Source organism: Barbus barbus (genome assembly GCF_936440315.1).
Source record: "Barbus barbus genome assembly, chromosome: 44".
Lineage (NCBI taxonomy): Eukaryota > Metazoa > Chordata > Actinopteri > Cypriniformes > Cyprinidae > Barbus > Barbus barbus.
The window spans coordinates 23,106,337-23,228,232 of record NC_136722.1 but is presented as its reverse complement, the minus strand read 5'-3'; the positions used below and the strand labels follow the sequence as shown (position 1 = coordinate 23,228,232).

General features: G+C 36.3%; 8 protein-coding genes across 13 annotated transcripts in view; 2 read left to right on the top strand and 6 right to left on the bottom strand.

The window, feature by feature from the left end:
• Window positions 1-5,258: 5,258 nt before the first annotated feature.
• Window positions 5,259-22,193, bottom strand: rhbdl1 (rhomboid, veinlet-like 1). The gene is made up of 8 exons (XM_079406686.1): window positions 21,710-22,193; window positions 15,134-15,292; window positions 12,275-12,499; window positions 11,740-11,888; window positions 10,824-10,936; window positions 7,741-7,841; window positions 6,544-6,604; window positions 5,259-6,285 (listed from the first exon to the last, which is right to left on the bottom strand). Exons 1-8 carry the CDS (start codon window positions 21,746-21,748, stop codon window positions 6,014-6,016), a joined length of 1,119 nt encoding a protein of 372 aa, XP_079262812.1. The 5' UTR covers window positions 21,749-22,193; the 3' UTR covers window positions 5,259-6,013.
• Window positions 22,194-26,324: 4,131 nt separating this feature from the next.
• Window positions 26,325-28,548, top strand: LOC306863183 (histone H1.0-B-like). Its single transcript, XM_079406401.1, has 2 exons — window positions 26,325-27,279; window positions 27,418-28,548. The coding sequence occupies exon 2, from the start codon at window positions 27,426-27,428 to the stop codon at window positions 28,023-28,025; it is 600 nt and encodes a 199-aa protein (XP_079262527.1). The 5' UTR covers window positions 26,325-27,279; window positions 27,418-27,425; the 3' UTR covers window positions 28,026-28,548.
• A 1,137-nt stretch (window positions 28,549-29,685) lies between these two features.
• On the bottom strand, window positions 29,686-44,035 carry LOC306863180 (mitochondrial Rho GTPase 2). 2 transcript variants are annotated; one of them, XM_079406395.1, is made up of 19 exons: window positions 43,210-43,396; window positions 41,631-41,689; window positions 41,472-41,553; window positions 41,359-41,402; window positions 40,477-40,530; window positions 40,350-40,402; window positions 40,158-40,266; window positions 39,464-39,565; window positions 39,273-39,371; window positions 38,554-38,662; window positions 38,343-38,463; window positions 38,179-38,263; window positions 37,954-38,099; window positions 36,665-36,765; window positions 36,439-36,569; window positions 33,607-33,687; window positions 33,410-33,532; window positions 32,782-32,981; window positions 29,686-32,001 (listed from the first exon to the last, which is right to left on the bottom strand). In XM_079406395.1, exons 1-19 carry the CDS (start codon window positions 43,244-43,246, stop codon window positions 31,884-31,886), a joined length of 1,854 nt encoding a protein of 617 aa, XP_079262521.1. In that variant the 5' UTR covers window positions 43,247-43,396; the 3' UTR covers window positions 29,686-31,883. The 2 variants fall into 2 exon arrangements, with proteins under 2 accessions (XP_079262521.1, XP_079262522.1); XM_079406396.1 differs by lacking the exon at window positions 43,210-43,396 and adding an exon at window positions 43,985-44,035 and having other exon boundaries at window positions 29,687-32,001.
• Window positions 35,043-61,180, top strand: LOC306863181 (clusterin-associated protein 1 homolog). 2 transcript variants are annotated; one of them, XM_079406398.1, is made up of 12 exons: window positions 35,043-35,140; window positions 54,158-54,215; window positions 54,404-54,515; window positions 54,711-54,795; window positions 54,874-55,053; window positions 55,159-55,338; window positions 56,501-56,634; window positions 57,318-57,459; window positions 57,646-57,718; window positions 57,793-57,903; window positions 57,999-58,051; window positions 60,139-61,172. In XM_079406398.1, the coding sequence occupies exons 2-12, from the start codon at window positions 54,194-54,196 to the stop codon at window positions 60,325-60,327; spliced, it is 1,281 nt and encodes a 426-aa protein (XP_079262524.1). In that variant the 5' UTR covers window positions 35,043-35,140; window positions 54,158-54,193; the 3' UTR covers window positions 60,328-61,172. The 2 variants fall into 2 exon arrangements, with proteins under 2 accessions (XP_079262524.1, XP_079262523.1); XM_079406397.1 differs by lacking the exon at window positions 35,043-35,140 and adding an exon at window positions 53,753-53,823 and having other exon boundaries at window positions 60,139-61,180.
• On the bottom strand, window positions 43,743-53,332 carry LOC306863182 (WD repeat-containing protein 90-like). 2 transcript variants are annotated; one of them, XM_079406399.1, is made up of 8 exons: window positions 53,103-53,332; window positions 47,600-47,768; window positions 47,352-47,474; window positions 46,206-46,388; window positions 44,780-44,923; window positions 44,508-44,626; window positions 44,305-44,389; window positions 43,743-44,215 (listed from the first exon to the last, which is right to left on the bottom strand). In XM_079406399.1, the coding sequence occupies exons 2-7, from the start codon at window positions 47,696-47,698 to the stop codon at window positions 44,383-44,385; spliced, it is 675 nt and encodes a 224-aa protein (XP_079262525.1). In that variant the 5' UTR covers window positions 47,699-47,768; window positions 53,103-53,332; the 3' UTR covers window positions 43,743-44,215; window positions 44,305-44,382. The 2 variants fall into 2 exon arrangements, with proteins under 2 accessions (XP_079262525.1, XP_079262526.1); XM_079406400.1 differs by having other exon boundaries at window positions 47,600-49,186; window positions 53,086-53,328.
• On the bottom strand, window positions 56,491-73,491 carry LOC306863178 (NLR family CARD domain-containing protein 3-like). Of its 3 annotated transcripts, XR_013783657.1 has the most exons (21): window positions 73,236-73,472; window positions 69,736-69,913; window positions 69,215-69,475; window positions 67,347-69,135; window positions 67,069-67,155; window positions 66,509-66,592; window positions 66,230-66,313; window positions 65,559-65,642; window positions 65,400-65,483; window positions 65,231-65,314; window positions 65,058-65,141; window positions 64,893-64,976; window positions 64,407-64,490; window positions 63,523-63,606; window positions 62,725-62,808; window positions 62,564-62,647; window positions 62,010-62,093; window positions 61,576-61,659; window positions 61,207-61,344; window positions 60,127-60,300; window positions 56,491-56,590 (listed from the first exon to the last, which is right to left on the bottom strand). XR_013783657.1 is itself a non-coding variant. In XM_079406393.1 (20 exons), the coding sequence occupies exons 2-19, from the start codon at window positions 69,827-69,829 to the stop codon at window positions 61,254-61,256; spliced, it is 3,414 nt and encodes a 1,137-aa protein (XP_079262519.1). In that variant the 5' UTR covers window positions 69,830-69,913; window positions 73,236-73,491; the 3' UTR covers window positions 59,820-60,300; window positions 61,207-61,253. The 3 variants fall into 3 exon arrangements, 2 of the variants coding, with proteins under 2 accessions (XP_079262519.1, XP_079262518.1); XM_079406393.1 differs by lacking the exon at window positions 56,491-56,590 and having other exon boundaries at window positions 59,820-60,300; window positions 73,236-73,491; XM_079406392.1 differs by lacking the exons at window positions 56,491-56,590; window positions 60,127-60,300 and having other exon boundaries at window positions 61,023-61,344.
• An 869-nt stretch (window positions 73,492-74,360) lies between these two features.
• LOC306863067 (uncharacterized protein) lies at window positions 74,361-94,156 on the bottom strand. The gene is made up of 13 exons (XM_079406230.1): window positions 94,004-94,156; window positions 89,504-90,369; window positions 87,167-87,347; window positions 86,939-87,078; window positions 86,297-86,544; window positions 85,342-85,644; window positions 84,190-84,466; window positions 83,153-83,330; window positions 82,875-83,032; window positions 80,188-80,262; window positions 79,962-80,108; window positions 79,768-79,864; window positions 74,361-75,603 (listed from the first exon to the last, which is right to left on the bottom strand). Exons 2-13 carry the CDS (start codon window positions 90,315-90,317, stop codon window positions 75,540-75,542), a joined length of 2,682 nt encoding a protein of 893 aa, XP_079262356.1. The 5' UTR covers window positions 90,318-90,369; window positions 94,004-94,156; the 3' UTR covers window positions 74,361-75,539.
• Window positions 94,157-118,078: 23,922 nt separating this feature from the next.
• Window positions 118,079-121,896, bottom strand: part of LOC306863225 (serine/threonine-protein kinase SBK1-like) — a gene marked incomplete at both ends in the record, with an annotated part of 7,073 nt that continues 3,255 nt past the window's right edge. The window contains 2 exons of the mRNA XM_079406465.1: window positions 118,079-118,852; window positions 121,611-121,813. Coding sequence (XP_079262591.1) covers window positions 118,079-118,852; window positions 121,611-121,813 — 977 coding nt within the window. The remainder of the gene's footprint in view (window positions 118,853-121,610; window positions 121,814-121,896) is intronic.

Sequence of the window (121,896 nt, the reverse complement as noted above, 5' to 3'; positions counted from 1 at the left end):
ATATAATTTAATATTAATAGGCTACTCATAAATGACTAAAGTTTTGAAAACATCATAAACTATAGAAATTCAAATATTGTTACATTTTAAATTATATAAATAAAAAAGAGAAAGTGACATGAACAATCACAATAAACATATATTTGAGTTCCCACAAACACGGATGGATACTCTCTAACAGAAAGGGAAGTTCAGGCCTCGTTTGCAGCAGCTGATTGGCTCAAACAGCGAGGAGGCGGTTCAAAGCTCGACCAGCAAAGCTTTTCGGCGGCTGCAGCGCCGGATGAAGTGGCCTTGATGGCTGATGAAGCAGTGGAGAGCATCGCTGAGCGAGTACACGGCCAAACATTATGCACTTTTCCTCCAGAAAAGACTGAACAAAACATCCCAGCTTAATAAAGGTAAGAGATTTAAGATGCATGTTCAGCTTCAAGCGTTCTTCATGGGGATGTTTGCCATCTCAGCGGATGGCCAGCGGGACTGGACTCCTCACAGGGTGGAGCAGTGTTTATGGGCCTGGGCCGTGGCCAATCAGATTCAGCCCTCATTATTACAGGAGTTTCATCTGATGGATGCAACACACACTGTGGCATATCAGAAGCCAGAGAAGAGGAAGACAGCTGATGAAGAGACAGACGACGGAGGGATCTAGAAGAGCAGCACTTCTCTGTTATTATCTGGATATTATATTCAGCACTTTCCTTTGCAATATTTTTGAGATATTACTCCAAGATCACGAAATGCACTTCACAATTTCTTTTCTGAATTTGTAATTATGTATAAACGTTTTAATAAAGCAATAAAACCTTTGTAAAGATTACAACCATTTAAGTGTTTTTTCTAGTGTTTTGGAATAGGAATTATATATATATCGTTTTTTGTTTGTTTGTTTTTAAAAAAAGCTATTTTTAGTCTCTACTGCTCACCAAGGCTGCATTTATCGGATTCAAAAACTGCAAAATGTCAGTGTCATTACAATTTAAAATATAATTTATAATATAAAGCTGTATTTTCAGCATCATTACTCCAGTCTTCAGTGTCACATGATCTTTCAGAAATCATTCTAATATACTGATTCGCTGCTTAAGAAACATTTCTGATTATTATCAATGTTTGTGCTGCTTCATATTTTTGTGGAAACTGTGATAGCCCTAAGTTTTGAATGGTAGTTTTAGTAAAATATGGGTAAGAAAAAAATTAATTTTTTAATCTCATGATCATTGAGATCTTGCATGGAGCCCCAGTCCGAGGGAGATTGCAGTTATTTTGTGTTTCTTCTGTGGACAGGTTGTCTTTTATACAGGTAACAAACTGAGATTAGGATTACTCCCTTTAGGAGAGTGCTCCTAATCTCAGCTCCTTACCTGTAGAAAAGAGCCAGAAATCTTGCTGATTGATAGGGGATCAAATACTTATTTCACTCATTAAAATGCAAATCAATTTATAATTTTTTTGAAATGCGATTTTCTGGATTTTTTGGTTGTTATTCTGTCTCTCACTGTTCAAATAAACCTACCATTAAAATTATAGGCTGATCATTTCTTTGTCAGTGGGCAAACATACAAAATCAGCAGGGGATCAACTCATTTTCTTCCCTCACTGTAGATCCATGTACATAATATTAGCCTAAGGAGGCCAAACAACAGTTTCTGAAGGATAAGCAGCACCTCCTGATAATTAGAAGGTTATGCACCTCCTTCATGTTTTGTACCCCATCAGTGGAAAGTGTTACAGCGGGCACTGACACACACACACACACACACATCTCCTCACAGTATGGTCTTTATTTCATACAGCTGAGAAATGAAAGCAAACATAAAACTATACAAAATAAAACTACAAAAACAAAATTGCCTCAGGTCCCAATATTTCAGAAGTACAATACATCATGAAATGATAAAGAATTTGATAGAAACTATCAATATTTACATATTTTTTTTATAATCATCTGATCAAGAGGAAACTATTAGCATTATATTATATTTTCAGTTTTAGCTTCTTTTTTGTAAACAGAAACTTTTACTGCTACGAGTAGTCATCTCTCGTGTTTTGGCACCACTTTGAAATCTGTAAATGGACTACGATTCTCAGTAGGACTACAGTTGTGGCGACGACACAGAGGATCTCACTGGAACGCAGCGATGAGCTCAAAGCAACACTCTTGCAACCTACACCTACAATATCATGGAGAAAGTAAACGCACGACACCGCAATCTGTGCTGATTGGCCAGCTACTTATGTTAAGCATGAGATTCGAGAGCAGCTATTGGCTGGGACATAATGTGGTCGGGATTAAGGGGGAGGTCCTTGGTAAATGGGTTTGTTCCCAGTTTTAAGTGGATTGACTGAGTACACTTCTTCACCCAGGGTATGTTTGGAGTGGCATACTACCCATACTAGTTTTGCAGTATGCATACTGGCACATTATGCAAATGTTTAGTATAAACGGCATACGTGGATGATTTATCGGTAACATTTGCCAAAATGTGCAGCATACAACAGAGCACACTATGTAAAAAAAATGCATCCCACAATGCAATGCGCTCGACCTTGCATTCTGAAACAGAGTTGTTTTTGGAAATTGAAATAAAGTTGATATAAATTTTTTTTAAATATTAGATGAAAAACTTAAAATTGCCTTGGCAACTCAAAAATATTTATATAAGACAAACTTAAAAATGATAACAAAAAAAGAAACTTTAAAGTATATTAAAATATGTTGCTTTGGCAACTAACTAATAAAACTAGTTGAAGTCTTAAAATGACAATGGCAAAACTAAAATAAATATTTAAAAAATAATAAAAATGAGAAAGGTACATAAAATAACTCACGTTGAAGTACTAAGATGATTAAAGCTAAAACGGAAATAAAAACAGAAATATCAAAAAGCAGAGAAAAATGTCAAAAGCTATAAATAACTTAAAAAAATCAAAATATAAAAATAAAAGCTATATCAAAATATTAATCAATACTATTAGTATATATACTAATAATACTAAAATAACAGTTCTGAAAATAAATTAACCACATGATCAACTTTTAACATTTAGTTTGTCTTATTTGAATGCTACAAAATTTAATTTTACTCCATATTATTTTTTTCTTAAAATTGGATTAAAATTGAAACTATTTCAAACGTGACAAATATATGCATGATCATCTTGTATACTACTGTATATACATCTAGAATTGCAAAATGCATACCGTTTCACATTATATTTTAAAAAGTATTCCACTCCAAACACAACCCAACTGTTTTAGACCGAGGTTCAGTGTTTCCCACACTCACGTGCCGCTAAAATACACACAGACTACAGTATGTGTGCTTGCTTATAACAGTCTGAAAACCAACAATAGTCATACAACACATTAAAGCATGACACACACACACACACACACACACACTTCCAGCATCCATTTGATGAGTGTTCAAAAATAATAATACATCCATCATTCACTGCTCTCTCCATTTCCCTTCATTTTATCAGCTATTTGTCCCATCTTTCTCACCTCATTTTCTTCTATCACATATCACATAACATTTCTCACTGTTCATACGCATGCCTGATAAATATTCATCAGAGTTTCATTTTTCACCTGTCTAAAAGTGCCAGCCAGCTAGATGTTACAGGAACTCCATAAATTACACTTTTTTGGAAGCTGGATCAGAACATTTAAAGTCAACCTGAAACCAAAATTGACATAATTTACTTTATTACTACTGAAATGTATTCACCAAGCCTTTGTTTTTTGCCAATTCTCCTCAAATATCCTTTTTTTACCTGCAAAATATGTCACATTATGGCATGAAAGTGCCACTTCATGCTGACTTTAAAATATTAAAATAACTTGCATGTTCCCTGGAAAGCATTAATGTGTTTTGCTACATAAGCGTGACCTTTGGGCACAGCTGAATTTATTAATTAAACATTTGTATTGTTAATATTTTTTGCTTTGCTTCCAGCACTTTCTGTTTCTGTGGGTGGAAATGCATTTCATTTCGGGTTTTGCATCATCATCATCATCATCATCATCATCATCACATCTCTCGGTTTAAGACAATCTTTACAGACGCTACAATCCAACACCTATAGCCACTCTGAATAAATAGAAATGTAGGACTATGGCATAAAAATCCACAACATTAAACTGACACACGGTCCAGCTTTTCGAAAATGAAAAGAAATCAACTCAGAACAGCAATCTTATACACATCTTTCCTTTAGCAATTCAATTAATTCCCTTTAATTATCTTTTAGCAGCTTAGCGAATGATAACTTGGCACTACTGAATTTTGTAATATTTGTTAAGTGTCATGAAATACTCATCTTTAGCAGTCTTGTCTCGAGGATTTTGAGTTGTATTTTTCATATAAATCCAGTCATAATCATTATTATATTAAGAAAACCTTCACTGAAAATGTAGGCAGGTGAAAATTTCCCATGACTGGAGTTGCAAAACATTTGGTATTGGTGGTCGTGACACTCGTTTCTATGTCAAAAGCATCTTTAATCATGTTACGGCAGTTACCATAACAACTGCAATCTGCGCAGCAATACTGAAGTAATCATTAGTGTGTGGCTTGTAAACTCCTGACTCTCTCACTGGCTTGTGTTTGTGTGTTCACTGGAAACATTTTCAAAGGTCAAGATGAAGGGTCAAATATTCAGTCTGTTCCAAACCAAGTGAGCTCCCTTCTAAAGCCACATTATAACGGAAATGGAACCTGATTTGAAATGCTCTACAAAAACATAATTCATTCAATAGAGTGCTTACAAAACAATACTCTAATAAGCATAAAAATATTAGGTAGTCCATTTAGTCAAAATTAATTTTATTCAGCAAGGATGCATTAGGTTGATGAAAAATGACAGTAAAAACTTTTAAAAAGTTTAATAAATGCAGTTTTTTACTTTCTATTAATCAAAAAATCTCATGGTTTCCACAAAAATTTGGCATCAAAAACTTTCAAAATTGATAAACAGAAATGTTTCTTGAGCAACAAACAAATCAGCATATTAGAATGATTTCTGAAGGATCTTGTGACACTGAAGACTGGAGAAATTCAGCTTTACATCACAGGAATAAATACATTTTTTAAATATAATCAAATAGAAAATAGTTGTTTTAAATTGTAATAATATTTCACATTTTTACTGTATTTTTTATCAAATAAATGCAGCCTTGATGAGAATAAGAGACTTTACTTTTGAACGGTAGTGCATATTTAATTAAAAAAGTTTTTTTTTTTTTTTTTGGAGCTTGTTGCAATACATTCTGGAATTGCTTTTTTGAAAATTCTGTGTTCATATTTGGCAAAAAGGCAACGCCTATTACATGCTGCCCACATAGAAAGCCCACTATGATCTGGAATAGAGTGAATGTTTCTGTTTCTGTCTGTTTACAGCTGAGGAACAAAGTCAAGCATGAAACAGCTTCAGAAACTTACTTTTTACCCTTTGAAACAAGTTTTACCTCATTTCAACGAATCCAATCCGTAATTATCCAAAAACAAACAGCATCAAATGACATCAACATCAACCCCCTACCTCACTGAGGACTTTGCCGTGTCTTCAAGTGTAAGGCTTTGTTTTTAGTCAGCGAGATTCCTGGTGTTTCATCTACTACGGATGGTATCTGTAATGCATAACAGGCTTAGATGAGGCAGTCAAATCAAAACAATACAGAAAGGCATCATGAACAAGCCTCAGGCTGAAATACACAACAAATCTGATCTACGTGTGTGTGTGTGTGTGTGTGCATGTTTCTAGTGTACGACGTACTGACAGTCTGTTCAGATAAGCTCGCCAGACCCTTGAGCTGCCTCCGAGTGTTCATTAAAAATACCATGCTGTTTGTGTTCGCTGCTTCTGTATGGAATGTGTGCTGAAATCCTTCCTTCCGGTTTTTACGTCCGTGTCTCCACTGCTGATCGAGCGGAGTAGATTGAGGTCGGACCTATGTCGGAAAGGGGGGCGTGGCTTTTGGGGGCCACCGGAGGGGGGCATGTCATCAGGGAGGGGGCGGGATCTGTACCCCGAGCAGCTCGTAAGCGAAAATGTTCCAGAAGATGGCGAAGAGGAGGAAGGTGATGAAGGAGAAGATGAGGACCCACCAGGAGCACTGTTTATGCAGAGATTCCTCATAGCTCCGCAAGATCAGCAGCCCCATGCTGATGCCCACCACTGCGCCCGACAGATGAGCCATGAAACTGGGCTGCGGTCCGGAGGAGGGGAGGGGCGGGGAGAAACGCAGCCATACGGCACGGCCCACCTCTGAACTCACTGCCAAAGACAGAGAAAGAGATTGGCAGATGTTTGGAATAGCATACTACTGTTTGAAATCATTGTATATTGCACATATAATACAATTTTTTTAAATAGTATGCAGTATCTAGTATACACTCTACTATATTCTAGTCTTGCATTCTAAATATAGCAAATGAAAAACATAGTACACAGTAACGTGCTAGTATGCTATTGTGAATTCAGCCACAGCCTATTCACTGAAGTATGAGAACTACAATAACTACAGTTACTTACTGCAAACAAGTGCAAGAATCATCCGTAGCAATTTATATGGACACTTCATACCGGCCCAGTTCTGAAACAAACATATGCATGTTAAAAGACTTTTACAAAGTCAGCATAATGAAAATTCACTCAATCTATTTTGTAAATACATCTTATTGATCTTAGTGTATTCATCCATGCATGTATTTAGTTGGTTTTTTTTACCTTGAAATGTTTAATAAAAAGTAAAAATTAAAAAAATGACCTCTCTGGAGATTTATGCTGGACTTCTGATTTAAAAGCTAAAATGTAAAGCTAATGTGAAATGCCATCAGTGTTTTTATTATTAACAAAAAACGAAAAAGATAACTGATATAAAGTTATCTAAAAATAAAATAAAATAAATATTAAATGAAACTTACACTTAGATCTAAAAGTTACTTTAGGCTGAAGTGCTAAAATTACTAAAATTGAAATAAAAATGAATAGAATAGAAATATTAATAAAATTACTAAAACTCAAAATACTTAATTAAAAATACTAATAAATCTCAAAATAATGCTCAGTATTAAAATAACATGGACTGCTATTTGCAACCTATTTTACTTTCATAATATATTTTTTGGGATAATAGAATATTCAGACATAAAAATGTAAGACAGGACTTAATTTTATCCATTAGGAATTGTGTGAATTGTGAAAAGTGAACATTATATACTCTAATAGACTGTGTTTTCTAAAACAATATGCACTCATGAACCCAAGAAGAACAGATTTCATTCTGACTTTGTATTTATATTAATTCTTATGTATAAAAAGTGTTATTTGAGCTGTAAAGTGTCTGAGGTGGAACTACACCTCTTTAAAAGTGGATTTTTGCATGAGGAATAAATTCAAATGATTTCCTGTGGTGACTGATGACATCATACAGCTCAACCTGTACCGAATCCAGAACAATCCTCAAATTCCACACACACACAAACTAAAAGGCACTTCAGCAGGGAAGAGGAAGAGTTGAGACGCATCCATCAGCACACAGCAGACTCTGAAGAGACTTTCTGACTCTCCGAGGGCTGTTTGTGTCTGTCTGTGTGCGACTGATTAGAGACTCTTTGAGGGAAGCTACAATATAAATTCATCCCTCCGCGTTTCTCTATTCCTCTGCCTGATTTCCCCTTTTCATTCATTCTGACACAAGTCGCCATGGCAGCAGTTAGTTTGGGTTACCATGACAACGTTGGCGAGATGTGCTGAGCAGAGTGCATAGACCCCGCCGGACCCGCCCACCACCGGAGCACGCATATCCGTGATGGACACCGTCAGTGAACCTGAGGAGACACACGGTTAGTCTTCACTAATGACAAACAGTAGGATTATTCGATATATTTTGTCCTGCAAATCCCTCACGAAGCATGTGACAAAGCCCCGCCCACAAGTATTTTGGAACACTCCGTTTGGAATTATCAATGTGAATTGATACATTTGAAATTCTAGCATGAGATACATTGTTTCCTGCGACTCTCATTCTGTGTAAAGACCTTCGTGCAACATTAAAACACTTGTGTACACACTGTACGTTTACTGATTTCAGACAGCCTCTATTGAGTAAAATTGCCCAATTGAGAAAATTGATAGGCAAATTTAATCATAATATAATTGCCTCATAATGACATGAGGGGGTCCCCGCATAGGGACCTGTACACCAATGATGCACGCCTGTTTTTTCGGATTATTTGAAGCTTAATAGAGAGTGTCTAACTATCTTGTGTGCCTAAATTCTAAATTTAAGTTTTTATAAGGATTTTATTAATAAAATATATATATTTTTATATATGTGTGTGTGTGTATATATACACAAAATTTAAATTTTTGTAATAAAATAAATGTAATTAAATTCTAATTTATTTTTCTTCTACTTCTTAATTGAATAAATTATTTAATACATTTTATTTGATGTATTAACTTATTTTTAATTAAATAAAATAAATGTAATTTTATTTAATTTACTGAATTGATTCCTTTAATTTAATAAATTAAATATTATTTAATGAATTTACTCATTTTATTTTTTATTTGTGTTTTTTTTTATTTTATTGAATAGTGTATTTAATAAATGTAATTTTAATTAACTGTATTTAATGCATTCATGTTTGTTTTGATTTAATTTATTATTTTTCCCCCTGTACGTAGTTTATTAATAAATCATTAAGAATGTTATGATAACAAAAGGTGTTTTAATTGTGTCATCAAATGTATTTAATTTAATACATTTAATAAAAAAATATTTTAAATGACAGAATTTACATACAGCTCAGGACGCATGATTTAGTCTTAATAAAAAAAATTAAGACATTAAACTGACGTGTAATATATATGCATATAAACCCCTCCTGACCTGTATTTCTGCACTACTGTCGTCACTATTGTCGACCCATTTAATGAATATAAAGGTAATTAATAGTTGTCATGTAATTATAGGATACAGAGCTGCAGTCTAAACGTGTACTATAGAAACTACTTTTAGACATTTTATTTAAACCGAGTGCTATTTGCCTGTGCAAGGATGCCAGGCTGTTCTCAGTGGTTTGTAGGGTGACTAATTTAATACAGAACATTCAAACTCACAGCGGCACAAAACACATTGAGTAAAGCTAATTCTGTACTCTAAACTAAAATCTCACAGGAAAGCGAACAAGCATGTAAAATACAGCAGAAGCGGGTGAGATAACTGAATATTGGCATATCCTCTGTGTGCGTGTGACAGATTGTCTATATGGTGCTGCGCTCAGCACTCTTACTCCACCACCGTCTTCATCATTCTGCTCTTTTTATGTTACATTTTCTCAATACTCTTTCCACTCGCACGTCCTCCACCCTCTATTTCTCACGTTTTTCTCATATATAGTCTCTATGACTCTGCTTAATTTTCACTTATTTCTTTTAGCATACTCTATTCTCTCCTTTTAATTTCTATCTCAAGTTCTGTGTCCTCAACATGGACACTTTCCTTTATAGATGTCAAAATGCTGACAAGTTGCAGTATGCAGTAAATTTTGAGTAAATATGATACAACATAAGTGTTCATTTAATTTCAGCATATTTCTGTACATGGTATTTGTGATAGTTAAGTTGTATTGTGTTACATCATGGCTATTTGATTCTGTTCCTGGACTGGAGGGCCACGTCCTGCAGGGTTTTGCATGAACTCTAATTAAACAGACCTGAGCCAGCTAATCGAGGTCTTCAGGGTTATTTAATAATTACAGACAAGTGTGTTTGATTAGGGTTTTGAATTCAGCAGAACGCGGTTCAAATTTAAAAACTATTTCACACAAACGTACACATAACATAAGTATGAGACATCGACTCCATACAAAATGAATTTTGTTTTCACATTAATACATTTTCTTAATTTAAAATTGTTTAAAATTTGTATGTTTTATTTTATTACGTGTCATTTTATTGAATGTATTAATTTTATTTTGATTTAATTTAATAATGATCAATGAACATTTTGTCAGAAACTCTAGTAAATTACGTTATTTTCTTTAATCGTCTAATGTTTTTTCTTCAGAATCATAGGAGAATCCCAATCTCTATTTAACAATTAATAAGTAAATAAATAATAAAAATAAAAATTGTGACTCTTATCCAGAATCATGCAGCTCTAATATATCCACACACTTAATATATCCAAAAAACTAACTGAAATAAATACATTTATAACAATTATTTAATAACAAATATTTTTTTAATTAAATAAGAATTTTACTTTAAACATTTAAAAATATATTTTTAAATATTACTATGTAAAAAAAATAAAACAACAAAAATTGAAGAATTTAGAGGGATGATTAAATGTGTATATTCATTTTATTTATTTTTAATGTAATTTCCAAAATGATATATATAATTAAATACACTTGCCCTGAAGACCTAGATTAGCTGTGTTTAATTAGGGTTGGAGTGAAGCTCTTAAGGACGTCGCCCTCTAGGAATGGAGTAGCCCAGATAGAGGACAATATATCTCTGTTTTGTAATAAGAAGAACATAGCTAGCATTAAAATGTAAATGTATTCTATTATACTACACACAGTCTCCAGAGGTGGTATATTTGCTGCTTTGGTGTGTATGTCACGAGAGAGAGAGAGATGGTGTGTGTGTGTGTGTGTGTGAGAGTGAATAATTCAGAGATTATTGATTAGGTCATTGCCCACTGATGACATGTCCATCATAAATATGAGCACATTCTCCTGGTGAACTTGTGCAAGGACAGCAAGATGTATGCGGACACACATGCTCTAACTCACCAGCGACGACTCCTGCCATATACAGCAGACTGATCCTCAGGATCCCATGAACCATCTCCAGAGGAACTCCAATCATCAGCTGGAGAAGAGCGTTGAAACCCAACTGCTCTAATCTGCACACACACACACACACACACATCCAGAATGTGAAACATCAGCTGTGGCTGCGGGTCTGTACAGCTATATTTAGACAAAGGAACACTATGAAATTCTCATCAGCCTTAGAAATCGAAGTCAAACTTTTGTCACTCATCTTAAAAGAGCCTAATCTTGCTCAAACGCTTACAAAACACATAAAGGCCCTATGGAATCCCAAACAGATTAAACCTGTTGAGTAATCTATTATCCATCTGTTACAACAAAGTGTCATTTTTGCATGAAATCTCTTTGCTTTAAATGCTCTATAATATGTTGCCTGCATTAATGTGCATTTAAAGTCAACATGAATGTGAAATGGTTGTTCACAACCTATTGTAGTTTTGTAATGTGATGTATTTCTCAGAAAAATGCGGGTGGCACTTCATTTTCTCCATCAGGAATTGATTGCACATTGAAAAGCATCTCAATATTACAGATGATTGAAGCAGAGGGGCTGAAAAATGGTTTTGCTGACATCATTTAATAAGCAAAGTCATTTCAGAGGTGGAGTATTTTATTGCATTTTTGATAAAAGATGACAAACTGTTTTCTTTAAAATAAACATATCGTGCACAATAAGACCAGAAACATGCACAAAGAAATATGTTTGAATTTGACTTTAAAGCTTGTAAAACTCGGTTTCTAAACATGTATGTACACTGTTTATTCGAAGAACAGTTGCTAGTTGCATAATTAACCAAGTGCACTACAGCTGATGCTCATTTATTTATAAAAGGAGATCTAAACAAGAGTGCATCTGGTCCTGTCAAACACTTACCCAACATGCATGAACATATAGCTGAAGAACCTCCAGATTTGTGTGCGGTGTCCAGGATGATACACCAGCGGACTCTTCATGAAATCTGGCTGGTAGGTTTGCAACACCCATTTATTGAGCATCACGCCGTAACACATAAACACTATGATCTGAAACAAACACAGACACACTCAACAGTGTTAAAGCTGTAAAGCCTCATGTGTCAAACAAAATCAGAAAAATCGAATGTTTGGAAATGGAACAGTTTACAGAAAAACATCTATAAAAGTTTGCATGTGTGGTTTTTGTTGAGTATCATTTTTCATACATCGGGCTTTTTTTTAACAATGTTTTGATTATAGTGATCACTTACAGGAAATATGCGTATTAAATATTATACTTTATAGAGGTAAAAATAAAAGTTCTTCTAACCATAACCAAACACTTTTGAAAGAAAGTTTCGCTCTAGGTATACTAATGAACGAAGAAACTAATCTGAAGAACCCATAATGCAACATAAAAAAGAAAGAGCCACACAGAGCTCGGTGAGGTGTACCTGTACAATGGTAATGATGGCCATGAACACAGGAGGAGGACAGAGTCTGCTCTGATGGAAGTACCATCGGCGGTCCGTCTCGCATGGCAGAATCTCATAGGCCACGTAGCGCATGAAGCGCTTGTACACGCCCAGTCCCGTCTCATCCAATAGGATCTCGCGCTGCAGGGTGCGACGCCCATTTGCAATGGCTCGGCGAAAACTACTGGAACGTTTACTGCTCAGCTGAGAGAGAGAGAGAAGTACATCTCATTAGCTGTTTATACAGCGAGAAGCAGTGTAATTTATGTCTGTTTCATAACTGTTTCAGTTCATAACCAAAACATTTATCATTAAACGATGATGAAGTTAATACACCAACAAAAGTTTAACTGAACCACAATAATTAGCTAAATACAGAAATAACAACAAATGCAACAACAGTAGACCACGTGATGATTTACAGTTCATCAATGTGGCATTTACAGCTAAAATGACATATACCGGATTTTCCGGAATATAAGCAACATTTTTTTGCAAAGCAATATAATGCAATTAAAGTCAAGTACGCCAAACAGGTACACAATTTCATTTTAAATACATTAGTTTTAGATTTGCTGTTTACAATAAATGTTGTTTGTCATGACTGCCACTATTATTTAGTTTGTTTTATACTTATATTTTTCATCCCTGTTCTGAATACAGTTAAATTTAAATGATTCGTTGTGAATTAATGTTTATAATCTTTGCAAACATTTAATGTGCAGGTTTTTTACATTATTTACGATTGTAATAATAACATGTGATTTTACATCAATGCAACTTTTATCTCTCAATAATGCAATTTTTGACCTTTATTTTCCCAAAAATATAAAACATAAAACACTAATGCATATAAACAACAAAAGAAGAAGAATAAAATATAAACCTAATGAGTCACTCAAGTACTTCTGGAAACTCCTCTACATAAAATAGTCGGTGGTAAATTAAATATTTTATATATTAATATATTTACATAATTTTAATAAAAATTAAATATAACTGTAAATATGATTAACAAATCTTATATAAAATATCTTTTATTACACAATTTAAAAAGATATATTCTTATTTTATATTTAATTTTTTTTAATACTATTTAATGAATAATTTTAATATTTTTATAGCTAAAACAGTATTTGACCAATAAATGACTATGCTAAGTACTGTCTTTTAAAATACATAATTTTCACCATACATGACATGAGTTAATCGTTTTGTATTTTAATATTAATTAATGTTTGTGTGTGGTTATATGTACATACACTCTTTAATAGACCCCATAATAGTCACTCACACACACACACACACACACACACAAAATCAGAGACATGGAGCAGTTTAATACTGTGACTTTCTTACAGATTACTCCAATGTATGTAGGATTTCTCACACTCTCTTCTTTCTTTTCCCTGTTTCCTCCATCTCCTACATGCCCCAGATTTACACTTCACCCAAATCCTTTTAAATTCATAGCTTTCTCTCTGCCTTTGCCTCAGTCTCTCTTCCTGTAGAACATGGTTTTAAATCATGGAATGTCTTGAATCCAAGCCACAGAAAGTGTACAGCATCCGTGCGCGTGTATCAGGGTGTGATTACGTGAGGGTTTGTATCACACCTCTGAATGAGTCTAGCTCCCTCCGTGTGTGTGTGTGTGTGTGTGTATGTGTATTAAAAGAGCCTGCGGCAAAATTGATTCAACTGTCTGTGCCAGAGTGAAAGCACTTGCGCCCCCTCGTATCAAGTGTGAGAGAGTGAAGAAGGTCCTGAGAGGAACACGGCTGGATTTGTAAAGGAAGCACGTGGAGGTTCAGAAATTACAGAGCTGAGACCTGCAGTCTATTACTGACTGTGGGAAGAGCTTTTCATTCATCAACACACACACACACACAAATGGCATTCATCTGCTCCGGGTCTCATAGAAATATTTATTTGTGCATCAAGGGATCCATACGGTTGCATGAACATACATGAACACAAACACATAAAATAAAATAAAAATAAAATAAAATACCATTTAAAGGCTTTGGGGCAGATTTTCTTTTTTTTTTCTTTTAAAAAAATAAATAAATTCATTGTATTCAGCAAGGACACATTAAATTGATAAAAAGTGACAGTAAATAAAAAAAAATTAAAAAATGCTGTTCTTTTGAATGTTCTATTCATCAAAGATTCCTGGCCAAAAACAAATCTAAATTGATAATCAGAAATGTTTCATATTAGAATGATTTCTAAAGGATCATGTGACACTGAAGACTGGAGTAATCATGCTGAAAATACAGCTTTGATCACAGGAATAAATTACATTTTACAATATATTCAAATAAAAAAACTGTTAATTTAAACTGTAATAATATTACTGTTTTTACTGTATTTTTTATCAAATAAATGCAGCTTTGGCGAGCATAAGAAAAAATCTTACTGACCCTTCAGTTTTGAACATATGAGTAGCTCAGCAAACAAAGCACAACATAGAGTTACAACTGAATATATTCAGTATATTTGTGACTATTTCATGTCTCCAAATGAATGCAAACCATTTCAGATGTCACATTCATATAATTTTACATATACTTGGTCATTACAGATGTCACTCAGTTACACTGGGATGCAGTTAATCAATCATAGCAAATATTGAGGTATATGTAACAAACACTGAAGTAATGTAACCCATGACTAGTTTGCACATACTAAATGCATTAATTAGAGATCGATCTAATTGACTAGTTGGTGCAATCTTAATCAAAAGTGCTAATCTGATCAGCATGGTAACTTGTAAACACAATGAGTTTCTCAGTGTTCATATAAATAAAATGCTGGAGTCAAATGCATGCTGCTCACCAGTTCAAGGAGTTCCTGGTAGCAGACGTGTCCGTGTTCGTTGCTCTGTACCAGCGCCAGCAGCATCTCCAGTTTACTGGGGTCCAGCTGTAACTCATGGTGCTCAGCTAGACTGGTGAAATTTTCCACTGCTATAAAACCAGTCTGCTCTGGGTCCAGCTGAACACCAACAGAAAGAGAGAACAAGCCAGTGTTTAGTTTATATGCATTCACATCCAGTACACATTCAAGACTAACATGCGTTTGTTACACACACACACACAAAATAAATGTAACATGCTACATGTGCTGTGCATTTGCTCTACAAAAACATCATGCGTTTTAAATTTAACAGAGTGATTCAACATTACAGTAAACTGGAAAGACTCCCAGTGGGTGAGCAGTGAAATCTCTTTGCTGTACACGGATGAATCTGTGACTGATACAGACTGTTCTGCAACTGAGTAATAGCAAGATGCTTTTATAGTACATCAAGCTGTTTGAGCAAGAAAATCCTTGGCCCCTTTAACACGGACACATATGCGGTTTTAAGCAACACAATTGTGACTCAAACATAGTCATTCTGCACCATTCATCTGTTTGTGTGTAACTATGAGCCTGAAGCACTTCCCTAACAGATCCAAACAGCAAAGACAACCCAGGAGGACACACACGTGGCTATTTCTGCTGTCTGTGGTTACTCTAAACTACTTCTGAACGCTAGATTTACATTTCAGGGAGTAGATGAGTTAAAGAGGAAAAGGAAGGAAGGGAACAAGGAAGGAAGGAAGGAAGGAAAGGAGGAAATTAAGAGGAAGGGAAGGAAGAAAAGGAAATAAGGAAGGAAGAAATTTAGAGGAAAGGAAAAGAGAATAGGGTGGAAGGATGGCTGGACGGAAGGAAGGAAAAAATAAATAAAGGAGGGGAAATTAGCAGAAATTAAAGAAATGGGAAGGAAGAAAGAATGGAGGGAAATAAGGAAAGAATGAAAGAAAAGAGAGATGAACAACTTAAAGGACAGAGAAAAACAGAGTGGAAAGAAGTGAGAATGAAGGAAAGAAAAAAATGGGAAAGAAATGAGAGAAAATAAAAAGATAGGACAGGAAAAGAAAATGACGGAAGGATAGACAGAAAGAAGGAATTAAAATAAGGAAGGAAGGAAGGGAAATTACAGGAAAGAAAAAAAGAAAAAGAAAGGAAGAAAAAGACGGACGGACGGACGGAAGGAAGGAAGGAAGGGAAATTACAGGAAAGAAAAAAAGAAAAAGAAAGGAAGAAAAAGACGGACGGACGGAAGGAAGGGAAATTACAGGAAAGAAAAAAAGAAAAAGAAAGGAAGAAAAAGATGGACGGACGGACGGAAGGAAGGAAGGAAGGGAAATAACATGAAACGGGAGGAATGAAGAAAAAGACAGGAAAGGAAGGAAGGAAGGAAGGGGAAATTAGAGAAAAAGAAAGAAAATTAGAAAAAAAAGAAGGAAGGAATAAAAGAATGCCAAGTAAGAAGAACAAGAAAGGAAATGAAAGAAAGAAAGAAAGAAAGAAAGAAAGAAAGAAAGAAAGAAAAAGAAAGAAAGAAAGAAAGAAGAAAGGAAAGCATGGACTGCAAGAAAACAAGAAAAAAACAAGAAAGAAAAAGAAAGAAAGCAGCACATAGAAACTAATAAAGGATGTGCTAGCCTGTAATGATGTAGAAACAGACAGGAGGAGGAGGAGGAAGAGGAAGGCGAGCGGGTGAATGCAAGGGCCCTGTGTAATGAAGGATGGAGGGATGAGAGCAGCAGACACATGTGGAGAGAAGGGTGGAAGTGAAAGAATCAGTTAGTGAGGCGATTCAGCAGAGGAGAGCTGCTGCCGTGTCACCATGGTTACAAATGACCAATGTGTCACCCCGAGAAAGACTGACACTGCAAGTGTGTGTGTGTGTGTGTGTGTGTGTGTGTGTGTGAACACCGCCAGCGACTGATCTACTTCTGTCACCTCACACCACAAATCACCGAAACACAGCACAGATCTACAGTGTGAATACCATGGTGTTATCAGGGAAGGGTGCACAGAAGCATCAGTAGAGAGTGAATGCAGCTGATGGTCTGTTCATTGATTACATGAGTCTGAACAAAGCCCATTCCCTCCGCCTGTCGTTCGCTGCTAAAGTGTGCTAAAAAGAGCCTTACTGTTGCCATGGTTTCTGAAAATACACACCATATGGCTGAGCCCAGAAACATCTGAGCATTGATATGGTGTTAGTAGTAAAATATGTCAGCTTTCACATCACTAATGATCTTAGGTTTACACTGTAAACCTTACAAAGCAGTACTGGCCCATTACCACGGTATCAGCTGAAATATTAGAGTACTTTAATAAATATGAAGGTATTTAAATAGCATCCAAATATGCACACACACACACTTTGAACGTTTAGGGTTGGTTTCGAGTGTCTTATGTTCACGAAGGCTGCATTTGTCTGATTAAAAATACAGTAAAATATTGTAAAAATTAAATATAACTGTTTTCTATGAGAATATATTACAAAATGTAATTGATTTCTGTGAATTTTTAGCATCATTACTCCAGTCTTCAGTGTCACATGATCCTTCAGAAATCATGCTAATATGCTGATTTACTGCTCAAGAAACATTTCAGATTTTTATCATTGTTGAAAACAGTTGTGCTGCTTCATATTTTTGTGAAAACCTTAATATATTTGTATTTTTTTCAGGATTCGCTGATGAACAGAAAGATGAAAAGAACATTGTGTAACATTATAAATGTCTTTACTGTCACTTTTGATCAATTTAATGGATTCTTGCTTTATGAGAAATTCTTCATGAATAGAAATACTGCATTGAAACTCTAGAGACGACACATTACTGGGGTCTTGTTCTCAGGAGAAACATCTGAATGCTGAGAGGCAGCACACTCTCACTGCAGCTGGACACTGACGAAGAGTCTTAGAGGACGAACTGCTGCTATTTTATGCAAATATAATGCTAAATATGGTGCGGCAATCCAACTATCAACTGCCCTCTTTCTCTCCGAACAGCTGGTGCCAAAGAAAATACTGCTTACAAACACACAAACACACACACACACACACACACACACAGTATATGTAACAAGATCTTTACATTTTCTGATCAAAATGTGAGTGGCGCCAGTGTAAAAATTGCCTCAAGATGCTATAGCTATGTGGGTGGTTGCCAGACTGGTACTAAAAATATATTTTTCAGCTAATGATTTTATTATTTATTTAGCATGGAAATATTAATTGTTTAAAAAAGGGTGGCTTTCGCATATATAATGCTTTAATTGCTCAGTTAATCCTAAGAAATGAAAAATATTGATATGATATTTATATATATATTTTCTGGATATGTTCAAGTCCCAAGTTCAATGCAATGTTTTTATTTTGTTTTATTTTATTTTAACAATTATTTTATTTCAAGTAATGAACAATTTTTTTAGTTTAACTATAATAACCCTGATTTGAACAAAGCTTTAAGACTGAGCAATAGCAATCTGTACTTCACAAGCTCCACTAACTAGACACTGGGTAATTCTGTAATTTAGAGCTGTCTTCCATTAATTCAGTTTATCACACAGAGCATTAAGTGTGTGTGTTTGCGTGTGTGAACTGTGTGTGTGTGCATTAGAGCCAGAAATAGTCTGAGCTCAGCACTGCTTCCTACAGCCGAAAAAAAAAAAATCATAATAAACTGAAAGGTTAAGCATCTTGCCTTTACACACACACACACACACACACACACACAGTAGCAGCCGCACATTCACACCATACGTACTACACTAACACACACACACCCACACGACACAAGCAAACCATCAGGCATCGCTTCTGTCTGACAACACACTGTACAAGCAAAATCTGAAGCACAGCGCATGTGAAAACATAAGAAACACACCCATACCAACACAAACACAAACACACTCCACTGATGACTCTCAGATGTGTGTGCGTGTGTGTCCCTCATCTCCTGAGTCAAAGATCAATTCTGACTGAATGATTGCCTTTCCTATCCATCAATCAACCTAATCAGCATCAGCATAGATTAGACAACAAAATCAAACACACACACACACACACACACACAGATATTTCCTAAAATGACTTCCAGCATCCTTAAATCATAGCTTTAAAAATACCCTGTGCATTTACAATTCACATGCTCTCGGAGGTTTATGAGAAAATGTATTTATTATATGAGTGGTCATTTAAAAAAAACAAAACAAAAAAAACAGCTATGGATATATAAAGTGTCCAGGATTTCTAAGGTTGCCGGGGTGTTACTATGTGGTTGCTATGGTGTTTAGAAGGTTTTTAGACATGGTCAACTTTGAGTTGTTACATTTTCGGCAAACTAATGAATTATGTTACTCAGAAGAAAAATACCTATTCTGATTATTATTATACTTTGGAGAATATATGGATAAGAAGAAAAAAAATAAAATATTAAAAACTATATTTTTAATATTTTAAAATTATATATATATATATATATATACACACACACACACACATAAATAAATATATATATATATATATATATATATATATATTAGTTTAAATTAAAAGAATCATAAATGTAAACTATATATATATATTGTGATTGATTAAATGATTATTACTTTTACTTCATAAGAACATTAATAATAAATATCTTATATACGAATAACCATTATATATATTTATATTTACATTTAGTAATTTAGCAGACACTTTTATAAAAAAATATATTTATGTGTGTATGTATTCTGATGATGATTATTTTTTTAAATTATTAATAATTATTTCAAGTTTGGAAGTAATCAGTGGAAAACATTGAACTGCAGTTGAATAACCAATACAGACTAAGACTATTTAAACCAAGACTAGAAAGCGTGACCTTTATTCAAGCACATTTAAATCTGAATTTTATGTCTGAGGAGCTGCTTTTGCTTCAAGAAAGTAACTAATTAGCATACACTCATGCATATGTATGTAAACCAAGCTGTTGTTTGAATCCAGATTCATTTTTGAACTCTTGTGATGTGAGCTGTCAGGACTTGGAAAGAGTTTTGGGTTTTTTGGTTTTGCCAAGAAAACTCAGCAAGAAGTAGCAGAGCATCTCAATGCTAACACCTCCTCGTAAAGTAGCTGTTCAAACAGCAAAACTCTTACTGAACAGTTCTCACTGATCTCCTGTTTCTACTTCTGTATGTAGAGAGTAATGCATTCTGCAAACTGGCAGGTCAGACTGAAGGTATACATAAATCACCGTTTTGCAGTGTTAAGCACACAAACCAGCTGTAAAAGACAAAAACTAAAACAATGTGCTACAAACATAACACGTCATTTCATAACTAAACATATTTTGGTATTTCTTGGTTTCTGTTGCTTACACTACATGTCTTGAAGTGCTCAGCTCTTTTCTGATCAATGAATGGTGACTTCTTTCAAGTATTTTTGGGTCTCCTCTGAGTCTCCGTTACCAAGGTTTCCTTCTTTTCACTGAAGGACTTTCTCCTGTTTTTATCATCCAGTGGTTCAACTGGAGGTTTATGAGTGAAGCTGAACTGAAATGAAACGAGCTGAATTCAACAATTTATATGGTCAAAACTTAAAAAGCAGCTGAATTGATCAAAGTGGAAGTGACATGAGCTGAACGTAACAATCTAAACTGTCAACAGCAATAATGATGTTTAATGGAACTGATCTAAACAGAATCGAGTTGATCTGAACTGAACAATCAATACTGTTAAAAGCGTCAACCTGATAAGTGAACTGAACTGAATTAACCTGATCTGAAATTAAATTGAATTGATTTTACATCTGCCATCGGTTGGTGAAAAAGAAAAATATAAACGCTACTGTTCAGATGTTTGGGGGTCAATAAGATTTTTTTTTTAATCAAGAAATTAATTATTTTATTCAGCAAGGATGCAATAAATTGATCAAAAGTGAGAGTAAATATATTTAGAACGTTACAAAAACTATTTCAAACAAATGCTGTTCTTTTGAACTTTCCATTCACCAAAGTATCCTGGAAATTTGTATTTTCACAAAAATATGAAGCAGCACAACTGTCTTCAACATTGATAATAGTCAGAAATGTTTCTTGAGCAGCAAATCAGCATATTAGCATGATTTCTGAAGGATCATGTGACTCTGAAGACTGGAGTAATGATGCTGAAAATTCAGCTGAGCATCACAGGGATCATTTACATTTTAAAACATTCCCATTGAAAACAGTTATTTTAAATTGAAATAATATTACACAATATTACTGCATATTTAATCAAATAAATAGATCCTTTCAAAAAAAATAAAATAGCATGCGTCTAAGTGTATACATCCACATATTTCAATAGATTAGCATACACAACCAAGGATGTGTTGTGCAGCAGTGCTGATGTCTAGTGTACTACTACTACACTAACAGCCACTGACTGAACATGAGGACCTCTCAAACACACACACAATCCAGTACTCATTCATTCCGACTGCCCGTCTCGCTCCGTATCAGCCTAGAAGCACACACACACACACACACGTCGATGCACAGGAGGATGCAGTAACCATAGCAACCTGCTGCTGCTTACCTGCTCTTGTATGAGCTGAAACAGAGAGCTTCTATCCATATACTGGGCCCTGGTGCGCACACAGCCACAAAAAGAAGGACATAGGGGAATATGGCACGCAGAGACACGTACACACACACACGCCAGCGGTCCGTCCGTCCGTCTGCGCGGCACGCCTCCCCAACGGGGAGAGAGACCCCTCACACGCGCGCCAGTAAAGGCCAGTGGAGTATCTGCAGGACGTCCTCTGGTGAGGCAAGACAGCGGAGCCGTCAGTCCAGGGTTCAGTTGATTCCAGCTGGGTTCAAATCCAAAGTCCCACTCACTATCCAGAACCCACAGACCCTTGTGGCACCTTCGCACCCACTTCTGTCCACCTCAAAATCACCCTTAGCTTGCAGCCGGTCCAGTTTTCTCTCACTTTCCTTCCTCAACCCATCCGTCCCTCTCCGCTCGCCCGTCTTGTTCTGCTCGTGTCGACTTTACCTTTGTAAATCTCTCTCTCTCTCCTCTGTCCTCCACAAAGACTGTACTACCTGAATACCAATGAAGGAGGGGAAGGAGGCGGTGGCCTGCGGCCAATCAGAGGCGAGGGGGGCGTGTCCAAAGAGCTGCAGCTCTCCATCTACCCTGCAGGAGTCTTAAAGAGAGACCAAACACACAAACACACACTCACTGCAGTGCACACACACACGCACGCACACACACACACACACACACACGGCACGCAAGCGCACTTGGGTTTCCTAAATCAGACATTAATCACACGCAGCGGATACTACGGACCATAAAACACATTCTCAGGGCGTTTAATCACTGGTTGTGCTTGGAATATGCCAATGATCATGTATATACTGGAACTTATTAATTAATGAAGTCATATGGCTTGGTTATTGTCTCTGAGGACTGTTTAACTGTAAATGTGAAGACGAATCTCTGGAGTACAAAATTATTATTCACGATATGAATAAATAAAAGTAATATGTTAATGGAAGCTAAATTTATCATAAAAGTGGGATTTTCTTTTAATAACTAGGATGGCATATGGGGTGGATGTGGTCTGGTAAGGAGGTACTGACCCCTTGTGCAAAGATGCTGCTCTTTTTAGGTATCTGGGTCATAATTTTTGCACAGTTAGTTTCGGATTGACTCAACCTGGCATAGGAAGCAGCTAGAGTGGTAAAATAATTAATTATTTTTCATTTTACATAAAGACTATGTCTGTATGCATACAGTAAAAAATAAAAGCGAAACTCAAAAATCTCAACAGATTTTCACCCGAGGCTAAACAGGCTGTGCAAATGACTGTATGACAATACGCTCTAATTGCTGTTGATTTTAAAGCTCACACTGATTTTGATTTAAGATATCATTCATTCCCACACAACAGCAAAAAAAAAATATATATATTTTTTTTATTTTATTTTAAATATATCAAATATATCATGCTAAAATTATTTTAGTTTTATTCAATGTTTTACTTGCCATTTTTTTAAAAAAATTTGAAATTCTAGCAATTTCTGAGTGAAAACTGCTTCAAATTTTTTTCACTATATTGCTAATATAGATTCCAAAATATATTTCTATTTATAATTACCTAATTATCTTATTATAATATAATTATCATATATTTCTAATTATTATGTATTTATATATTTATAATGTATTTATACTTTTTTTTTGCCATTGTTTTATATATTTGCAATATAACTTTATATTGTTCAAAATATTTTCAAAAATTAAAATACTTTGCTTTTATATGAAACCTTTTAAGGTTTAAATAAAAAAATATTTCAATTAAAAAAATATATATATATTTACTTAAGCGGCACTATTTACGACATATTTAATATACAGTTAAAATATATTCAGAAAAAAATGATTCAGAAAAAAATGACTGTTTAGATACTTTAAAAAGTCTATGTGTTTCTGTAGCGCAAACAGAGTGGGGACGTTTATTGCTTAGAGTTGGGGTTTGTTCAGATCTCTAACCCTAATTATGAGCAATGTTGTGATGCAAGCCTTCACAAACACAACTAACAACTGTGACAGATTTGAACCTGGAGCTAAACGGATGGCGCAGATTTTCTTCTTAGACACAAATGTTTATGACAACACGCTCTAGTTGGTGGAGATTTTACAGTTCTCATGGACATAAAACACAATCGTGTGGGTTCTCTATTTCTTATTCTCTTCTCAAGATCAACATAAACCAGAATGTCCATTATATTTTAGCCTCGATCATTTCTATGAATGCATCTGCTGTGCTGTCCACCTGCATGATGCAGTGATTTATAATAACACCTGAGTTTCATCTACAGCGTCTCCATCAGGATCCATCCATCAATGATGCTGACTGACACTTCAGTCCTCAGATAGATATTTGTAACTCCTGATATTCATTCTTACTGATACTTGTGTGCTTTCAATCCATCACTGGCCTCGTGCTTATGAACTCCATGACCTTTCTACACTGCTTAGCATAATATAAGACAGCACTGACATTGATCAATGAGCAGAAACCCCCACAAAATCTGTTTTTTCCCAGTAAGCATCAATCAATATCATTATTGTGTTATGACTATGAGGTGTGCAATCAGGTGTGGAATCTCAATACATCAGCAAAATAGCCAGGTATCACATTTATAATGCATTTATGTGCACATTTATTAATTGTTGTTTTGAAAGTAAACTAATTAAAGAGAAAAAACATGGTTATGATTTTTTAATGTCCTTTACACACAGTAAACGGTGCAGAAGAGAGCAGTGCTGCCCTCTACTGGTGAAACATATGTACAGTATTCTCTATACACATATAGAGACACAAAGACATTTATTCCACACCTGCATGCACACATTTCTCTCATTTGATATTTTAAAGACATACAAATATTATGTTGATCAAATCAAACTTTTTCTTCTAATATTATGCTTAAAGGCACAGTGCACCCAAAAATGAAAATTTGCTGAAAATGTACTTACCCTCAGACCATGCGAGACGTAGTTTATTTAAAGTGATGGTTCTCACAAACACACAGCTTTAGGCTTCACAAGACATTCATTTATGGACAGGAGTGGATTATTGTGATGTTTTTAATCAGACGTTTGGACTCTCATTCTGACGGCACCCATTCACTGCAGAGCATCCATTGCTGAGCAAGCAATGAAATGCTAAATTTCTCCAAAGAGTAATTTATTTTTTAGCACATTTTCCTTTCGGGTGAACTATTCCTTCAACAAACGTGTAATGATATGCTTTTGTACACTATGTGGAACTTGAATAGCATATAATGCAAATGTCAAAGCACAAAACCATATGCATTCATAGAAAACATTTTATATCTAAAGTTTTAATACTGTATCCATAATAATTACCGTATTTAACAGGCGGCACACGTAAGAGGGATTCAGCCACATTACAGTCTGACATCATGCATAGCTGCGATGTAAGTACTGTAGACAGAAAAAACAAAGTTCCTGCATATTGAATAGCAAAATACAATAATTCTGACTTTATGTGGTGGGAACTATAGTATTTAGTGCTCAGTGCATTGGATTAAAACATGAGTAATTAGTAGGCCTACTAATGAAAAACGTGCATGTGATTATTTCCTTGAGCAACATTCTTATTTTAGTCCTATACTGTAATTATGACAACATACAATATGTTTAATATAGATGCTACTCAACGTCCAGGACAATCAATCTGTTAAGCGGAAGCCTTAACAAAAAAACCTGTTAATTTATTTAAAAATACAAAATATTATGTAACTTTCATGATCTCTATATTTGTGAAATTAATGCATGGAAATAATGCATTGCATTGTGTGGCCACAAACTAATTTCTATAGTGTTTAGAAATATTTCAAAACACCCCACTCTCAGTAAAAAGGTACAAAAGCTGTCACTGAGGCAGTATATACCTTGCATTTTAGTACCTTAAGGTGCATGCTAATAGCTAAAGTGTTATTACATCAATATTACATATTAAAAGAGTACTGCCCCAGTGACAGCTTTTGTACCTTTTTTAATTAAGAGTGCATGATGCTATGTATCTTATTAACATGGACTGAGTGAGGAAAGGTGCTGTTTTCAGCACTAGACACCTTACACAACATCACAATGAGGAGATGTAGGTACTAGTCTGTATCACACACACACACGTGTGAGACTGTGAGATGTGCTTTGTGCATGCATCATTTGACATTCTGTTAGAATCTGCCACAAAATACGCCGTAACAACAATCTTCAAGAGCCCACAGCTGTCTAGTGGAAATGATTAATGTTTTTATAGAAACAAGAATAGTGTGGAGGAGGAGTTCAAATGTCAAGCCTCAATCGCTAACTTAAATCAAAAAGGTTGATAATCTGCTTTATCAACTTGAGTTTAATTACAAATATCCAGTAGGCTAATTAAAAGTTCTGTAAAGGGTGCTTGCAGTAGATGTGAACAAAAACCCCTTAAAGTGAAGAGATTCAAAATGGCGTTCTGACTGAAACACCATCAAGCCTGAAAATGTGAATAACAGAACAAACGAGAGAAATAAAACTGTGCATCAGCCCGATAGCAGCCTGGACTAAATTGATGATTTTATAAGTGAACAGTGCAACAATGAGGGAAAATAAATAACCCGACGGGATACGCGTTTCACTGCCAACCGAGAGATAACAAAAGAATGCGCATCGTTTAAAGCATCAGTCCTAATGTGTTAATCGGAGCCATAACGCACAGATCACGGGGAATGATCGATATGATGAACCTGACCACGGTACCGGTGGGTTCTGGTCGGTAAAGCTGCTTTTTGGGTCGTTGGCAACTTTCCTAAGAGCCGAGCTCTTCTCTCAGATGCCTCAGCATAGCAGCTGCTGCTTTATATACTATAACGTTTTACTCGTTTAGATCTACAGCTCAAACATTACTCCAACACCTCTTGAAATGTGTCAATATGAGCCGCAATATGATAGCCACTTTATTCGGCGCACATTTAATTTATAGAAGGTTTAACAATAAATAATCGGAGAAACGTCACGCGGACTCGGTGGCCGGACTGTGTTAGTTCGTCAAATACTTCAGCTTATTAAAAACGAAAACGACGTTTTATATTAATCTAACCCGCCCTGTCCTCGAGTGTGTTGATGGGGCTTTCATAAACAGTCGGTGGTTTCCTGCTCGATTTCGTTGTTTTGGGCTAATTTTGCGCGAATTCTGCTAAATACATCACCGCGCTCGTCGGTTTGGGCTGATTTTCGGGGAAAAAAAGTTCATGGCGCAATGAATTCGGGATAAAACGGCACACGCACGCAAAGCCCAAAGCCTCCCCTCTCGGACCGTGGCGTTGGGAGGATCGGTACCAAACGAGCCTGGCTAAATTCGGCCTCAGTTCGAGGAGGAAGAAACACAAACCAGCCCGCGCAGATTTCATGGAAGCCCGCTTGATCAGCTGCTGGCAGTTGGTGTTCTCAATCACGTCCGCGTGGAGGCTTCATATATAGTACAGGCGCACTTAGGCGAATAATATACACACTTTCGGCAGCGCTCGGTGTGGGTTATTCAAATAAATATTTTAAGTGGGACCTGAACAAAGACGAAGGTGAGACGTGGTGGTAATTTAATCAGCTATTACTAATTTTCAAGCTGTTAAAATAATTTATTTTCAAGCAACTCTAGCACTTTTTTTCGTGAGGGAGTTTTTGACAGTTCGCTTCTGTTTTTGTTTGAAATTCTCCAGGACGGACCATGGCTGAGACGGCAGCTACTCCCGCATCCAAGCCCAGGAAGACGAAAAGCTGCAAGAAAGCGACGTCGCATCCCAAATACTCCGACATGATCAAATCTGCCATCGTATCCGACCGGAGCCGCGGCGGCGCGTCGCGTCAGTGCATCCAGAAGTACGTGAAGAACCACTACAAGGTGGGAGACAACGCCGACTCCCAGATCAAACTCGCCCTGAAGCGCCTGGTGGCCAGCGGGCTTCTGTGCCACACCAAGGGCATCGGAGCCTCGGGCTCCTTCAAACTCGCCAAAGCAGAGTACGCAAAGAAGCCAGAGAAACCCAAACCAGCACCCGTGAGAGCCAAGAAGCCAGCCAAAGCCCCTGCCAAGCCCAAGAAAGCCCCCAAGCCCAAGAAAGTGGCGAAATCCCCTAAGAAAACTAAGAAAGTGGCCGAGAAGAAAGTGAAGAAAGCAGCGGAGAAGAAGAAATCGCCTGTCAAAGCCAAGAAAGTTGTCAAGAAGGCGAAGGTGGCCAAACCTGGCAAGGCGAGAAAAGCCAAGAAGGTGAAAACGGCGAAACCCAAACCCAAAACAGCGGCCAGGAAAACGGGCAAAAAGAAGTAAATTCAAACCGATAGGACTGATTCATTCGAAACTCAGTGTAAATACACTTTTTGAAGCAAATGTTTTTGGTATATTGTTATTTTTGTAAGGTCTTTGTGCGCGGACTTCAACCCCACATTTTTACAGCGTATTTCTCCAGAAACTGTTTTTGTGCGCATTTGTGATTCTATAAGAACAACCCAAACATCGAAAACTGTTATTTATTTTTTAAGATTTCTCTTTTTTTTTTTTTCTTTATAAGCTGAACTTTATTGCACACTGTTATTATCATTCAGACATACTAATTAATTTGCCAATTAGATATGTCGCTAGAAGATATATTCCTACTGTAGGTCATTCGAGGACTGTGAAGAACAATAATAAAATGTCATTGTATGAAGAACGATGCCGTATATGATGGCGATGTACAGAATCAACATGTAACGTGGACTGTTGTAGTCTAGTTCCATCGCTGTCCATATAATACTGTCGTTGCGCGTTATTCGCATTGCTGTGCATCAATAAACTTTTCTCATTGCAAACAGTACTTTGTCTAGTGTTTTATTGCAGCACCATGGAGAGCACGGATACTTAATGTGAGTTTAAACGGGTACCATGGCAGTGGTCTTCAAGAAGCGCACTTTGCGGCAGAGGTGAGCAAAAGGTGAAGCGCATCTTTGGTTTAGACTCACTGCTGCCCCGCGGTGTTTGATCCGAGAGCTGCAGCTGTCTGTCACGCGGGGGAGGATGCAAATGCTTAGTTGAGATGACGTGTCAAGCGGTGTGACATCGAAAAATATAATATAAATGAAAGCAATTTAAAAAATAAAATAAAAAACTTAAAAACATTAATTTTACACATGATATACTTCATTTAAAAGTATTTTAAATATAACATTTTCATAAACATTATGATTATTTAAATGAACTCGAAAAAGCAAAAAAAGTGAACGTATAATAAATAGTCACCTATTTTAGCATCTATACACTTTCTTTATGGTGTTTAAAAGTCTGAGACTTCATTAAAAAGCAGATGCTTTTCCAACTGACCCTGGAAATAATTTAACTTTTTTTTTTTTTTTTACAATATTATGAAATATTTCAGATTTGTAGCTTAAGATGCTCTTTAAAACATCAGATTATGCTGGAGAACATGATTATGCAGTTAAAAAAAGCACAGACTAACTAAAACATTCCCAAATTCAAGTATTTCAATTCAACTGGTTATGCTGATAATTGTAAATATGAATTAAATGAAAAAGAATGCAAGTATTTTCACTGGCAGTCTCAGACTTTTGGACCCCACTGTACAGGACACATCTTTTATCCTTTATGTTGAAAACAAGTACCTACATTATTTGTAAACTATCCAAAACTCTCCTCAAGCATCTCTGATCTGCTTTATGTATATTGCATAATGCTCCTGAAACGTGATGCTGTATCCAGTCTGAACAGTAATGAGATATGGGCTCACTGATACAACAGAGCCTGCTGCAAACCTCCAGGACCTGTCTGACACATTCAGGCATTAAAGCTCAATTTATGTTACAGAAACATATGAATTGGCTAAATAATGGGATAACCTAACCTAACAGAATAAAACAATGTGCATTGTATGATCTATCAGCCAGTCAAGCGAAGTGCACATCATGCCGATGTCATTGAGCACAGTAAACAAAATCACCAGAAAAAAAGCTAGTTTATTACAAAATATTTCTATTAGAACATACTGGCTTCAATCCAAGCATCTCATTTGATATTGACGCTGGAAGACCACAGCTGATAAGACACAAGCCTGGGGGATGTTTAGGGTAAGTTAATACTGGGCATTAATACTGAACAATATATTGGAATTATGAAAAGTAAACCAATAAATCAGGACCACCACAGTCATTTCTTTCTTTTTGAAGGAATATCTTCACAGGCAAATTCACATGAAAGACCCTCAGCCCTTAAACTGGCTTTTGGGTTGCTGGGAGAATGTTTTTAGGCTGAAATAAAAGGTAACATGGTAACAATGTTTTCAAGATTAATTTAGTTCGGACAATATTATAAATACAGTCAGCCAGGCCATCCTTTACTGTCCATCCTGACCATTTCAGTCCATTATAATGGTTGAAGTAACTGTATTCACATTGGTTATCTGGTTTTTAGAACTACAGGATGCTCTAAATAGCATCAGAGCAATTAATCTTACTAAAATATCATTTAAAATACACTTTTTAACACCATCCATCCCTACTGCAATTTTAAACATAATCAGAAATCATTCATCTCTACAATCAATATAGGCGAACAGAAAAGCAAGATTTTGCAAGTTTCGGTCCAGTTTAACTAGTCTCAAAATCACCAATGGGTTTTGCTTCGGCTGTTTTAAAAAAATAACACGTACATTTGTCAGTCATGGTCCATACATATAAATGTCCGTCTGAGGAATATGAAATGGAAATGAATGGGGACTGATTCTTATTTCGCTTTAATTCGGCCAATTTGGAAGATGCAATCATGTATTCAGAGCCAAAATGATCATTTTCTGCAGACATCTGTAGCATTCAACTAAAATTTAAAGGAACAGTTCACTCAAAAATGACAAATCTGCTGAAAATGTACTTGTTCTTCAAACCGATGTTTCTTTATCAGAACAGATTTGGAGAAATGTAGCATTGCACCAGTGTCTCAGCAATGGATGCTCTGCAGTGAATGGGTGCCGTCAGAATGAGAGTCCAAACAGCTGATAAAACATCACAATAATCCACAAATAATGCATGCTTGTTTATTTGTAATAAACAAATCCATCATTAATGTATATTTTTTAACATTCAAACCTGTTTCTGAAATATCCATAACACAGTTTCCTCCCGTGAAAAACACATCTTGTCTGAATCAGGAGAGAAATATGCAGTTTACAGTCCAAAACAAGTCTAATCAAATATGTGTGTGTGGATTTTGATGAGGACAACAGAGGATAGACTTTTTTACTGGGGGAAACATTATAGATTATAGACTTTTTTAGATTATAGACTTTTTAGATTCTGGCCAGAAGTTATGGTTTAAATTTAAGAGGCCCCGATGAGGGATTTATTACAAACACGCATCTTGTAGTTTCACAAGATGTTAACTGATGGACTGAAGAGGTGTGGATTAATTATTGTGATGTTTTTATCAGCTGTTTGGACTCTCATTCTGACGGCACCCATTCACTGCAGAGGATCCATTGGTGAGCAAGCGATGCTAAATTTTGCCAAATATACATCTTGGACGACCGGAGTGTGAGTCAATTTTCAGGTAATGACCTTTAACGTCTATTTAACCCAGAACTTACTTTAGTCAAGTATAGCGCTTTTAACAATGCAAATTGTGTCAACAATGCAATCTTTAGAATGATAAATTACATTTAAGTGCATTTCCTGAACTGGCTGAGGTAAAACTGAATAACCGTCCCCAACATTGAGATGCCTTTGAACACGCTTCAGAAACAGAACACGAATTCACATGGAATATATTTATGATCCACATTGATTTCCCAAGCTATTAAATACATTACAAACTCTGTACAGTTCAAAACATAACCTTTTAAATCATTTCTTGATATTGTTCCCCTCAAAACATAATGAAAAAAATGTCTCTTGTGGTCGACCAATGTCAGCCAAACAGTAAGATCGGGAACTTTTTGTAATGAAAGCAAAGCGTGTGAGCGATACTTTAGTCCAGCGGAGAAGAAACAAACAAACATCTGCTTAATTGTTTTGTTGTCACTGTAACTAGTAGAGCTTCACGCCCTTGTTAAGCCACTGTGACTCAGTAAGGCCAAGACAGAGCGCAGGAAACGAGGGAGTGTGTGTTTATCTGCATGGTATTAAGAGAAAGCGAGTGTCTGCATCATTTGTGTCGGCTAAAGGCTCTGTACAGAGCGAAGCCCAGCATGGTGGCTATTGTGGCGCCCAGAGTCACACGCAGCCAGAAAGACGTGCTGCTCATGTCTGATCCGTTAAGGTGCCTGCAGACAGGAAGTGACATAGATAGAGAGAGATTTAAATACACTCAGTATTTCTGGTGACCTTGCTGACACACATCCAGCCAAGCAGGCTAATTTTAGTCTGGAATCTGCAAATCTTTGAAGTCAACAGGCAACGTTTGTAACCCATGTTTTTCATCAGAAATATTTACAAGCGGCATGTGATATTCAATGAAAAAAAGTATGTAATTTTATTAAACAGGAATTGATTGGATTGTGAAAAGTGGGTGTAAGAATAAGAGGACTTGGCAACATCAACCAGAAAACAAAAGTAGTTTCAAAGTCGGAGGGAGTCATTACTTTTTATATTCATCCTTTAAAACGGTTTAATTCAAATTTAGCAGCCTATAAATATTTTACATGGTTTTATTTTGTTTATATATAAATATATATATATATTTTTGAAGTGATGTAAATTAAATAGCTAAAAATGAATTTAAATTTTTTTGTACTTTGAAGTGGTTTAACTTACACTTACAGCTTAAATTAAATTGCTAAAAATAAAACTATATTTCATAATTCAAAAAATGTAAAAGTAATTTTTTTAGCCATTTAATTTAAGCTGCTAAGTTTAATAAATGTTTCATTTATTTTTTTATTTAAAATCGCATAAAGAAATTTTTAAGTAAATTAAAAAATATATATATTTTTTTCAAATTAGCAGCTTAAATGGCTAAAAAACAATATAATTATAAAAATATATAAAATTATAAAATGAAAAAAAAAAACACATATATTAAATTGTAAAATGTATGTACTTACGGGTACATGGCAGCCCAGGTGAGCTTGCTGTAAATGTGTGTGTGAGTGTGTGAGAGCAGCGTGGAGAAATGGAGAGGTGAAGGCAGCCGATGTTTGTAACAGAACTCAGACGGGCTCATCCCATGATGCTGTTTGGCTTCTATCAGATCAGCTTTGGAGCCCACAACCACACACGGGATCCCAAGGTCCATGTAGTGCTGCTACAGAGGAACAAAACACAAATATACTTCACTGAAACAGATTACTGAAGTTTGATCGATTAAAAAAAGGCAAATACAGTAAAAACTGGAATATTGTGAAATATTATTACAATATAAAATAACTGCTTTCTACTTGAACATTTTTATATATTTAAATTGCATCACAGAAATAAATTGCACTGATTTCCATAAGTTAAATCAATACAACACAACTAAAAGTGCATGTTTGCCAAACAGGCTTCAGGAGAAATAAATAACTTGCATCATAAATTATTTACTGACAGATATCAGGTTGTGCAAGGTCATTATGGTTTATTAAATCATTTGGATGATCCCATTTTAATGTGGTTAATAAGCGAGGTGTGTCAGAGTTTGTCACACATTACTCCAGAACTAAAGCATCTTGTGCATGTGTGATCGTTTCGTACCTTATAAATACTAGCGCAGTAGTTGAAGGAGTCCGGGTCGCTGACATCATACATGAGACATGCCACATCACACGCTGCATCTGCTGCTTTTAGAAACTCTGTTTCCACGTCCACCTCCTCCAGCTAAGAGAAATAACACACATGTCAGCCGGGAGCCAATAAACTAGGGTTTGTGTAAAGCTCCAGATGGCACTTACGATGAGGTACTTGTCCTGATTGGCTATTGAGACAGTGTTGATGGCGTATATTGTGGGGGGACCGGGGTCGCGCTCGTTTCTCTGAAAATAAACAAAATAGATTTGTAAATATTTGGTAGATCTAACCAAGACTATTGGGAGTTGCAAAGCACATAAATATTATCTAGACGGAATATAAACTGTGGTTAGATACCAAAAGTAAAGCATGAAAACCTCTTTCTAGAGTGAAACTGCTTTAAGAAACACAAGCACTATTTTGTAACCATATTAATATTACTGCTATTGTTTTACTGTAAAAACCTTGGTTATTTTATGCGTTTCATTGCACAATAAGAAAAAAAAGATAAATGATCATCTTCTATATCTTGGCCTCCTTCAGTCGTTCTCGACTATGGAAGATGTGCCCTGTCGTGAAGTCTGGAACAGCACCGGCTATGGCTAATTAAGCCGATGCGGGAGAGGCAGACTCTGCCACAGTGGATGCATGTATGTTTAATTGTGGCGGTGTCATCTGGGATTCTATTTGCTCTCTTATCTCTCTTTTCCTCCGCTAAGGTCCGGATCTGTTCTTCCCCCAACCTAAGCTGTATCTGAAGGACTGTGATGAAGACGAGCCCACCAGCTCGTCTTCGGGGAAAAATGTGAGTGTAAAAATGATGGCTCACTCGCAAAAGCACTTTCGTGCAAGGTGGAATTTATTTACAGATTGTCCGCAGTGAAGAATACAAGTGCACCCAAAAAAAGAGATAAAAATCCAAAGTACTAAATAAACAACAAAAGGAAAAAATAAACCAGAAAATAATCCAACAATGATATATTCAGGCAACAAACAGATATCCACAATATACAAAGGGATTTTGGGTTTTGCTTGAAGCACCGCAGTAGCACTCTTGCATCGACTTGGTAAACAAGTACCGTCTTTATGTGTACGCCCACACAGACAAACATCACAGGGACAAAACGACACAACAAGTGCAGTGTAAGTGTATGAAATAACCGGGAAATGGATATGGACAGAGGAGAGTGCTGCAATGGGAGAATGTCCATGTGCTGCCAGGATTGCTTGCGTACCCGCTACTCTGATAGCGGCAACGGCAGGGAGGATGAATGAGGTAAGTAGGTGGGTGTGGGTGTGTGTGTCTGTATGTATGCATGCATGCGTGTGTGTGTCTATGCATGTATGTATGTATGTATGTGTGTATATGTGTCTATGTATGTATGTATGTATGTATGTATGTATGTGTGTGTGTGTGCCAGTGCTGCTTCCCCAGCGGTGGCAGCTAATGTGACTATCACAAGGACACTGCGCCACCTGTTGCTTTCAGCTGGCAGTGTCTTCCCAGTTCTCTGAATTGATGTTCACAGTTTTCATATCACGCTTGCAGATATCTTTATAACGCAGCTGGGGGCGGCCAACAGATCTCTTGCCAGAGGCTAGCTCGCCAAACAGGATGTCCTTTGGGATACGCCATCTTCCATTCGGCGCATATGGCTGAGACAGTGCATCCTGCGTTGTCTAAGCAGCGTGTACATGGTGGGGAGACCAGCACGTACAAGGACCCAGGTGTTAGGTATTTGGTTGCTCCACTTTATGCTAAGGATTTGGCGAAGGCAGCGCAAGTGAAAGCTGTTCAGCCTTTGTTCTTGATTGCTGTATGTTGTCCATGTTTCGCTGCAATACAGTAGAGTGCTGACAATGCATGCATTATACACTGCCATTTTCCCCCAGACACGAGTGGAGAGTCGGCCTAGGGTTGTTGCAGCCTTGCCAATACGTTTGTTTATCTCAGTGTCAAGAGACAGATTGTCGCTAATGGTGGACCCAAGATATGTAAACTGGTGGACAACATCAAGTACATGGCTGTCTTAAGTAATGACAGGAGGAATATCCACATCTTGACTTAGTACTTTTGTCTTTTGCAGGCTAATAGCTAGTCCATAGTCGACATGTGCTTGGGAAAATCTGTCCATGAGGCGCTGAAGTTGCTGTTCAGAGTGCGAGATGATAGCAGCATCATCAGCAGCAAAGAGCAGATCTCTAATGATGACCTTGCGCACATTAGTCTTTGCTTTCAGTCTTGCAAGGTTGAAAAGTCGCCCATCTGATCTGGTGCGTAAATACACCCCTTCGGTAGTAGTCCCAAAAGCATGTTTTAGGAGCATGGAAAAATAGATGCCAAACAGGGTAGGAGCAAGGACACAGCCTTGCTTCACACCGCTTTTGACATCGAAGGGTTCTGATATGCTGTCTTGAAAATGAATGGTTGCCTTCATGCCATCATGAAATGATCTGATCAGGCTGTGCTGCCTTGGGGGGGCATCCAATTTTCAAAAGTATGTTAAACATTAAATATTTTCTGATTGGCTTTGACTCGACTGCAGTTTTTATCCATTTTATCCAAAATAAAAGTTTTTGTTTACATAATATATGTGTGTTGTGTATATTTATTATGTAAATACACACACATACAATATATATTTTGAAAATATTTACATGTATATATTTATATTCATATAATTTATTACATTATATATAAATATATTTAATATATAAACAATATATTTTTTTTAAATATACATATGCATGTTTGTGTATTTATATATACATAAATATACACAATACACACACATGTAAACAAAAACTTATTTTGGATGTGATTAATCTCGATTAATCATTTGACAGCACTAATTGGAACATACAAATATATAAATATATTACACATATGTTCTGATTGGCTCTGATTTGAAGGCAGTTTGCTCTGATTGGCTTCATGCAGTATTCTGTAAAGTAAAATTACAAACAGTGGTTTTTCTTTCAAATCATTCTCTCACCTCAGTGCTTCGCTGCAGAAAAGCTTGGAGGAAATCGGTCTTTCCTGTTCCGCGTGGCCCGATCACTTTGCAGAGGAACACAGTGCGCTGGGTTTGTCTCTTCTGCAGGTCTAAAGCCTTTTCTCTTGTTACTAATATACACGCAGAAAAACACAAAGACTCTTCTGAATCCATCTGATCAAACATATGTGGGGTTTTAAGCAGGACTGTGAGAGGATCTCATTACCTGTGATGGCGGAGGTCTGGGACTCTCGCTCCATTAGAATGGGATACCCGAGGTGACCGAGATGCTCCAAACACCGGTGGACATCCAGATAAGCGGATAACCTGTGGTTTATTTAATAACACATCAAATTTAAAACCATAACTACCAAATAGGGAGTGCGTATTAATAATATTCCAATTCATTTAAGTGAATCATAAACACATAACTCAAGAACTGATTATTTTTAATGAATCATAATTATACAGTACAACCTGTGTTGTCTGATTCACAACTAAATTAAGGTTATGAATTGGTTCTTTTAAGTGAATCATAAACAGTGCAATCAATGCAGCCTGATTCAGAAACAAATGTCTCTTATGAACCGGTTCATTTTAGTAAATCATAACCATACAGCACAACCTGTGTAGTCTGATTCACAAACAAATGACTCTAATGAACTTTTATTAGTAAATCATAAACATACGGCACAACCAGTATAGTCTGATTCATGAAAAATGACTCTTATGAACCAGTACTTTTTAGTGAACCATAAACATTACATAGTGCAAACACTGTAGCAGCAAGGTCTGATTCACAAACAAATGACTCGTATTAACAGGTTTTAAGAGAATCATAAATTAAACACTGTAGTCTGATTCACAATAAAATGACTCTCATGAACATTTTCTTTGAGTGCATCCCAAACACACAGAGCAACAAGTCTGATTCACAAATAAATGACTCTTTCGATCAGGTCCTTTTAATGAATAATTTTAAAATGCTCACAAAAACAATAGTCGCTGTATGATTTAATCTGGTGATTTATTGAATGATTTCACCAGGGCAGTACTTCCAGTGATGGAATATTTGAAACTAATCAAATCAGAATTGACTCAAGAGGGGAAGTGCATATTAATACCTACCAGAATATCCTCATCAAAAACTAAATTGATTGTTTTTGACTAGTGCTGTCAAATGATTAATCGCATCCAAAATAAAAGTTTGTTTACATAATATGTGTGTTTACTGTGTATATTTATTATTTATATATAAATACACACACACGTATGTATATATTTAATAAAAATGTGTTGTATTTATATATAAGAATATAAATATGTATATGCATGTAAATATTTCCAAAATATATACTGTATGTGTGTGTATTTATATATACATAATATACACAGCACACACACATATATTATGTGAACAATTTTTTTTTTATTTTGGATGCAATTAATTTGACAGCACAATTTTTGACACATTACAGTGACTCCCAGTGAGAAAAATGATCTATTTTGACTCACATCCACTGGCAGAAGTACCCGTGCTGTGAGAAGTAGTTGTCGTCTGATAAGGGGACGTTACTGTATATCTCCGGGCCCCAGGGCATGTAGGGTAAAACACTAAACAGATTCTTCAGCTCTGCGGGAGAGAGAGCCGAATCCTTATCCTGCAGGAGGAGAGACGCAATCATCACTCGAACCTCTAATCACGCAAAGTTCATTAGAGGATCAGATGTGAGAGCTCACCTCGTCATACTTATCAAACAGCTTCTGGAGGAACTGATGACCCAGATGATTCAGCTCCGTCGTGCAACCCACCGATACTCGTAACCTGCAAACACACACACATAGGTCACTTCAATACTGGTTTTTGTTCATGCACTCACATGCTCTCACATGCACAGACGTACGGTGGGTAGAGGTAGTCATCGGTCAAGTCCAGCGTGTCATCATAGCCAAATTTACGCAGGATGGTCCAGGTGGTTTCATGACGTCCCCTCTGGATAAAGAGAGTGTTCAAGAACAAGAAACCTATAGAAAACACACAAACACATGTGAAAGAGTGAGTGATCATCATTAATAATAATGTAGAAATATGAATATGCGTGTAAAGTGTGTTACCGTTGAGTGTGAGTCCATTGTCCTGGACTCCATCACTGGTGTTCTTCCACACGACTGTCTTCACGTCCTCTAGAGCCTGAGGAGCCAGTGGATTCCCAAAACACAATTTCTACAAAAAAACAAAAATTCCCATACAAATCAATTGTATATTTCTGCATAATTATTTCAATAAATATGTTTAGTTAATATTTATTGATATATATATATATATATATATATATAAAACAGTGTTATGTTATTGTTACCTAAAAGTATAAAAAATAATTTTCTTTAATAGAAATAAGCTGAAATAAAAATACAAAATTGATAAAAAAATTAAAATAAAAACTGAAATTTACTACAAATGTTACCTAAGCACTTAACTGAAATAAAATTAGTTCAGATTGAAGCTACAAAAATTAAGATGTAACTTCTTAATAAAGGTCTCAAAGCAAATGCTTAAAATTAACCTAAAGAAAAATATTAAATATGAACTAGAAATATAATTCCTAATAATCTTTCAACTCACTTTAATGACTTTGTGTTCAACTTTCTGGCTTACTAATAGCAGGAAAAATAAGTTGAATAAACTTCACGTTTAATCCAATCAAATTATGATGAAAATCCAGCATTACATTATTTTCTGCATTAAAATCCATTTCAGTCCAAAATTGGCCACATTAAGGATGTTAACTAAATTAAATGAGTTACAAATGTAATTTCTTTTTTTGTTTGCTCACCTGAAAGCAGTTGAGTTCAGCGTCACTGAGTATGTGATCATTATCCTGATCAGAGATACTGAAGATCCGACTCAGAGCTCGAACACACTGCGGCTTCAGCTACACAAAACACACACACAAACATTCATAAATCTTATATGAACTCATAAGATGAAGCCGGCAGAGATGTAGCAGTGTGTGTGAGCGTGCACCTGTTTGTCTTCAGGGTCGTAGAGCGGAGCAGTCGGGTGCAGAACGGCCTTCTGGGCATAATAAAAGAGCTCCGAAATATTCTTCAGATTCTTAGCTGAGCACTGCAGACACAAATACATCATCATATATATTATAGCATACATTCATAAACAGTATTTTTGGCCATTTAGGCTAAAAAGATGCCATCTAGGTAGAAAGCTCTTAAAGGTTTTAAGAAAGAACCATTGCATTTTTAATATTCAATACAGCATCTGTAACCAAAAACGCTTTAAATTATTATTTTTTGGAGCTTCTGAAATAGTGTTTCAATATAGACAAACCATAACATTCACAAAGCAAACCATCCTCTCCAGTTTGCTAAATGAACTTGAATAATATGACTTGTTCAGAAATGTTTTGACAAACAACATTCTGAGGAACGAGCCAACAAAGGTTTATATATAGAATACTTGTCCTCCATTTAGAAATAGAATTCTTAAAGGTACAGCTGCAAAAACAGGTCAGAGAGAGGGTGAAAATGGTCATGACAAACATCTATATTTGATTTTCTATAGTGAGAAACCTTGACTAATTTTTAAACATTACTTTAAAAGCATGTGGAAAAATGACCCCTTTCACACATTCGTATGTGAAATATGTGTGTGTGAAATGTGTTGAAGATTCATTTGAGTTTATGTGGTCATTGGTTCGAACCTCTACACAGGTCTCAATCTCTGAAAACTGGTTCATGATTGGCAGAATGGTTTCCATGGAGCTGCCGGAGCGCAGGTCGGACTTGTTGCCCACGAGGATGATGGGAATCCTATGGCAACAAAGAGACATTTTTTTATGGAACTCCTAAAAAAGGCAGATGCATTTACATAAGAGCAGAATACAAGAACATACTTGCTTCCTTTCTCAGCTCCACCGTTCACCAGCGGAATCCATTTAGTCCTGATCTGAGAGAAAAAATAGGAGAAAATCAGTTTGGGGAAAATAAGACCAAAATATACTGATAATGTTAAATTGATACCTTGTCAATGGTTTCCTCTTGTGTGACATCATAAACCACACACACAACATTGGCCTACAAATGAGAAAACAATCATATCAAATTCATGTAATAATCACACACACACACACACACACACACACACATATACATATATACATTTATTTAATCAAAAATACAGTAAAAATAGTATTATTTATGTTTATATTTATTTAATATATAGTGAAATATTACTGATTCGGTGCTCTTTAATATTATTACTATAAATGTTGAAAATTACTATAAATGTTTTTGTTGCATAATATTCTTGTGGAAACGGTCATACACAACTATTCAAAATTTGGGGTTAAATAAGATTAAAAAAAAAAATAATAATTATTATTATTATTTAACTAAATAAAACATTTTACTCAGCAGTGATGCATTAAATTGATCAAAAGTGACAACAACAACATTTATAATGTTACACGAGATATCTATTTCAAATAAATGCTGTTCTTTTGAACTTTGTATTCTTCAAAGAAACCTGAAAAAAACAATGTATCGTGATTTCCATAAAAATATGAAGCAGCATAACTGTTTGTTTTCAACACTGATAATAATCAGAAATGTTTCTTGAGCAGCAAATCAGCATATTACAATGATTTCTGAAGGATCATGGAGTAATGATGCTGAAAATTCAGCTTTGCATCACAGGAATAAATTACATTTTACAATCTATTCATATAGAATAGAGTTGTTTTACATTTAAATAATATTTCACTATATTACTGTTTTTACTGTATTTTTGTCAAATTAATGCAGCTGTAGTTGCAGCTGGTTAGGACAAAAACTATGAATGTCATGAAAGAGATGTGATTTATGGCTATGGTCATACACATACAAGATCAGGAAGCTTCTCACCTTCACGATTTCCTCCCTCAACACTTCATCAGACTGTTCACTTTCTGTAGAGAGATAATAAGTATTAATAAAATACTACAGGGCAAATATTATGTAATTCGACACACACACACCTGAATAGTCGACTATATGTGTGGGCACTTTCTCAGGCGTGACGTCGGCTGGTATGGTGATCTCCTCCGCCCGGAGAGGAACCTGGAGACACAAACGCATGAGCTTCCTCTTACTGCATCAGACAAACACACAGCAGAGAGGCTCATGGGTAAACTCACCTGCTCAGGAAACTCCTCTCCGACCAGACACATGATGAGAGAGGTCTTTCCCACTTTGGCTACAGGGAAACAAAGGATAGAAAATATTTAATCTCAATAAACACGTTCCCACAGTTCATATGACTGTAGATCAACAGCTGCACCGCGATCTGCTGTGATTTCTTTGGCAAATCAGTTTGATTTCTAGTTTTATTAGTCTGTTTTTAATCCTACATCAGTGCTAAATCTTATATGTGATGTGTTGGGGTAAAATTGTACTGTACTTCTGTCACTTTTATTAATTCTGTTGCTCTTATTAATAAACAAGTTGAGAAAACACACTCCAAGACAACTGGTCAGTCTTGCAGGTATTCACCTTGAGCTTAAAAGGTCAGTTAAGAGATAAAACTAGTAGCTAATAAGCACATGACTTGAGCGCAGCAGGCATGGAATAAATGTAATACTAATGCTGAAACAAAAAGTGTGCACTGCCTAAAGAAATGCCACATACTACATCTAACTCAAGACATCAGATAAGCTCACCAAGGCTGCATTTATTTGATTAAAAATACAGTAAAAAAATAATAATATTGTGAAAAATTATTACAATTTCACATAACTATTTTCTATTTAAAAAAAAGTTTAAATGTAATTTATTCCCGTGATGAAAAGCTGAATTTTCAGCATCATTACTCCAGTCTTAAGTGCCACATGATCCTTTAAAATAAAAAATAATAATAAAAAAAACATTCCGTAAGGCTGTTAAATTGATCAAAATTGACATTAAAGACATTTATATACTGTTGCAAAAGATTTCTACATAATAAATTATGATGTATCATGGTTTCCACAAATATATGTGGCAGCAGAGCTGCTTTCAACACTGATAATATTAATAAGTGTTTCTTGAGCAGCAAATCAGCATAATTTCTGAAGGATATATTTACAGTATTATCCGACAGGTTGATGTTTCTCTATGAATAAGTGCATTGTGTCTCAGGTGCTGCAGGATCTGTTTACTCTTCAGGTTCATCTGATGTTTAACTAGGCACAAACTCCAGGTCAACACCTTCATTATCAATCACTGGAACATCAATGAACAGCTTTTACCATTTATACACTCACACAAAAATATACAAATAAATGCATTAAATATATCTAAGCAAAACTCTCCTTAAAACCTGCATGCAAAAACAAATCAAAGCAAATAAATATACTACTAAATACAATGCACATGAAAGTGTGTAATTAGTTTTAATATGCATATTTCTGAATACGTATCACATACTAAATAAAGCAGGTGTTTAATTAAGCAATATTTAATCTTCTAGAGTTTGACTGAACTGTCATTAGCCTGTAATCTGTGCGAACAACGTGCTCACTGTATAATAAAGTTGATTTTCGTGGGTTCTGATTTTGCATGGTGGCTAAAAAACATACTAAACTTATAAATAAAGCACTAAATTAATCGATAATTCAAGAGTGCAGCAGATCATTTCTGCAGCAGCTCAAGGTTGAGGTTAGCGCTCTCTAATCATGCTAACTTTCATTAAACTCTCACATTTAATTCCCTTGACATTTAAAAGGAATAATATCTTACGTTCCCCCAACAGCAGTATCCGGACATCGCGTTTCATTTCACTCCTCTCTCTATTGAACTCGCTAACAAGCTGCGGCTCTTTTCCGAAAACTTCACATTCAATTCAAAGCTCAGTGCTATTTAGTTTCTGGCTAGCCCCATTCCATCCAAAGAAACTGTCACCGCTACACACTTCCGGTTGGAGCCCAAATGGAGCGCCCTCTACCGTGCACTTCCTTCGTTTATTAATTAGCTTTTTATTTTGCTTTATTGTCTACTTTTTCCATTATAAGTACATTATACACATTAAATAGTAAATATGAAAAAATATATTTATAAAAATAAATATTAAAATAAACAAAGCTTTTGTGATTCTTATTGAATTGACAAAAAAGGGGATTAAATTATATGATTACCTTGGATATATTGACCCATATGTTTAGTAATTTGTGGAAAATACATTGTAAATCCATTAAAATACATCAATTCATATAATAAAATGTTCAAAAATAAAATGTCTATATTATAGATGATAGATAGTAATGGCCTTATTTAATGCAATGAGTTTTTATGTATTTTATTTCTGAGGATCAAAGTGCATAACAATTCCAGGGTCTAGCAAAATAATTTTAAACAGTTTAAAAGTATAAAAGCCGACAACCAATATTTTCCAAGTGTATCAAAAACATTAAAAAACTCCTATTATTTAAACTTCAAGTCATGCTAACTGGATGTAAAACATGGCAGAACTGCTCTGCTACATCAATGCAACATTTCCACTAAACAGAAAAACTACCTCCTGACAGCAGAGTAACTAGTGCAGTCCAAAATGAGAGGGCTCAAACTCTCAAATTAGTGTAGCGTCAGCATTATAATCCGTGTACAGTCCACAGTAAGAGCTCATTATGAGCAGCGGTGAAGAGCTGAGATCCAGACCAGCTGAAGCTGCACATGTGAACAGAGTCACTATGAGATGTGAAATCCTGAAAACGCCCGCTGGACGAATGAATCAGCTTCAGCACGCGCTCTGAAACACAAAAAACAAAGCATCACCGGTATATGACTATATAACTCACAAACACATTACTTTCATTTTAAAGTAAACAGCACACTAACGGTTTGATCCAACAGCGATCAGTCTTCCAGTCGAGCAGAGACCGAGACACAGCGCCCAATCGGCCAGAGAGATCGTCCTCAAAACCTATAAAACAAAAATACACACAGAACCAATGACATTAAATGGCCAATATAAGTGTGTGGAGAGAAAAAATGAGGTACAAAGTCATGGTTACGAAGGCAGAGAGTGAGTGTTTGAGTACCTGTTTTTTGTAAAGGCAGTAAAAGATGATCTCTTTTTCCACAGCGTAGCCGGTTTAACCACTGTTCCTCTCTCACTGGGGCTGAACGCAGCCAAACTGGGCGGTAATGCCAGTGCATCCTGATTAAAAAGACAAAAAAGTGACTTCTTAGTCTTTTCAACTACAATAAATGCAAATAATAATCAGAGCAGCTTGAAAAGACACAAGTGTAAATAATATACAAACAAGTTAAGAGTATATTTATTGGCCTAATACTCATGAATATTAATCACCTCTGGTGGGCTGGGCGCTGGAAACTTCAGCCAATCAAGCAGTTCGCATTTATCCTTCGTCCAATCAGCAGCCCAGATGCTGACACGCCTGTCTGCGCTTACAGCCAACCAGAGCTCGTTTCCCTCCAGTCCAAACTCCTTATACTAAAAGACATTTATATCAGCACACACATTAAATCACTCACACGTTTGAATTGAATTAAATTAATTAAAATTTTAAATGCGGTTTGCTGGGCTTGTTTGTACGGCTGCACAGTCTGGTCAAAAAATTATTATATATCAATATAACTTTATTAATTATTATTATTAAATTTAAAAAAACAATATTACTAATATTATTTATTTTACATATTATTACTGAATAAAAAATACTGCAAAAAAAGTGATCATATTAAAATGACTATAATAAATAACAATAATAAATTATTATTATTGCTATTATTATGAAATGATAAAAATATAAATAATAAAAGCAAAAAATAAAATAATAAATAATACATTTTACTATTGCAATATTTCACTGTAAAATAAAAAAAGACTATTTAAGAAAAATGTAACTATATATCAATATAACTTTATGGTCAATATAACTAATTATGAATAATAACAATAATAACTATTACTAAATAAAAATATTAAACAAAATAAGAAATTTTACTATTGTAATATTTCACTGTAAAATAAAACAATGGAGTATTTGAGAAAAACAAAAAAAAACTATTTTATTTTACAGTACATCCGCACAATACTAATATTTACGGCTTTGCTAATTTCTTCATGTTAAAATGTTAAACCTTTGTGAGCTGCCTGCATGTAAAAGAACACAGTGCCATGCTTCACTCTGAAACACATATATTTAATTAAATAACAGCCTTTAAAATAACAGCGCTAAGCGCTTTATTGTGATCTTTTTTTTTTTTTTCAATTGCATTACATTGACCCTGTAAGTATTTAGACACTTAAGTCACACTTAAAATATGACAATGTCATTGAATATCTGTATCTTTGTATCTCAAACACTGCCAAATCTTTTTCCTTCACTAAATTTCCCTTTTCTTCTTCATATTTAAGATCTGTCTTTGAATCAAATTCATGTATTTTTACGCGTGACTTCAGTGTCCAGATATTTTCTAGGTATGGCCCACAATTCCACATCACACACAATGTCAAGTCATTTGCCTTGCAAAACAGAAATCCACAAAAACAAACACACAAGCACAGACCTGTTTGCTGGTGCACTGCACTGTAGTTATGGGCGCCCCCTTGTGGTCACGGATGGTGCGTACAGTGACACCAGTGACGGGACTGCTGACAGTAACGAGACCATCACGACCACCAGACAACAGCACATGACCTACACACACACATGCATATAGTGAACAAACACACACACGCTCACATAGACACAAAGCGCTCACACACTCACCGTAGTGTGAGTACTGCAGCGCACACACACAGACACAGGCTGAGGTTGTAGTTTCAGCTCCATCTCGGCCGACTCCAGACTGAAGATCCTCACAGTCCCGTCACTGTAACCGCCCGCAACACACACGCGCCCACTGGGCTCATACACACCCCTCGGAGGAGACCAACACACACACTCACAGCTCTGCAATACAGAGAAACATACAGAGACACAATTAATCAATTAACTGCAGTGGAAAATGAATTTGATATTTAGAGTTTGACTGGCGACCAGAGAAAGATTAGCCATGATTCCATTAGCCAAGTTACACTACCAATTAAAAGCTAGAGGTCAGTAAAATGTTTTCATTTTTTATCGAACTCTCACCAAAGCTGCATTTATTTGATCAAAAATACAGTAAAACAGTAATATTGTGAAATATTATTATAATTTCAAATAACTGTTTTCTATGTCAATATACAGTATTGTAAAATGTCATTTATTCCTGTGATGCAAGTCTTTATTCAAGTCTTCAGTGTCACATGATCCTTCAGAAATCATTCTAATATGCTGATTTGCTCAATACACATGTCTTATTATTATCAATGTTTTTTTTTTTTTTTTCAATATTTTTGTAGAAACTGTGATACATTTATTTTCAGGATTCTTTAATGAACAGAACAGCACTGATTTGAAATGGAAATCTTTTGTAACATTATGAATGACTTTACTGTCACTTTTGATCAGTTTAATGAATACTTGCTGAATAAAAGCATTAATTTCATTTAAAAAAAAAAACCTCCAAAGTTTGCATTAAATTGTTTGATGGCTCTATTGCATTAAAACAATGCTGGACAAAAAATGTGAATAAAATGTCCAAAATTATAATAACTAATAAATAAATTGGGTAAAAAAACCTTGAGGTGGACACATTGATTATTTGGCAAGAAGTCATGCACATGAACAAGGATGAAAACACTTTTACCCATTAAAACAAATAATGTGACTGAATATCGTGCTCAGATGGTTGGCTACTAGGACGACACGCAGTCATTGATTGAGCAAACATGAAATTTGTCAGTGCATTTTGTAATTTAATACATTTAATTAAAAAAAGCCCCAGTGGCTAGAGCTTCCACTTCTGTTCATCTGTGTGTTTATGCTCACCTGGTTCAGCACCTGAAACTGCACCAGCAGCTCGTGGCTCTGCAGCACCCAAACTCTCACACTGCCATCCTGCCCACAGGTGACAAAATGCTGCTCATCTGGACTGAAAACCACACCGTTCACCTACAATGAAAGCACAAACTTCAGCATTTTGGACAGAAGTGGTGTTGCTTTTAGAACCATTTCAATGTTCGCTATGGATGAATTTCACAGCTGTTGATAAAAGCTTAAGCGTTTAAGTGTCGTACCTTGCTCTTATGGCCGCTGATCAGCCGTATACTGGTGCTGTCGGCCCAGTTGATGTACCACAGGGTTCCAGTTGTCGTACCCACAATCCCCATGTCCATGACATCATCAAACACTGCACTGATCACTGTCCCATCCAACAGCAGCTCTTGTTCCAGCTGCACCTGAGTGCTTCCAGAGTCAAAACAAGTGATGTTCTTTTAATTGTTTTTCCCAAAATGAAAGATAAGGAAATTAATTTGGTAATTCGGACAAAATATGGACAGCATGTCACCATGCAAGCCTGTTTCCACCTCGTTCAAAAAGTTACTTTGTATTTCTCATAATTGCAACTTTATATTTCACAATGTGACCATATCTTACACCTTTGACTTGATTTCTATTAATTTTATTTTATTTTCATGTAATTGCAACTTTATTTTCCACAATGTCACTTTACATTTCAGTTTAACCTTTATTTTTCAACTTTTTTTTTACTCTTGAAGTGGAAATGTGTTCATATGTCTTTTACACCATCGTTTGAGGTCTTTAAGTTTGGTAATAGAAACTGTCTTTATCTTGGCATAGTTGAATAATAAGAGTTCTGTTCATGGAAATGACATACAGTGAGCCTCAAACACCATTGTTTCCCCCTTCTTATGTAAATCTCGTGCATGCAAAAGACCACTGAAAAAGAGGCGAATCCCAACATAACACCGACTGTGATGTTACAGTCAGGATCATTAATGTTTACACCCCCAACATTTGCATAAGGTATACCAGCCTATGTTCTAGGCCAGCCGGACCTGCACAGCCGAATCATAGATGCAGTGTTGCCAGATATTGCTATTAAAATAAACAAAACCCGATAAATAAATAAAAATAAACTGAAATTATTTAAAATCATTTTATTTCAAATTCCTAACCCTTTTGCAATTAAGATAAGATAAAGATATCGATGACCCTAAACTGCAACATCCTACTTTTTTAACTTTCTAAAGTGTCAAAAAGAGTGAAAAGACAAGTCCAAAAACACTTGTAACAGCTGGATCTGGCAACGCAGAGGTTGCGTCCGTGCCCTCACTCTCTCTCAAGCCTCGTTCACTCCGCCAGTATCTCACAGCGATCATGTTCATATCACGGATGCTAAACATTCTTGCAAAATCTCTCAAAATCTGTAGCTTCGTCTGATACAGGCTCAAATAAATAAGGTTGGATGCCTAATCTCTCCATCGTTCACGCCAGACAGTAGACTAGAGATCTGTTTGCTGTGTGAGCTACTGAAATGAGCCGCGCTGTGAAACAGCCAATCAGAGCAGAGCTCAACATTATTATTCATCATGACCCTTCCAAATAAGGTAATAACAGACCATTTAATTCTAGGGACAAATCCTAGGGTTGTAAGTGCACATGTAAAACCGTTTCTGGAGAATTTTTGCCCTTACCTAAGCCACAATATTACAAGTGCTATTATACTGATTCTTCTGCATTGTAACGTTATATTGTAACATACATCTTTTAACGAGCAAATTAACTCAGTCCAGGTTCATTTCAGATGCTTATTACTCATTTAGTGAAGTGTTTTAATCAGTGCTCGAATTGAATCAAGTCTTATGGGGGGTCCCCACCATCAGACTTTTTTTTTTGGTGGGGGTGGGGGTTAGTCTCGCAATATACAATTTATTTGATCATAATGCATAACTATATACTATTTAATGTTGCATAACAAAGAGAGATAAGCTACTATTCTTCTTTTAAATGGCTTTCTCCAAGTAATACTGGATTTCGAGGGTGACAAAGCAGCAGACCCAAAAGGGCAACTATGGCAAATATACCAGGGGACTACATATAAGGCACTTGAAGATCCGTAAAAGCATGTGACATAAAAATACATTGAAATTTCTCAAAAACTGTAGAAAATATTCCGATGGCTTTCAGACACACTGAATGGTATTCAAATTCAGCAGTGGCACAGGAATAATTATTTCATAATGTTTCAGAAAGCAGTGATAAAGGAGCAGTCAGTAACTTCAAATGGACCTTTTTATTACTTAAACAGTAGCAAAAGGATACTATAGAGATGAGATTAAGTATTATTCAAAGAGTGCAAGACAACTGGGCAAACAGGATATAGTCTTTATAATAGTTTATAAGTTTAACGTAGGTATGTCCAGGAGATTCTCAAAAGTCAACTCATTTATCCATAACAGCTCTCAATGTAATTTCAGGAACCAGTGGGTGAAGACATAAACCAATATACAGGTGCAGCTCAATAAATTAGAATGTTGTGGAAAAGTTAATTTATTTCAGTAATTCAACTCAAATTGTGAAACTCGTGTATTAAATAAATTCAATGCACACAGACTGAAGTAGTTTAAGTCTTTTGTGATTTAGTCTCACATTTAACAAAAACCCACCAATTCACATCTCAACAAATTACAATACTTCATAAGACCAAAAAAAAAAAACATTTTTAGTGAATTGTTGGCCTTCTGGAAAGTATGTTCATTTACTGTATATGCACTCAATACTTGGTAGGGGCTCCTTTTGCTTTAATTACTGCATCAATTTGGCGTGGCATGGAGGTGATCAGTTTGTGGCACTGCTGAGGTGGTATGGAAGCCCAGGTTTCTTTGACAGTGGCCTTCAGCTCATCTGCATTTTTTGGTCTCATTTCTCATCTTCCTCTTGACAATACCCCATAGATTCTCAATGGGGTTCAGGTCTGGTGAGTTTGCTGGCCAGTTAAGCACACCAACACCATGGTCATTTAACCAACTTTTGGTGCTTTTGGCAGTGTGGGCAGGTGACAAATCCTGCTGGAAAATGAAACCAGAATCTTTAAAAAGCTGGTCAGCAGAAAGAAGCATGAAGTGCTCCAAAATTTCTTGGTAAACGGGTGCAGTGACTTTGGTTTTCAAAAAACACAATGGACCAACACCAGCAGATGACATGGCACCCCAAATCATCACAGACTGTGGAAACTTCACACTGGACTTCATGCAACTTGGGCTATGAGCTTCTCCACCCTTCCTCTCGACTCTAGGACCTTGGTTTCCAAATACAAAACTTGCTCTCATCTGAAAAGAAGACTTTGGACCACTGGGCAACAGTCCAGTTGTTCTTCTCCTTAGCCCAGGTAAGACGCCTCTGACGTTGTCTGTGGTTCAGGAGTGGCTTAACAAAAGGAATATGACAACTGTAGCCAAATTCCTTCACACGTCTGTGTGTGGTGGCTCTTGATGCCTTGACCCCAGCCTCAGTCCATTCCTTGTGAAGTTCACCCAAATTCTTGAATCGATTTTGCTTGACAATCCTCATAAGGCTGCGGTTCTCTCGGTTGGTTGTGCATCTTTTTCTTCCACACTTTTTCCTTCCACTCAACTTTCTGTTAGCATGCTTGGATACAGCACTCTGTGAACAGCCAGCTTCTTTGGCAATGAATGTTTGTGGGTTACCCTCCTTGTGAAGGGAGTCAATGATTGTCTTGTGGACAACTGTCAGATCAGCAGTCTTCCCCATGATTGTGTAGCCTAGTGAACCAAACTGAGAGACCATTTTGAAGGCTCAGGAAACCTTTGCAGGTGTTTTGAGTTGATTAGCTGATTGGCATGTCACCATATTCTAATTTGTTGAGGTTTTTGTTAAATGTGAGACTAAATCACAATTAAAAGAACCAAAGACTTGAACTACTTCAGTCTGTGTGCATTGAATTTATTTAATACACGAGTTTCACAATTTGAGTTGAATTACTGAAATAAATGAACTTTTCCACAACATTCAAATTTATTGAGATGCACCTGTATATATTCAAGAGTTTTTGTCACATACACAATTATACCGAGTATAACCAGCAGTGAAATGTAGCATATATATTAATTTATTTATTTGTATTTTTTTTAAAGTAAAAACATTAATATTGTGAGAATGTGAAACAGCTGTTTTCTCTATTTTTCTATTTTTACATCATGATCCTTCAGAAATCATTTTAATATGCTGATTTGCTGCTCAAACATTTCTTATTATTATCAATGTTGAAACCAGTTGTGTACAAATGGTTTTCAGGATTCTTTGATAAGTAGAAAGTTCAAAAGAACAGCATTTATCTTAAATAGAATCTTTTGTAACATTTTACATTTTTACTGTCACTTTTGATCAATTTATGCATCCTTTCTGAATAAAAGTATTAATTTCTTTAATTTATTTCCACCCAAAAACCCCAAACTTTTGAACGATAGTGTATAATGTTACAAATTATATCTATTTCAGATACATTCTGTTCTTTTGAATTTTCTATTCATCACAGAATCCAGAAAAAAAAATTTGTACATAACTGTTTTCAACATTGATAATAATAATGAGAAATGTTTCTTGAGCAGCAAATCAGTATATTAGAATGATTTCTGAAGATCATGTGTGTTACGTTCCCTTTTATTTATTTAAAAAAAAACAGAAGTAAACAGTACAGGCACTGAAGACTGGAGTAATGATGCTGAAAATTGTTTACTATTGTATTATTATTATTTTAAATTGTAATAATATTTCATGATATTAGTGTTTTTACTGTATTTTGGATCAAATCAATGGAGGCTTGGTGAACAGAAATGACTTTTGAACAGTAGTGTACGTTCAACGATTTCAGTGCAGTTTACATAGTTACGTCCAGTAGGTGGCGGCGTGGACTGTTATGAGTGAGTCTGTCAGTCAGCAGACTATTCAACCATTTCTGTCCAAAAGTCTGCTTTATTCAGGAACTTACTATGGCTATCAATATGTCAATCATAGCTATTTCAAGAGTGAATCCCGCTTTTATATGCCGATGTAATTCCCGAAACTTTGCAGCGTGTATGTGGCCGTTGGTCTTTGCAGCATGAAAAACAAGTTTTATACAATTCTGAATGGATTATATATAGCACAGAAACCGCACAACGAGCACTCCCTTTATAATTACTAAAAAGCTGTCACTCATCTTCATCGAGATCTCTAGCACCCCAGAACCAGGCCTAATAATAATTTATGCAAGGAATACAAAAGACATGGAGTTGATAAATATAGTGGAAAGATATAGAGAGAAAATTACCCCTCAAAAAAGTCAGTAAGAAGCTTCCTCTTCCCGACTGCGAGTGGAGGTTTGTTATTCTCCATTTTTTTAGCTGAAGTTAGCTTGACGGAGCGGCGCCAATCAAGCAGTCATGTCAACGATGTCCTGCGCTTAGCGGTCTTTAGATGTGGGGCGGGGCGTTTAAAATTTAAAGAGACATGACAACTAGCCCATAAACAAACTTAATATAAATTATTGTAAATAATTCACGAAATTTAATTTACCATGTCCATTGCTTGAATTTAATCACATTTGTCATTATCATTTTTAATCAAATAAAAATGTCTGAGGGACCCCCCTAAGTCGATTTTTTAATTCTTATGGGGGGTCCCTAATGCCTTATGGGGGGGTCCCGGATCCCCCCAGCCCCCCTTCAATTCGAGCAGTGGTTTTAATAGGTAATCTTACATTATTGTTTACTTCACCTGTTGACAGCTAACGGACTATTAGCTCACAAACTACCAGGAATGAACTGACTTCCGTCTCCAACGAGTCCACAAATATTTTATCCATCACAGCACCTCGTTTTATCGTCGTACAGAGTTTAATTTTCGGTTTTGGTCGCAGTTGTGGGGGTTTTAGAGGTCTGTGAGTTTGTTGTTGATGAATCGCTCTTCTGTTCTGCTCGCGCTGCAGAGACCGCCGCGACGCGTTCGAACGGCATGACGTCAACATGCCCCAAACTCACGTGAATCACCGAAAGACAGACAATGCAGAAAAATATTATTTTATTTGAGTTATACGCATGTTTTAATCCTTATGGGGAAATGTCATGTACATAAGCAGAAATGGACAGGGGATGTTTGAAACTGTGTACAATCATAAATTATTTTGCTTTTGAGAAAATTGAGGATTTCGTTTTTGTTTAATATGTCTTATTTTGGGAATTAACTATTCTATTCTAAGCATTCTAGAATCTAGCTGTTGTTTGTATGTTTATATATAATATTTAAAAAAAAAAAAACTCCACTAATCTCCTTTATGAAAAAAAATATGTAAATGGTTGTACAGTACTGCATTTTTGCAAGAAAATAAACGTCCTCTGAAAACGCGTTTCAAAATAGCAATGTTGTTTGTCCTTCGTGTGCTCCCGTAGCTCCTTATGGCTGCCATAGTGACGAACGCAGCAACAGACGCTTATGAAAGGCAAGATTTCCGCTATTTTATGCTAATTATTATCGGTCTTATGTGACCAGATTTACGATTAAAACAGTACCAGTTTGTTATAATTCTCGATTAACAGCATCTGTATATGAATTTTAGAGCGAACGATGATCATTGTTCATCAAACTAGCTTAACTGCTAATATCTGATGTGGTTTGTTGTAATTTATTTGTTTTTCATTGAACATGAAGTTATTCATATGCCTCATTTGTGAGAGATATTCGCTTTCAGTTAGATTTGAGGTCTTATTAAGAGCGTTAACAACTGAATTGTATTGCTTTTAGTGGAATGTGTCGTTTTTCTTCTTGTCTAACAGATGAAAGTCGTGTTTACTGAATAAAAGACAGCAATCATGTCCTTTAGAGATCTGAGAAGTAAGTGAACTAATAAGGGACTCTTATCAGATTTATATATAAAACATGTTTCAGTATGTAGTCATAAAGCATCATAGAAATGAGTAGCTGTTGTGTAATCAGATACTGATTCTGTAGAAAAGTATGAAAAAGGTGTATGATTGAATATTAGTAGAACACTTACAGTATGTTATGATCTGGATATGTAGATTTTACAGAGATGATGAGAGCACTCGGCTACCCTCGTCTCATCTCCATGGAGAACTTCAGATCTCCAAACTTCCCTTTAGTAGCTGAAATCCTCATCTGGCTTGTTAAGAGGTAAGATATATTAATATATTATAAATATTATGTGGTGGCAGAGAGACACCATGTTTTCTATGTCTGATATGGACGCTTAGCACTTTAAATGATGTTTTAATTCATGATAGTTAGAACAATAATCATACAAATATATATACCTAAAATATTAGATAATGTTAAATAATATGCAATTTTATATGAATCTTCCCATAGATATGAACCTCAGATGGAAATTCCCAGTGATGTTGACACAGAGTCAGACAGAGTGTTTTTCATCAAAGCTGTGGCTCAATTCATGGTAAACTATATTATTATTATTAATGTCACCATGAACAAAGTATATGTCAAAATCACTGCATGTTCTGTGTTTCTCTAGGCGACTAAAGCTCATGTGAAGCTCAATCTTAAGCGCCTGTATCAGGCAGATGGTTACGCTGTGAAAGAGATGCTGAAAATCACCAGCATCCTCTACAATGCCATGAAAACCAAAGAGAACACCGATGGGGAACAAAACAATGATGAAAACAGCAAGTTCAAGTTTGATCTGGGGTCAAAGGTTAGTGTCAAATGATTGATACAGTTTCATCATGCATTCTATCACGAGCAGACTTTTCGAGATGTTATAATCATTTTTGTTGTGTTTTTGGATGTTTTGTGGCAGATAGCTGATTTAAAGGTGGCACGTCAGCTGGGATCTGAAATTACAGCAAAGGGAGCAGCTCTGTTTGACCTGCTGGGGCACGAAGAGGACCTGAGAGAGAGCAGGACAGCTGCGATAGCCCGACCGCTGGAGATCACTGAGACAGAGAGAGCTCTGAGAGCGGCTGTCAAAGACGTCACGGTAAAACACAAATCCTCACTTAGTCAACCAGCAAGCACAGGTTCAGAAGATCCGGATTTTTATCATATAATTGCTTTAGTGCAGTGTTTTTTAAAACCTTTTTGACTTCCATTGTCAAAAACAATATAGGAGTAGCAAAGTATTAAAATAATTCACTAAAATAATGATTAATAATTCAAATAAATAAGTTCCAGACGTATCAGTAACAGAACATTCTTCACGACCGTGTTATTTTGATATTTTGAATACATTTTATTTTTTAGATTTTCTGTTTTCATGTAGATAAAGCTTTAATAATTTTGTTGTGTTTTTGTAATTTTTATTAGTTTGTTAAAAGAACAGGGTTTATTCATTTTAATTTATTAGTTTTAGTTTGTCTTTTAAGACTTACATTAAAAAATCAGCAACTAGCTGAAATTAAATATTAATTTCAGAGTTTTTCATATTTTATTTCAGTTAATGTTTATAGCAGTAACATTTTATGTTTTTAGGGTTCATTTGGGATTACAGGGATTTTTAATATTTATTTTTTTACTTACAAATAGCAATTTCTGTCCTATAAAATATTTTAGAGCTTTACATAACTTGAACAATTTATATTAATTATAAAAATGCCCTTGACGTTTTATGATTTTCTTAATTTATGACATTTCCAGGTCTAGAAATCACACTTTTTAAAAATTCTTGCATATATCAAGGTTTTCCAAGCACCTGAAAATGCTGGTAATTAAATAAAAATCGCAGTTGTTGAGGGAATTAATTAAATAAGAAATATGATTTCAGTTTATTTCTCTAGATTTTTATCTTTTAGCTGATTTTAATGCTTGTTTTGTCTTATTCATAACTCTTGAGGCTCCCTGGTTGAAAACTACTGCTTCAGTATTATAAAACTGAAAGAACTGTACTGAGAAAAGGAAATTCATCCCTAAATGTTGTACAAATGTTTGTTATGAAAGTCTCTAGAGGGCTACAAGAACTCAAAGTCACATTCTGTTTCAGGTCAGTTCTTGAAAAGTATGATTTTAGTGCATTCAGCGAGCAGCGTGCTTGAAATATTTACCAAGCAAAAGAACCGGAGGAGATGGAGGAATGTCTTTGGAGGATTGTGATGTTATTTTGGGCTCTGAATTGCATCTGAATGTGTTTGCTCACCTGTGTTCAGGAGAGCATCCAAATGACAAAAGATCTGCTCAATAACGTATCGTCAGATGAGGCCAGTCTGGAGGCCAAAATCGAGAAGAAGAAACAGGACCTGGAGAGAAACCAGAAACGCTTACAAACTCTACAGAGTGTGCGGTGAGCTAATATGATTGAAATACTATTATAGATTTAGTTCAAATATTGAATTAAGCTTTTCATTTTTATATTTTTCTGGTTTCATTTTAATTTTAGTATATTTTATATAGTTTTTATTAAGTTTATTTAGTTTTAGTTAGTATATATATATATATATATATATATATATATATATATATATATATATATATTATTTAGTATATATATATATATTATTGTTGTCAAACGATTAATCGTGATTAATTGCATCCAAAATAAAAGTTTTTGTTTACATAATATATGAGTGTGTGCTGTGTATATTTATTATGCATATATAAAAACAAACACATGCATGTATATATTTAAGAAAAATGTTATGTTTATATATGAAATATATATAATATAAATATTTTAAAAATATATACCAGATATACATAATACAGTGTGCATACATATATTATGTTAACAAAAACTTTTATTTTGAATGCGATTTAATCACGATTAATTGTTTGAAAGCACTAATATTATTTATATTTATATATATATATATATATATATATAATTGCATATATGTTAATGTTTATTTTATTTCATGTTTTTTTATGGCTTTAGTTTTACTTTTGGCTTTAGATGCAAAAAAAAAGTTTGAAATAATGCACGGATCATATAGACACTGACATCTCTGACGCTGTTTCATTATGTAGTCCAGCGTTTATGGATGAATATGAGAAGATCGAGGAGGACTTGCAGAAACAGTACCAGACGTATGTGGAGAAATTTCGTAACTTGAGCTTCCTGGAGCAGCAGCTAGATGACTATCACAGAGCTGAACAAGATCGCTTCGAGGTACGATCAGATGCATCTCAACTTCTCTCTGGTACTCATGTGAGGCCTTTATATAACTCATATCATTCATTTATCCAGCTAAAAATAAAAAAGACAACAAGTGAAACCTATTAATTTCACCCAAATTCACTTTAAAAAGCCTGTCCTGATGCTTCCCTGATTAATCCTTTTGCCCTTTTCTTCCAGGAAGCAGAGATGGCAATGAAACTGAGACAAAACAAATTAAAAGAGGAGGAGAAGAGGCTCTTGAGAAGTGGAGGTTGGTCACACACTCTCAAACACACACATTTGAACACGTTTGTCAAAGATGTCATGAGTTCTCCTCCTCTGTAGTAAGAGATGAAGACTCAGATGTGGACATACCAGAGGATGAAGGCTCTGACAGTGACATAGACGACGGGCAGCAGCCTAGACTACACCACGCACGACACGCACAGATATCAGGTGATCAGCATGTAGCCCGTCATTATCTGCAGCCTCGCTCACACGCATGACACACGCGAGTGTCTGAGTGTACTTGATTTGTGTTTCCGTTGCAGGTCGAGATGGCACTCGCTTCATTGGCAGTATGGGAGGAGGAGACAGTGAAGAGGTGAAAACACACTTTCACTCTCTATATTACCAACTAAAACAATTATATTTTATTATTACTTACTATAATATTTTGAATTAGCTTTTATTTTTATATTTTCAGTTTAAATAAATTTTTAGAAATGTTGTTTTTGAGTTTTTGTTGCTATGATACATACATATATAAATGCAGTGGTGGCCAAAATGATTAGAACACTAGTATTTTCAGCAGCTAAAAAAAGGGTTTAAAGTCAGTTATTTCTATCTTTTGTTGTAGTGTGTCAGTGGGAAATATCAGTTTATATTTCCAAACATTCATTTTGCCATTAATTGTAATAATCCAGTGAGATTTTGTCTGACAACAGCCAGTGCTCCACACAGAGATCTGATCTTCATCCAGTCTGTCTGGAGTAACATGAAGAAACAGAACAAACTGAGACACACTAAATCCAGAAGAACTGTGGCAACGTCTCCAAGATGCTTCAAGAAACCTCCCTGCAAAACTATGCGCGAGTGCACCTAGGACAAAAGCTGCTTTGAACACAAAGGACGCTCACACCAAATGTTGATTTAATTTAGTTAATAGAAGTTAATTGATAAAGAAAGTCTATTTATGACAATATCTTTGACAGCATCCTCATTTTACAGCATTTTTACACAAGTGCCTAAAACTTTTAACAGTACTGTAGCTTTGCAGGAAGGTTTCTTGAAGCATCTTGGAGACGTTGCCACAGTTCTTCTGGATTTAGTGTGTCTCAGTTTGTTCTGTTTCTTCATGTTACTCCAGACAGACTGGATGATGATCAGGTCAGATCTCTGTGTGGAGCACTGGCTGCTGTCAGACTCCTTGTGCAAACAAAAATATCACTGGATTATTACAAATAATGGCAAAATGAATGTTTGGAAACTGGGCCTAAAATGAACACTCGCCAAGCGCGAGTAAAAATCAGCGTTGGCGAGTAAAACTTTTACGAAATATAACAATGCAGTGTATTGAGAACAACAGCCACTGATTCACTGTTTCTGACATAAGCGAATAAATAATCTTTTCTGAAGACGAGCTCATCGTGATTAGCTGTTCATATGAGACAAGAGCGAAGGATACATACGGGCTGATAAGGTCAGAGCTTTGTGTAATATTAAAATTAGTTTGATGATCTGAATCTTTTAAGTGTGACAAATATGTAAAACCAGGAAGGGGGCAAAAACCTTTTCACGGCACTGTATATCTATCTATCTATATGTATGTGTCTGTGTGTGTATATAGTTTTATTTTATATTTTAACTTTTGCTTTTAGTAATTTTAGTACTTCAGTTGAAATTTATTTCAGTTACATTTCTCTTGTTTTCTATTTTTAATAGTTTTAGTTAACAATAACAACACTGAACCAACATATCAACACATTTTCTTAATCTCTTTTTATATTCTTCAGAGTTTTCAGATTATTCAGCCAATCGTGGTTTCCCAGGCATGCTTTCTTCACGTTTTCATGTTTTTCCTCCCTGATCTTGTATAACTTATCTACAGTCATTGTGCTTTCATTTTCTTTTCTCTGTATATGCCGCCAGCTCTCATTTCATTCACTCCGTTTTCACTCCATCTCTCTTTCTCTTCCTCTGCACTCGTTCTTCAAGCCCAGAGTAAAGGAACAAGTCCATCTATCCGGCAGCGGCCGGAAGAAAAAGAGAAGAAAGGTGGTGTGTGTGTCAGTGTTATTTTAGTATTATTATGCTATTATAGTGTTTTTTTAAATATTTTTTATTAGCTTTTTTTTTTCTTTTTTTGTTTTCAGAATTTAAACCTAATTTCTTTCAATTAGTTGCCAAGGCAACGTTTCTAATTGTAAATTACAATTTTTTCATCCAATTTTTATGTTTTCTTTTATTCAGCTTTTTTTTTTCCAATTATGAAAAACTGAAATTTTAATAGCTTTAGCTGTAGTTAACAATAACACTGACGTGCCTGTGTCTAAATGAGAACATCTGGTGGTTCTGCAATAATTTTGATAATTCTTAATTAGGGATATTGATTGAGCCCCGTTTCAGTTACCCTCCACTGAGTGCTGTGTGTGTCTTCGGCTATAATTCACAATGTACTTTGCTTTGCAGTCACAGGATAGTGAGATCGACGTAGACGATGATGATGAAGATGGTGAGGAAGACGAAGATGAGGAGGAAGAGGAAAATGAGGATCTGGATGAAGACAATGACAGTCTGGAGGGTTCCTCCACCAAACCAGGACGCTCAAAGCGATCGCTACACCCACAAATCCTTGAGGAGAGTGATAATGATTTTTAATGTGCAATCAGCATGCATTAAAGGAATAGTTCACCCAAAAATTTAAATTTGTTGAACATTTATTCACCTTAGGCCATTCATATAGTTAAGTTTGTTTCTTCATGGGAGGAGAGATTTGGAGAAATTTAGCTTACATCACTTGCTCACCAATGGATCTTCTGCAGTGAATGGGTGCCGTCAGAATGAGAGTCCAAACAGCTGATAAAAACATCACAATAATCCACACCACTCATATTTCAGCTGGAAGCAACAGTTCAAAGTTAAAACACCATAATGATGGATTTGTTTCTTACAAACATGTAGTTTTTTGCTTCACAAATCATTGATGGACTGGAGTGTTGTGGATTATTGTGATGTTTTTATCAGCTGTTTGGATTCTGACGGTACCCATTCACTGCATCCATTGGTGAGCAAATGAAGTCTCTCCAAATCTGTTCGGAACAAATTCATGTATATCTTGGATGGCCTAAGAGTGAGTACATTTTCAAAAAGTTAAAATTTTGGGTGAACTCTTCCTTTAAATAATCATGCATTTGCTTCCAAAAAAAGGATAATAGACTTCAATTCTTATGTAAATTGTTGCATCGACCTAAATGTGACAATTCACATTAAATGTTTTTTTTTTCATGACACGAAAACAAGATTAATATCTGTAAATAACAAAATGTAATTTCCAGTATATATGAATATATCTTCTCCTCTGTATTCAAGTGTAGACGCCTGTTTAATTGCCGTTAACAGTTATTTGAATTCATCTGAAAGTTCAGCAAAATTGTTGTATAATGTGTTTTATTAAGGCAACATCTTTGTCAGTTCTGTTTTATAAAATAAACATTTATAATTACACAACGTTAATACATGAACTTTGGAAATATTTACATGAATAAGGCTCTAAATAAGCATGCTGTGGCAAGTTTGTGCGTGTGCTAGATATCCACCACACAATCTGGAGCACCAGCTTTGATGGCATCTGAGACCACCTTTGCCCCCGACTCCCCGATGCCGTTACCCTGGAGACTGAAGCAGAAATAGGAAATCATGACACACACCACAGAATCTCGCTCCGGATCAATCACGCTGAGGTGAAATGTGCCACTCACAGCAAAACTGAAATGATCAGTGTTCAGAATCACACCCACAGCCAGTGCTAAACATTTACCACATGTGCCATGCAATCGTGACACACTGTGGTTGAACCTCTCACACACAGACGGCGGTTCACACATAGACCCACACACACAGACTGACTTGATGTAGGTGAGCTGATGGTTTCCTCTCAGCGCAGTAGCGATGAAGATCGCTCCATCCATCCCCAGAGAATTCTCCTGTAGACTAAAAACACACCCAAATACACCGTTTTAACATTCATGTGCTGTTTTGAGCATGGAAATTGAGCATCAGAAATGTTGCTTGATCAGCATATTAGAATGATTTCTAGAAGGATCATGTGACACTGAAGACTGGAGTAATGATGCTGAAAATTCAGCTTTGATCACAGAAATAAATTACATGTTAAAATATATTCACGTATGCAAATGTTCAAAACTGATTACTGGATTCCAGCCACATTTCTGCAAAGCTCACATCCATTTTGTGATGAAACAGCTTTAATAACATCTCTCAATTATGTTTTGATCAGAGTATATGATTATATAGGAGAGTAATGTGTTCTGTAGACATACTTCAGACTTCTCAAGCTCCTGTTTTTCTTCAAAGCACTGGAAAATGCCTTCGCTCCTTCCATCCCAATGGAGTTTCCACGCAGACTAAACAAAAATGGGAAATATTGAGTAATATATGAGTTTTTAAAGAGAGTTTATCATACACCGTGCCAATTATTTGTTTCTTTTTTTCCTAGTTGTATGCAAAAAATATTTTTCTCTTCAAAGGCTTGGGGTCAGTAAGAATTTAGTTTTTTTTTTTAACCAATTAATAATTTTATTTAGAGAAGATGCATTAAATTGATCCAAAGTGACGGTAAAGACATTTATAATGATACAAGAGATTTTTATTTCAAATAAATGCTGTTCTTTTGAAATCAGCAAATCAGAATGATTTCTGGAGGATCATGTGACACTGAAGACTGGAGTAATGATGCTGAAAATACAGCTTTGATCACAGGAATCAATTACATTTTAAAATATTTTCAAATAGAAAACAGTAAAAAAATAATATTTCACACTATTACTGTCTTTTGTCTAAATAAATGCAGGCTGGGTAAGCAGAAGAGACTTACTCTAGTGTATGAAGGCTTTCGTTGACCACCAGAGCATCCGCTAGAGCAATAGCCCCTGATTTACCCGCTGATACACCCTGAAGACTTCACAACACACACATGCAAGATCAGACACAATCAGCTTTAGCAAACATAATAATGAAAACTGAAGTGAGACTCACTAGAGCACACTGAGAGAAGAGTTTGACCTCAGAGCACAGGCCAGAGCATTGACACCGTTATCACCCAGAGCGTTCTCCTGCAGACTGACAGAGAAACACACAACGGCCCATCATTCATGATACAGATATCACTACATTACAATATATTTAACAATGAGACATGCACTTTTAAAAAAGAAATATTCATTCCAAACAAAAGTAGTTTTCAGCCTAATGCATTAGAGAGCATTTCATTCTGTAGTTCCTTAGTAAACCTTCTATGTTGTAGCACTTTCCACAAAAACCAAAACATGGGTCTGAAGAACCTGTGCATTCTTGAAAATAAAGGTTTCACAGCATTGAACCATTACTGATTCCTCAAAGAATCTTTCAGTGAACAGTTCTTTATGGAACCATTTAACATTTTTCCTCTATAAAGAACCTGGATATTAAATGCCAGTAAAGAACACTTTTAAAAATAAAGGTTATTTATTGGAATTATTGGTTCCGTGAAGAACCTTTAACATCCATGGAACCTTTCCATTCCACAAAAGGTTATTTAAAAGGTACTTTAAAAACTAAAAAAGAAAAGAACTGTTCACTGAACGTTTTTTGAGGAACCCAATATATCTCTTCTATGGTATCACTGTAAAAACTCCTTCTCTCATTTTTAAGAGTGTAAGCTCTTATGGTTCTAAAATGCTTTAAAGCAGCATTAAAGAACCTTTTATTTCAATGAGTCAATGAGATAAATTGTTGGTGATTTTGCACAGGAAAGGACTGCTAGCGTTTGATGCATGAGGATGTAGAAGCTCTTACTCCAGCAGCTGAATGCAGGTGTTGCTCATGAGAGACTGAGCTAAAGCTTTAGCGGCTCCAGCCTTTATGAAGTTCCACTGGAGACTGAAACACACACACAGGAATATATTAGTCATTTACATGTGAAACAGAAAAGCAAAACCTTCACATTAAGTCAGTGAGCTAGATAGCATGATCTCACCTATCCTAACATGGACAACATCACATCCTGACCTCGATGATTTCATTACCCGACCAAGAGTCATCTTTAAGGTTCTCATTAGCTCATCTCTTTTGTCTTAATGTATTTGTAGGTTCATTTTTAAGTGTAATGTGTGTTTTGCAGTGTTGGGAGTAACGCGTTACAAAAGTAGTGCATTACAGTAACGGATTACTTTTTGATGTAACGCAGTAGTGTAAGGCATTACTAATCAATTTTCAGTAATATTTTACTCGGTACATGTTCAGTAACGCTTGCGTCACAACACACTTTTAGCCCCCAATTTTTAAGAAAGAAAAAACTTCTTTAATGGACAAAAAATGCTCCAAACGTTTTTTCTAAATGAAAATCCGGAATGAAATAAACACTCTGCCGTTAGAGCAGGGCTCTAGTACATTTAGTCAGTTTAGAATGTTAAGTTCTACTTCTGTAGATATTTTGGTGAAAGTAACAAGTAGTAAAGTAAAAAAGAAACAAAAAAGTAACAAAGTAAAAAGTAGTACAGGAGTCATGTTACGCATTACAATTCTGAGACAGTAATATTGTAAGGTAAGGAATTACTTTTAAATAACAGTAACAAGTAATCTATAATGTATTACAGTTTGGAAGTAACACTTGTGTTTTGTTTTGGTGTTTCTGATGGTTTCAGGAGTGTATATTATTGAGATTGTGTGTGTTTTCTCACTGTAAGGATGTTATTGCTCTGTTGACTCTCATGGCTTCAGCGATGGCCGTCACTCCCTCATCGTGAAGAAGATTAGCGGTCAAACTTACACACAGATACAAACACTGATAAATGATTTGCAATACATTCAGGTTGAGAGTATAACAAAAGCTCAATACACGGTGACACGCAGAGTACTACATTTAATTTGAAATGACTTTGTGAAACGAAATGCTTTAGTTTTGTGCCAAGAAAGTTAATGTGATTATTTGATAGATTAACAAATAACTAAATTTTTTTTTTATAAATTTGATTATATCGCTTCAAAATTAAAAACTGATTATATAACGAATATACATTAATAATAATTACTTATAATTATATATAGTATATAAAAAATACATACACAAACATTATTTTTAATCTAAATTAGATTTATATAAAAACAGTAAAAGACAAAGGCATGTGTTCATTTTGACATTAAACATGTTATTTGTGTGTACTTACTCGAGTTCTCTAAGACTAGTGTTGACTTTTAAGGCTTTGGCGATGTCTTTGGCTCCAGCGACTCCTATTGAATTCTCCCTCAGACTGACACACGCAATCATTATTATTTAGTCAGAACATACATGTTTCAATCATTTAATACTGTGGCGTTAGACATTGACATACTTGAGACAGCTGAGTCCTCGGTTTGACTGAAGAGCGTGCGAGAGAGCTTTAATGCCTCTGTCACTCACCGAGTTACTCTGAAGACTGAAAACGTGAGAGAAACAGATCAGAAGTTCATTCACATTCATTGATTGGATTATTTGTAATGAGCTGGCTCATTTAATGTGTTTTACCTGAGCGTGTGGAGTACATGGTTGACCATAAGAGCCTGAGCCAGAGCTACTGTTCCCAAATCACCCAAATGATTGCTGGAGACACTGCAATAACATTCACACAGACAGAATTATTTTCAGCAGAGAGTTTTATCTGATCTGATTTTGAGCTGACACTTCAGCCTCTTACTTGAGATCTTGTAGAGTTTGATTCTTTGTAAGGGCTTCTCCCATTTTTTTCACTCCTTCTGGCCCAATGCTGTTCTTCTGAACGCTGCAATACATGCAGATTTGTGTTTATGATGCTCTGCTGAAGTGCACACACACACACACTAAAACACATACTCACTTGAGTGTGGTGAGCTTTCGGTTTAATTGAAGAACCTCCGCCAGTGCACGCGCTCCTTCATCCTCTATGTGGTTATTCTGCAGACTGCATGAATCAACACACACGTGCATCCAGTCAAACAAAAACACACATACAGTATGCTCATATGTGCTCACAAGCATGTACAAATTAAGTCAAATAATTGATTAAAGATTTGTTTATTAATGTATTAAATTCAAAATGTATTTCTTCAAATAGAATGTTTTTTTTTTTTTAAATAAATATTAATTTGATTTATTCTAAATATTTTTACACTTACAGCTGTAACAATTAAATTATGTAGAATTCACTTGACTGACAGAAGGACCTCATTAGTTCTTTTATTACATTAAATTACAAAAAAATCTTAGAAAATAATATTTTATAAAAAATAATTTTTAGAAATATTACAACATAAAAAAATAAAAAGCTGTAGTAATTCTATAATGTTTGTCAGAACTCACTTGACTGACATGAGGACCTCATTAGCTCTTTTATTATTGCAATTTAATAAATTAGAAATATATATAATTTAAATAATTTGTTTCATAAATAATATCAATAAATAAATAGATTTTATTTATTATACATATTACAATATTTAAACAAAAAATACAGCAGTAACAATTCTATAATGGTTTATCAGAACTTACTTGACTGTCACAAGGACCTGGTTCATTTTTAGGGCCTCGCACAACGTCTTTGCTCCCTTGGCCCCAATATTATTGCCACGAAGACTAAAAAAAAAAAAAAAATCAGAGATCAGTTTTATTTAAAAATCCATTTTATTTTCTCTTGTTGATTCGGATTATAAGGATCAAGGACACAGGAAAAGACGTATCACATTAGTTTGCACTATATTATTCAATGACCTTGTAACTGCTAGTGAAAATGCAAAAATGATTATTATATTAATAAAAAAAGTCACTGACTCCAGGGTTGTGAGGGTTCGGTTGACGAGTAGAGCCCGACTGAGTGATTTAATGCCTTTGCTGCTTATGGAGTTATCAGCCAGACTAATAAAAGAGAGAGAAAGAGAGTTAAACAAGTTAAAGGCTGGAAAAAAAAAAACATCCTAGCATTCAAAAGGTTGGGGTCTGTAAGTCTGCAATTACTTCACAAATTACAGTAAAAACTGTTATATTGTGAAATATTACCACAATTTAAAATAACCATTATCTATTTGAATATATTATAAAATGTAATTTATTCTTGTGATCAAAGCTGAATTTTCAGCATCATTAATCCAGTCTTCAGTGTCACATGATCCTTCAGAAATCATTCTGATATTGCTCAAGAAACATTTATGTTTATCAATGTTGTGCTAAACCATTATACATTTTTTCATCAATTATTTGATGAATAGAAAGTTCAGAAGAATAATATTTATATTTCTGATCAATTTACTGTAATGCACCCTTGAATAAAAGTGTTAATTTTTTGCAAAATAATAACACTTACTGTATACGGTAGTGTATGTGTGTGTCCATACCTGAGCATTTGAATATGGCACTCTTTGGCACTCAGCAGACTTCCCAACAGCTCCATGGTGCCTTCCTTAAACTCATTGTTTTCCATTCTGCACAAAACACATATACAGAGTTAATAAGATACACAAGAGATTTAACATGAAAAATAACTCAAACTTAGGTGCGTTTCTCACACAAATCTGTAATATGGCTTTGGAAGTCTTTAAGTATAGAACTCAAACTGTATATACTAACTTTATGCTATAGAGTTTTGGCTTTTTAGTATAAACAGACATTTTACCTCAGCTTACTGCAGTACAGCAGCTGTGGGAGGAGCCTCTTCAAAGAGGAGGAGTCTAGGCAGTTGGACAGTTGCGTCTCTTCAGTACATGCGTCTGATACTTGCAACAAGTAGGCGAGAACAGCACAAACTCCGCCCTTCAGCTTCCCCCGCAGGCTGCAGTTAATGAGATCGTCCTCTATGGATCGTAGCAACTCTGCCTGCTGCAGCTCCGCCAGACACGTTACTATCGTGACGCTGCGCATGCAAACAGCGTCGCCTCCTGTCCCAGTCACTGCGTTTTGAAGCAAAGTTGTCGCTGTTGTGCGCTGAGTCACCTGCTCTTCGAGCCCAACACCCAGCGAACCGCCTAGCAAAGCAGCAGCCGCTGGAGACAGCAGCCCTGACAGGAAGCGCATAAAGAGGTCGAGGTTGCCTTGCGCCGTGGCGTCTGATTGGTTGGTTTTCTGCAGCGCAGCGCGGTAATGGCTGTGGAAGCCGATGCGGGGCCAGGAAACACTGCTTTCGGAAAACAGATCGAACATCCCGCGCCTCGACGAAACATAGTAAAAGAGCGCCCCCAGGAACTCCTGCACGGACGTGTGTGTGAACTGCCACGCCACGCTATTGGACAACCAGCTTTGCCTGCGCTGGAGGATGCGCCAGCTGAGCGCACCGCCCTGAGGTGGTACGTCGACACCGTAAGTTCGCAATTCTGTCTCGCTAAACGTATACCGTCGTCGTAAGAGGCTATAAAAAGCAAGGCGACCCAGAGTGCTAAGCGGCTTCCTGATGCCTCCACTGGGCGTGTCTGATCCAGAAAGGTGTGGCCAACAGTAGTGGGCGTAGACTTCTGTTAACGTTCGAGGAAGGGGCGTGGAATCTGATTCCAACTTTAGAAGCCGCGATAGCGTAGTTACGATAATGTGGCAAACCGCAGGCACGGAAGACAAAATGAGCAATGGTTTCTGGGAATTCAGGTAAGTCCACACATGGGAGGAGACATCCTCAGGTGTGTTTGTTTCAGACGGTGAACTGTCTTGTGATATCGAATACGCATCTAGCGTGTTCGTAATACAGTGATTAATAAAATCTTTTATTTGCGTTCGGGAAATTGGTGGGGCTTCCGTCACACGGTCGACCAATCCTGCTGGAACTTTCGCTCCAGTGCCAGGCCTTGATAAAAGCCAGAGCGTTGCCCCTGGCAACAGGTTACCTCGTACAATATTCGCAATGAGATCCGACACGGGAATTTCACGACGAGGGTCGCTAGTGGGCGGGGCATCTGCAAAATCCAGTGAATTGCGAAACTCTTCCAATCCGTCCAAAATAAGCAACACTTTGCAGGATTCGTTAAATAAAATGATGTCCATGTTATCATACGGAACGAACAGTCGCAGCAAGCGCTCGACCGATAGCCGATCGAAACTGCTCAATTCCCAGCATGCAATGGGGATTGCGAGACTCAGCTCTGGATAGATCTGACCAGAGCTCCATAGCTGGATGAAACGGCGGACCATTCGGCTCTTCCCGCTGCCGGCCACACCCACCGTCAGTGTCACGCGAGGGGCGGTGCTAACTCTCGTCAAAGGAGCGATCAGCTTGTCCAATCCCAGCACTCGACCATGAAGAGGCCCCGCCCCTCTGTTGACTGACACCTGTACAAGGTCGTGTTCTCGCTGCTGAAGGTCAGATACACACTCTATGAGGAGTAAAGTGGAATTTGAGTTGCCAGCGACTTGCGCCAATGAATTTTCATCTTCTTTTAGTCGCTGAATGAGAGCGTCCTTATACGGTCGAACCACAGAGTCTGCGGAGAGAAAGAGACAGACGTGAGGACTTTAATAATTCTAAAAGAACAAAAAAATTAATTAAGCACATATACTAACCATGTACAGTTATAAGGTTGTACTCAGTCAGGTGTGAACTTTGAAGATAAGCCTGAAGGGCGGCGCCATGTGGATCAGTGACAGACAGGAACTCAACCAATAAATGCACTTTATCTTTCAACGACCCCATTTCCTGGATAAGCCCCGCCTCCTGTGCACTAAGCAGGTCTGTCTTTCTCATGTGATGGACTACATTTACCAAAATGGTGGTGGAGAAGAACCGTTGCAACAATGTCTGGTGTCTGCGTAACCACCCAGAATCTGAGGAACAAACACATAGGTACATAAACATATAATTTAATGTAAGGAATGCATAAAATGTTAAAAATGGGAATGCACAGATACTACATTTTTGGCCAGCACTGATATATATATATATATAAAATATATTGATCTTTAATGTTGATAATTATTTAAAATTATAAATATATATATATATATACACATTTCAATATTTAATGTAAATGACTGATAACAAAAAATGGGCTATATCTTTGTGGGCTGTATCTTCTTATATCTACCTTCCATCCTTTTGCTAGTCTCTTGTTTTTGAGCATTGGATTTCAGATCCAGGTAGCAGTACTCCTGCCATGGGATATGGGAATGTCTATCCATCCCAGAGTGCTAGGAAAGCTTGTCCACCTGTGTGTGTGTGTGTGTGTGTCAGACCCTCAGTGTCATTCAGTGGCATCCATTTCCCTGTAACACAGACCGACAACGCATCATCAGCAGCACACATCAATCAAACGGATACAGTCACCATCACAGCATCATGGTTTTGCACAGACAAACAATGCTCATTTTCTTCCAGATGTATATTTTGTAATTTATGAAATGTGGAATTGCTTTGACATGCTTTCTAACTGTGTTCAGAATTTAAAAAAAAGTTAAATGTCCTTAAAACGTCTTGAATAAAACATGCAGAGGTGCACATGTCAGTTCTCTGGAAACCAAGACTGAACCTCATTACCCACATGCTTCAACAAGCACTGTGTTACCATGGTTACAGCATGACAGCGGTCCCAAACAGATGCGAGGTACAGTTTACAAGCCTGTAGCAACAAGACAACAATGACAATCTTATGCCACAATAAGCCGCGTTTCTATTAACAAAACAACCTGCATGCCAGGATATTAAAAGCTCAGGGGAGGTAGAAACTGCAGCATTGGCCTTCCCCTCAAACACATTATGAGTCCTATATGACAGACAGACCTGAGTAGATTACTTACAAATTGTAAAATAAAGCAATTTAAACACTTGAACACTAAAACTACAAATATTGTATTTGTTTACCTGCATGTCAGTGTGACCATTAACCAGCATCAGAGAACTGTGAACATGCGAATGTGTTGTTACATTATTGAAATATTAACAGCTTCTGCGATATTTCAACAAATATTTTATTTTTAGGGGTGACAAAAACGTTTGGGAATCCCTGCATTAAACACACATTAATAAACAAAAAAACAGCGACACGCAAGTCGTCCAGGTTTGAAATATTTTCATCCAGAATCCATAAATTATGAATGATTTATTGCCACTGTGTGAATAATATGTAATCCGTAATAAGTAACCATAAACTGATTACAAGTAAATCTGATTCAAATGTAATATACTCTAATTACAAGTACTACATTTTTGGAATATGATTACATAATCCAGATTAAACGTAATCAGTTACTGTCCAGCAATGATGACAGAAACAGTGCAGTCAGCAGAATGTTTTCAATCCTTTGATTCTGCAGATGTTATGAGGTTAATGCAGAAAGCCCTGGAAACCTCATGCTTGAGCCAAAGTAGCCTGTAGACCTAAAAGAGTTAGCAGCATATTTGTATTCATATTCATAAGCATGTAATAATCAAATATAGCTGTCAGTTAAATTGAAAAAGGAGGCTACAGTCATCGAATGAATTAATTCAAGTCTAATTTAAGTCTAACCAAGGCTGTATTTATTTGATTTTAAAAAATACAGTAAAAACAGTCATATTGTAAAATATTATTACAATTTAAAATAACTGTTTTCTATGTGAATATATTTTAAAATGTAATTTATTCCTGTGATCAAAGCTGTATTTTCAGCATCATTACTCCAGTCTTCAGTGTCACATGATCCTTCAGAAATCATTCTAATATAAGGATTCGCTGCTTAAGAAACAGGTCTCATTATTATCAATGCTGAAAACGGTTGTGCTGCTTCATATTTTCGTGGAAACCATGATGCATTTTTCAGGACACTTTCACGACATTCAATTAAAAAAGAACAGCATTTATTTGAAATAAAAATCGTTTGTAACATTATAAATGCTTTGCAGTCACTTTTGAATAAAAGTGTTTTTAAAACAAATCATACTGACCTAAAACTTTTGAACGGTCAAAATCAATTTAAGAAGATGTAAATGTTCACATACTGTACGTTCAGTAAGAAACAGACCCGGTAACACAGAACAGCAGTGTCAATGTCATGTTACACTTGGTGTAAATCGGCCTAAACGTGTTCAAACAACAGTAGGTCACTTCCTTTGTGGTATTTTAATAACAAATATAGCAAGAATTATTTTTTCCCATGGCTAGGTTTAAAGTAGTTACCATACACCACATCGCTATATAAAATAGGACCAAAACTGATTGATTGGACCCTTACAAATATCCAGAGCTTCTTCTAAAACATCATTTACTTTTAAATCTAGACAGCCAGAATACCCTAGCAACCACCCTAATTATCCTAGTGACCCCTCAGAATACCCTAACAACCATCCTAAATACCCTAGTAACCATTCAGAATACACTAGCAACTATCCTAAATACACTAGCAAACATACTTTACCCTAGCAACCTTCCTAAATACAACAGTAACCACTCAGAATACCCTAGCAACCATCCTTTACCCTAGTAACCCCTCAGAATACCCCAGCAACCAACCTTTATCCTAGTAACCCCTCAGAATACCCCAGCAACCAACCTTTATCCTAGTAACCCCTCAGAATACCCCAGCAACCAACCTTTATCCTAGTAACCACTCAGAATACCCTAACAACCATCCTAAATACCCTAGTAACCCCTCAGAATACCCCAGCAACCAACCTTTATCCTAGTAACAACTCAGAATACCCTAACAACCATCCTAAATACCCTAGTAACCATTCAGAATACACTAGCAACTATCCTAAATACCCTAGCAAACATACTTTACCCTAGCAACCTTCCTAAATACAACAGTAACCACTCAGAATACCCTAGCAACCATCCTTTACCCTAGTAACCCCTCAGAATACCCCAGCAACCAAGCTTTATCCTAGTAACCACTCAGAATACCCTAACAACCATCCTAAATACCCTAGTAACCCCTCAGAATACCCCAGCAACCAACCTTTATCCTAGTAACCCCTCAGAATACCCCAGCAACCAACCTTTATCCTAGTAACCACTCAGAATACCCTAGCAACCTTCCTAAATACAACAGTAACCACTCAGAATACCCTAGCAACCATCCTTTATCCTAGCAACCATCCTAAATATACATTTAGTCATTTAGCAGATGCTTTTATCCAAAGGGACTTACAAATGAGGACAACAGAAGCAATCAAAATCAACAAAAGACCAATAAAACGCAAGTGCTACAAAGTCTCGGTTAGCCTAACGCAGTACACGTAGCAAGTTTTTTTTTTTACATATATACACACACACATATATATATTAATATATATATATATATAGAAAGCTAGTGTTAGAGTTTATTTTAAATACCCTAGCAACCAGCCTAAATACCATAGTAACCACTCAGAACACCAAGATACATGTATATAAAAACATTTTCTTAAAATACAAATGAAATTATTTTACAACAGCAATATTAATAAACTATGTTTAACATTTACAGTTTTTTGAAGATTGCGTAAAAAAATAGAAATTCTCCAGCAATTAACTGCATACAGCTCATGTTAAAGGACAAACACCTTATATACACAAATTTATCATATAAAATATAGCTAATCCACTTGATGATGAAAGGAAATACTCACTGTTGATTAAGTGGTGTTGATCTTGTTGGTCTTCAGATCTGGAGGCTCCAAACACACAAACTCAAGTGCAGGAGCATCAGGTGTGTTTCTGAGCACAGCAAGTCTTGCTAGCATCTGCTAACCTCCGCTCTTCTCTACCCTACTTCACACGGAACTCATCTTCATCCTCCATTCGACACTTTCTCTGTTTGAGTGTTTCTGTCACGCACCGTCTGTCTTTTTCTTTCCCTCTCTTCTATCCTTCCTGTTGCACCTCCTTCTCTTCCTGTGCAGCAGGCCACAGATGTACTTCTGAAGCGTAGCATCGTCTGACATGCTGTCACTATGTGCACAAAACCACATACATGCACACGCTTCCACACGCTCACTTTACATAAGCATTAGACTGTTAAAAATACAACACAAAAACACAAATTTTCACACATGACTACAGCTGTGTAATGAATAACAGACAGATAAGGTCATGCATGTTAGCTAAAATGCATACAGTAAAAAATAAGTCAATGCAGGTCAGTGTGACTTTGTCTTAAGAAGATGCATCTGATACAGACAGGACAGGAAGTGGTGATTAAAGAACAGGAAGAGAAAAGAGAGACTGAGAGATCAGACTGACAAATGAGACAGACCACTAAAAATACTAAATAAGTATATGGGGTCAGTTTGGAGTCAAGGATGCATTAAATTGAACAAAAGTGACAGTAAAGACATTTATAATGTTACCAAAGGTTTCTCTTTCAAATAAATGCTGTTCAAAGAATTCTGAAAAAAAGAAAATTTAATTGTTTCCACAAAAATATGAAGCAGCACAACTGTTTTTAACTCTGATAATAATAAGAATAAGCATGATCTGAGTTATCATGTGACTCTGAAGACTGGAGTAATGATGCTGAAAATGTAACTTTGCATCACAGAAATAAATTACATTTTAAATTAGAAAACATTTTAAATTGTAATAAAATTTCATATTATTGCTGTTTTTACTGTATTTTTGTATAATAAATGCATCCTTGGCGAGCAAAAGAGACTGACAAACATTAAAAAAAAAACATTTCAACCCCAAATGTTTGAATGTATATATTATAAATAAATAATATAAAATTAAATAAACACACATATACTCAATATTAACAAATAGAAACATTTATTGTGATTGTATTACTTTAGAAAATTTCCTCTTCCAAATGTACATAAGACTGGTAATGAAAATCAAAGATGAAAGACTAAATCAATAATCAATAACATTAAAAATCCTATAAAGGAATCAGTGAGAATGCAACATTTGCAAATTGTATTTTAGTTTTGCTGCAACAAGAACAAAAAAAAATGGACATAATGGAACACAATTCAGTTCTACACTTCTATTCTGACAAAAATAGTAATCAGCATTATACCTTGCCTTCTTGACCCTTTATTTCCTGTGTGTGTGTGTGTGTGTGTGTGTGTGTGTGTTTCTGCTCTACGTCTTAAGAAACCCGAGCTGACTGTCTGATTCAGTGTCATGAGCGCTGCCAGTCCTACAACGACAATTAAGTGACAGAACACTCTAATATCTCATTAACAGGCCATTAAGATTAACTAACAACTGAGAATGGAAATGAATTGAGCGAACAGTGAACTTTAATGTTTTTTGCTCTGTCTTACCATAATGGCACATTATGGTTCAACACACAGAAATGCGTCTGTAGTCACGAACACCGCTCTGACGACCCTGAGAACAACTGATAATACTGTGCAGATGCATAAAAGAAAATCTGTAAACACATAAAACAAACACAACACCTGCAGAAAGACTCACAGAGGAGGAAAGATTCTGTATGGCAAATACGGTAATCACAAACGGCCAGACATTAGCAGATGCACATGTCAAATGCTGACAAACACTGATAAAGCTATGTATCAATATGCTAAGATTTAAATGAACTTTATTAATTTTTTTACCGTCTTTACTGCTAACTAATGACAATTCAATTCAAAGCCACATTATGAAACAAAAATACAATAAAAGAATGATTTTTGGAACATTTGATAAAACACTAAAGAAATCAAACATCCTGATGTCATAATAAAATCTTTGAAATATCAACATTGCATAATCAAAGTGTTTCTGATAAAACTGTGAGCCTGCATTCATCTATAGTACAAACACATTCATCTTTTATAAAAACTAACAAATGCTCAAACACTCATGATCCTGCATAAATTCATCCACACTCGCACACGCGCACACGCACGCACACGCACACGCACACACGCACACGCACGCACACGCACACGCACACACGCACACGCACACACGCACACACACTAGAGATCGAGCGGCGTCTCGGCCTGTTCACTCAGCTGCATGGAGAGGTAGTCAGCAGGACGCCTGCCAAAAGATCATGCACATAATGAGTTGCAATGAATGTTTTAACATAATACACTCACCGGCCACTTTATTAGGTACACCTGTTCAATTGCTTGGTAACACAAATTGCTAATCAACAATCACATGGCAGCAAGCATTTAGGCATCTACTGTAGACGTGGAGCATCAGAATGGGGAAGAAAGGGGATTTAAGCGAACGTGGAATGATTGTTGGTGCCAGACGGGCTGGTCTGAGTATTTCAAAAACTGCTCATCTACTGGGATTTTCACACACAACCATCTCTAGGGTTTACAGAGAATGGTCCGAAAAAAAGAAAAAGTTGTGTGGACGAAAATGCCTTGTTGATGTCAGAGGTCAGAGGAGAATGGGCAGACTGGTTAGAGATGATAGAGAGGCAACAGTAACTCAAATAACCACTCGTTACAACCAAGCAGTGGCGTAACTTTGCTTTGAAAAGTGGTGGGGACACCGCACAAAACGTTTTGCTATTTGTTTATTTAATAACCGAATTTACTTGGTGACTGATTTCAGAGTTGGAAATGCACTTAATTTCCACACATGCATCACATTCACAAATATGTCTATAAACATCCAAATAAGCAAAACGTAACATTCACAATGTGGAACAACTTGCTAAAAGGACAACTTGCTAAAAGTAGGTGTGATCAATGCACGCGCTGAACGAAGAATCAACATTACGTCAAGAGTCAAGACAAGCCCACAAAATGTTTCCTCATCCAATCAAATAATTTAACCAATCCTGAACTACGCAAAACCTTGTGTAAAACATGAATGAGAGTTCATTTGTGTTTGAAATAGCTACCTTTATTAATTAAATAAATTAAATTGTTTTGACGAATCTTTTTTTTATGACGTTTTTATAAAAGCTCTATTTTTTCCTCCCCCACCCCACATGTAAAGGCTAGTTAACGGTAAATGTTGCTACCTATAGCATAAATGTTAAAACATCAACAAAATGTCCAAAAGAAAGTGTGGAAGTGATATAAGAAGCTTTTTAGTGAAGCAGCCACGCACAGTAAAGGCCATTGCACACTGAGTCCGAATTTTTCGTCCGAAATTTTCGCACGTTGAAAAATAAATACGACCTCACGTTGTCAATCACGTTTGCACACTGCCTCCGAAATTGTCGTCCGTCAAAAAAAATCGGATCGGGTTCGATTTTTTGCGTTTTTCGCATCCGTATAAAGCATTTTGAGATGCTTTGAGAAGGTGTTTTGACCATTCAGAGCCACCGTACAAGCGAAAGCCAAAATCCAAAATGGTGTCAGACAAATTAATACACTTCGTCTTGCAGCACAGAGCACTTTATGACAAACAAATTGCGGAATACAAAGATACAGAATATAAAGAACTGCTGTTGCCTATTTTTTTATGCCTGGCGCGCACCTTTCCGATGCCGCAGTTCAGTGTGTGTGTGTGTCTGTGGGTGTATCCATACCTCAGACAGTCTCTGTTCAGGATAAATTGGTTCACGGAAATTGGTGGTCTTCTTTTTAATATGTGGATTCAGTATCGCTAGCAAAGTATCAAACTGAGGCACTGACATCCTGAAATAAAGTTTGAATCTCTCGGGATAATCCCGCAGCTCTTTGATAAGGAGGTGGAACTCTCCTTCCTCTCTGCGCAATCTAAGGATTGGATGGACCCAATATTTCCTTTTTCTTTTTCTTTTTTTAAAAAGAGAGAGGCCAACAAAATCATCCTCACTGCTTGAAGACATTTTGTATAGTTTTGCGAATTCTTTCGCAACGGATTAATTAAAACGCATTGGACTCAGTGTGCAAGGTCTCTGTGCGTGATGAATTTTTAAGAATGCGAAAAAACGCATGCGAAAATTTCGGACTCAGTGTGCAGAGACCTTAAGACTAAAATACAGTATTAACATTGTAGACTACAAATAAATTTTAAAAGAGGTACAGGATCTGTAGACTAATTAATTATAGGGAAAGGAAACTACATATCCCATGACGCATATCGTGTATCTCGCGATAGTTTCACAAGGAGACTTAATATTCATCTTTGAGGATGTTGAAAAGCTTCTGACCGGCGGAAAAAATTGTTAAATGAATGAATTAGATTATGAAGAGTGACGATTTGTAGATGGTGCTTTTCCTTTAATACATACCTTACGCAATCTATTTTTCAGTTACTTTTTAAAAGTGGTGGGGACAATATCGAGCCTGGGAAAAAGTGGTGGGGACATGTCCCACCCGTCCCACCCGTAAATTACGCCTATGCAACCAAGGTATGCAGAAAAACATCTCTGAACGCACAACACGTCAAACCCTGAAGCAGATGGGCTACAGCAGCAGGAGACCACACCGGGTGCCACTCCTGTCAGCTAAGAACAGGAAACGGAGGCTACAATTCGCACAGGCTCACCAAAATTGGACAATAGAAGATTGAAAAAACGTTGCCTGGTCTGATGAGTCTCGATTTCTGCTGCAACATTCAGATGGGTCAGAATTTGGCGTAAAGAACATGAAAGCATGGATCCATCCTGCCTTGTCTCAGCGGTTCAGGCTGGTGGTGGTGGTGTAATGGTGTGGGGGATATTTTCTTGGCACACTTTGGGCCCCTTAGTGCCAATTGAGCATCGTTTAAACGCCACATCCCACAGTATTGTTGCTGACCATGTCCATCCCTTTATGACTACAGTGTACTCCTCTTCTGATGGCTACTTCCAGCAGGATAATGCACCAAAGCTCAAATCATCTTAGACTGGTTTCTTGAACATGACAATGAGTTCACTTTACTCAAATGGCCTCCACAGTCACCAGATCTCAATCCAATAGAGCACCTTTGGGATGTGTTGGAACGGGAGATTCGCATCATGGATGTGCAGCCGACAAATCTGCAGCATCTGCGTGATGCTATCATGTCAATATGGACCAAACTCTCTGAGGAATGTTTCCAACACCTTGCTGAATCTATGCCACGAAGAATTAAGGCAGTTCTGAAGGCAAAAGGGGGTCCAACCCGGTACTAGCAAGGTGTACCTAATAAAGTGGCCAGTGAGAGTATATGTTTTTCAATTGCTAAAAATGCACAAGGACACATTCATCCTACAAATAGGCCGATCCCACAACAAAGACTTTAAATGCCTTATAAATTACTCTTAGAAATTAAGGAATAGCACACCATATGAGATGGTACTTTGATATATACCATTGTACAGAAAGATCATATTCATGGTCCCATAGTATTTACCATGCTACGGCAACGTACTTAAAGAATGCTGTGGTTTTACTGCATTTATCATCTAAAAGACTATGGCTATACCATGTTTTAAAAGTGAAAAAAGTTCTCAAATGTGGAATTTTTCAAGTATAATTTTTCAGCATTTTGTGTGTGTTTTAAGAGAGGAGTATTCTCAAGATTAGTAGATCAAGATTATTTTATATTTAAAAAACATTTAAATAGTTTTCAACTGTATATTAATATTAATGCAATAAATTGGCATGAATGAAATGTATTCAATATTTTAAAATAAGTTAAGCTGTAAACTGTATACTGATATTATTAAATGTATTAATTAGCATAAATAAAATTACATTATATTTAGAAAAAGTTGAAAAATTTTTAAACTGTATTTTGATATTAATTCAATTTATTAATTGGCATAAATAAAAAATTATTAATATTTTAAAAATAAAATAAGTTGAATTACTTTTAAACCATATACTGATGTTTAATGGCATAAATAAACTGTGTGCTGACTTTAATTAATTTTTTTATTTGGCATAAAAAATATTTTTCAAATAAACTGCATGACATCTACAGTATATTGACATCAAATCAATTGATCAATTTGCATAAATGTATTAAACATTTAATATTTAAAAGATATTTTGATATTAATTCAATTTATTAATTTGCATTAATTACTTAATATCTAAAACATAAAATAAGAAAATATTATTTTTAAACCTTTGATATTAATTTGATATCTTAAATAAAATTTAAAAACTACAACTACTTTTAAATAGTACACTGGTTCAATTTATTAAATTAAATTAAAGTTTTAAATGGCACATAATGTACTTTTTTTTAATATATATAAAATCAACTGACAGCCCTAACCTCATCACATCATCATCACAGAGACTTTCATGCAAAACACACAAACTGATCTGTCCTCACCTTTTTTTGTACAAGAACACAAACAGAGCAGCACCCAGTGCGAACAGCAGGAGCGCCGCGAGCACAAGCCCAACCTGCAGAGCGGCCGACGACCCCGCTGCACATACAAGCACACAGTTACTTACTTCAGATCAAAACATACCCTGAATATCCATAGGAGTATAGTAAAATATTAACATGTGTGTGTCTTGTACCTCCATGAACCTGTTGCTCCTGTTCAGCTGAACATGAGAGCTTGTTGTCACTCAGTATCTCATTGATTCGCTCCCTCTGTTGGTCAGAAACAGAAAGAACAGACCCCTGTGCATACAACCGACCCGCCTCACAGGACACATTCACACCTCACACGGGGGAAAGACAAGAAATAATTATAAATAATAATATTTTTACACCATTAATGTGTGCTTTCAAGTGTCTTACCTTTAACATGTAAGTTTGAGATCCCACAGTTACACAGCCGCTCTAATAAAACAGCTAACTCCTCCTGGGCACAATCTGAGACAGAGAATTACTTTTACTGTTGATTTTATTTAGAAAAGTACATTTTGGATGCATCTTACACCAAGCGTCCAATAGAAAGAGATGAATATGTGTGCAGGTTATGCGAATTCATAAATGTGAGCTTATGTGCAAAATAACTTTATAACATGAGTTCATATCATGAGGGATCGAAAGTTTATTGATCTTTCTGAAATGAAAAGGTACACATTAACTCAAAATGTCAGGGTTTTCACACTGTATGACCAGTTATTTTCCATATCTTTTACAGTAATTTGTGATGACGAGATAATTTTTTTTTTACACTTATAGACAGTGAAATAATACAAAATGAGCATAGCAGAAAATTAGATACAGTGTTACTGAAAAGTTTGGATCAAGGCAGCAAAAATACAGTAAAACATTCAATTTAATTTTTTTACACTCATCAAGGCAGCATTTATTTGATCAAAACTGCAGTAATAACAGTAATATTGTGAAATAATATTATAATTTCAAACAACTGTTTTCTATTTTAATATATTTTAAAATGTAATTTATTTCTTTGAAAATTGTTGACAACTGTTGTGCTGCTTCATATGTTTGTGGAAACTGTGATACATACAGGTACATCTAAAAAAAAAAATTTAAAAGTTGAAAACGTTTCAAAAAGTTAAACTTTCATATATTTTAGATTCATTACATGTAAAACATTTCAAAAGGTTTTTTGTTTTAATTTTGATGATTAGATCTTACAGCTCATGAAAGTCAAAAATCAGTATCTCAAAATATTAGAATATTTACATTTGAGTTTCAATTAAAGACCATCCCTACAGTATAAATTCCAGGTATCTCTCGTTCTTTGAAACCACAATAATGGGGAACACGGCTGACTTGGCAATGATCCAGAAGACGAACATTGATGCCCTCCACAAAGAGGGTAAGTCACAGAGGGTCATTACTGAAAGATGTAGCTGTTTACAGAGTGCTGTATCAAAGCATATTAAATGCAAAGTTGACTGGAAGGAAGAATTTGGGTAGGAAAAGGTGCACAAGCAACAGGGATGACCGCAAGCTTGAGAATACTGTCAAGCAAAGCTGATTCAGACACTTGTGAGAGCTTCACAAGGAGTGGACTGAAGCTGGAGTCAGTGCATCAAGAGTCACCACGCTCAGACGTCTTCAGGAAAAGGGCTACCAAGCCACTTCTGAACCAGAGACAACATCAGAAGCCTCTTACCTGGGCTGTGGAGAAAAAGAACTGGACTGTTGCTCAGTGATCCAAAGTCCTCTTTTCAGATGATTTTGCATTTCATTTGGAAATCAAGGTCTGGAGTCTGGAGGAAGAGTGGAGAGGCACAGAATCCATGTTGCTTGAAGTCCAGTGTGAAGTTTCCACAGTCAGTGATGATTTGGGCTGCCATGTCATCTGCTGGTGTTGGTCCACTGTGTTTTCTGAAGTCCAAGGTCAACGCAGCCATCTACCAGGAAATATTAGAGCACTTCATGCTTCCTTCTGCTGACAAGCTTTATGGAGATGCTGATTTCATTTTCCAGCAGGACTTTAGCACCTGCCCACACTGCCAAAACCACTTCTAAGTGGTTTGCTATACGCCATATAGAATCTATGGGATATTTTCAAGAGAAAGATGAGAAACAGTGGATCCAACAATCCAGACGAGCTGAAGGCTCAATAGTGCCTCATCAGAGCCACAGGCTGATCGCCTCCATGCCATTCCTCACTGATGCTGGCGTTTGTGCTAAACGAGTCCCGACCGAATATTGAGTGCATAAATGAACATACTTTAAAGAACTTGAACTTTTCTGTTTTGCAAATCCTTTTTTTGATTGATCTTAGGATATATATGTTTTGAGTTACTGATTTTTGACTTTCATGAGCTGTAAACTCTAATCATCAAAATTAAAACAAAAAACATTTGAAATGTTTTAGTTTACATGCAATGAATCTAGAATATATGAAACTTTACATTTTTGAAATAAGTTACAATTAATAATAATAAATTTTTCACGATATTCAAAATTTTTTAGATGCACCTGTACTCATAACAATTTCTAGGGGTGCCAATAATTGTGTCCAACGTTTATTAGAGAAAAACTTTTATTTCACAATGATATTTCCCCCATTTTAAATTCTTATCATCCAATGAAAGGTTCGATTTTTGTGAATTTGTTTTTATAAAAGATCAAAAGGATTAACAACGCAGATTAATTTTCACAGCCTTCTTTACCAAGGGTGTCGATATTTTTGGCCATGACTGTATATATATATATATATATATATATATATATATATATATATATATATATATATATATATATACACACACACACACATTGTTAAAATCTTAATTCTTATTTTGTGAAAAAACTGTACATGATGGAAAGTTTTTGTTGATATTTTTGAACTCAGCATTATCAAATAAGGTAATATTAGGCCTCTTTTGCAACCCAGCAGAATGTTTTTTCCAACATGCAGGACTGTTATTTTCCGCTGTGCAAAGATTTTCCAAAATTTTGTGCTGCAGGGAAAAACCTGCAGCAAACCGCTCTTAGAATGACACGAGGATGAGTAGATGCCAATTTTAATTAGCCATTCCTTTAAAGATCACCTGATCTGTTCTGCCAGTTGTTATCGTCCAGCTGCAGGCACAGATCTGCGGAGCTGGAGAAGGCGGGGCTCGGGCAACGGTTCGGCAGGCGTGGAGTCGGCTGGGATGCGATCCAGAGAATAGGCCCGTCTGATGCACATCGAGATAAAGAAGCCGCACTAATCACACAAAAACACAGACACGCAGTTATGTGCATGAAACCAGCAGGTACGGTGTACAAACCTGATGAGACCAGCAACAACACACTGGATTCACATTCAAAAAGCTCCCCAACAAACCTAAAGAGTGTGTATACGAAGTGTGTCATGTTGTGCTGGAGAATTCTCTGTAACTTTGGGTCACTGGAAAAAACTAGATAGTCCAAATGACGTGAGTTGCTCCCACACAACCCTGATCCTGATGGCTCAAAACACAACAGCACTGCACCCAAATGACCCAGCGCTGGCAAACCCTGATCTGCACAAACACAAAGATGAATGAGCCAACAAATCAATTTTACTTAGAATTTATCTGCTACTCAATTGAAATCACTGATTGCATTAGAGAACAACAGTCTGAAGTCATAATCCAATTCATTTTCTCTATAGAAAAATGTTATATAAATAATTATTATATTTTATTTGAGGTTGACGATTTATGCTTCAGTTTCATAAAATAAATCCTGTTCATTAGTCAAATTTTGAACAGTACAGAACAAGACATTAGCATACTAGTATATCATTCCAAGCACATAATAAAGGCAAAAGCTTAAAATAAAAACTAAACTAAACTAAAAATAAATTCAAGTAAAATAACAAAAATTTAATAAATAAAAATTAAATTAAAATGACAAAAAAATCAAATATTAAGAATAAAATAAAATACTCCACAAATAATATAATAAAATAAAAATGATGAAAAAAATAAATAAAAATTAAATAATAAAAATAAGACAATTCAAATGCTCAAAAAATAAAATAAAAAATAAAACAAAATAAAATATTGGCGCCAATAACCTTGTGGGCTGCACGCTGACATATAGCGCAGTTACAGCCTATATATATTTATATAAGTACACAGCCTGGTTCTTTTTCATTTTTACTCAGATCTTCATTCAAATCAAAATATGTAATATTGTGATTCATCTCAGAGCTGGTTGATCTTTACTGACGAATTTTCAGAATGTCATTGAAGAAAAACAATGGGAAAAATTAATTTCAGTGACCAAAGATGATATTTGGCTGTATATAAAGTTAAAGACACATAAGTCTATTTCTATTCAAACAAATCAAGCTGTGCCTCACAAAGAAGGCATTTCCAGATCAAACGCACGCACCTGCGTGAGAATCATTGGTGACCAGATAGAGCCCGTCACTTCCTGTGCTGCCAGTGAGCGGGATGCTCCATTCTGTAGCGTCTTCCCCAAAAAACACCAAAACAAGTCCATTCAGTGGAGTCGACGGTGGGCCACTCAGCTCCACAAATAAACTCTCCTGTGACTGGTTTACCACTGAGGTCTTGCCCCATTCATTGATGACGAGACCCTCAGGAGGCGGAGGTATAGTGGGTTTGGGAGGACAGTTATTCTGCTTCCTTGGTGTGGGAGAAGTGACCTGTGGACACATAGAGGGTTAATATGACACACAATTGATAGACATAAAATCCTAAAAAAGTAGGACTACAAAATAAACCCTGACAGGCTACTTACTTAATAGTTTCCTGTTTGCAATGTCATACTACGTACCATTTTTGCATTACGTTTAATCTGCATAGTAAGTAAATGTTATAGACGACCCACTACCTTTGCCAAAATATGAGGTTTATAACCAGCACCAAATGGGTGGAGGACTGTACACAATGAAATTTGCTCAACTTCTCTCACCTGTGATTTTTAACATCATCAACTTGATTATTATATAATTACACTGCCAAAAATTAGATTTTTTTTTTGTCTATTAGAATAAAAACAATTATTATTAAAAAAAATATTTATTATAAAATTAGACTGGATTATTATTAGTATTATTATTTTTATTTTTTTCCTATTACTAATTTTTCCTGGTAATTGTTTTGCTCTTGACTTTGACAGTATGTTTGATTTGCAACAATCCCTCTGTAAAAAAAAAAAAGTTATCTTTCTTTAAAAGTTCATTTTAAATGTTAATAAAATGTAAAAAAATTAATAAAATAAATAAATAAATCGCACCAATAATGCTAGGAAGTTTAAAAATAATATACATTCTTTTGTATTAATCGGTAGGCATTATAATATATACTGTATATATAAAATAAAAACTGCAGACACCACAGAGGAATTATGAATTTATGAATTCTACTAAATGAAATGAAATTAAATCAGCCATCATGGGTGGAATTTCGAATTCCACATTTTAAAGTTAAAATTTTGCCTGAAGTCTACTCAAGGCAGATGTACAAATGATTGAGAATTCTGCATGAAGCTCACATGAACAGAAACACTAGATCTCACCCTGAAAGCATTGAGGTTGAGTCTCTCGGGTCCACATCGACTCAGGGTCTCGTCAGCCGGTAGGGCACTGATGTCCTCCAGCAGAGAGAGCTGTCCTGGTGTCAGCGCCTCCGTTAGCTCCGAAACCTTTTTATCTGACCCACGAGTGCGGTAAACCACCGCATCCAGCAAACCGCTTTTGGGAATATTCTGACCCTCTTTAGAGGGCGGAGACTTGCTGCGATATAACACTATAGCGTCCGGTCCGTTCTGAATAGTGTTCGATGGGATTCTAATGTCAGGGCCGACCTTCGAACTGCCAATCTGGAAGAACAGATTCAGAAAGATTAACAGCTGAAACGTTATGTTTGTTGCTTCAACCGTTCAAAAATTTGGTCTCAGTAAAGAAATTAATACTTTGATTCAGCAAAGATGCATTAAACTCAAAAAGTGACAGTAAAGACATTTATAATGTTACAAAAGATTTCTTATTCAAATAGATGCTGTTTTTTTTACTTTCTATTTATCAAAGAATCATTAAACAAATATATAATGTTATATATTAAACTGTTTTCAACATTCATAATAAATGTTTCTTAAGCAGCGAATTAGCATATTATTATGATTTCTGAAGGATGATGTGACACTGAAGACTGGAGTAATGATGCTGAAAATTCAGTTTTGATCACAAGAATAAATTACATTTTAGAATATATTCAAATAGAAAACAGATCTTTGAAATTGTAATAATATTTCATAATATTACTGTTTTTACTGTGTTTTTACTAAAATAAATACAACCGTGGCGAGCATAAAATAATTATTTCAAAAACATTGAAAAATCCTACCAACCCCAAACTTTTAAATGCTAGTGTACATAAACTGCCTTTACTTTTACAGCTGACACATACTTCTAACTGGAATTCAATCGTTTGTCTGATTTGTGCCACAAGTGTCCAAGAATGCATCAGCTCACCAGGAAGTATCCGTCATCATCCGTGTAATATCCATTCAGCTCCAGCTCATAGTACACCCTTCCAGTCTGTCCGTTGATCATCACCAGCCAGATGAAGTCCAGCGACATCTGGAAGCCAGACGGATGCCACAACTCTATAAACTCCTCGTCCTCGGCTCCTCCTGGTGAGTCAGTGTTGATCTCATTTAGCAGGAAATCAACATCGCTATGAATCGGGGGCTGGGTCCGTCCTGACACTGTGAAAGAGGCTGAAACGACACAACGCCAAAACATGATAGGACACATAAAAACGTGTCCTTAAAGGCACAATTCACCCAAAAAATGAAAATTCTGTCATCGTTTACTCACTCTCAAGTTGTTCCAAACCTGTTTGAAGAATGTGCGTAACCAAACAGTTGACGGTAGCCATTGACTTCCATAGTACAGACAAAATACTATGGAAGTCAATGGGTACAGTCAACTGTTTAGTTACAATCATCCTTTAAAATATCTTCTTTTGTGTTCAAAAGGTGAAAGAAACTCATACAAGTTTGGAACAACATGAGGATGAGTAAATGATGACTTTTCATTTTGGGGTGAACGATCCCTTTAACATGGAGGAGAAAATAAGTTTTGCTACATGAACTGAAAATCAAGACGTACTCATGTTAAGCGGGCAGGACTGAAACCAAACGCAGTCGTTGAGTTTTCCGGGACTCTGGGGCCTTGTTACAAACAGTCCTGGATCTCTCGTCCATTCGGCAACACCACAGCGACTGACACGAAGACCTGCTGTGAGAAAACTGCAGCATACAAACATGGATGAGCACATTCTATAATACACAGATGCCACAATAAATCATTCAGCATTGTATGGCACGTGTTGATCACCTCTCTGTGAGTATGAAAGGTTTTCTCCCTGGTATGAGTGTCTCTGTGAGGTTGTCACTGGGCATATGTGCAGAGTCACCGTAAACAAAGGCATCGATTGGCTGTTCGTGGCTGAGGGGGCCGTCCTTAGGGAAGTCTGATACCGGGCCTTTATACAACGCCAATGCTGCACTTTGTGACCCTAAAAGATCAAATATTATATTGCAAAATCATTTTAGTTTGACGAAAGTTTTTGTAATATTCATATTTCATCACTACATCAAAAGATAAAAAGTAAATTATATTTTGCAAAAAGATACATTTAAGACCACTATGACATTTTGCATTACTTTCATGACATATAAATCTAAATACTCTGTAGCATACAATAATGAAATATGAATAATTTACATATACAGTCATGGCCAAAAATATCGGCACTCTTGGTAAATATGATCAAAGAAGGCTGTGAAAATTCATCTGCATTGTTAATCCTTTTGATCTTTTATTAAAAAAAAAAAATCACAAAAATCTCACCGTTCATTGGATAATAAGAATTTAAAATGGGAGCAAATATCATTATGAAATAAATGTTTTTCTCTAATACACATTGGCCACAATTACCGGCACTCTTTTATTCAATACTTTTTGAAACCTCTATTTTTCAGTTTATCAGCTCTAAATCTTCTCCTATAATGCCTGATGAGGTTAGAGAACACCTGACAAGAGATCAGAGACCATTCCTTCATCCAGAATCACTCCAGATCCTTCAGATTCACAGCTCCATGACGGTGCTTCTTCTCTTCAGTTCACCTCACTCATTTTCTACAGGGTTCATGTCAGAGGACTGGAATGGCCAGCAGAAGCTTGGTTTTGTGCTCAGTGACCCATTTTTATGTTGTTTTTGAGGTTTGTGTTTGGATTATTGTCCGGTTGGAAGATCCAAACATGGCCCATTATAAGATTTCTAATAGAATCAGTCACTTATTGATTTTTTATCTGTTGGTATTTGATAGAATCCATGATGCCATGTGTCTAAACAAGATGTCCAGGAATACCTCCAGCAGAAATATAGGCCCACAACATCAGAAATACAGCAGTATATTTCATTGTACACATGGGGTACTTTTTATCCCTGTGTTCACCAAACCCATCTTGAGTGTTTGCTGCTAAAAAGCTCTTTTTTTAGTTTCATCTGACCATAGAAGCCAGTCCCATTTGAAGTTCCAGTTGTGTCTGATAACTGAATATGCTGGAGATTGTTTTTGAGCTAGGAGAATTGTTCTTGAAACCCTCCCAAACAACATGTGGTGATGTAGGAGCTGTTTGACCATTTTTTTTAAGGTTTTCTGACCCCAAGACTCAACTATTTTCTACAATTCTCCAGCTGTGGTCCTTGGAGAGTCTTTAGCCACTCAAACTCTCCTCCTCACCGTGCATTAGGACGATATAGACACACGATCTCTTCCAGACAGTTTCGTAACATTTTCTGTTGATTGGAAATTCTTAATTATTGCCCTGATGGTGGAAATGGGAATTTTCCCTGCTCTAGCTCTTTTCTTAAAGCCACTTCACTAATTTGTGAAGCTTAATTATCTTTTGTTGCACATCAGAAATATATTCTTTGGTTTTTCTCATTGTGACGGATGATTAAGGGAATTTGGGCTTTGTTTTCCCTCCTATGTATATTTCTATGAAACAGGAAGCCATGGCTGGATAATTTCATGTTCATAATCACCCTGGAGAGTTCAAAATTGTGAATATGAATGGGAACGTGTATTTGTCCAACGTGTATTTGAGAAAAACATTTATTTCATAATGATATATTTTAATTTCCCATTTTAAATTCTAATTATCCAATCAAAGGTTAGATTTTTGTGAATCTTTTAAATAAAAGATCAAAAGGATTAACAATGCAGATACATTTTCACAGCCTTCTTTGATCATATTTACCAAGAGTGCCGATATTTTTGGCCATGACTGTGTGTTTGTGAAAGAGAGAGAGAGAAATTAAATATTAATAATGCATATTGTTTACTTAGTATACAAAATAAGATGTGCTGTATTGAATTGAATTTCTGTTTAATTAAAAAATATATTATTGTATAAGGGCAGGATGATTTTTATTTATTCATTACTGCTTTTCTTTCATCACATTACAGTAACAAAAATTTAGGGGGGAGTATTTGTCATATTAGGATTCTGTCAAAAATCCCCATGGCCCTGCCCTGCAACATCAAGCCCCACCCTATATAGTATAGTATAGTATAAACTATACTATACTAGTACACAAATAATAGTAAAAACTATTAATAGTGTCCTTAAATAACTTTATCTGCAATACACAATCAACACTACCTGACAAACTTGCAGTATTCACAGGTACAGCGAATATTCCAGGCTCTTTTGCGATGAACTCCAGACTCGTGCTAATCAGATCCGTAGTAACATCATAAAGCACCAAAGAAAACGATCCGGTTGCCATGCCAACACTGAGTTCCACATTGCCCGACTGGTCCGACCCGCCGAGGTTGACTTCATTGAACCAGACCTCTGCAGGGGTCGGCGGCGGGCAGTGATTGACCCACGCAGGGGTCGGCGGGCCGGTGTAGAACGACCACAGGTTTTCTGACTGCCAGCAGCGCTGAATGGACTCGTCCCCCTCTAGAGCCGCCTCATCCTCCACATACGGGACCGAACCGGGAGTCAGAACGGATGCAAGGCCATCGGCGCCGTCTCTGGATTTACCTGAAGTGTATACAACAGCGTCCAGCAACCCCACTCCTGAAACCAGTCCCCCTTCAGCAACCGGCACCCAGTTGGGGCCGTAGAGCGCGATGGCGTCAGGCCCGTTCTGAACGGAGTTGGGTGGTAGAACGATGGCAGGACGAGGAGTCAGTTCAGAAGAGCCAACTACGAAAAAACCTCGCTGATCCGTGAGGTGTCCACTCAGATTGATGACCCGGTATGCTGAGTCTCCTTTGCCATTGTAGAACACAAGCGTGTATCCATCCAGAGAAGTAGGATTCGCACCTTCATAGTACAGCTCCACAAATTCCTGAGTGTCCAGTTTGGGATTGTCACAGTTGACTTCACTGATTATTAAACATGAGCTCGTCTGTTTGAAAACGCACATTAACGCCACACACACCAAACTCAGCTCCACACGCATGGCTAAAAACTCTCAGCATACCATGATAAACAAGGACTGATGGGAAAAGGACCTGTGAAAGGAAAACAGAAGGTTCATTCCAGATGAATGCAATCACGTTCAAAAGATATTAAGTTTCGTTTCCACAAAATCTGTACATTGCTTCTCCAGCAGTTGAGATATTGGCAATCTCAAGGACTAGCTATGAACTGGAAGGCATGAAAACACCCAACACGTCAAAACAGTTCCAAGATATTTCACTCTCTGCACTCATTTGGCACAACCCTAGGGATCAAAACAAAGAGCATGCCTCTCAAAACCAGGCAAGCATCAGGAAAACAGTCCATGCAACTGTATTGCACACATGATAGCACTGTCAGGAAAGACACTTATAAATAAGTATTTGGGTAGTGAACTATTAATAGTAGCACATTCTTAATAACTGTGAAGGAAGTTTGGTTCTTTAGTCAACTTAAAAAAAAAAAAAAACAGTTCACCCAAAAAATAAAATTCTGTCATCCTCAAGTTGTTATAAACACATATGTTTTTGTTTCTTCTGATGAAAATGTTGGTAACCAAACAGTTGACGGTAGCCATTTAGTTTCACATAGGGTGGAAAAAATACTAAGTGAATGGTTTTTGTTTACCAACAGAATTTTCATTTTCGGGTAAACTATCCCTTCAAGTATGAACTATGGCCCCCATAAACTTAATTGAAAATGAGAAATCTTACCTTGACAACTGAACGAAATAAAATAGGCTTCAGTTTAATACTACATGTACACACACACACACACACACACACACATAATATATATTGTAATATACACATATGTCTTGTAATCCCCCAAATAACACTGGTTTAGGATAGTGTACTTAAATCTGTCTAGAAATCAACACTACCTCACAAAAAACAGCAGATGAATATTTTTACATAAAATTTTGGGGGATTAAATAATTCTGGGAAGCATATTCTTAACATAATTTTTTTTTTAATTAACGAAAATCAGAAATGTTGATTTGGCAACTTAAATGAAATAAAATAAGTTTAAGTAATGAAATTACAAAATTACTAACACTAAGAAATTAAAGCCAGACAGAAATGTAAAGAAAAAAAACGAAAAAAATTAAATAAAAATTAAATAGAAAACCAATCATATAAACATAAAATAAATACTAAATAATAAATACTATAATAGCATATAAATAATACTACAATAACACTGGTTTGCAAATAGTCCTTGAATGAGTTTATCTGTGAGTCTGCAAACGTAAGGATCCAAATAACACTGGCTGGCAGTATTTACAGATATAGTGAAGATTGCAACCAGACAGAGGTTTATAAATGACAAACTTCTAGGGCGTAAACTGTAGCATATTCTTAGTAACTTAGTGTGGTTCTTCAATGCCAATTTTTTTGCAGCACCAAAAAAAAACAAGCACTTATGCAACGATAGTCATCTGATGCTTCGTCACAGTCTCCATTAATCTGCCAATCCAGCTTCGGCCATGTGCTCAGAACTTTTCAGAAAATGTTTTATTTCACCAGCAAGCAGTGGCTGCAGAGTAGTGCTGGAAAGGTTACTTTGGAAATGTAATAGGTTACAGATTACCCTATTTAAAATGTAATAAGTGTCACTATTTCAATTACTTTTTATTTAATTGACAAAAGCACAAAGAAAAGACTTCCAAAGTTTTCACTGACCAACTTAAATTTTGATTTTGATTTTTTGTTTGCAACACGCTACAAAAAAGTTGAGACGGAGGCAAAAACAAAAGTGAAAAGGTTATAGAATAACCAAATTAAACTGTTTTGAAACAGTCCACAATAAGCTGCTGAACAGGTAATCGGTGAAGGGATCGTGATTTGGTGTAAAATGGGTCTCTCTGACTTTCAAAATCCTTCATCATTTGAATTAAGATCATAATCATTTCATTTTAAAGCACAGCCACCACAAATCAGACTTACTTTGAGATCATTCGGAGGTTAAATACAGATTTAAAACCATAAGAAATACTGTTTTTGAAAACAAATCTTTGCATAGCTACGACAGGAAACACTGGAATCTAACAATGCCTTGGAAAAATAAAGCATATGCATAAACCCAAATAAGAAATAAACAGTCATTGAATAAGCATGCGTCCTATTCTGTGTACTAAACTCCTGAAACATTGGTGTGTTATATTTTGCAGTCACTGCAACTTATGAAAGAAATCAATTAAATCTGTATGTGGGTGTTTGTGTGAAATAAAATCAGGTGTAACCGTTAACTGTACAGTAACTGTAATTTAATAAGACATTTTTGCTCAGTAACTGTATCGGATTACAATTACAATAAATTACATAATTCTGTTACATGCAACTAGTTACTCCCCAACAGCAAATACTGAATATCGACTAGTGCTATTTTAAATGAGTCATAAAATAGGCCTACAATAAACATTTAAGAAACTCTGTAAAGGGCAATTTGGGCTGGAAAAGGGAAACAAATAAAATCATGTCTATGTTCAACAGTGTCCACCCCGTTTTTCATTTCTGGAAGTATTTTTCTAATAGGGATTTTAAACAGTCTTCTTTTAAGGGTTATAAGCCATGAGCCAAACCAACCAGCTATAGGTGAAACACATTACAAACTTTAATTTGAAGCAAAAAAAACTAAAAATAAATAAAGGTACAAGACTCAGCAGCTTTAAAGAGGAAAAGAACTACAAGGGCATGAAGGATTGTGAATGACAATGAAATAAAAAATGATGGAGAAATATAAAACTATTGGTTTAAAGATGCTAATTATATATAGAAACAATATATTTCAAATTAATTTTTATAAATATGCATGAAGTGTGAAGGCAGTAAAGTGTTATTTTACTGTGTTTTGCTTGTCGTGATTGCTGGATTGGTGGAGATGACAGCATATCCAATCAATTGACAATCTCACAGTTTACAGTATATCTGTCTTTAAAAGTTACTGTTAAAAATAAATGGAATTTTTGACTGAATCTCACGCTATAGCCTAAATCTGCAAATAATAGACTGGACTCTTCTTGTTGCTATAGCAATGGACTTTGAGAAGGAGACTATGTATTTTATGAAAAGCATGCTACTTTTAATACTTTTGCAGTCATATGTATCCTGCACACAGCATATAATTTTCTATAGGCAAAATTTGTGGCTTGACTGAATAAACGCATTTAGCAATCAATATTTTCAAATCATTTGTTGAGATTTTTACATAATTTGATAAATTTAATATGAACTAGTATTTTCGACATGATAACCAGACTGGCTGAATTAAACCTCCAGGTTTCTCAGGTCACGTGCCAACAATTAAGCATACTAAATGAATGTTTATATTTGCATACTGCATAAACCAGTGTATACTGCACAGCATGCAGTACGCTCATGTACCATTGCAAACAAACACCATCATCGTGACTTCACATAAAGCGTTGTTAACAGATTTTTGCACACTCCACACATGCAAAAGAGCTAACTGGAAAACATAAAGAGAAACGTGACAAGATCTGAGAAAAAGCAATGCATTTAACCTACTGAAAATCCATAACAAAGACAGTCGATTTCGCAACAGAACGAAGTTAAAACCTCTTTAACTCGCTGCGAAAACGACAAAGAAGGCAAGAGGAGGAGGAGGAGAACCGCAGTGATAATCATCGCATGTCGTGTGGTTTAATGGAGAAGCGTTGCTTACCGTGACGCCCGGATGAACGCGTTTGAAAGTGTTTTGTGAAGTTTCAGTAAGTTTAGCAGCGCAGAGGACGCGCGGTCAGTCTCTTCCAGGCGCGCGTGGGCGGTGAATCTGGACGAATCCAGTACATTCCCGGAGACACAACTCCTGCTTCCCAGAAAGATGCATCTGTGCTTTGTGTGTAACTTACTCCTAAAACAGCGCATGCATCATAGCCTGTTTCTCAATCCCCAAACTATTTTGACATTTAAGTTATACTTAAAAAAAATAAATGTAATTATTTAGGTAGAAAATATAAAAACCTTTGCAAGAACAAGTACAACAATGTAAGAGTGTTTCCACAGCTATTCATTCTATACAGTTCACATTAAAACAGATGTTTACCTTTGACCATGTCTTCGTCAATTACGACCTTACCGTTTTAATAGTTTTTTTTACATTATTATATTTTTTTAATTAATTATAAAAAATTGTGTTTTAAACAACGAGTAAAGTTAATTGAATTCTTTACGGTCTGGACATGATAGCTTATCAGCATTGTTGTTGTCCTTATCATACAAATGCATGATTAAATATGGCAAGCCGTTTGGACTTTTATTCCTTCTCAGGATATGAATTCTTGATATCAACAATTCAGTTTTTACTAGTTAAAATGTTAATTCTTGATATCAGGAATTAGATTTCTACTAGTAACAATGGCTATTTGTTACATTGTAACATGGCTGTTACAATGGACTTTTTGTAAGGTGTGTGTCCCATTACATCTGGCGTAAAAGTAACACAGCATTTCAGAAAAAGAACATCATACCAGCAGTAAAATATGGTGGTGGTAGTGTGATGGTCTGGGGCTGTTTCTGCTTCAGGACCTGGAAGACTTGCTGTGATGAATGGAACCATGAATTCAGCTGTCTACCAAAACATCCTGAAGGACAATGTCCGGCCATCTGTTCGTGACCTCAAGCTGAAGTGAACTTGGGTTCTGCAGCAGGACAATGATCCAAAACACACCAGCAAATCCACCTCTGAATGGCTGAAGAAAAACAAAATGAAGACTTTGGAGTGGCCTAGTCAAAGTCCTGACCTGAATCCTATTGAGATGCTGTGGCATGACCTTAAAAAGGCAGTTCATGCTCGAAAACCCTCCAATGTGGCTGAATTACAACAATTCTGCCAAGATGAGTGGGCTGTAACTCCTCCACAGCGCTGTAACAGACTCATCGCAAGTTATGGCAAACGCTTGATTGCAGTTGTTGCTGCTAAGGGTGGCCCAACCAGTTATTAGGTTTAGGGGGCAAGCACTTTTTCACACAGGGCCATGTGGGTTTGGATTTAGTTTTCCCTTCATAATAAAAAACTACATGTGTTTACTTGTGTTATCTTTGATTAATATTTAAATTTGTTTGTTGATCTGAAACATTAAAGTGTGACAAATATGCAAAAAAGGAAGGGAAGGGGGCCAACACTTTTTCCCACCACTGTATATAAAGGGAGGTATTGGCAAAATCCCATCTGTTGTAAATCATTATGAGCAATACAAGCTTTACAATTTGACAGGGTGTTATTTAAAATGTTAAAAGTCATTTTAATTTAAATACATTGGACGTTTTAGCCAAGTCGGTGTAATTGTCAGACAGTCCCTTGCGATAGCGCGTCAATGCTTTCTCTGGTTTACATTTACAGCAACAATACACCTAGGCGGGTTTGAACTCCTTTTTAATGTCGATATAAAGTGGTTGTTTACTGTTAAAACTAATCGTGGTATTGATATCTTTGTAGGACTCTATAGATCAAGGAAAGCAATGAAAATGCAGCGCGTTGCGTTCTTCTGACCTCATTTGCTTGCCTGTATATAGTTCACATAATCATCAATAAAGTGTATTCTGAGATCTGAGGTCTTATCACTGTATTAGTTCACTGAGGCATTGGGGAATCCTGGAGTATGAGGGGAACCCCAGTATTACATCACAGCTTCACACAAGCCATGATACAAAGTTACAGAAACTAAGCAACCGAAAGCATTATATTCCTCAGATGTAATGTTAGTTTTGTACTTCAGCGTTGGGTAAACGAGTATAATAATCTCCTTTGTGGTAGAGAAAGCTGCTTATATGTAGGCTACGGGAAACAGCAAAGATGTTGAATTAAACATACACACAATCAGCGTTTCCACGTTTATACTGACCCCCATAATCAAAACTTACTTAGCGCTTGCTCCATTTCTGCAAAAAATTTTTTGTAAATGAATGACTTGATCCACATATGGCCTTCATCGACAGCTGCTGCTGACATCAGCTGGAGATCATGCATCGGGCCTCTACTGATATTCCTGCGGGTCTCGGATGTGCACCGCTGAAGAGTTTTAACTTGTGGCAGCGAATTTGGAAAGTGAAATAAAATGACCGAAATTTGCCTGTCGAATATTATACATCGTATTTTAAAACAGATTGAATATTTTGGAAGTAAATTCTGGAAGGTGAATATTAATTCTTGAATTTTTAATTATGAAAATATGTGTGAAATATTTTGAATTGAAATATTCACATCTTAAATAAACAACTATGTTAAATTTCAAGACCTAAAAATGCAAGCCCTGGAAATACAAGGCATTAAAATGCAAGCACTGTTAATTGCAATGCATCTTTTTTTCGATTTGTGGAATTCAGCATGCTTTATGTTTAAAAAACTATTGTCATTATTCTGCTTCCATATCTCCAAGGGTTCAAACCAAACACAGTCCCCCATACATTCTCACGTGCAACACCAGAGGTCGCTGTCTTCACAATATTAGGTGTTGTATTGAGAATAGCATACTACACATATTACCGCAGCAGTATATAGTATATATATTGTCCACAGATTGTGAATTTTCTAGGCATGGAATACCCAGATGATCTATTAAATTTGATGACGTGTAGTACACAATAAAGTACACTAAGTAGAATACTGTACATCACAATGCAATGTGCTCGACTTTCTATTTCTAGTGTGATTTTTAACATTCCATGCTATGCATGCTTATACTTCTAAGTAAGTGCAGTATATATATTCTATGCTGCCTACTATTTAAAAAATAGTATATGAAACAGTATGCAGTGCACCTGCAACCAAGCATGCAAACGGTATATGAAAAATTGTTGTCATGTGACTCAGTTGTGTTATTTTGTATGTATAATTGTGTATAAAGTCATATCTGGATATTCTGGTTCATTCATCACAATGGAGATAAAAACAGGAGGGTTTTTGATAATAGGTCAAGTTGACCGCATTGCAGTAACCAGCACAGTGTTTATAGCAGCAAATATAGTGGGTCAATCAGGTATTCATGTATTATATGTTGCATTAACTGTATAGTAGTTTAGTAGTGTGCTATTCTAAACACTCCTGAAGCACAATTTTGGTGTCTTACTTATCTAACACACACTTTTCTGAAATTTGAGTCTAACTCGGTTCTGTCTGTATCTCTCTGGACAGTATTTTATCTGTATCATTTCCTTGTTCTATGTATAATTCTTGCACTCTTGCCGGTTCCTCATGTTCTACAGAATCTGCCAAAAGCAGTTTTTGGCAGACGCATCACACCCAAACCAGCCTACACACAGCCACAAGTAAATACAGGACAAGTTTTTGGTGGTACAGTGAATTACTTTGAGGTTTTTTAAGGTCTTGCATGACATGTGAGCTGTAATTATCACTGCCTCTGGAACTGTTAATGTAAAGTGGAGTAGAGCTGTTGAATCTGTTTATATCTTGTTGACCAAGGAATTGTTCGCCCCAAAATGAAAATTTGCCCTCAGGCCATCCAAGATGTAGATGAGTTTGTTTCTTTATCTGAACAGATTTGGAGAAATGTGTCATTCCATCAGTTGCTCACCAATGGATGTTCTGCAGTGAATGGGTGCCGTCAGAATGAGAGTCCAAACAGCTGATAAAAACATCACAATAATCCACACCACTCCAGTCCATCAGTTAGCATCTTGTGAAGTGAACAGCTGCTTGTTTATAAGAAACAAATCCATCATTAAATCTAGTCTTTATTTGTTTTAGATGCATATTAGTGTCAGCTAAATTTGTTTTTTAATTTGTTGTTATTCTTAGTTGCATTTCTATTGCATTTGCATTTTACAGATGTAAAAGTGAAAGAACTATAACACAATTTTCAGTATAAGTGATGATAACGCCAACTATATTTGATTAATAATATTAAATATCAAGCTAACAACAACTAACACATAGCATACTAAAATTACACATATTAAGTTATTATCAAGTATTAATATTAAATAATATATTTTAATACATATAGTATTTCATAATATATGTAATTTTCAGTCTTAAAAATGTTTTTAAATTAAACAGAAAAAGCTAACTTAAAATATAGTAATATAAAAGGCTAAACAAAAACATTTATAAAATAGCCTAAAAAAATATTATTTAAAACTGACTTAGATTCTAAAATTACAGCATTTTCCTAAATTATTTACTTTATTTTATTCGATTTTATATTAACTTGTAATTCTGTTTTATATTTTTCATGGATGATAAAGAAAGCCAGCTCCAGTATCATGAGGTGTTTCTGCATAAATGATGATTATGCCAACAATATTTGTTTTAAATGTTTCGTTACTCTTAGTTGCAGTAATTAGGCTGTTGTGGGTGGTTGCCAGTGTATTGCTAGGGATTTGTGTGTGGTTGCTATCTTGTCCCTTACATCTTTACCTGTTTTTTGTCTGTGTTGACTCACTTGAGTGTACCTGGTTTTTAGACAGTGTTGACCAGTCTGGAACAATTTCTGTCTCAGAAATGACATGAAGTCATGTAGCGAAAGTATAAGGTATTGTTTAGAGAGAATAAAGATGGCCCAGTTTTTCCGCTTAATTCATCTGGCTGTGTTAAATCATCTTGTTGTCCTGTCATCCTTGCCAGATTACAGATCATATCAGAATGGGTTTGAGCTCCATTTAACTCTTATTCGCTCTCGAACACAGGTTTTGATGGGCCGTTGGTCCACGTTTGAGGAATTAGACTGGAAGATCTCTCTCTCTCCCTCAATCCTCAGTACTGTTTCTCCACATGGTTTCTGCAGGTATCGGATCACCTGGGGAGTGTTTGACAGGCTGATTATAGGAAAGTGTTGTCATGTTGAACGGAGAGGCTTTGAGGCATTAGCGGAGGGTATTTCAGGATGTGTTTGGCTCATTCCTCAGCGTGCGTATGCAAGCATCTGTTCATTTATTTGTGAATGAGATGTTGACTCACTCTGGCAGACAGGATGTTTGAATCATCGACTTGTAACACATAACAGACTGCTGTAGTGATACATGCACACGCTACGCTCTGCAGACCAGGCAGCTGTAGTTGCACACACATGCATGCGAAACGGTTGAGATCTGCTTTTTAAAAAATAAAAAAGTTAAATCATGGAAAACAGTACAGGAAAACAACACAGAAAAACCTTATTTTGAAAGTTTTTTTGACCAGTGATTATGCATGTCACTTCAAAATAAGTATTAAACTTCAAACTATAGTTGATATTTGACCGCTAAATAGAGTTATTGGCCAATCTTGACCATTTGACTGCTGTGTGATCTTGTTATATAATATGTGGAGGACCTTTTATGCATAAAATGCAGCCTCACAGAATTAAAAAAAAGTGAATTACAAAACATAAAGTGAATTCTAAAAGAAAAGAAGGATGTGAGAACTTAAAAGTTAAGAATATTAATATTAAAATTTAGGAAAATTTAAAAATATAAAAAAAATTATTTAACTTAAAAATAAATAAAAAGCTAGCACAAACACACACACACACACAAACTAAAATGAATTAGTATTAAATAATAATTAGTATTAAACTATATATATTATATACAGCTAACAGAACAAATGATATAAATATTAAATAATATATTTGTAATATATAGACTTTCATAGTATTTTCATTATTAAATTAAAATTTTAAAATATCTAAAACATTAATTATTAAAATTTAGGAAAATGTAAAAATATTAAAAAAACTTATTTAACTTATAATAAATAAATACATTTATAAAATAAATAAAAAGTTAGCGTAGACACACACACACACACACACATAAGCTACACAAAAATATATTAATATTAAACTAAACAATAATATATAGATTATATAAAGCTAACATAACATATAAACTATATTAATATTAAGTAATATATTTGTAATATATAGAATTACATTTTTATTATTAAATTATTCATATTAAATAAAAAACTAAATTATAGATCTAAATCTATTTATAAAATAAATTATTAAAATAAAATAAAACAAATTGTATATTTTAGATGTTATTTTAATATTAAAAAATATTTTAATATTAAATAGAAAACACTGACCCAAAATACATTATTATAAAAAAACTAACCTAGAATATATCCATATTAAATAAAAAAAGGCTGACTGTATATTAATAGGACTTTATAGGAGTTAAGTATTAACTTCTATAAAAGACTAAAAGATTTTGTTAAGTCTCGATACTTTTTCAAAGTGTTTGTAATGTAATAAACCCAGACAGTTGTTCTTTTTGTATACAACACATGAAGCACTGCTTTTGTGCCAGAATTGGCACGTCTGGGCAGACAGCTAAAGTTAATGTGTTTGTCATGTCTATTTTTAGTGAGAAGTAAGTGTGAGACTGTATCGCACAAGTGTGTGTGTGTGTGTGTGTGACAGTGTGTTTATGGGGTGTGATTTCAGCAGATGGTCTTTGGGTGTTTGTGTTCATACGCAACATATGTAGGTCAGGTGCGACATGGGCTGTCGTTACCGTGGAAACTAGGAGTCAAACATGACTGCAGTCTCATCACTATGATGCTTTGGGATCATAAGCATATGTAGGGGACTTTTTTTGTTATGACTATTAATAAATCTATATGAGTTGATTATATCTTCTGCAGTTAGTGCAGATTTATCAGGACACAGCCGGAGCACCGCAACACCTCTTCTCCGCTTTACCAGCACACCTCTTCGTCTTCTGGGCATCCTGCCATTTAAAATAACCAGGCTTTACGGCTCTATCCATCATTCAGATACCAGTTCTGGTAATAAATCTTCTGTCTGGCCCAGGTGGCTCATGGGAAGACTGTTCTATTTTCCTTCAGAGGGAGAGAAATAATAAGTAGAGCGGAGGAAATAAGGCTATGTCAGGTGTGGGTCTATTACTGGTTTTCAACTTTATCATTTCAGACGCTATTCAAACTGAATAGTGTTGATGTGCAAATAAAATGGCATTGGAAATTTGCAGACCTACACAAAAGTTCTGTCCAGACAAATGCAAATGGTAATGCACAGTGTCTGAAAGAAAAAATATGTTTTATGTTGAAATCTCAGATGCTTCTGGGAAATCTATCCATCTATCTTACGAAACTTACAGATGATAAAAAGCTAAACATAAATACAAAAATATAAAATTTTAATAATTTATTTGCAATATATTATTTCATAGTAATACTTAATCTTTTCTTTATTAAAAATATTGTAATATTAATAGAAAAGGCTAACTTAAAATGTAGTAATATTAAATCATTTTTAAATATGTTAATAAGCCAGTTTATAAATAAATATGAACATTAAATAAAAAACTAACTTATTGATTATAAAATAACTTTCATACAATTTTATAATATACTTATTTTTATAGGACCTTTTATGCATAAAATATAGCTTCACAGATCATAAAAATATGTGAATGACAATAAAACTAAATGAAATCAAAAATAAAAGGAGGATATGAGAACTTTAAGAATTTAAGAATTTTTAAAATATTACAATTGAGGAAAATGTAAAAATATTTAAAAAACTTATTTAACTTCAAAATATATAAAAAGCTAGCATAAACACACACAAATACACACACACACACACACACACAAATGGAATAATATTAAATAAACAATTTATAGATTATATAGAACTAACATAACATAAATTATATTAATATTAAATAATATATTTGTAATATATAGAATTTCATAGTATTTTAATTATTAAATTAAAATGTTAAAAAACTAAAAAAGCTAAATATTAAATGTAAATATTATAATAAAGGAAGTATAATAGTAAATATTAATATTGTTATTTATTTTTCAATCATAATATAATAAAATAGTTAACACAAAATGAAAAGTCTGTCATCATTTACTCACTCATGTTATTCTAAACACATTTGTATTTCCTTCAAGGAATACACAGAGTTGTCCATCCTTTTCTGCTCCAAAAACTTTAAAAAATCACCATAAACATACTGGATTTATATCACTGGATTCCCACGGTTGATGTCAGGACTCGTGTGGCATATTTAAAAGTGCGCGAGCGTGAAGGTGCCACTGAAGAAAGAAAGTTATACAGGTTTGGAAGGACATGACTAAATAATGACAGAATTGCTACTTTTGTGTGAACTATTCTTTGAAGTAAACGTTTTCCAGTGTCTCAGTCTATAACAAAATCGATTTCGAACTGATGCGCTTCTTTTGGGGTGGAAAATAAAGTGGAAACAATCGTAGCCAATGATTTGTCACATCATGATTGCACTACACGTACAGTATTACTTACAAAAGCTCCAGTGACTGAACACCAAACATGCTTGAAAACCAATGTTAATGCCAAGTAGACCTGCTTGGTGACAATATGTTGACGTACTATACATGATTGCATGTCATTTATTCAGAAAAATAATAAATGAATATTTCCTGGGAGCACAGGAACATATTTACACCAGTGAAAGGTACAGATTGCAAATTGTAGAATATCAAAGACTGAATCAGACAAATTTAAGATGCATCAGAACATTAAAACCTGATGAGCTGGAATTCAGAGAGGCCCCAAGGAAACAGGACAATGTCATGAATTAGATTCTGGCACCACTAGTCTGAAGCAAGCAAACTAACCAAGTTTTTCACAGAACAGCTTACAACACTGAGACAAAAGAACTCCAATTCCAATTCAGGAAGGAGACTGTTAAATTTGGGGCATAATAATCAAGACTGATGGTCAAAGAGATGGCCATCACGTGTTCCACGATTGAATTCATGAGCTTCCTTAGACTGACTTCTCCCCCACATAGAAAACAGACCAAACCAAAATTCCTTTGTCTAAAGAACATGCCTTCGTTCTCCATAGAACTATACAAAGACTTTCTTTTTCATATGCACATAAAATCATCCTAAAAGGACATTTCTATGCAGAACCCCATATTATGTTTGTAACCCACGTATCATGTTTTAATCAAATATTATGTATGTCTTTTTAATCATTATTGAATAGCTGAAGGATTCATATGCGTGTTTGGTATGTATGAGATTGAAAAATCATGGTTTAAATGTTTCTTCCAATCAATTCTTTGTCAAATGCATCATAGTCTTGTTATAGAAATCATGTTTAAACTTTGCAAGAGCCTGTAAAGTTCAGACCTCTGACTGAACAGATAACATGTTGATTTATTAGTGGGGTGGAGAAACAAAGCAATACCGGACAGTATCTAATTGGTCAAGACGTCCAGATGGGACGGTCTGAAAACTCAGGACACCATCAAACTCTCTCTTCTTCTTAAAAATGCTCTCTTGGTCCTCTTAGTCACTCTCTCTCATCTTCTTCTCTTTTGCCACCAGGTTTTGACGCTTCTCTTTGAGCGTGCTCTGGCCCACGTGCCAGCTGCTACCATAATGAGAAGAAAACCAACCTAGTCTTTACATCCTTTTATTCTTTTACTTTATTTTCCGTTGTGAGTTTCATGTACTCGGTTAAGTTTTGCCGCCACGCCTCGTCTCCGAGTTCAACTGGAGTCTGTGACCGCCTCAAAACGTCTACCAGCCACAACTCCATCGGCTTCCCAAGACATCGCTTCACGACTACTGAACTCTCAACCAATCAGACACTTCGGGAACCCCCTTTCTGCAACGACGATGAAACAAAGGAAACCCCTTAACACAGGCATAGCAAGCACGTAACACCTCCAGCTTCTAACTGAATTGATGTATTTAATATAAATCTTAGCCTCATTGAGAAACTCAAAGCGAGGGTTAAATAAGTGATTGATGGTTGTTCAGGTCTATGCAATAGCACATATTGCTGTAAACTTGGGATTTCACATTTCCATTCCTTTCCTCACTTTCTCTCTTTCTGCAACGTGTGAATGTGTGAATGCTTGTGTTCATGTGCTAGATTAGTTTACATGTACAGTTTTATATAAATAAAATCTTATTTATATTGAAAAGAGAAGTATCCAGTGCAGAGTTTGTTATACGGCTCGTTCAGTGAATCGCTGTAACACTGATTCTGTTCAAATCTCTATAAAATCATAAATGATTCCCTTTGAGCTAAATTAAACTATTTCTTTAAATTACATATTAATATTATGTTTTTATTACGTTACAACATTAACGTCAGCGCTGACTATAAAGTGACGTCCACACCTTCAGCGTGTGTTCAGAAGCAGCACATACTGTTGGGGAATCTAAAAACAGCCTGAATATCTGGGGTAACCCACTTTGGGGAAAAATGCAAAATGTGCTTGTGTATGTAATTATTTGAGACATATATATATATATATATACAGTGGGATTCGGTTATAAGCCTGAAAGTTTGAGTCGAGATAAACGTTAACATGACTGTTTTAGCATTTAGTGTTTGTCGTGAAATTTACTGCTCTGGAGCTGCATGAACCAAATCTGATGAACATGTTCTCCATGATTTGAGAGGATCCAAAGAGCTTCAATGGAAGCAAGAACATCTGACTGTCTGTATAACTTGGCAGACACTTTTAAACTGTTCAAAAATTGGGGTCAGTAATATTTTTAATGTTGTAGAAGATTCTTCTGCTCACCCAGGCTCCATTTATTTGACTAAAAATACAGTAAAAACAGTAAAATGATTAAATATTATTACAATTTCAAATAACTGTTTTTTACATGATTACATTGTAAAGTGTCATTTATTCCTGTGATGTAAAGCTGAATTTTCAGCATCATTACTCCAGTCTTGAGTGTCACATGATCCTTCAGAAATCATTCTGATATGCTGCTCAAGAAACATTTTGTAGTATTATCAACACTTAAAAATAAAGGTGCTTCAAAAGGTTCTTCACAGCGATGCCATAGAAGAACCATTTTTGGTTCCACAAAGAATCATTCAGCCAAAGGTTCTTTAAAGAACCATCTCTTCCTTACCTTTTTATTGTCTGACGAACCTTCTTTCGCCACAAAGAACCTTTTGTGAAACAGAAAGGTTCTTTATGGAACCATTTAGACAAAAAGGTTCTTCTATGGCATCATGAAGCCCCTTTATTTTTGTGCTGCTTCATATTGTTGTGGAAACCATGATACATTTTTCTCAGGATTCTTTGATGAACGGAAAGTTCAAAAGAACAGCATTTATTTGAAATGCTTTTAGTGTCACTTTTGATCAATTTAATGTATCCTCGCTGAACAAAAGTATTAATTTGTTATATTCGAAACATAAAAATTATTTTAGATCTTAACATTTATTTGTTTAAAAGTTTTCAAACCCCAAGTTTAAATAAACCCTTATTTCTTAGGCTGTAATTGACTTTGGCCATTAGCTTCAGCCTTGAAAACCACGGTTATTTCCTCCTTTTTCCCCACCTGGTCATTAGGGAACACAGATACAGAGCTATTTAAAATGTCTGAAACGTTCTTTTCCTGATAAAGTAAACGGTATTTGATGACTCTACGCAATTTCAGATTAATGAAATGGAATTTTGAAAAACGACAATCCGAATGTGTGAGGAAGCAGAACAAATGTGCTCACCGTCTCTCTCTCTCATCCCCTGAGGTCTCACTAACTCTATAGCCATGCCTCGGTTTCTTAAAGGATGCAAAATAACAATGCTGAAGCTAAGTTAAGGAGAGATAAGAGGAAATGGAGAGAGAAGAAATGGGGAAAGAGAAGCAGAAGCGCTCAGCTCCGGCTGACTTTATCACACAAACACAGGCTTCAATCGCTCAAAATGTTATTTTTATTTTTTTTATTTCTCGTCAGATGACAATTATAAATTTGATAATAAAATAATTTAAGCTTGAAAACGTTCTAGGTGATCTGATTAAACCTCATGATTTGAGCTCCAAAGTGTGTTTGTGGTCTGTTTGAATTTACAGTATGAGCAATAATAATAGCTATGCTTCCAAAACACCAAAACAAACAAACAAACAAAAAAACAGAAATATTTCTCAGCTAAATGTGTCAGGGTGTTTTGATTTGTGACATATAAAGGTTCATTATGGTTCACTGTGACAGTAACAGGATTGCTCAGACCGCCACGAGAGAAAATCTGCAAGGAAATGAGAAAGAATGGAGACGGGAAAGTGTGATTATTATTAAATACATCTGTGAACCAAAACTGGAAGTTTTCTGCAGTGGTTGCCATGGAAATGTCTCAGACTCACTCCCTGATTTGTGTGTGTGTGTGTGCATAGTAAACTAGGAAATATTAAATGCCACCTTATTGCATTACATTAACAGTTTACAATCAAGCATACTTACAAATTATGGTGTGGTATGGTATGAGATGGTATATGTATATATACAGTCGTGGTCATAATTATTGACACCCTTGGTAACTATGATCAAAGAAGGCTCTGAAAATAAACCTGCATTATTAATCCTTTTGATCTTTTATTTAAAAAAAGGCAAATGGAAAATGGGGGAAATATCATTATGAAATAAATGTTTTTCTCAAACACACGTTGGACACAATTATTGGCACCCCTAGAAATTCTTATGAGTAAAATATCTCTGAAGTATATTCCCATTCATATTTACAGTTTTGAGCACTCCAGGGTGATTATGAACATGAAATTATCCAGCCATGGCTTCCTGTTTCACAGAAATATAAATAGGAGGGAAAACAAAGCCCAAATTCCCTTAATCATCCATCACAATGAGAAAAAACAAAGAATATATTTCTGATGTGCAGCAAAAGATGGTGAAAATGGGAATTTTCACTACTCTAGCTCTTTTCTTAAAGCCACTTCACTGACTCTGTTAGAAATCTTATAATGGGTCATGTTTGGATCTTCCAACCGGACAATAATCCAAACACAAACCTCAAAAACAACACAAAAATGTCTCACTGGACACAAAACCAAGCTTCTGCTGGCCATTCCAGTCCTCTGACCTGAACCCTGTAGAAAATGAGTGAGGTGAACTGAAGAGAAGAAGAAAATTCAGCTTTGATCACAGAAATAAATTACATCATATTTTATCATATTTATAAAAGAAAGATACAGCTTTACGATTCTCTCCGAAAAAGCCGAGCTCCTGGAGGCGCGCCGTGGGCGGAGCTAAAGTGTGACGAGCACTTGAGCGCTGATCGCCAACAAAACACAGACATTTGATGCCGTTTCACTTACCGTCTGCAGTTCTGAAACATGACCGTGATCTTTTATAGCTGGGACTGCTCCATCTTTCAGTTTCAAACGATGTGCAAATCCAGCGTCGAACTGGCCTTGTTTATAAAACGTTCGTCAACAAACACACTTGAGAAACTCCGTTGCTGCCCCGGAAAAACAAACCGCATCCACGCTTTACATAACACTGGGTTCTTCGGGAATCTGAACAAGGTTATCTTTCCCTCACAACCAAAAACACACTTCTTTAGAGACATTCTTCCCGAGCGAGTCCCGTGCAGTGCTGCCGAATGAAGCGCGTTGATGGGCGCGCACTTGCTCTTGCTCTAGTCGATGCATGCACGGGCGCGTTCTTCCAGGAGAAATGCCCATATAAGGAGTTCCACCCTCGTTTACGTCATGAAGAGCCACGATCGAACCCCCCCCCCCCCCCCCCCCCCCCCCCTAACAACAGGACCTGAGCTGTGTGTATTTTGCTTTGAGTTTGATTCAGACTGTCGTTTAATAACCTTGCTGGTGAGGTGGAATATCACATTACTTATTACTTTCTTGTTAAAGACGCAAAAGTGAAGTAAACAAACAGCTTTTCCATTATCAGACTCATGATGAGTGTGTTTGCGTGCATTGGTGTGTCGGCTTCGGTCTCTAGCGGATCCAACTTGAGCAGAAATCATCAGCAGTTTTAATTACTTTGATTAAGCTGCATAATGAATCTTTGTGTATGTCTGTGTTGGGCTGAAAAGTTAATTATCCACACAGATAGCTTTGAGTGATGAAGACCAAAAGAAGTCAAAGAAAAACTTCAGAAAGTTCACAGAAAGGTTGTATGTCTGTTTATGTTTACTTGTAAGAACTAAAAGATCATTTGCAACCAATCAATAATGTTTTCTCAAGTGAACCGGGTGAGAATGACAGTATGCCCTTGACTTTGATTAACCTGATTCATAAAAGCATTAAACTTTCATATTCAACAGTTTAATAAGGAATTAAAATGCAAAACTGTGACTTCACACTGTGAACAGAGATCAGGACGTCAAGCACTTCTCAGATAAAGTATTATGATGTCATAAAACTTTTTTCACTTCTCAAGTAGTGAAAATGCTGTTTAACATTTTTATTTAGCAGTATAAACATTTACATACAAGAATTATAAATATAATATTAATATCTTATAAATATATTTAATACATATCTAAATGTATGTATTTAAAACTAAGCGTTACAATGTATCTCTATTCTATTTTATCTGAAAATATGTTTCTATATTTGTATTCTATATTTTTATGCAGTACTTACTGTTAAACATATTTAAAAAAAAGCCTATTTAGGACTTTTTAAAATATTTTTGTTTTTATTTTAATTGAACTAATTTTCCCACTGAATTCTCATTTTCATAATGCAAAATTATTTAATTAACAGTACTGTAATGCAATTTGCTTACATTAATATACGCTGAAAAAATTATTATCATCATGCATCAAAATTTCCGTACAGTACATTTTTACAAAAATATATTAAAATCTAGTATTTAATACTAAGAATAATAGATTTTTAAATATGATGCAGCTCCTCTATATTTATTTTTATTTATATTTATTTAGAAAAATATTTTATTCTTCTCTTTATTGTTTATGCAGTACTTACAGTTAACTTGTTTCAGGATTTTTTAAAGATTTATTATTATTTTAATTGAACGCCATTTGCATAAGAAATGTGCAATTTCCATTAATTTATGCTGAAGAATCATTGTAATCATTGTATATTTTTACTGTGAGAATGTGTTGGAGAAAATACCCTTAATGCATAAAACTGTATAGACGAGTCTTTATGCAATTATATTTGCTTATGTTTGATTTTATGGTGATGTTTGTGTTTACAGTTTGTGCTATAATGTACTTTGTAGATAAAGGCAAAACTAGAGGGCAAAGAAATACATTTCAGATTACAACGGACATCTTCAGGACAAAATAGTTTGAACTGACAAAACATACATTGTAAATTGTTCCCACTGGTTCTAGAAAACCCCACAGAGAGATGAAAAACTCCCTGCTGTTTTATTCCACATTTGCATGCGTTTCATTACTGAGGGATATTTGAAGGATTGGAAATGAAGTCCTCTGCCCTTATCTGCATTTTGTCCTCTTTTTATTCACTTCACTCTTTTTCTTCATTCTTTTTTTTCTCTTGAACTCCCTTGTGACTGAATCTGAACACCCCTTATCACCACAACTTAATGAGCTCCCAAGCATTACCACCATCACACACACACACACACACACACTCTCTCTCTCTCTCTCTCTCTCTCTCTCTCTCTCTCTATCTCTCTCTCACTTTGTCAGGCTGGTAGCATCTAAAGTCTACTTAGTTTTCTAGTTCCCCCCAGTCTAATTGTTCATTTATACTTTTACTATCTGAAACAACTCATTAGTGTTTTATATCAGAGAGAGAGAGAGAGAGAGGCCTAATTTTAATGACCTTCAGATAAGCTGTAAAAGATGATGCAAAGCAAAGTAGGATAAAGAGATTAATTAAGTAACGGGGAGAAAAGGCCAGCGAGAGAGCAAAAGAGTCAGTTTTCTGCAGATCTCATGTCTTTAATGATGCATGACCCTTTTCAGATGATTAACATTACACACAAACCACCTTTAAAAGATCTCTATGCATGAAAGACTGCATTTCTGTAGTGATAAAGACACACACAAATATCAAGACATATGCAATAAAGTGACAGACAGAGTGAAATGTCAGGGAATGTTAATAAGGGATGGTTGAATGATGCCATTGATCCAGTTTAAACTCTATTTGTGTCTACAGTATCCAGTGAACAATTGTGTCTTCATTAGTTTTGGCTTTGAGCCCTGTCATTGGCTGGTAGACAATTTCTATCCAAAACAGACAGGAATGGAAAAAAGCCCCGAAGTACTGTAAATTACTTTACAAATTTACATTATATCACTGTAACTGTTAAAATGTATATTACCTCACTGTAACACTGTAAACATTTGAATTACCTCAATGTAACACTGTAAATATTCACATTACTTCATTGTAACACTGTAAAGATTTACATTACCTCACTGTTACAATGTATAGATTTACATTATAACTGTAAATATTTATATTACCTCACTGTAACACTGTAAATATTTATATTACCTCACTGTAACACTGTAAATATTTGCATTACTTTGCACTGTAAAGATGTACATTTTACATTACCTCTTTGTAAAGTTGTACATTTTTACAATATCTAAATTCACATTATATACTGTATTGTTGTGATTATTTCCATAATCTCATTAATGCTATACACACAATAAATATGCTACGTTCTCTGTAATATTGCATAATGGAAAGCCTCAAAATATAACTATGAAAATCATTTGCTCCACTTATGTAATGTTCTGTGTTTTCCTCTTATCTTTGACAGATGTTTATTACAGCATCATTCAGACTAAGGGATACAGTTTAAAGATAATGGACAATGCAGGTAAGACAGGGGGAAATCACATACCATAAATAATTTCCACTATGAAACCACTCAAGTACAAAACCTAATGAAGCGGTTATATTTAAACAGTTTGACATTGTGATGGCATGCTGAAGAGGATAAATGGTTGGAGGTAATAAACGAGATCACATGGCTGCCAAACCGGACCACGGGAGCTCGGCCTACCGCAGATGATACATGAGCTAGAACTAAACTGTTTTCATTTGTGAAGCCATAACAGTTTCAGTGCATATTGTTTAGAGATGGACATAGGCCTACTCTAAAATGTGTTGATAAATTAAGAGTTTGCATTAAACTTTTTGAGTTATGACAACTTCTAATTATATTATTTTCAACCAACAAACCACTGTCAGCAGATAGACACGGGACACAGAGGTAAGTGCAATACAAACAACAGGTTTATTGAAAAACAGCAGAGGGGAATGAGATGAGCAGGAAGTCCGGGTAAGCAGGCGGGGAATGGGAAAGTCTCTTGGGGCTTATCTGAGTGTTAATGTCCTTGTTTCTTTATCCAGGGGATCCAGAGGGAACAGTGGAGCATGGAGACAGTGGAGCACAGGAGCGATGGAGAACGGGGATATGAACACAGGAGCAACTGGTAGGTAGACAAAAGGTAAGTGGGTCAGGTTAGTCAACATAGAATGTTTGAGACCAGACAGTGAGTGAACGGGAGGAGTGCAGGGATATAGTGCTGCTGATTAGTGCTGACAGGTGGTGGTGATCAGAAATCAGGGGATTTGGATCTGGTGAGTGTCGTTGGTGGAGACTGCGGTGACTGTGGTGACTCTCTGACAGTACCCCCTCCTCAAGGGGCGGCTCCTGACGCCCTATTACTGTGATGGGGTCGGCCACGGACTCCGGGTGTGGGACAGTTAGGGTGGTTCTGGTGAAACTCAGCCAGGAGAGAGGGATCCAGTACATCGTCCCGGGCCACCCAGGATCTTTCCTCCGGCCCGTATCCCTCCCAGTCAATAAGATATTCCAGGCGGCCTCCCGATACCGATACGATACCGTGCAGGGAGTTGGAGACGGAAGGTGACCTCATTGATCTGCCTCTCGATGGTAAGAATCTTCCGCTCAGTCTGGCCATTAGTTTGGGGGTGATACTCTGAGGAGAGGGACCAGGGGCGACGTAGAATGTGTAATGAGACTAATTTTCCTGTGGGTAAGTGATGTAGAGTCTTGGAGATGGAGCAGACTGAGCATCCACGAACGTACTGGGAAACATCCCGGGGCATACTGGGCCACCAGTACCGAGCTTGGAGGAGCGAGAGAGTACGCTGGCTGCCTGGGTGTCCAGAGCCCAGGGAAGCATGCAGGGAGCCCAGAAGGGAAGTCCTCAAGGAGGTGCCCTTTGGGCCTCACAGTGGAGCGGGTTTGGTGATGGAGGCGATGTGGCTCCAGATGGGGCTCACAAGAACGGCTGGAGGGAGTATGGGTTCAGGTGTGGAGGGTTCGTCGGGGGCATGGATGTGTGAGAGGGAATCTGCCTTGGCATTCTTATCTCCGGGTCGATACGTGATGGAAAACTGGAACCGGGTGAAGAGGGCACACTCACACTTCTCGAGCTTCAGGTAGAGGTGGTGTTTCCAGAGTTGCCGTAGGACCTGCGTCACGTGATGGCGATGTTCGGCCAGGTTCCGGGAGTAGATCAGGATATCGTCTATGTACACGATGACAAACCGGTGGAGGAACTCCCGGAACACCTCGTTCATAAACCCCTGGAAGACGGACAGAGAGTTGGAAAGGCCATACGGCATGACCCAATATTCATAGTGGCCTGAGGGGGTAATGAACGCCGTCTTCCACTCGTCACCTTCCAGGATACAAACAAGGTTATAGGCGCTCCGCAGGTCCAGCTTCAAGAAGATGCGGGCCCCACAGAGTTCCTCGAGGGCGTCCGGGACCAGGGGAAGAGGATAAGAGAGCTTGACAGTGTGATCCTTGAGGGTCCGGTAGTCGATGCAGGGCCACAAGCCTCTGTCCTTCTTGCCCACGAAGAAGAAGCTCGAGGCCGCTGGAGAGGTGGAAGGATGAATGAATGGTTGTTGGAGAGCCTCCTTGATGTAATCCTCCATCGCCTTGCGCTCCGGGATGGACAGGGGGTATACTCGACCCTTGGGGAGTATAGCTCCAGGCAGCAGGTTGATGGCACAATCCCATGGCCGGTGCGGTGGTGAATTCGTGGCTGCCTGTTTGCTGAACACATCCTGGAACGCCAGGTAGCCAGATGGGATCGTCGGAACCTCACGAGGTTCAGGGCTCTCCACTAGGGTGGAATAAACTTGGAGTTTCAGGTTACTAACCAGGGGTACAGGGACGTTGGAGAGACAGTTTTGGATGCAGGTTTTACTCCATCGGAGGATCTCGCTTGTATCCCATCTGACTTCGGGGGAATGTTGAGATAGCCAGGGGCGTCCCAGGATGATATCGACGGTGGGTCCCTCCAGTCCCAGAAAGGAAATCCTCTCCTGATGAAGACATGATCGAAGTGATCACGATGAAGTGATCGGCAGAGACCGGAACTTGATGTGCCCACGCCAGAGCGGTTTTCCCTGTATGGTCTCGATCTTCAGCTCGGCCTGTCTCTGGTGGGGTAAATCAAGCTGTTTTAGGAGGGCTAGTGAGATGAAATTGCCTGAGGATCCCGAGTCCACGAGGGCGGGTACTGAAATGAAATGACGTGGGGTGACCAATTGTACCGTTAGCAGTGGTAGGGTAGAGATAGCAGGCTCCAATTAGAGGGTACTCACCGCAGGGCGTGGGGGGCGAGAGGGGTACACCCGAATTAAGTGCTCCGGAACTCCACAGTAGAGGCACAGCCCCGTGGCGAGACGTCGAGCACGCTCAGTGCGTGAGAGGCGATTAGTGTCCATTTGCATAGGTTCTGGTACCGAAGGACAGGCAGCTGGTAAGGATGGAGAATGAGCAGTTATGTCCAGCTGACAAGCCGTGAGACGTTGGGAGATCTTAACGGCCTTCTGCATAAAGTTCTCCAGACTGACAGTGTCATCATAGATCACCATCTGGGCTCTGATCTGTGGATCCAAGCCCTGACGGTAAGCAGTGAGTAGCGCTGCCTCGTTCCATCCACACGAGGCCGCCAGATTCCGGAACTGCAGAGTATAGCCACTAGCTGAAGAATCTCCCTGGCGGAGGCGGATGAGTTGGTCGGCAATGGAGAGTGAGCCGGTAGATAGGCCGAAGACCTCCTTGAAGTGGGAAGAGAAAGCATCGAAAGAGTTAATTATAGTGGTCTGTGAGTTCCAGATGGCTCGTACCCAGAGCAATGCCCTCCCAGTTTGCAGGGAGATCAGGAAGGCAACTTTAGCCCATTCGCTGGAAAATGTATGACATTGCATCTCTATGTAGAGTGAAACTTGGAGTAAAAAACCATTACATTCAACCGCCTCCCCCGAATAGTTTGCAGGGATGGCCATGGGACTGGCAGAGGCAGACTGAGGGTGTGTGACCGGAGAGAGAGCCGTTCGAAGAGCGCTGACCAGCTCTTCGAGGGGATCCGCAGCGGCAGGGTTTGGGAACTCCATCTCTGGTCGTCGGTTCTGGTCTGGTCTTCTGTCAGCAGATAGGCACGGGACACAGAGGTAAGTGCAATACAAACAACAGGTTTATTGAAAAGCAGCAGAGGGGAATGAGATGAGCAGTAAGTCCGGGTAAGCAGGCGGGGAATGGAAAAGTCTCTTGGGGCTTATCTGAGTGTTAATGTCCTTATTTCTTTATCCAGAGGATCCAGAGGGAACAGCGGAGCGTGGAGACGGTGGAGCACAGGAGCGATGGAGAACGGGAATAGGAACACAGAAGCAACTGGTAGGTAGACAAAAGGTAAGTGGGTCAGGTTAGTCAACATAGAATGTTTGAGACCAGACAGTGAGTGAATGGGAGGAGTGCAGGGATATAGTGCTGCTGATTAGTGCTGACAGGTGCTGGTGATCAGAAATCAGGGGATTGGGATTTGGTGAGTGTCATTGGTGGAGACTGCGGTGACTGTGGTAACTCTCTGACAACCACATTAAGTTAGAGGAACATAAATTGTAGCATAAACACAAAATTTCAAATTGAGTATTCTGAAAAAACAAATAGTTCCAAACAGCATTAAACTCTAATAGGGGTTTCCCCTTACTATATTGAAAAAAAAAATGTTGTTAATAAGACAAAGAGTAATGAATTACGTTTTACCTGAAAATAGTATTTCAGTCTTTCTACTTCAAAATTTCTGAGCAGATTCAGTGCTTAATTCAGTGCTATTTCTTTGTAATTCATTTTGAAATTTACAATTTTTTCAGTGAAAACTGTCTATGCCTCATGTGTACACTGTAAAAAAAAAAGTTGAGCCAACTTAAAATTTTAAGGCAACAAACTTCAGCAGATTTTTGAGTTTTCTCAACTTCTTGTTTTAAGTTTCTACAACAAAAAGTTAAGAACCTCCTACAAAAATAAGTTGAGAGAACTCAAAAATCTTTTTTTTTACATTGTAAAAACGCACAAAATAACACTTAATTTCAACTTTTACTCTCCTTATCCAGTCCTCTGCAAAGCATGCTGAGAATTAGAAATTCACTGCCCAATTTTCAAAGCTGTCAAGACAATTTCAGTAAGTTACTACCAAAAAAATCAATTAATGCAGAAATTGACTTTAAATTACACATAATAATAAGTCGATGTGATGATCAACATTATTATGTCAACAGAACTTATCAAAATATTGTTTGCAACTTAAAAGGGTTAATTAAATCACAATTTTTTTTACTTGTAACCATGCATTTATTTAAGTTGTGGCGATAGGTCCCCTGAATTTGATGTAAATTGAAAATGGTCACATGACAAATAAGAAACAGATGAAGGATGAAGTGCATTTAATCTGTTTAATTAGCTGTTTATCATTCAGAACAATCTACGACTGTATGACAATCCTTACAGCAGCTAAATAACATCTAGTTTTATATGTATTTACTCTTTTGAATAGAAAACACCAACTATTGTAGGTCAATATTCCAGGGTTCTTTGAATAACCATAAATTACCATGAAACAGTCCTATAAAAGAGAAGCAAAATTCACTATAATTAAACTGTTTTATGATTGTTATTGTGTCATTTGTATTTACATCAAAGAACTCCTTCAGATTATGCTTTATTGTTCTTTTCATCTCTCCTTGAGTTTGTTTGTTAATTACTTGTGCTCATTTGCAACATAATAGCTCAAACATTAAGACTTTAACTGCTCTATACCATCTAAATCAATATCTAATGCATCCTATGTAAACATACACTTTAATTTAAGACTAAAAAGAGTCTCTGTAGAAGTTAGTTGATTGATCGTTTGTTCTCTGATACAAAAAACGCTACAAATTAGCACTACCTGACGAAACACAGTCACAATGTTCTAGGGAGCAGATGCGCTCGTGTTCTCGAACGATTCCTTGAGGCTTTGCTTACCTAATTGACCCATTATACGAGAACACAGAAGACTGGTCTCAGTTGAACCGTTAAGATCACGACTGTTTGTCTAAAACCTCCCAGGAAAGCGAGCAGCTCCTGATGCGTTTCTTCAAAGATCTCATAGAAAGTTGTTTGAATGCACACATCAAATACAAAGAGACATAATAAAATCCCTGTGATCTATGGAGACTGTTACTCTTAAAAAAGTCAGGAGAGGAAGCTTTGAAGACTGATTAAAATGCCCTCTGTCTCTTGGGAAGTTCCTCCAGGCAGTTTCCAGGTGAAAAATTGCAATTTTTATAAAAAAAAAATAAATTGTGATTGGGCCGCAAAATTTGTCTACACATATTGTGTTATTTATTAATATAATTTTTATTTTATTGTTTTTAATTGTTTATAATTTTTATTATTATTATTACTAAACGAAAATAAATTTTACTAAAGACAATTTACTAATATTAACTTTATAAATACTAAGTATTTATTTCAAATTTGATTATTACACTAAACCAATTATGGTTTTATTTTAATTAATCATGCAGCGCTAGAAGCAACATTACATTAAAGGTTTAGTTCACCCAACATCATTTACTCTCTTTCATGTCATTTAAATCTAAAACTATAAAAACAAATCCATTACCTGAATATATAAAACAAGTTGCCAAGCCTGTTCTTATTTTCATTTACTTTTAAGTTGAAGTTCTAAAATAACTCAAATTAAATAAACTAAAACTAAAAACTAAATATAAATAGACAACATTAACCAAAATTAAAATCAAAACCAGAAAATCTTAAAAACTAAATCTGATTCAAAATATCATCAAAAACTATAATAGTGATACTAAAATAACACTTGCTCCAAGAACGACAAAAACACACAATAAAACTAGTCTATACAAGTATAAAATATATTGTAAGTCTTGTAAAACCACATGATGATCAGCTTTGAGTGAGAAACAGAGTTGAAAATGTTTCCCTCGTGCAGTATCTCTAAAGGTCATTCAATACAAATACAACACATCGAGATACATTAGAACTGATGTCAATGATGCCTTCTTCAACTTTCAGAATAAAAGTGCAACAATTTTACCTGTGGTGTATTCATTTACCTAATTCACCCATAAAAGGTGCATATTAGAACAGTATAACCTACCCTATATTACTAATATGCACCTTTTAGGGGTAAATAAGGTACAAATTTGTCCCTTAAGGATAGTGACCCAGCTGCTGTACTCCTACAGATACAATTTGTGCACTTTTTGGACAATAATGACTTAAATTTTGGACTTTTCCTCACATAAATCTATCATATGGCTTTAGAGGACTCAGAATATGGTACTTTTATGTCATTTCAGGATCCATCATGGAGCATTGTGCAGTATTTCGTCCATGTTTCAAGTAAATCACATGGGTTTGGAACGACATGAGGTAAATGATGACAGAATTTCCATTTCTTTTTGGAAAGGAGTGAACTATTCCTTTAAAATGAAAGCAGTTTTAATTAATTCACCACGTTTTCCTAGTGAAACTGATTTCTAGTGCTAAAGTGAACTACATCTTTTAGCAAGGTTTCAAAGTCACCATGTAATAGTTTGCTATTTCTACATTTATGGTGGTTCTATGACGAAATACGTTGTCGTTCCTGTGCAAACATTTTCCCAATAGTAGTACTGAAGTAATATTGCTACCTTTTTGCGGCTGTATCCAGTTTTGGCTCATACGCAAATCTCAATAGGAGTGGTCAGCATCACTTTGCTCTTGTCTTGACGGTTGGGCGACGGGCTTTTGGAGGACTCTTCCCTAGAAGAATGCGGTTCGGACAGGATGCTACGTTTGAGGGGGGTGGGGCGTAGACAGGAAGTGCCTGAAGGCGGAGAGGGTTCTGTGTGTCTGTGGGCGGAGCAACGTGTTGAACCGCCCCTAGACGGCCTACAGGAAGCTCTGCGGCGGTGATGATTCAGCAGGTCGTATTTCAAGAAGTAGAACACCTCTTTAACCCCACAGCGCCGCTCCGGCTCCAGCGCCAACAGCCGACCAAACATGCGCAACGCATCGTCCGAAAACCGCCGCCATTGGGAGGGAACAACACCAGGAGGAAAGGCCCCACGCTGCCATCGCTGAAATTCCGAAAAGAATGCATCGCTAGGCAGCGCCGCTTCCCACGGAAAGTTTCCCGTCAGCATGCAGAACAGCAGAACTCCGAATGCCCACACGTCCTGGGTCGTCACCACCACGATTCCCTCCGATACCGAGGCTTGGCACACCTCGGCGGCCGTGTATGGGATGGTGCCGCTGATCCGCTTGATCCGGCTGCCTGCCCGCCGTGTCATTCCTAAATCTGCCAATTTCACACGTCGGCACTCGCGGTCAAAAAGCAGAACGTTTTCTGGCTTCACGTCCCGATGGACGAGACTCTTGCTGTGCATGAAGTCCAGAGCCAAACCCAGCTGCTGAACGCAGCGCTTGACCATCTCCTCCGGCAAACCGGCCTGGAAAGAGACGGAAACACAAATGCACAGTTTAGAGCAGAGGAGATACAGAGAAATACAGCACAAGCTCTTAATCTGTAAGAGAGTAAGCAGTTGACCTTGATCTACCTAGTTTTCCATAATCAAAAGCTGGATCATATGCATGCGCCTGTTGAACTCCACAGATGTCTGCAGAATTCAAATACCCAGAAAATGCAAAAAGTCTGGTTAAAGACTACAAACAGACAGTTGGTTTTCTATATTGTCCAAAAAAGAGGAAATATATACTCGTATATTCAGTTAAATATCTCAAAAAGATATATATATACATACAATACATATTCTCATTATTCTCCTTGATTCTTATTACTGTAATACAGTCATTTTATGAAAATCAGCATAAATTGTTGTAAACCAGGGATGTCCAACGTTTACTCGCTGACAGCTCTCAATCACATGACCACTACAGCCTGTGACAATCGTTTGTGTTTGTAGCAGAGGTTTCCAACGCAAACCACAGATTCCGTGGTGATTTAAACTCGTTTAAAGGCAGATGAATCAGTGCTGAGATTCTCAACAACACTGATGCAGAAAACAGGAGAGACATATGGCGGCAAATCTATGCCATTAATAAGCGAGCGCACCACTGATGCTGGCGCGCGCCGTAAATAACTTCCACAAGGTTTGTTTAGTCTGTGTTCCTATAAATTACAGGTTTCACCATGTTTGCAATTGATTTACAGTGTTACTAGTCATCAGTCCATTCACTATGATGTATATGAAAATTGATTCTTGTTTATTGAAAAGAAGTTTGTAATACATTCAATTCCAATTTTATTTTTGATGCGTTATTCTTTTTTCCTTTGTATTTGCAGGTCGTGTACTTGAATGCAGCAAATAACAACCGGGCCTCGACATCATACCAGTTCTTCTCAGAAGCAATCCAGGAATTTGGCACACTGTCAGAACAAGTACTGTAAAGAAAAACATTAGATTTTTTTTTCTGGAAATGTATAGCTTTTTTTTTCTTCTTTAAATCAGGGTCAAGGGAGACCAAGGACTGGAGGATGTACAGATTGCCAGGTTCATGTTTTCTTCAGGAGGCACTGACCAACATAGTTTCATATCTAGTAAAAGTGTCCATAATCAAAGGTAAAGTGATATGAGGTATGGTGACCCTAATTTAGTTACCCTTTCACCACACTACTGTTTATGTATTAATCTAAGTGGATTTTTAATTATGTATTTAACTGCTAAATCTTCCGGACATCAAAGAGCCATATCTAGACTGGGACATAACAGTCATTTTTTTTTATTTACCCCATATTTGTAGAAAAAAACTGATAAAGCAAACACAGTTCTTTGACAGGGAAATTAGGAGCAGTTGAATTCAGCAGGTGTTTGAGTGCCCTCAACTCACCCAAACTCAAAGGGGATTCAAATTCTTGAACAACAGCTCTGAAATCTAGCTTCTAGCTATAGCTTCTTTATTCTTTTTGTTTTCTGTCTATTTATTTATTATACAATTAACAAAAAGCAAAAAAGGCCTCTAACAGTCGCTTGCTCTATTCTTTTTCTATTCTATTTTGTTTTCTTTGTATTTATTATATAATTTTAAAAAGCAGGGTCTCCATACCTCATTTCTCTCGGATTGGTAAATTTTGTGTGTATCAGTCCAATCTGCCACAGCTGCTCTGAACTTCGATTGCCCGAAGATTCCAGGCTTCTGCAAATGTGTCAAAGTCTGCCTGAATTCTTGGGAGAAAAGTGAAGTGCACACTGAAAAGTGAAGTGCACTGATAAATCAAGCAATCCTTCTGCCTCCAGCAAGTGCTGAATGTCTGAATACTTGTTGAAATACCATGATTCTGACATCACACCAAATGCATTCAATCCTATTAGAAACACAGTAAAAATTGAAACAAATATAGGTTTAAAATCAGATCAGTTATTTATCAATAATTGTAAGATATTTTGTTACTTAAAAGTGACATTGACAAGCTACCTACAGATGTCTAAAGTTACTAAATTTAGGCCTAAATTAAATTTCAGACAACTGTACTTTATCTTTGATTATGGACACTTTTATTTACGGTGCGCGCCAGCATCAGTGTTGTGCTCGCTTATTAATGGCATAGATTTGCCGCCATAGAAACACTGTGCATCAAATATGCAGTTATACTTTTCAGTCCACAAATCACCAACGTTTACAATGGATTTACTGTAGTAACCGTAACTGTGGTATTGTGGCAGAAATGTAGGATATTCATAGCAAATTATATATTATTAATGTAGGCTAACTGAATGTAATGTAAGGTAGTAATGAAATATAGGCCAACTTACAGATATTTTTGTTATAAGCAATTTTGTGCTTTTCTATTTATACAAAATAAATGTGTTAATAGACTAAATACCATAAAGTGATTCTATATATTATAATTATTCAAACTTTTAAAGTTGTCAGTATTTACAGACAAAACTGAAGCTACTGTCGTATAGGGAGAAGCATCCGGCCCACCGGAGTGTCCACATCGTTGAATCTGGCCCCCTTTAAAAAAAGGTTTGGACACCTGTTGTAAACTTGCTTTTATTTTTTCTTTATTTAAAATAGAAATTAATTTTACTTAATTATTTTCATAAAAATGAATACATAATTGCATTGTTTATTTGTCTGTTGATTTTGTTGTTTAAAAAAAATGTAGTGCTATAGGTGTTAAACCAACAAATGTGTGATTTGCGATGTAAAGCTGGTCGTGTTAATAACGAGGTGCTGTGGTACCTGTGGTGGGATGATGTCGAACAGATCTCCCGCAGGTGCGTACTCCTGTCCGAACACATAGCTGTCCTCCGTCTCAAACAGCACGCTCAGAACTTTGATGATAAACGGGCTGCAGCCCAGCGCTGCTGTCAGGCTGTACTCACGCAGAAAACTGCGCAACTTCGTCTTGTTCTTACTCACGTACTTCAGAGCCAGCTTAGTACCTGCAAATACACAACATAAAGGTGAATGAAATATGATGCATCAAGACCACTATATTTGAACGTACACAACACTCTCAAAAATA

Bases quoted from the DNA above. Each gene is read 5' to 3' on its own strand.
- LOC306863178 (XM_079406393.1), bottom strand. From the start codon at position 69,829: ATGGATAGACATTCCCATATCCCATGGCAGGAGTACTGCTACCTGGAT. The intron at 67,156-67,346 runs GTAAAATGTCTG...TGTTTTGTGCAG, and splicing joins CTGTACTGCAGTAAGCTGAG to AATGGAAAACAATGAGTTTA. The intron at 65,315-65,399 runs GTAAGAGGCTGA...ATGTTATTGCAG, and splicing joins CAAACTCTACAAGATCTCAA to TGTCTCCAGCAATCATTTGG.
- LOC306863180 (XM_079406395.1), bottom strand. From the start codon at position 43,246: ATGAAACGCGATGTCCGGATACTGCTGTTGGGGGAAC. The intron at 40,267-40,349 runs GTATGTTCTTGT...TTGTTGCCATAG, and splicing joins GGAGCTGAGAAAGGAAGCAA to GATTCCCATCATCCTCGTGG. The intron at 39,566-40,157 runs GTTCGAACCAAT...TTGTGTCTGCAG, and splicing joins AGATTGAGACCTGTGTAGAG to TGCTCAGCTAAGAATCTGAA.
- LOC306863181 (XM_079406397.1), top strand. From the start codon at position 54,194: ATGTCCTTTAGAGATCTGAGAA. The intron at 54,216-54,403 runs GTAAGTGAACTA...CTGGATATGTAG, and splicing joins GTCCTTTAGAGATCTGAGAA to ATTTTACAGAGATGATGAGA. The intron at 57,719-57,792 runs GTTGGTCACACA...CCTCCTCTGTAG, and splicing joins GAGGCTCTTGAGAAGTGGAG to TAAGAGATGAAGACTCAGAT.
- LOC306863182 (XM_079406399.1), bottom strand. From the start codon at position 47,698: ATGGACATGGGGATTGTGGGTACGACAACTGGAACCCTGTGGTACATC. The intron at 47,475-47,599 runs GTACGACACTTA...CTTTCATTGTAG, and splicing joins TCAGCGGCCATAAGAGCAAG to GTGAACGGTGTGGTTTTCAG. The intron at 44,627-44,779 runs GTGATTAATATT...CTTTTTAATCAG, and splicing joins CAGCGCCCAGCCCACCAGAG to GATGCACTGGCATTACCGCC.
- LOC306863183 (XM_079406401.1), top strand. From the start codon at position 27,426: ATGGCTGAGACGGCAGCTACTCCCGCATCCAAGCCCAGGAAGACGAAA.
- LOC306863067 (XM_079406230.1), bottom strand. From the start codon at position 90,317: ATGCGTGTGGAGCTGAGTTTGGTGTGTGTGGCGTTAATGTGCGTTTTC. The intron at 84,467-85,341 runs GTGAGATCTAGT...ATGTGTCCACAG, and splicing joins TCAACCTCAATGCTTTCAGG to GTCACTTCTCCCACACCAAG. The intron at 83,331-84,189 runs GTGCGTGCGTTT...GTGTTTGTGCAG, and splicing joins CACCAATGATTCTCACGCAG to ATCAGGGTTTGCCAGCGCTG.
- rhbdl1 (XM_079406686.1), bottom strand. From the start codon at position 21,748: ATGGATAGAAGCTCTCTGTTTCAGCTCATACAAGAGCAG. The intron at 15,293-21,709 runs GTAAGCAGCAGC...GTTGGTGTTCAG, and splicing joins TTCAGCTCATACAAGAGCAG to CTGGACCCAGAGCAGACTGG. The intron at 6,286-6,543 runs GTAAGTAACTGT...TGTCTTTGGCAG, and splicing joins GATTCTTGCACTTGTTTGCA to TGAGTTCAGAGGTGGGCCGT.